At 32.3% G+C, this 144179-nt stretch overlaps 3 protein-coding genes across 6 annotated transcripts; 1 reads left to right on the top strand and 2 right to left on the bottom strand.

The window, feature by feature from the left end:
• Nucleotides 1–35328: 35328 nt before the first annotated feature.
• Nucleotides 35329–63697, bottom strand: LOC127702491 (perlucin-like protein). 3 transcript variants are annotated; one of them, XM_052206706.1, is made up of 6 exons: nt 63626–63697; nt 61813–61955; nt 61075–61187; nt 60467–60548; nt 57128–57360; nt 35329–35428 (listed from the first exon to the last, which is right to left on the bottom strand). In XM_052206706.1, the coding sequence occupies exons 2-6, from the start codon at nt 61943–61945 to the stop codon at nt 35399–35401; spliced, it is 591 nt and encodes a 196-aa protein (XP_052062666.1). In that variant the 5' UTR covers nt 61946–61955; nt 63626–63697; the 3' UTR covers nt 35329–35398. The 3 variants fall into 3 exon arrangements, with proteins under 3 accessions (XP_052062666.1, XP_052062664.1, XP_052062663.1); XM_052206704.1 differs by lacking the exon at nt 35329–35428 and adding an exon at nt 55863–55958 and having other exon boundaries at nt 61813–61946; nt 63626–63682; XM_052206703.1 differs by lacking the exon at nt 35329–35428 and adding an exon at nt 55863–55958 and having other exon boundaries at nt 63626–63679.
• Nucleotides 63698–86671: 22974 nt separating this feature from the next.
• LOC127702487 (interaptin-like) lies at nt 86672–96544 on the top strand. 2 transcript variants are annotated; one of them, XM_052206700.1, is made up of 4 exons: nt 86672–86759; nt 88604–88680; nt 90606–90734; nt 92312–96544. In XM_052206700.1, the coding sequence occupies exon 4, from the start codon at nt 92320–92322 to the stop codon at nt 93238–93240; it is 921 nt and encodes a 306-aa protein (XP_052062660.1). In that variant the 5' UTR covers nt 86672–86759; nt 88604–88680; nt 90606–90734; nt 92312–92319; the 3' UTR covers nt 93241–96544. The 2 variants fall into 2 exon arrangements, with proteins under 2 accessions (XP_052062660.1, XP_052062659.1); XM_052206699.1 differs by lacking the exon at nt 90606–90734.
• Nucleotides 96545–100399: 3855 nt separating this feature from the next.
• LOC127701025 (uncharacterized) lies at nt 100400–108690 on the bottom strand. Its single transcript, XM_052204790.1, has 3 exons — nt 107583–108690; nt 101968–102110; nt 100400–100686 (listed from the first exon to the last, which is right to left on the bottom strand). The coding sequence occupies exons 1-3, from the start codon at nt 108681–108683 to the stop codon at nt 100548–100550; spliced, it is 1383 nt and encodes a 460-aa protein (XP_052060750.1). The 5' UTR covers nt 108684–108690; the 3' UTR covers nt 100400–100547.
• Nucleotides 108691–144179: the final 35489 nt, after the last annotated feature.

The following is a 144179-nucleotide window of genomic DNA, read 5'->3' as shown; positions in this document are numbered from 1 at the left end:
TCTATTCAGTTCTGTTGCCGTGTGGTCTTATCTTGGTGTATATATGTTTTCTAATTGGCAATCATACCACATCTTATTTAAATATTCCTTAATGAATTTATCATTTTATATTAGAAAATGAGATCTTGATGTAATATGAGAAATATTTAGCACTTTTCAAATATGAATTCTAAACAGTTTTTGAATATAAGTTCTTCACTGTGCATTTTAGGTAAGATGAAATTTAAACAAAATTGAACAACCTTCGCATACTATATATGCACCTAATGTTGACTTGAGTGCAGAAATAAAGTCATTCCAACCTCTTCAGTCCGATCAAAAACCCTGATTGTGAGAAAGTTTTTGAAATAAAGTCACGTCCGGACTGCAGACATGCATTATATCCAAAATTATGTGTTACAAAGGTGCCATGTAGTTTCCAAGAAAACTATTGGAATACTTGTGGTCTTCCGTCTCCTTTTGCAACACAAAATGTCTGACTCTAAAGATAATGCATTTGTTTTTTATAGATTGGACCGTCTGTTTTTCTGTGCGAATTGTTTTACACTTAAGTCAATTTGGGGCCCTTTATAGCTTGCTGTTTGGTGTGAGCCAATGCTATGTGTTGAAGGCCGTACTTTGACCTATAATTGTTTACTTTTTACACATTGTGACTTGGTTGGAGAATTGTCTCATTGACACCCATACCACATCTTCTTATTTTTTTTATACATCAATGACTTTTATTACCTTAATTGCAGAGCTAGAATCAATTAATTCAATTGATATCTTAATCTTCTGCTTATCAAAATGTTTTTTGATAATCTTTGTCCTTTAATGGACTTTCTAACAAAACAGTTTTCAAAATGAGAAAATAAGTTATATCCAAATCTGATAATAAAACTACATGTATCACAATTATGTTATAATTAGAACTTCTAGATGCTGTCATATAAGTTTTGAGATGTTTTCCCTGAGGCCCAATTAATTAGCTGCAAGATTATTTATTGCAATGAAGGTATGCTGTGATTTTGCACATTCTTGTCAATAAATAACATGACTGTGCATCTGCTGTCTGTTAATATGTTCGTCATGTGCTACACAGTGAACTACCTACTTAATAAACTAGAACACCTGTGTCGCTCTCCTTGGTCTATGTGCATATACAACAAAGGACACTTATTAACATTGTAGACGAGAATAGAAGTAACGATAAAAATATCTGTTTTGTTGATCTTGTATTGTTGATCATTTGATCTTTTTATTTTCTCTCTATCTTCTTCAGTTTTTGCTCAAAACACAGTGACAGTCTACTAACTACATGCATATATGCAAAATTTGACTTGTTAGTAGCTCCCATTCTCAATTTTGTGTAATTTGTGAATAACACTTTGCTTCTGCGGGGGCATCATTTGTGTATCTCAGACACAATAATATCTCAAAGAAAGTCCTACATTGACTTTGTTTTAATACAGTTACTTCAGAGTTGAGTGTGGGGCATCACTTTGTCTAGTTGTGATTTAATGTAAAAAAGAAAATGTAGTATGACTGCCAATGAGACAACTCCCCACAAGAAACCAAATGACACAGAAATTAAGAATATGTCCCTGATAAGGCTTCCTCAGACTGTCAAGATTTTAATATGACGTGCTTCTTTCGCTTTGTAAACAACAGCTTGATAAAATTATCGATATATCTATACTTAGCACAGACTCATAGCTGTACATATTGATGGCTGTTACTAATTACCTCCCACGTAAATCCACATGCATACTAACTTATGTGCAAACACTATGTCGATTTCGTTGTGTTCAAATTGAAATTGAAAAAGAAACTACAGAACCATTATTTCTATTCAAATGCATAACAAAAAGAATTAATGCACAAGAGCTTAAAAAGTGTATAAAATCAAAATAAAATGAAATTACGCAAAATTTCATGAATTTTCTTGGCGCATTAACGCCATGTCATAACATGACGTCATACGTCATAAAAACTCTCAAGGTGAAAGTTTTCCGTTACGTATACGTCCTAAGTTTGGATAATATCGCATTAAAATGGAGTTTTGAGATAGGTGTTGTTTCATTTTCTATTATATTGCATTAATCGCACATTTGTTGATTTCAGCAAGTCAACATGGTGGCTCGCTCCTTAGTTACGACATGTCAACTGTGGATTTGACAGTAAATAGTAGCCAATGAAAAAAAAAATGTTTGGGTTAAGATTAATAAGGATTGGACTTTATTTTTGTAGGGGTTATTTAAAAAATAATACTTACAAGACCTAGATTTATGTGAAAGCTTTTATCTTACCTGGGGTAAATTAGAACAGCCATACACACGGCAATCTTACCTCCGCTTTAGTTTTTAAATTACCGTATTTGTCCTATTAGAATCGAAATAATTCATGGAAGCCATAGATTTGTTGGACATTTACACATGGCCTTGGCCGTGATATTCGTTAATATTATCCCTCGCTAACGCTCAGGATAAAAATTAAATATCAGGGCCGAGGCCATGTGTAAATGTCCAACAAATCTATGGCTTCCATGAATTATTTCTTAATTTTTCTATGTCCGTTTGATTTCATACCATATATTTAAAACTATTTAATAATTTTTTTTCTTAAGCTAGTATATGAATATTTTTTTCTGGGCCGAATAAGTCAACGAAATCGTTGTTAGATACCTTCAATATTTCATGGTTTTTCTTTTTATTAAATCACCATGATGAGCACATGCTCAACCCGTCTCCAACTAATTGTCAAATATAAAGGTTGTTTGCATTCGATCAAAATGAGGTCGAAATGTAATAATACGCCAGGAACGTTTCTGACACACGTTTTACTACATTGAACCAAACTGGCTGCTAAAAGCCATTTATTATTTAAATATCCCGCTCCTCATGGCAAGGACCTTTGACTTCCAAAAGTTTGCTCCCTCTCTTAGTTTTAATACCTCTTTTCTCTGGTCCTTCAGTTGTTTTTCAAAATCTTCTACTTGACCAGTTTGAGTATCTGCATCCTTGGTTTGGATTGATGGTTCTGTGTCTGTTGTAATTTCGACTTCTTCTTCTTGTACATCAAAGACGATCCCGGGATAGTTGATGGCAAGATCTTTTGTACTGAGATTACCCCATGTTACGTTATAAGGTACAGTGTTCTTCTTTAAAATGTATTACCTTTACTATCTGGAACGTCAGCTGCTAGTTTTGCATGGAGTTTATATTTCTTTACATGGTTCTCCAAACGGTTTAAACTGTTACTTTTGAAATGGCATATGGTACAAAAATAAGGACAGTCATTATATGTTGTGTGGTTGAATTGAACATGCCAGATGGCTTCTTTTAAAGATTTCATCTCATCTCCACATTTCCTATACATAAAAGTGGCTTGGTCATTTTCATCTTCCATCTGTAATAAACAGAATACAAAACACATGGTAAGTATAGTTATCAAAGGTACCAGGATTATAATTTAATACGCCAGTCTACATAAGACTCATCAGTGACGCTCAAATCAAAATAGTTATAAAGCCAAACAAGTGCAAAGTTGAAGAGTATTGAGGATATAAAATTCCAAAAAAAGTTGTGCCAAATAAGCTTAAGGCTAAGGTTATCTATTCCTGGGATAAGAAAATCCTTAGTTTTTCGAAAATTCAAAGTTTTGTAACAGGAAGTTTATAAAAATGACCATATAATTGATCAACACCGAAGTGCTGACGACTGGGCTGGTGATACCCTCTGGGACGAAACGTCCACCAGCAGTGGCATTGACCCAGTGGTGTAAATAGTTATCAAAGGTACCAGGATTATAACTTAATACGCCAGACGCGCGTTTCGTCAACATAAGACTCATCAGTATAGGTTACTATGAAAAATGTTGAACAAGTAAATCAGCTACATGGACAAAAAATGTTGCTTTACTTTTTTAACCCAGGATGGAAAAACAGATTATTCATATGCTCTTAGGTTATCAAAATGGATATTTAAACTTTCTCTGGAATCTCTGATTTGATAAACTTAAGGACTAAGTTGTTAAATCACTACAAATGGACCACTCCATGGACTTTCAAGTTTTTAAAAAAATGGTTTCTTTTTAAATACAAGAGATCCAACTAAAAATGGTTTATCAATTATTCTCGTATCATGCTCTCGCTTTTGCTTTTCCCATGACTGTTTAAGATTTTCTCGAGCTACATGGTATATTTCTTCCATATGAACTCTCAAATCATCAACGTATTCATTTACAGGTTTCTGGGCATTATGACGGGGTAATGGATAGAGTAACTCATGGGGTAGATTCACTTATCGTCCTAACATTAATTTATTTGGACTAAACCAATAGAGGGATGAACAGTACTTCTGTATCCACTCATAAATATTGGAATATAGAAATCCCATTTTCTTTTGTTTTCATCTACATAAGATTTAATCATTTTCCTAATGTTTGGTTAAATTTCTCAATTAGGCCATTAGATGATGAGTGAAAAGGGTTGATGTCGTTTTATGGATATCAAGGAGCCTACACAATTCTTGGAATAAATTGCTTTGAAAATTAGTCCCTTGATCAGTATGGATTTCCAGTGGAATTCCGAATCTAGAAACGAACTCATTAACGAGTTTCTCGGCAACGATATGGGAATATTAGTTAGGCAATGGATAGGCTTCCATCCATCTGGAAAAGTGATCACCGATCACTAATAAAAACCGATTGCCAGTTTTGGATTTGGAAAATGGTCCCATGACATCCAACGCTACTCTGTCCATTGAATATCCAACATGATAATTCTGCAAAGCTGCGTAGTTATTATTGATTGTTTTCCGTAGTTAACAGCATGATGGACACTGTCTGATATGTTGCTTGATATTGTTACGGTTTCGTAATTCCGGATTATTCATTTTTAATCATTTCTTTTGTGGGTCACGTTCTTTATATTGCATAATGAATTGTAAATATTGCTATTAATTGAAAGGTAAATGATACTGAAAATGGTGACAAATCTTAAGAGTATATATTTTTACAATTGTCTGATTTATGTGACAAGTGTAGAATCTGTTATTTAATTGTACGAGTTGTACATTTAACTTGCAGTCAAGTAAAACTAACGTGATTCTCTGGTTCCTTGTTGTAGTTATACCGGTATCGACGATCATAAGTCTCCCAGACATGTAGCTTTTAACCCTTTTTATTAACGGGTCACTTCAACCCTGGAGGCCGCCATTGCTTGTTTACAAAGGTTCTTATAAAAGACCCCGTATGTTAAAAGTGCAGTTTGTGTCGTGACGTCATTTGACGTTAGAAACGTCAAAAGTGTGTCCAAATCGTGTCCAAAGTGTGTCGTGTACTATAAATTCATGCGCGAAATGCTCTCATATTCAGTCTTGTTCCTTTTGGGCAGCCATTGTTAAATTATAAACAAGCTTACAGAAATAGAGAATTTATCCTGTTATTTCGTTAAGGTTAGGTTCTAATAATTTAGGATTTCGGAAATTATTATTAATATTTATTTAGATCTCTCTATTACAAAGTCTCATTAGGATTACGCTAGCTAAATAAGAAAGTTCATTGCATCTTATCGATACCGCCAATTGCGGAACACCGCGGAAACCATCATTTCAACTATAAATTGTTAATTTCTTCTATAAATTTTCCTTAAATGTATTAACTTGAGTCTTCTATTTATGCTGAAATGTGCAAGGATCTGTAAGGATTAAATGCTATCATTATTTATTTAGTATTTTGGTTATTGCCAGTCCACTTGCCCATATCCGAACCAGAGCTACCCCAGCCCCCCCATTTTTATTGTGACTATCACTGGTACCAGAGAAGTAACCAGTTGTTATTGACTATTTATTTCGTTCCTGTATAAGGATATAGCTATAAGAGAGTCTCGTTATGATAGCTATTTGTTAAACTTGTTGATTATATAAATAATATAAATATGTAATGCTGAATATCTCGTCAGTGTAACTTATTAAATTTCACATATTTAGTTCGAGATACGACTTTGTATTTATTGAAACGCCAAACCGTCATTTATACCGCTAGTTAGGCTACCCCCCCCCCCCCCCCCCCCCCCTTCCCCTTTTTACTATCATTACCTATAAAAACAAGTTGAGCTGTATATGTATTGAATATTTAGACACCTGTTTACAAGCAGTCCAGTATTATATATTGACCGTTGCATAGCAGTTACAGTAGCCGAGATACCAGGCAATAGACAATAAAGGAACGATACCAATCCTCGACCCGCTACAATTTGGTGGCAGCGGTGGGATAAAATCTTTACAGAAATAAAGATTGCCGTTAAAAATGTCGGACTGTGAAGAATCATATGCACGAACATTGTCAGAGAAATCTCAATATTTGCAGCTGGACGTAGAGCAGTCGTCAGCCCAAGGTCATGCCCAGGAACCAAGACTCCCCGCATTTGCCTCCGAACCAGACATCAATGCTACCCCAACAGGAGAGGTACAGATACGGGTAAAGAAATCCGGAGGAGGTTGCTACGAAAAACAAGAACAAAGATGTATATATGACCAACTGGCAACCAGTTATGAAAATACCAGAACTGACCATTATAACGAAGATTTAATACAGATCGATGAACCTACTGGCGGTTTATGGAGATAACGTCGCAGCTAGCTTAGTTGCTCGTGAACGAACTATCAATCAGCAGGTAACCCATGGAAGGGGAGACATACACATGAATAATGGAATAGGCGATGTTGAAAACCAGCGGTTAACCCGGCAACAGGCTTCTTATTCTAGATTTTATAGCCCAAGTCGTTCAGAGGAGCGAGCTCCAAAGGACTTCACAGGGGTAAAGGATTTGCAGGAAATCTCTCAGGGTCCAAAATAGACACACACGGTGCCTTCAGAAGGCATGCCGGGAATCCCATGGAAGGTCAACACTGGTACGGAAGATCCCAGGGAGTGCACTGGCCATGCACGGGAGTTTTTCAGGACAGTACCTACGGGTGGGGATATACTTGGTTATCGCGATAATCAAGGGTTTAGCCAGGGTTCATATGGTATGACAAATGATTATGGAGATAATAATATTGGTGATAACACAGTTACGAGAGGAAATAATTCACGTTATAAATCATACAGTAACAATAAGAAACCAGCAACTTTCGACGGAACCAGTAGTTGGCAAGATTATCTTGTACATTTTGAGATGGTAGCGGAAATTAATGGCTGGGACAAAATATCAAAAGCGCTAGAATTGGCCACATGTTTACGGGGTTCAGCACAGGCTATTCTTAGCGACCTAAGACCAGATCTCAGGAGAAGCTTCACTCATTTAGTTACTGCCCTTGCTTCGAGATTTCAACCAAGCAATCAGGTTGAACGACTAGTATATAGAGCGCAGATGAAGTGTACAACTCGAGAAAAGAGCCAATCACTTCCGGAACTCGCTCAGGACATCAAAAAGTTAACACGATTAGCATATCCAACTGCCCCTATGGAAGTTCGTGAGCAGCTTGCCCGGGACTGTTTCATAGATTCTCTAAATGACGCAGATTTAGAGTGGGCAATATTTCAGGGAAAGCCTATTTCAATAGATGACAGTGTTATGATAGGACTTGAATTTGAGGCGTTTGCAAATAGACACAGACGTAAATTTAATAATCGCGCTGGATTACGAATGCAAACGGGAATGATAGATGTAGATGAACAAGATGATTGTTAACAGATGAGCAACATCATGGATAGAATAGCCAAGACAGACTGTTTATGTTACTTTTGCGGAAAAGCGGGTCATTTTAAAAGTGATTGCAGAAAGTTTCTAGACATGCAGAAAAATGGCAAATACTTGCCAAACAACAGGTTTGGAACGTCAAAATGGTCACAGGGTACACAGACAGAGAACTGTAAATCGGGAAACTATTAGTGGCTAAAGAGTCGGGCCCTCCTTTAGCCGATGTTTCTTTAAATGACGGGCCACACAAAAAGTGTGAATTAAATAATGACATAAATGATAGTTTGTACTTTAAGATAAAAATTAATGGTATTTTTGTAAATTGTTTGATAGACACCGGTTCGACCTTGACAGTTATTCATGTGAGGAAATTTTTGTCTATTCCGGAGTCACAGAGGCCAGACAAGTTTATAAGGGGGTACAGTTGAAACTGGCAAATGGAGAAATAATAACAACTTTCGGGCAGGCCGATTTTGATATTGAAATCAATGATCATAAATTTCAACAACGATTTGTAATTGCAGATATCGACGCGCCTGCTATTGTTGGCTACAATGTTTTGTATAACAAAGATTGTAAACTTGACATAAGGGAGAGTAAACTAACCATTGGTAGTAAAATTTGGAAATCATATGTCAAAAAAAGAGTAATATGGTCAACATTGTTCAGCTTGCAAAAGAGGAAACTACAGTAATACCCCCAAGATCGGAGGTTTTGATATTTAGTAAAGTGGTAGGTGATTCTACTCATTTAGTGCAGGCTACAGTGAAGCCTGTTGACACAAAAGATAAATTATTAGCCGCCAGATCTTAAGTCGATCCTAGTCGAGGACGAATAATTCTATGGATTGCTAATACAAGTTACTTTGAAAAAACGGTTCAAAAGGATACATGTCTAGCTGAATGTTAAGCATATGCAGATGTTACGGAACCAGTATGCGAACCCGTGACTGTAAGTCAAAATATATTCATGTTACAGATGAGATTACAAACAAGACCAACAGCGACAACTTACCAGATCATCTGGTAGACTTCGTTAAATCAGGTAGCAAGTTATTATCGGAGACGCAAACATTACAATTTCAAAGATTGCTACAGAAACACAGTAACGCGTTCGCAAAGTCTAAAAACGACCTGGGTTGTACTGATATGATACAACACAAACTAAACACAGGAAACGCAGCTCCAGTAAAAAAACAAAAACCGAGGCGCTTACTTGTCGCAATGCAAGAGGAAGCAGATCGCGAGTTGAGTCGAATGCTTGATGCTGGGGTAATAGAACTCTCAATGAGTCATTGGGCAGCCCTATTGTTTTGGTCCGAAAGAAGGATGGGTCAGTCCGCTACTGTATTGACTTTAGAAAAATTAACAGTCTTACAAAACGAGACTCGTACCCGCTCCCGCGCACGCAGGACTGTCTAGACGCCCTCCATGGCTCTTGGTACTCAACTATCGACCTTCAACGTGGTTATTGGCAGGTCCCGGTCGACCCAGTTGGTAGAGAAAAAACAGCGTTTGTCACTAAGCAAGGGCTCTTCCAGTTTCGCCAAATGCCGTTTGGTCTTTGTAATGCAGGCGCTTGTTTTGAACGGTTAATGGAATGCGTCCTAGCAGGTTTGAATTGGCATATATGTCTGCTGTACTTAGACGACATCATTATCTTCTCGGAGTATTTTGAGCAGCACATCGAACGATTAGAGTTGGTAATATCTAAGATTGAACAGGCAGGTTTGAAAATTTCTCAAAAGAAATGTTAATTATTACAGGAAAAGGTAACTTTCCTGGGTCATGTTGTATCAGGCGATGGTATATCCACAGATCCCGAGAAGATTAGCGCTGTCAAAGATTGGCCCATACCTTTATCTATTCATGACGTACGTAGTTTCTTGGGAACTTGTAGTTTTTACAGGAGATTTATTAAGAATTTTTTGGATATAGCTAGACCCCTACATAAATTGACTGAGAAGGGCAAAGAGTTTAAATTGTGTGAGATATGTCAAGATTCTTTTAATGAATTTAAACAATTAATGATTTCAGCCCCGATATTAAGTTACCCAGACATGGGAAAGCGGTTTATATTAGATACAGATGCTAGCGTGTATGGTCTTGGAGCAGTGCTTTCGCAGGAACAAAACGTCGGAGAACACGTCATTGCTTTTTAGTAAAAGTTTCAGCAAAGCAGAACGTCAATATCGCGTCACTAGACGAGAATTGCTCGAAATTGTAGAGTCAGTTAAATACTATCATCATTACTTGTATGGTAAGAATTTTTTAGTTAGAACTGATCATGGAGCACTGCACTGGCTCATGAACTTCAAAAATCGAGAAGGTCAAATGGCCAGATGGCTGGAGGTTCTCTCCTCTTATGATTTCAAAATACAACACAGACCAGGTAGGCAGCATTTGAATGCCGATGGACTTTCACGAAGACCGTGTATCCACTGCACTCATTGCAACCGCCAGGACTTAAAAGAAAACACGAATAATGACTTGGATACTGTCGATTGTCATTTGCGGGTAACCAAGAAGGCAGACAATATCAAAGTTACAAGGCGAAGAAATAGAATTTGATAATTCCGAACAGAGCAACCAATGGGCACAAAGTAAGAACACGGATGAAATAACAAAAGCACAGCAAGATGATGAAGTGATTAAGCTGATATGGAAAATGAAATCAGAAAGTAATGAAAAGCCGAAGTGGGAAGAAATTTCCGTACAGAGCAAAGAGCTAAAAACTTACTAGGCGCAATGGGATCAACTAAAATTGATCGATAATGTTTTATACAGAGAATGGATTTCTAATATAAACTCAGAGATGAAGCAGCTGATTCTTCCTTCCTGTTGGAGGGAGGACATTTTGAAAATGTTGCATGACGACCCAGTAGGAGGCCATTTTGGAGTTCACAGAACACTATCAAGGGTTTCAACCAGATTTTATTGGGCGGGGTATAAGGAAAACATAGAGCAATGGTGCAAAAGGTGTGAAATATGCAATTCACGTAAGGGTCCACAAAAACGGGCAAGAGGGGCGATGAAACAGTATTTGGTAAGAACACCTTTAGAACGGGTTGCATTGGACATTCTTGGTCCTCTGCCTATTACAACTTCTGGAAAGAAATGTATCCTTGTTCTCACAGATTATTTCAGCAGATGGGCGGAGGCATACCCAATACCAAACCAAGAGGCAGAAACGATCTCTAAAATTTTTGTAGACGAGTTCATTTGTCGTTTTGGTGTGCCAAGACAGGTACACACAGACCAAGGTAGACAGTTTGAATCATAACTGTTCACAGGAATTTGTCAAAGGGTTAACATTGATAAAACTAGAACCAGCCCCCTACATCCACAAAGTGACGGGATGGTGGAGCGACTCAATAGAACTATAGAGGATATTTTGAGTAAATTTATAGGTAAAGACCAGAAAGACTGGGATAAACATTTATCTGTGGCGATGATGGCCTACCGTACCTCTGAACACAAAAGTACAGGATTTTCCCCAAGCATGTTAATGTTTGGAAGAGAAATTGAACTTCCGATAGATTTGATATACGGTCCACATCCTCAACTGAGGACATAATTGATGGTAGTAATGAGTACTTAGAAAAACTCCAGTCTAATATTTTCAGAGTACATAATTTAGCTCGAGATAAAATGATTGCCTCCAGCGACCGACAAAAACGACAATATGACCATAAGAAAAATGCGCGAAAAAATAGCGTTGGTGATGCAGTATGGGTTTTTAAAGCAACAAAAACTAAAGGTAAGAGTCCAAAACTGCAGTGTCAGTGGACTGGACCTTTTCTCATTATTGAGGCATATACAGACTTGATATATAAGGTGAAGAGTTCACCGAATTCAAGAGACAGGGTCCTACATCATGATAGACTGAAGCCATTTTTCGGCAACTTCAACAACTGGCTTCAAAAGAGCAAAGATGATCTTGATGAAGGAGACTCAGAAGATCCAGCTGCTGAACCTTAAATAGAAAAAGCAAATATTACTCGAAAGAGTACCAGAGATACTAAGCCCCTGAAACGTTACAGTTCCTCTAATTAAATATTAACAACAAGTCCTGCTGTATATTAAGCACCAGATGGTTTAATGTGTAAATATTGAACTGGAACTAATCATTTTGCAGTTTTTAGGTGAAGAGCCGAGAGCTGTTAACCTAGAGGTTGTCCAGATGTTACTGATTTACTAAGTTATGTTGAATTATGATTCCTGAAAATTGCTTGCCCTGTTATACCGGTATTACCCATGGCTCTGGTTCAATTTCCCGATGGTCCAAAATTAGTTATTAGTCATAAGTATTTAAGACAGTTCATCCTCTTTTCTGCAGATGGAGACTTGCCAGATATGCTTCAAAACATAAATGGACCTACCCAGTATGAGAAGGCATACAAGATATGCACATGGCTCACAGTTTGTACAGTGCCAGTTCTGTCAATATGAGGAACCAGCAAATGTAAAACACCGGTTGAAATTTCATGAAGAGAGGAGGCATGGAATTAAGAGGACTGGTCAGAAGGTAAACAAGAAAAAGATTAAGTCTGTTGCTAAGGAAGTAACCCCAGCAGAGACAAATAGTTCGACAGTCCACCACTTTCAGATGACGCCCGTCAGAAGTCCTACACCAGCATACGTGGACATGCCATCAATTAATCTGAACCCAGATGAAGAAATGCTGTTCCTGGGGAGACCATTGCAGACGGGAAGCCTTGTAGATTTAATTAGTTTGTTGGATAGACCTGGGTTGAACCAGACAACTCCCCATACAATCACCGCTCCTGCATCAGTTCCAGAGGTTCTATCGCAACCAGCTGCTGGACAGCCCACTTCGCAGTCTACTCAGTCATTCCCGGTAACCATCACCCCAAGTTCTGTGATGCAGCCATACTTTACAGGGACTCCGCAACCAACTGCTGGACAGCCAACAACCCAGCCAGCTCAGCCAGTACCGGTGCCCATTAACCCAAGTCCCAAGGAGAAGAATGGTATACCAACCTCTGACCATTCTAGGGTCCTTCACTTAGATACACCATCCAGTCCTGCACCAAACGTCGAGGGATATGATCCAGAGAGGCCATGGATAAATGGAGACAAGAGACAGGTGGAATTTCGCGAGGAAATTCCATTCTACCCGCCAAGAAGAATGCAGCTGACATCCACAGGTAAAGGGAGGCTGTATGACTGGAGCCACCTGGAGGTCCCAGCTCAGGAGTCACTAAATGACCCACGGTTCCAGTTATGCTGCCCTCCATCCAGCTATATGTCGGGTGAAGATGCTGCATTAATCAGGAGGATACGATATAGGGCGAGGACGGCAGAAATTGACCAAGGTAGTACCTGACGGATACTTGGGGCTGCTCAAGGAAGAGAAGGTTGTCCTTCCGGACGGCACAGTATATCTACTCAAATGTACGTGGATACCTGATCCGTCCATCTCAAGAAAGACGAAACACGGCAAGTCAGACAGAGGAGGATACCAACCAAATTGAAGCCATAATAGAGAACAGGAAAATAAGAGACAATGAGGTCCAGGCGACAGTCCGCACAGAAGACAAGAATACGCAGTGTAACATTTTACAGGAACTTTTATTAAGCTAATGATGTTTGTATTTATGAAATTATTTTCAGTTTGTAATGTAATTTTATTGTAAATAGGTTAGTTTTAAAGACATGAAACATAAGGATGACTTACCTTTGCAATTTCTTATGTAATCATCAAGTGTTCATGTTCGAGGACGAACATTTTTTCAAAGGCGGGGGTAATGTTACGGTTTCGTAATTTTGGATTATTCATTTTTAATCATTTTTTTTGTGGGTGACGTTCTTTATATTGTATAATGAATTGTAAATATTACTATTGATTTAAAGGTAAATGATACGGAAAATGGTGACGAATCTTATAGAGTATATATTTTTATAATTGTCAGATTTATGTGACAAGTGTAGAATCTACTATTTAATTGTACGAGTTGTACATTTAACTTGCAGTCAAGTAAAACTAACGTGATTCTCTGGTTCCTTGTTGTAGTTATACCGGTATCGACGATCATAAGTCTCCCAGACATGTAGCTTTTAACCCTTTTTATTAACGGGTCACTTCAACCCTGGAGGCCGCCATTGCTTGTTTACAAAGGTTCTTATAAAAGGCCCCGTATGTTAAAAGTGCAGTTTGTGTCGTGACGTCATTTGACGTTAGAAACGTCAAAAGTGTGTCCGAATCGTGTCCAAAGTGTGTCGTGTACTATAAATTCATGCGCGACATTCTCTCATATTCAGTCTTGTTCCTTTTGGGCAGCCATTGTTAAATTATAAACAAGCTTACAGAAATAGAGAATTTATCCTGTTATTTCGTTGAGGTTAGGTTCTAATAACTTAGGATTTCGGGAATTATTATTAATATTTATTTAGATCTATTTATTACAAAGTCTCATTAGGATTACGCTAGCTAAATAAGAAAGTTCATTGCATCTTATCGATACCGCCAATTGCGGAACACCGCGGAAACCATCATTTTAACTATAAACTGTTAATTTCTCCTATAAATTTTCCTTAAATGTATTAACTTGAGTCTTCTATTTATGCTGAAATGTGATAGGATCTGTAAGGATTATATGCTGTGATTATTTATTAAGTATGTTGGTTATTGCCAGTCCACTTGCCCATATCTGAACCAGAGCTACCCCAGCCCCCCTTTTATTGTAACTATCACAGGTACCAGAGAAGTAACCACTTGTTATTGACTATTTATTTCGTTCCTGAATTAAGTTATAGCTATAAGAGAGTCTCGTTATGATAGTTATTTGTTAAACTTGTTGATTATATGAATAATATAAATATGTAATGCTGAATAGCTCATGTATCTCGTCAGTGTAACTTATTAAATTTCACATATTTAGTTCGAGATACGACTTTGAATTTATTGAAACGCCAAACCCTCATTTATACCGCTAGTAAGGCTACCCCCCTCCTTCCCCTTTTTACTATCATTACCTATAAAAACAAGACGACGGCGGCAGTTGAGCTGTATATGCATTGAATATTTAGACACCTGTTTACCAGCAGTCCAGTATTATTTATTGACCGTTGCATAGCAGTCACAGTAGCCGAGATACCAGGCAATAGACAATAAAGGAACGCTACCAATCCTCGACCCGCTACAATATCTTCCCTCATTCTGTACCAATGAAATTGTTCCTTTATCTTCATTGTTGTTTTTCTTGATGCCAAAATGAGCAGAAAATATAGAATCATGGCAGAGCGTCAATATTTCAGACCTTAAAATCTCAGGAACTAACAACTGCATTTTTGGTACATCAGTAGGGTTGTTTGGCATTAATCTTTGGTACAATACACCATCCATAATAATATGATTCCAGTTAAGCCAATATTTCCTTGTGGCGGGACTAAATCTAGCAACCTGTTCTCTTGTTTTTGGTTCTTTTGACTCCTTCCATGTAAATAAAGGGCCATTGTCTTACTTCTGTAGTTCTTTCATTTCAGAAGCAGTATATATACTTCTGTAACCAATTGGCAGGTTTTCTTGCTTTTTTAGTACTACTTCGTGTTACTACACGAATTGATTCATTAGTTCTTCCAATGTCTTTGATATTGTCTACTTTATCATGGAACTCAGTCCAGTCATAATCTGTTTTGTCTTCGTGTACTGGAAACGAATCAAAGTCTTTGCTTGACAGTGCATCGGCATTGGCGTGCTTTATTCCGGCTCTATGTTGAATGTCAAAGTTGTATTATTATAAAACTTCGTGCAATCTGGCTAACTGGCCTTGATGATCTTTAAAATTGAACAGCCATCTTAGAGAATTGTGGTCAGTTCGTAGTAAAAACTTGTTCCCTAGAATAAAATGTCTGAACTGATGGACAAATGTGATTACTGCCAGAAGTTCTCTCCTTGTGACATTATAACGTTGTTGTGCTTTATTTAATTTCTTTGAACCAAAGGCAATGGCTTTTTCTTGTCAATCTTGCACTTTCTGACAAAACTGCTCCTATGCCTACATTAGATGCATCTGTATCAAAATGAATGGTAACTGTGGATTTGGATATGCTAAGACTGGTGTTGACATTAAAGCATTCTTTAGTTTAGTGAAAGCTGCTTCACAATCTTTTGTCCATACAAACTTGACATTATTTCCTGTAAGCTGAGTCAGCGGTGATGAAATTTCACTAAAATGTAAAATAAAGAGCCTATACATGTAGTAGTTGCAAAGACCAAGAAATTGTTGAACTTTTGTGACATTTTCGGGAATCTTCCAACTTGAAATAGATTCTGTAATTTTTGGATTCGGTTTAATTCCATCTTGACCAACAATATGACCCAGATACAGTACTTCTGGTTTCAAAAGGTAACATTTAGAAGGTTTCAATTTCAGTCCAACTTCTCTAAGTCTATTTAAAACTTCGTCTTATTGTTTAGAATAGTCTTCCAAATTGGAGCTGAATATAATGATGTCATCTTAATATATTAAAAGTGTTTTCCATTGAAATCCAGTAAATACTAATTCCATGCATCTTTGGAAAGTACTTGGAGCATTACATAAACAAAAAGGCAACTTGGTGTATTCAAACAGCCCATATTTTGTTGTAAATACCGTTTTCTCACGGTCTTTTTCATTCAGCTCTATCTGTCAATATCCACTTAGATTGTCAAAACAGGAAAATATCTTTGCAGATGACAGACAGCCAAGGCACATATCGATTCTTGGTAATGGATACGCGTCCTTTATGGTCAAATCATTTATTTTCCTATAGTCAACGCACGATCTGACAGAACCATCCTTCTTACGGACTAAAACCACTGGTGATGGCCAGGCACATGAAGATGGTCTAACAACTCCAGTTTCTATTTAGACTCTTAAATATTTTTCTTCCTCCTTTTCGAAAGCTTGTGGTGTACTTCGTAGAGGTTGGCAGACTGGTGCTGCATGTGCTATGTCTATTCTGTGTTTAAGCACAGAACAAGATCCAAGTTCTGTTTTCGATTTAGCAAAACATCTTTGTGTTTGACGAGTTTAAAAATACAATACTTTATAATCAATACACAATAAATATACAATAAGATTATTCACACAGGAATACGCGAATGAATAACAAATGAATAATCAACGTTAATGTGTTTGCATTGCCGATCGCGCTATATTTAACAAGGGAAACTTCGATCTATAAATAGAGCAAAATATATATTTAGAATTTGATGCGGAGATCAGTAAAATAGTGTGTAATGTTGTTTACCTTTTGTAAAATATAATATAACAATAAATCTTCTTCTTTTTTAATCCCAACGTCATAAAAACAACTTCTCTCTTGAAAATCCGATAAACAATTGCTGGGCGGAAGTTGACGTCACAAAATGCAAGTGAAAGTACGGGAATAAATATAACGTAACGTTGTGTAAATTGTACTTTCACAACACTTACTATGCGATATGAGGTTTGTTCTTTGTTAAAGGCCCGTACGGTGACCCATAGTTGCAATTGCTGACTTCCAAGTCAATTTTCCTCTCTTGGATAGCTGTCTAATTGACAATAATATCATCTTTTTATTTTCAAATCATTTTTGTTCTACTATATAAGAATAAACTTTTCCACACATCTGTGTACAACAATATATGAATATAAAAATAATCCTGCATTGAAGTGTTTTGTTCTGTTTGCATGACATTGAAAGTGTAACCATGATAATGCATGTTGTTGTATGAAACTGTATAGACAAGAAAAAAAGAAATGAAAACAAGAACAAAGTGTGGGAACGGAACTATACAGTTTTTTGGTCATTCGGGAGACTGTCAAGCTGGGCTCCGACATTCGAAAAAAATACAAGTTGCTAGATGGAAAATTTGACGAACTCAAATGTTACTTTATAACATTTCTGCTTCAAGTTTTGGTAATCAAAACATTCTATATGTAAATATAAACTAATCAAATAATAAAAACGGTACATGCATCCAAACGTTTTCCTTAGAATGGAGGAAGTCCGAGTAAAACGATCACAAATGTCACACAACAGCGATAAAAAATGTCCGAAAACATTGAAAAACCAATCGTTGCTTCCAGAATTTTCACATGTACCTTTTCTGATATCTAGTCTTACCTGTCTGAAAGTACAAAAGCCATTGTAACAGTTGAAATCCAAATATATTCATTTTCTCAATGTCGGATATTTTAATTGACTGTACAATCGCTTGCGAGTTTACTGTGCAATCACTTGGGCCAAGTACAATAAATTCTCTGAACTTATGTTAAGTACAAGAAAACCAGTTCTAAAGAATCTTTGTTCTTTTATAAAAAATATAAATACTTGTGTTTGTACTCCTGGCTTGTAACTTTTGTAACCTCTCTCGCTTGTGTTGTGCATATTGTAAATATTTATTGTCGTATTTGTTATCTCTGAACCGATGTAATGCATTGGCTTTATGAGAATAAAGAAGATGTATAGGCCTTTCCTGTACAAACGCTTGGTCCACTTCACAAAATACATTGCATATACATTTCATTGTTTGTTCCTTGTCTGTCCTATTACATTCATCTATGGTTGTCAAGTGCACCTTTTTAAGGTAGTGATTATATCAGAGACAAGATAGAAATGGACATAAATTCCGTCATTTTGCCGATTAAGATTCTATCAAGGGTACATTTTAAGGTACGTTTAGAGTGACTATATCAGAGACAAAACCAAAATTCGAACAATAAGTTAACAAGACAAAATAAAAGGACAGTACAAATGTAAAGATATCACTTATTAGAAAAATAATTCTCATACAAAAAAAATAACCGAAAAGGTGACTAGATGCTCCGGAAGGGTAGGACTATTTTTATGTTTACTTAATTTATTATTTGCAAACCGTTTATAATTAAAAGAATAATATATGCGTATATAAACAATACAACAAAGAATGTTTCATCAGGAGAGCGGGATATTCTAACTTGATCAATGCATTCGAATGTGGAATGGTGGTAGCTATTCACGGAACCAAGAAAAGACACGTATATGTCATCAAACATGATACAAAAAAAAAAGAAGATGTGGTATAATTGCCAACGAGATATCTGTTTATTAGAAGCTATAGCTACTGGTGGTACAAAACTCCTATAAAGATAGATTGTATCAATAATCAGGGTGTGAGTTGTTATCTGAAAGACAGAAAAAACACAAACTCCTCAAATTTTATGAAATTTTTCATAATAATAAGCGATATCACCTTCCAGTAACTTTTCAATATTCCTAGCTGTAACATCCGACGAACGAACGACACGTATTTTTTAAGTTAGAAAAACATTTTATCAAAGCTCATTTCTATCTTCAATATAAAAATAAGGAGATGTGGTATGATTGCCAATGAGTCAACTATCCACCAAAGTTCAAATGAAGTGAATGTAAGCAATTATAGGCAACCACACCGTACAGTCGGTATGGCGCTCAACCCTCCCCAAACCTGGGACTGGTGTTACAGCATAACATAAGACTAAATCAGTTGAGTAATAAGTTCCCCAGGTAATACTATCACGGACGATATCAGACTAGGCGCGGATCCAGCCATTCTAAAAAGGGGGTCCCAAACCCCGGAACATCATGAAACGTTCACATAATGAAAAAAAAATTAAAAAGTGGGGTTTCAACCACCAGAACATCCCCTCCCCCCAACCCGGATCACTAATACAGACTGCATCCTTTAAAATAAAACCTGTAAAGTATCTGTAACACTTTCGAATGTGTAATTGAGGTTTAAATTTGATAACAAGACCAAATAACTGTTATAAAATCGTAACAAAAAAGGGGGAAAAATCATGCCAGACATATGTTGCCTTAGATTGCAGCAGTTTTAATGAACATTTATATGATAGAATTCTCATTGAAAGTAAAATCTGTTCATGAATGTTGAAGAATAGATAGCAGTAAGCATTTCATACTTGAGTGTCATAATTATTTACTTGCCCGAAAACGTAAACATTAGAAACTATTCTGGTCCATCAAAATATCATGTCTCTTTTTGGCCTGTAATGACTTCCTCTTTATCTCGGATTTGGTACAGCCTTGAAACACATATCCTTATGACATTTCTTTAACCATTTGAATAGCAGTCATTTCCTTTGACAGGGAGACGGATTAATATAAAAAATAAATTGTTTCCGAATCCATTTGTTTATAACTGCAATCATATTTCGCGTTTCATGTATTTCAAATAAAATATGTTTCAACTAAAAGCTATATATCACGAAAATATGATGATTTAAAAGGATTTTAATGACATTAATTTAACCTGCAATCGAAAATATCAGTGCTGAGCCAGTTTTTATATATAATATTTTAATCGTTGAATTACGAGTCATACAAATAAAGCCGTCTAAGATAATTTCTACATCCTTTCAATTTTTGTTTACCAAACTTTTGAAGTTGGCCAAGTGATTGTACAGTAAACTCGCAAGCGATTGTACAGTCAATTAGAATATCAGACATTGAGAAAATGAATATATTTGGATTTCTACTGGGACAATGGCTTTTAAACATTCAGACAGGCTATAAAAAAGGTACATGTGAAAATTCTGGTATCAACGATTGGTTTTTCAATGTTTTTTGGACATTTTATATCGCTGTTGTGTGACAGTTTTGATCGATTTACTCGGAGCTCCTCCATTCTAAGGAAAACATTTGGATGCATATACCGTTTGTTTTTTGTTTTTTTTTTATTTGATTGGTTGATATTTACATATAGAATGTTTTGATGACCAAATCTTGAAGCAGAAACGTCATTAAGTAACATTTGAGTTCATCAAACTTTCCATCTAGCAACTTGTTATTTTTTCGAATGTCGGAGCCTCGCTTGTCGGTCTCCCGAATGACCAAAAAATTAAAAAAACTGTACAGTTCCGTTCCCAAACTGGGAAGAAGATATAGAATAATTTCGGTCACAATTTAAACCGAAGAGTAAGCTAAAAATAAATAAAAACAGCAAATATTATCGTGAAAGGTTATCTATGCAATGATACCGAGCATTGTGTCAAAAGCGAGAATTTCAATCTTACTGAAACGCTTCTTTCCATCAATCTTGATGACATCAATGACTTTTAATATAAGGAAATGTGATTTATCCTTTCGGTTATATCAGAAACATACACATATACCAGGATTAACATTTTGTACACCAGACGTGGATGTCTTCTACAAATCGGCGTTTTGCATTTGCGCCGATTTGCATTTCATTTGCGCCGATTTTTTATTTCATTTCCGCCGATTTTTTTCTATCATTTGCGCCGATTGTGTACGGGTAGATTACAGGTGAATGTTATTTCTTATTTCTTATTTATCATTATAAATCTCTTCTGTTGACAATTATAACATGTATATAGCTGTTGTCCCCTGCTCACCACGGGGAGGTGAAATAAGGATTTCGAGCAATAGAAGTCAATTTATGCAAATGAAACGATTCAGGACTGTTATTCATCCTCTTACAATTTTCAACGGGTGTAGCTGCCCAAAATAAGGTGAATAACGTGAAGTTAAGCATATATAAATACTTAAAAAATGCGTAGTCTAAGAATGCATGACATCTGTGATCAGAAGGAGCTTCAGACCTAATGTCAAACGTGAAGCAGTCCTCGATTTCATCTGGGGGAAGGAATGATGATAGACCGAAAAATTGAGATAGCCATTTACCAATATCACTTAATTTGTCTTTATACTCTGTTTAAAAATGTATACTTTAACCAACAGACTGGATTTTCCTCCACCTGTTTTTGTGCCAGATGAAAACGACAACAATCTATTTGCAGAGGACAAATGTTATATACATGTTATAATTGATAATTTATAACATATGTACAACTGGCTACGTTAGAGGTTTATATTGATTACTAAAAAATAACATTCACCTGTAATTTACCTGTGCTTAATCGGCGCAAATGAAAGATCGAAACTTTTTTAAATCGGCGCAAATGTCATACGCCCCTACAAATGACTCATCAGCGACGCTTCGTCCTTAACATGCATAAAATAGTTGCCATTGGACGTAAAGCATTCAAAAATCAGTTACCAGTTACGCTCGAATAAAAAAAAGTTAAGAAAAAGTCCAATGGAGTACGAAGTTAAAGAGTATTGAAGACCCAAAATTCGAAGTATATCTAACAAAAATATCTACCAAGTAATTTTATTAGCTGGTAAACAATCACTGTTAAAAAACCCAAGACAAGCATTATGTTACAGCAGGACACTTCATTGTATGAGTTATATATATATATAATATGCCAGATCATTTATTGTAATGAAGGTACGCTGTCATTTTGCACATACATGTTAATAAATAACATGTTCATCTGCTGTCTGTTTATATGTTCGTCGTGTGTTACTACTTACTTAATTAAAAAAAAAAACATCTTGAGAGGTTATGAAAAGTGGTTTAAAAAATAGTGTATATAACGTGTGAATCCAGATAGTATATTTTCACTGTCATATGCGAGTATTACTATAATTGTAGAATAAAGGATGAATGGGGAAACTGTGTTTGTTTACGTTTTGAAAATACAAAAAAAACGATTTGAATGTATTTTTTTAACACAATGCGATTAGAATATGATGGTACAATGTATAGTTATATGATCAAAGTTCAATTATATAATATTAAAGCAACAGAGTCTAGAATAAGGTTATTGAAAACGATTCATTTTGCCATTTGGTGCGATCCATTATCACTGTCAGTGCGATCATTTCTGATGTGAATTTCTTTTAGGTGCGATGGATTTTCATTGTGGTTGTTTGTGATAATTGAACATGAAAAATTATTATAAAACTGACAATATTCATTTGATGAATTAGATATTGATGATATTTACAATTTAAAAATTCAAGCTTATCGCACATGCTTAACCACAGTACAGTTGATTGCGGACGGTGTGTGTTTTTAAGCGATAAAGAACAAGCTGAGAGAAGCCGATATAGGATCTCAAAATCATTCTAAGTTTGTATATAACAATATAGTATGCATGGTGTATGCATGTTGAGTCATCAGCTTTAATCAAAGAATTCAAATTTTAACTCGAACTGTACTTACTGCATGGTAAATCCATATGTGTGTTAACAAACCTTGGCCACAATTACTCGCTTAAAAATGCTTCACAAATCCCAAATCTAAATAACAACTGATATATGTGCAGGTAAGTGAGCGTATCTTCCTCCAACACATACCACACATAGCGAGTTCATTTGGACGTGTTTTTCAACAGACTGTCGGAATTCCAATGGGAACCAATTGTGCCCCTCTTCTTGCCGACTTGTTTCTTTATTATTATGAGGCTGACTTCATACAGGAACTTCTTAGGAAGAAAGATAAGAAGTAAGCAATATCCTTTAACTCTACGTTCCGCTATATAGATGATGTTCTCTCACTAAATAATACAAAATTTGGTGACTATGTTGAACGAATCTATTCCATCGAACTAGAGATAAAGGATACTACAGATACAGTTAAGTCTGCCTCATATCTTGACTTACATCTAGAAATTGACAGTGAGGGTCGTTTGAAAACAAAACTTTACGACAAAAGAGATGATTTCAGCTTCCCAATTGTGAACTTTCCATTTCTATGTAGCAACATTCCAGCAGCGCCTGCATACGGAGTATATATCTCCCAATTGATACGATATTAACGGGCTTGTGTTTCCTATCATGATTTCCTCACAAGGAAGATATTAAACCAAGAGTTCAAAATGGTGAAGTTGAAATCATCCCTTCGTAAATTTTACGGACGCCATCACGAGTTGGTTGACCGTTATGGAATAACCGTTTCACAGATGATAGCGGATATGTTCGTTATGTCGTAACTACAATACCCTTCTCGTTTCACGAATGTGACTTACCGAATTAAACTATTTACCGGATTTGTAATAACATAAGCAACACGACGGGTGCCACATGTGGAGCAGGATCTGCTTACCCTTCCGGAGCACCTGAGATCACCCCCAGTTTTTGGTGGGGTTCGTGTTGCTTAGTCTTTAGTTTTCTGTGTTGTGTCATCTATACTGTTGTTTGTTTGTTAGTCTTTTTTTTTAGGCCATGGCGTTGTCAGTTTGTTATCGATCTATGAGTTTGACTGTCCCTCTGTTGTCTTTTGTCCCTCTTTCAGAGGTATGTCCAGTGCACGATGTAGTGACAATATCGCCGATATTGTCAACTTCGTTCATGATTTTAAACCTGCTAGCAACATTGTCTACATATTCACCTTTTCTGTCTACATCGTTGACATCGCCGACATCGTGATGTTGACAACATCGTGACGACATCGTCTACATCGTCCCCTTTTCCTGTCTACATCGTTGACATCGCCGACATCGTGATGTTGACAAAATCGTGACGACATCGTCTATATCGTCCCCCTTTCCTGTCTACATCGTTGACATCGCCGACATCGTGATGTTGTTTACATTGTGTCGACATCGTCTACATCGTCCCCCTTTCCTGTCTACAACGTTGACATCGCCGACATCGTGATGTTGACAACATCATGACGACATCGTCTACATCGTTTTTCTTGCTGTCTACATCGTTTGCATCGTCGATATTGCAATGTTGACAACATCGTGACGACATCGTGTACATAGTTCTCCTTTCTTGTCTACATCGTTGACATCGCCGACATCGTGATGTTGACAACATCGTGACGACATCGTCTACATCGTCCCCTTTTCCTGTCTACATCGTTGACATCACCCACATCGTGATGTTGACAACATCGTGACGACATCGACTACGATGTCGGCAATGCCAACCATGTAGAGACAAGAAGTTTATTAATTTCAGTTTCAAATAATGTATTTATATTACGCCTGTGTCGATGTTCTTAATAGTATAACTTATTTGGACAGTTTTTAAATGTTTGCGAATCTTTCACCTCCTCCTCCTCATCATCATCATCATCATCATCTTTACAAAGTTGACATTATAGATTACGTTGTAAAACAGTGTTTTGACATTGTCTTTTTCGAGATGTCGGCAATGCCAACCATGCAGAAACAAAATGATGAAATGATATCGGCAAAGTAGTACAACACCATGTCGACATCTTTGTATTCAAAATTAACCATGTAAACACGAGTAATGTGTTAGCGATATCAACGATGTTAGCAATGTCAACGATGCAAACAAGAGTATGAAACGATTTCGACAACGTTGTACACTATCGTGTTGACATTGTCTACCTCGCGATATCCTCAATGTCAACGATACAGACAAAAGTATGAAACGATATCGACAACGTTGTACAATATCGTGTCAACATTGTCCACCTCGCGATATCGTCAATGTCAACGATGTAGACAGGAGTATGAAACGATATCGACAACGGTGTACAACATCGTGTCGACATTGTCTACTTCGCGATTTCGTCAATGTCAACGATGTAGACAAGAGTATGAAACGATATCGACAACGTTGTACAATATTTTGTCGACATTGTCTACTTTGCGATGTCAACAATATCGGTACTACTTTGTACACTGGACATGAATGAGATTTTTTCAAGACTTTTTTCTGTATCTTCAATTTGTTTATTAATATATTTTACTTTTTGTGAATTTAATTCATTATCACAGATTTCATTAAGATATTTTATTTTGTTTTCTAAATTTTTAACTTCTTCTCTCTTCTCTTTTTGTCTAGCTTTACAATAGTTAATAGTTGCCTCCCTTACTTGTATTTTAAACATGTCCCACATTACAGTAGGTTTTTTATTTAGTGCTTCTTCTTTATATTGATCTATAAGTTTTAAAATAATGTTTTTATATTTACCTTCATTGAGTATACTATTGTTTAATTTAAAGTATCCTTTTCCTTGATCTTGTATTGTATGTTTTATTTTTAGTGAAATTGCTTGATGATCTGTGCAATTAATTATTGCTGGGCGGATATCTGTACTTAATACTCTATTTCTTATGTAAGAATTTATTAGAAAATAATCTATTCTACTTGCAATATTACAATTATGTTTTCTTTTCCATGTAAATTGTAAAAATATCTATTAGTTTATGGTTTTTATCATATCTTTTAAACTATTAACTGATATTCTTTTTTTTTATCTGCAGTTTCACCTTTTCTGTCCTTATCTATTAGTATTTCATTCATATCACCGCCAATTATTAAAATTCCAAGACATATGTAGGTGGCGCTGCGATATACCTATTTTTTGACATTAGTCTTACCACGTGCTTTTTGTTTACGAAAACATGTTGAATTTTCGGATAACACATACTGCATTTGTTATGAAATTTTCGTTGGTCTTGAAGTTGCCTTACTAGTTGTTTACATGTGAGCGTATATACTGTATATTTAGAACACAAACGTATATGTAGGTGGCGCTGCGATATACCTATTTTTTGACATTAGTCTTTCCACGTGCTTTTTGTTAACGAAAACATGTTGAATTTTCGGATAACACATACTGCATTTGTTATGAAATTTTTGTTGGTCTTGAAGTTGCCTTACTAGTTGTTTACATGTGAGCGTATATACTGTATATTTAGAACACACACGTTCGTATATCATTAGTGCTTTTGTCTCAACTATTAATCTTTCTTTTCTCTGATACAAATTACCATATACACTTATATTAATTATTGATATACCTGATATAAGAACAATTGTCAGTATGAAAGTTAAGTATAAAATTTTACATCTTTTCATTATTATTAACATCGCTTTAATTAGATTTCTACATATTTTTTCAGAATGTATACCATCTTTGAATATAGCATCACAAACTGACATATTTTTTATTTGTTTTTAACGTAAATTGTTTTGTAAGAAATTCAGCCGTTAGTTTACCCGTTTGAATTGTTTCACATGTTTCATGTCGAGGCCTTTCATAACCGAATATATGGTTTGGGTTTTTCTCATTATTGAAGACGCACGATGGCCTATTACTGCTTATATCCACTTCATTTTAACTCTCATTGGCATTCATACCATAAATTATAATTGGATAGGGCATATAGTTGATAAAAACTAATATCAACAATAAGTATTTAAGGGATTTTAACGAACGTTAAAACATTAACAAAACCTTTTTTTTTTGAATACTTTCTTAAACAAATACCCCCTTAGTACAAAAAGAAACTATAATAGTAACATGAATGAATAATAAAACATCATTGCATTACGTTATTCACCCTTAGTTAATGATAGTTCAACTTTGTGCAAATTGAATTTTTGCTTGTTTTTGTTAAATGTTGTCAAGTTCTCAAAGATTGATAATGTAAATGTACCGTTTATCTTGTTTTCGAAGGCCTCAAGTAATAACCGCATTTCAGATATCATTGATTTCTCTTTGGATCTGTCACATGTTTTCGCCTTGATCACAGATATACAACACAGAACCAGAATTACAGACAGGGACATCCTGTAAAAATTAATCATTTATGATTATTTATTCAAATTAAGGTATCAATTTGCTGAGTCCGAATTGTGTTATCATGGGCCAATATTTAGCCGTAAAATTAAAAATGTTATGAATTGAAATTATACATCTTGAAAATGTCTTACCGTTTTTTAATTATTTTCGAATTTCTGTTACATAAATTAAAATATTCAGAAATATGCTTTATTTCAAAAAATAATGTCTAATTTAGTTTTTTTTCATTGTAGATTGGCACAGAATAGTGATTATATCTCTTCTACATCTGGTAGTGAAAGAAACAAATAACGATCATAAAAGCGTTTTAAATTTGATTTTTTTTTTACAAAATTGAAAGTTATAATGCATTTAAGTAGCCGCAGTGCTTTAACCAAATTAGTCTCTAATCACATTTGTATATTAGAAACTGATAGATTTAATAAACTATAAATTTATGTAATTGATTTGTTAATTTTTCATGTTTTTGCAGTGGCAAATATTAAAAGCATTCTCAGCATGAGATCAAAATAACGATTCTTATAGGGGTTCGATCGTGATGAAGGGCGGGGTAAAGTTAGACAACTAGTTGGCAGAGTCGGATCAGTACATCTGCTTTACAGCATGCTACCTACGGAACCCTTACAATTCTTTAACATGCAGATAGCGTGTCACTATCCTGCGGCTCTTTTCACTTAAAAATCTTACAATTAATAATACGCGTTAGTCATGAATATTTTAGTTTAACTAACAGTCAATTATAATCGTAAGATGAACGTGGCTTCTTATTAATACGTGTAGATCCCTTACAGACAGGCGGATACACATTTTTATACATAGCCAATCATTTGGGTGTCTTAAAACTGGAAGAAGGACACTGTTTTTATTGCTTTGATTTCACTGAATATGGATTACATGTTATTTATAACTACCCTGTGTATTGTGATCCGAAAAATACTTCAATTGAAGTTTTAAAAGTGGAAAGTAATTTAATATAATTTATAAGATTGGCAGTCAATCATATGTTATGTTTAAAATTCTTTATAAAACATGTGCAAAACATTTGAATATTATTAAGGAAGCGTTAGGCACTTTTATATAGTAAATTGTATATATTATATAAATTTATGAACATAATTTATATCAAAATATAACATTATATTGTCCATCAAAAAATGTTTTGTTTGATTTGGCATATGTTTATTTTAGTATACTTTTTAATAGATATTCGCATTATATATGAAGTGAAACATTGATAAAACTAAAAAACCATAAAACGGTTAAAGGTGGTCTTTACGAACCCATTATATGGTTTATTTATGAACGGTTTATTTTTCTCGATTGCGATGAAATACAAAGAATACAAAGAAACCATTCAACCGGTTTACATACATTATCAACAATTATTTCTCAGTTCGCTCTTTCTGTACATACATAATTATGGTGTTGTATCAATAAATTAACGTTCATATGCAAAACTCAGTAGAAACTTAGATAAAACACACTTATTAAGCAAACAAATTTGAAAATACACATGTACAGACATCGATTTTGATTATTGTATTATTTCTGTATCTTATTTTGAAATTAAATAGGATGAAATTAAAACGAAATTTGTACAAAGCATATATATAGATTAGTATATAAAAAATTATAACAAACCTTTTTGGTATTTGATGTAAAGTTGTAACTCTGCACCTGAATATTGGTTTATGATATAGGAACAATGTAACTTTATCGTGTTTAACTTTCTGTTGTCCACCTGTCACTATATGGTATTACGGTAGAACAGTGTTAAATATCTCCAACCGAATATTTCGTAGAAATTACACTTTTTAGCCTTGACACATTTTTTCACATTTTTTATAGTGATTAAAATTATAACACAATGTTGGCTGCTGTGCCCCTATTTTTGACTTTTTTCCTATTATGTCTGTTTGTTTTGTTCACACATTGTTGTCAATATAATGGAATTTTATGCGACTGTCATACAAGTAAGAGGTTTAGCTAGATATAAAACCAGGTTTAATCCACCATTTTCTACATAAGAAAATGCCTGTACCAAGTCAGGAATATGACAGTTGTTATTCATTCGTTTGATGTGTTTGAGCTTTCGATTTTGCCATTTGATAAGGGACTTTCCGTTTTGAATTTTCCTCGGAGTTCGGTATTTTTGTTATTTTACTCTACACTTATTCTGTATCCTGATCCTATTTAAACAATAATTGTCGTTTTATTTCAAATGTATACTTCCTGGGTATTATGATTCGTTACTGTGGAAGTCTTCAGTATTGGCTTGCCAGTTCAAATTTAATCGATCTTGGTCGCTCTTTTTTTCAATTAATTGTTCAACTTGTTTTCATCCTGGATATCATGAGATGTTTGCCACCTGACGTTGATTCAGCACTTATGTTCAATTATTTTGGTCAGTACAACTGTTTAGCACTGTAAACATTTTAGAACTATCTATCAAACCTTAACACAATGACGGTATATATGCTCGCTTTTTGAGGTTTTTGTGGTGCTTGAAGCATAGGTATACTATGGGACCTCCAAATGGTGCATGTTCTTACTCTTAATGTTGATTATTCCGAAACTTTCAACATATTTTAACTATGTTAAGTATGAATAAGTTTAAGTGCATTTTAATACTTCAAGTCTAGCTATATATACATTGTTTTGAAACCAAAGAAAGTACGTGTATAGTCACACTTAAAAAAAGTGCGCATAATAACACTGTTATAGGTTTATGTTGACATAATAACCTTCAAATTGTCACGTGTTTCTGTATTATGAACATATTATTTAAATCGTGGAAATATATATATTGAAACACAGATACGGTAACCGGAAAACAATGTAATATCCAACTCCGTTGTTGTGATCCGTCTAATTCTAACTTCAAACCAACTGGACAGTTGATTATTGCAAAAACGTTTTAATTTAACTATTTTTACATTTCCGTTTTCTTTAATCTGTGTCATATAACATGACTTTTTTTGTATAATTATGATTAGATGTCTATTAGTTATTTGTGTCGCTGGGATGCTGTCACATTGACATTGACCAGACATCTCCTTTAATAATATTCTACATTAGTTATTGGTTACATTTAATAATTTGTAAAGTTATTTCTACAACGTTCACGAAACTTGTTGGAAAAACAACGGACCGCGATTTGCGATCTCACTGTCCGGAGGAAAATAATTTTGTTCAATTGACGAACCTACTAAAACATCTATAATTGTCTATGGATAAACAAACTGCAAATTGTGGAGAAATATTGAAATTGAAATGCCGACTGATATTACTGGGAAAAATAATTATAATGGTCAAATATGAGGTTTATTGATTAACGGATTAGTGTGACCCATCCGATGGTGATAAGTGGATTACTTGTAATCACAACTTATAACACCTTCTGTAAAGGTTAATTAGCTGAGGGTCATAAATTGTCAGAAACATGAAGACAGGTAGAAATATAGTATTCCATCAAAATAATACGGCAATAAAGGCATAAACTTGCGAAAAAGAGCACAGGGCGGCAGTCGGGAAAGGGCGGGCGGACCGCTCTGTGAAAATAATCAAGCTGGAACACTATGTAAGGTGTAATTATGTTAAGTCCCAAATAAATGCCCCGGACATACTGTAATAGTCCATTTGCCAATTACAGATTTGATTCTGTTATTACACACTTTTTAAACAAATTACTTCCTTTTGTCAATCGTAGACTGGTTCTATACCAGACGAAATTGGCTTTTGCCCACGCAAAGCATGATAAGTTGAAAGTGATATATCGGCATTTTAACAAAATTTGTATTGAAAAATAACTTCTGGTATCAAAAGTGTTTAGCTTAACAACAAATTAAATGTAATTAAAAGATTTGAAAAAGTTAAAGGTTACACACTTTACGCACAGATAAATTTGCTCTTTCCGCTTGCTCTCCATTTTCAATTAAAATGTATGTCCCTCCTAAGGAAGACAACTAAAAAAGGAATCTCTTATTACAGGGTCAATTACGGAAATTGGCAAACAGACTATTGCGTGAAATCATTGTTATTTGTTTTAGAAGTTGAGAAAACCTTTGGCGACCCATGCGTGTAAATGGCCATTGTAAATAAAACGTAATATGTGGGCGTAACGGACGAATGTATGGCTATTTCTAAGATGCTATGGGTATAATAATATTTATATTTCCTAAGGCATGATGAAAAGGTATATCTCTCCTGCATGGACATATATATTTGTATTTTTCGCGAAATAATTGTGTACAAAATTGAAAATAAATTTGACCCACAGATGAAAATAAATTAACCTTCGCCAAGACAAAATGAAACGAATCCTCACACCTATATGTAGTTTTTGTGTAAAAATAAATGTATACAAATCGAAAATAAACTTTCTGACATTATAGTCAAACAAAATAAACTTGCCGACATAGCAAAAAGTAAAGATGAATATTTTGTCAGTTAAAAATCCTTTTTAAATGTGTTAAAGAATATTAAGCCAGATAGTGTTAAACATTTGAACTGACAAAGGGGGTGCGTTTTTGTTCGTTAAGCATGTTAAGGGCGTTATAAAGTCACAATATCGAAGTTATGACTTTAAGATGAAAAGATTTCAAGTTGAAGTAAAATAGAACAATATGTAGAGAATTTCTTTAATTCATTGTTTAAATTTATATACACCAAATAGCTACAAAAAATAAAGAAATTTGGTGACATTTGATCAAATCTCTTGAACTTTATTCAAATATATTTTCATCACAGCGTTCGAAATGTTTTTTTTTAAAATTAAATATAACATGACTGTATAACAAACAAGTACATATATATATATATGTTTCCTGTCCTGAAAACCAATTAAAATTTGCTTGTTTTCATTTTATATGGTGAAAAATAAAATTTACACAAATTTTGACGTCATATGTATATATAATATTAATCAATACAAATGTATGTTCAATGTACAAATGATGTACGACTTCGTTCCAGTAACATGAGTAAAATTTTCCGAAAAAAGTCATGTTTATATCTTGAAACTGTTATAACTGTGAGTGATTGTGATACTTTTGTGAATAGTCATTACATAATGGTTTTAATTTTGGAGAGAAATGTGGGTCATATTGAGGTCTTATTGAATTGACATATATTTTGGGTCTATATTGAGCTTATAAAGAGGCAGGGGCATTTTCTCCTAAGTGAATTTATTTCACACAGGTCATTAAAACAATTCTTCTAATCCTTACTGAAATTAGTATGACACTTGCAAGTGTACCTAGTTATTCAAACAGTAGTAAGTATTACATTCAATGGGATAACAAAAATGCATAAAGATTGCTTAAAACCGCAATATTGACTGATGTTCTCTATTTGTTAGGATTCATCCGAAAAGTCTATTAGAATAACATTCTAAACCAAAATTTGTTTGAAGAAAACCTACAAATTGACTTTTGGGTAAAATTAATTTAAAAAATGTATGTTTGCATTTTACCTTCAATACATAAATAAGAGAATTATTTATGTATTGAACAGTAACAGTTATCGTTTTTATAATTAAATTTTGATTTTATGAATATATATGAAAAAATTATCGACAAAGTTTAAGTATATAATGAAGAGTCTTCAATATTTAAATTTTGATGGGGTTCGTGTTGCTCAGTCTTAAGTTTTCTGTGTTGTGTGTTGTGTACTGGTGTTTGTCTGTTTGTCTTTTTCTTTTTAGCCATGGCGTTGTCAGTTTTTTTTCGACTTATGAGTTTGAATGTCCCTTTGGTATCTTTCACCTCTCTTTTAGAAGGAAGAGAAAACCTTTAGATTTTAACAATCATGGCCAATTGTTTCACTTATAGGAAAAGCTCAATCTGTTTTTTGTACCAATCTACAGAGGATTTGAACCAACACCTTTGGCAAATTCAAAATGTTTACCCACATTTTAGCCACTCAGCCACAACAGCTATATAAGCATACGCCCTAACCACAGGAAAAGTATTTTTATGGATTCAACTGCACAAAGTATGAGCTCATATAAATATTAGGGAAGATGTGATAAAACTTTGCTTACATCCATATACATGCAACTCTTTGAGATTACACTCTGATTATGCAATTATATACTGGTCTTGTCATGGACCAAACCAAACCTAGGGAAAAAGCTAGAACTATTGCACGCTAAATCATAAAATGTTTCATAAAAAAGTCCATTAATTGTCAAAGAAACAGACCCCCCCCTCCAAACAAACCGGACCAAAACGCAAAATAGGAAGTGCATAATGGAGTTATATATGGTTAGGATTTTTGAGAAAGTTTGAATTAATTGTAATACGGGATTTGGAAGGATCTGCGGATACATAAATGCTACCCCCAAATAGAGCAATGACTAAGTCGATGCTTTGTAAGAAAAACCCTGAAAAATAATTCGGCTCAAAACACAAAATAGGAGGAACAAAAGTACATCATGGAGTCAGATTCTTAAATTTAGGAGCAGTTGTGGATACAAAAATTGAACAGAAGGAGGAAGAATGAACAGATAGATATACAGACCTCCCCTTTCCATCAATATATAATACAAGAACAAGAAACAGCAACCCCCCAATTAAAATAGATAATATATTTCAACAATAGGCACCTTTATCACAAACGAATTCAAGTCATGGCCAGTTTTCCTGATATTGCAAAGATTTTATAGGAAACGCTTGGTATATTGAACTGGGATTTTGAGGTCCTGGTTCAAGTAAAAAGGCAAACAAAGGGAATTCACACTGAGGAACAAAGTTTATCATAGAACACTTTGTGAAATGTTTACACATTGCTTTTTCTAAGATGCTATCTCCATCATTTTCAATAAAATCTTGCACTTTGATGATCATATACTAATAAGTAATATTCCTAGAGATCAGAGATTATGCCTTACATGTAAATGTAACATTTTGGAAGAGGATCTGTTTTTTTTTTATTAGATTGTGAATTAAATAGGGAACTTTTTGATTATTTGGAAATACATTTTTCTATTCAAGATTTGTCTGATGAAGAAAAAGTGATTTGATGCTCAATCCATCAACACCATCACAAGTAAATAAATTTGGTTACTACATTATACAGTCGTTAGAACTAATGACAGGGGACTTTGGAATATATACTGTAATCAAATGATTGTGTACATATACATGATATATATGTGAATTTAAGTTATATTGTATACTCATTTTGAATTTTTTCACAACTTATTGTTTAAAGTTTATATGGCAATAAAAATTTGTTCTTGAATCTGAATTTTATTATAGTCGGTTTGAAAAATCTTCTGTTTTTAAGATGCTCAAGTATAAAACCTTTGTTCAAAGTTAATATATATGTATTTATTGATACCCTCATGTTTTATTTGCATAATATTTCAAACGAACTTCTGTCTAAATACAACCCTTATTTTCCAACAGTAACCAAGTATATATAACTAAATTCCCAACTTATGAATGTCTGTAAACATCCATCTGTTCTAGGAACTGCGGTTTGATCACGTCCCAAGCTTTCATGTCAAGACTTAGTGCATAATTGACGCGCCTTGTGTCTAAACTAATACTCATCAACTTTAAAGGCTGAGCTCAATAATGACACGATCCTGGAAGCAAAATGTCTAGTAACCAGCAAATGTTCTTTGTTTAATTGTAGTTCTAAATAATACGGAGTTTTTATGGATAATAATTTACTTTTACATAGTGAATTATTAACACTTCTAAACATGAAAATATCATTTTGTCACGGTTTATACTAGAAGTACCAGCCTAAAACAGTTTATTGATAGATGAGGGTAAATACAGTCTACTTTGAAGTACTTGCCTATTGATTTCAATAATGGTTAGATATTAATTAACTTTTAACAATAAATTCTTTTTCTTAACTCCACATATCAAATTAATGTATTTGAGTCAAGTAATTAAGAAAAAAATTATTTATTATTAAAAAGTCAACTTAAGTAGCAATGGTCGTTTCTACCCCATTGTTTTCTTCTATTGTGTTTTTTTTTTTGTATTTACAAATATCAAACCGTGAAATTTAAACTTTCAGTACGTCATGAGAATATTTTTGTAGTTAATAGCCTTTCCAGAACTTTCCGGATGCTAATTGTGGTATTTTTTTGTATATTGTCACAATTCTGATTTGTAAAAGTGGCTCTTTAGTGTTAAGCAAAGTTTACATAATATGATAGTTAATATACTGTTTATGCTTAAAATATAGGAGATGAAATGCAATTCTTTCTGTTTAGATTTCTTTAATGAAGTGAACAATATATCTGTCTTCTAGTGGCTGCTTGTTTCTCTCTCATTCATTGAAGGGACGGCAGTTCGGTCCCTTAGGAACAAAAGAAGAAAACATTAGTATGTCTGAATATACTTTATTCTCAATAACAAATTGGCATGTGTATCGGAGGAAATTTAAGACATTAATCATGAAAAATTACTAGCAGAGATTACAAACATATATTCACTTTGCAAAATGAAGCTATTATATATAAACCTTAAAATTTTGAATTATTCGTATTTTGTTCAATAAAATATTGTAGTGGAGTTTGCTCCGCGAGTAATATGTCTTTTTAGTGTTTGACTTTATGAACCCCTGTTTAGAGTTTATTTCCGCACCAGTAATTTGACAACAATATTGATATCTAAATGATGTATTTCAAAATGATTAGAAAACGATTCAGTTGATATTTATAATACTAAACAAAAAATTAAGCAGGCAACATTTTGCAGTTAGCTTAACAAAGTTTGTTAGCAGTATGAACAGTAACTTAATACTATTACACTCCTTGTTGTAAACACCACGAAAAATTACTCAATTGAATAACATTCTCTGTTAAACATCGTAAAAATTAACATTCTTAATTCCTATTCTTAAACTTGTAGCAAGACATTGAAAAGTGTTCTAAACACAATAGAAAATGACTGTATTAAGTGTTATGAACACTATGAAAAATTACTGCATAAAACTACATTCCCTGTTATCAGCATCATATAAAGTGACTGCATAAAAAGAGACAGAAAATACCAAATGGACAATCAAAAACAACAATTTGAAGAAAAACAGAAAATACCATGGCCAAAAAAGAAAAACGACGAAAAAAACAACAACAGTCTATACAGCACTATACAGAAAACATAAGACTGGGCAACACGAACCCTACCAAAATCCGTAGGTTATCTCATTTTACGCTGAATTGTTAAAGAGGTCCAGCTTCACCCTGAACAAGTATACGTGATAAGTCACATTCAATGATGTCACAATCGAGACAAATAGGAAGTGATTGTCGCTATGACAATTAAAAAAATCCTTGTTATAAACGCCATGTAAAAATGACTTCATTACTTTTTCGTTATCTCAGCTTATCCCCTTTTTTACCAGAGCATATTAGAAGAGTAATGGGGAGATTTGGTTTATAGATATCAGACATTTATTGTCCACATAACGAATAATTTACATTTTAAGGCCACACCAAATTAATTTCTAGTTCTTCGGACTCTTTCCTTTGAAAAAAGGTAGTGAGAGAGCGAAATTTTTTCATTTGTTTTTTTTTTTGGAAGTTTGATTTTTGGCAGGCGAAAGAATTTTTTACTAGCGAGTGATATTATTTTTGAAATATTTAAAAAAAAATATCTATGAAAAGACTTTTAAGCAAGTGAGCGATTAGAAATTTTCCATAATTTTGGTGCTTGATATTTTTTTATATCTCATATCCTAGTTCTTATATTACCCTACTTTGCCCCTCAATTTGTTCTCTGACACCCAGTTTAATCATTTCACAACATTTTCAAGTAGAATATGGTTAACTTGTAGCAAAACGTACAACTTTGTGTAGTCAGCAGATCAAATAAATATGATCCTTCTGCACATGCAAAGTGCAACAGCTTTGAACAGGCATGCATCCATGTTTAATGAAAATTATAATTGATGCATTATAAAAATAGGAGATGTTGTATGAATGCCAATGAAACAACTATCCACCATAGTTCAAATGGATCGGATGCATTGCATGTTGTTTTAAATAAACGTATGCGAAGCATTAATGCGTGTATAAAGCATGTATATACAACCATAACTTTTTGTGTATTATAAAATAAGCTGAAAATTAATAAAGGACTGTCCTTCAACAACCAAACCAATTTATACCATTCAAATGAACCCATCAGATGCTAAATACTAACCAAACAAAAGAAACATTTCAATACATTCCACTTAAGTCATTGCTTACCTGTAGAATTTAATAACAATCAAATTTATATACCAGGTATATATATTGCATGTGTTAATTGCTCGGTGTTAAAGGCCATACCGTGAACTAGTTGTCTCATTGACAATCAAACAAATTCTTATTGTTAGAAGATTTTGAAATTATAAAGATTCAATTACCACAAAAACATTCTTGTCAAATGCCATGCTTTTAACTAGTATACATTATTGTTTAGGGATCAGCTGAAGCCAGCCTCCGAGTGCGGGATTATCTAGCTGTGTTGGACCCATTGGTGGCCTTGTGCTGTTTTCCGCTCTTTGTTCGGGTTGATGTCTCTATGACACATTTCCCCTTTCCATTCTCAATTTTATTTCAATATGACTTTCTGATGATACTTATAAAAGATTCAAAATTTCAAGGAAAAACCTTTATTCTAAAATAGATAAAAAAAAAGTCAACAATATATTAGTTTCATTTGCGGTGCCATTTCAATTCATGTACCATTAGCATTCGGATTAACATTTATTCTTATGCATGTTAAATTGTCATAATTTAAAGCTTTCAATTCGGTGGCGTCGTTGCTTTGTTGTTTGATCTTGATAGGTATACGATGATATTACTACACCGCGCGTGAGTCAATTACTTCTCTTAGTGAGACGCCCCTTACTGTTACAATATCACTGAAGGTTTAAGCTGGTTCTTCTTCTGTTTGAATTTTTGTGAAAATATCCGGTGGTAGTAGGTTTCAATCTTTAATTGTTTTTGGTTTTGTTTGCAGTCTCAAGAAATGTTGGTCATAATTTCATAATACATGTTCTTGGTTGTCTAAGATGTTTTTTTCCAGTTGATCAGATCATCATAAACAGATGGTAAGTTGGATTGACCGTGTATGACTTTGCAGAAAAGGATAAGTCTGTTTTGTGTTCGACGATCTTTTAGGGATGGTTATTGCAGCTGGTAAAAAAATTGCTGTCATATTTCCTGGTCGAAATTGTAGGAACGTTTGTGGTCTTCCACGAAGCACTTCCAACAAATCGGTAAAAGAATTGCCCAAATCATATTCTACTGATGTGTTTGCCTACGATACTACTGTAACTAGTTATAATCCACTCATGTTTTACGTTAAGTTTTTTGTAAAAAGCACTTTTTATCTGGTCGACCTTTCACAACACGCGGAGAATCCGACAAACGAGGTATTAATTTGGCGTGGCCTTAGGATATATTAGTTAACAAATGCCGTTTATAACGCTGAATGAATATGAATGAGGATTGATTTCAATCCTATCCGTAGACCAAACATTTCTGGCCATAAGAAAAGCAATAAACAAACATAGAAATGAAAACGGGAACTGTATTGTATGATAATAAACTTACACGAGAACACTCACAGATTTATCCTGTGTTTTCATGGTTGCATCGTGCAACAATCCATTTATACTTAACTTTAGACTGCACACAATTGACCACAGTCTTCATTTCCAGAACTCTCAGTATTGTTTGGTTCGCCTGGATACCACTAGGAATAACCAACCTTAGAAAAGTCATGAACCCATCTCCAGACTCCTTCTTTCTTAAAGTCTGACATTCCTATATAAGAGCCATATTTGTGCTTAACCGATTCTGTTTCCAGCAATAATAAACACATATTATAGTAAAAGTTGTCAGTATATAAAAAGGCAATTATTTATGCAAATGAAAATGAACTTACACGTGAACATACTTCATATCCTTATTTTATATACTAAAAGACATCAATGATACGACACTTTCATTTATTTTCTGTGTTACCAAATTTGAAACAATACAAAGGTTTTCAAATGAAACACCACACAGTTTTGAATTGGAATTTTATTAATTTTCAGAACTATCTTTCGTTAAGAATTTAAACTTATACAACACTTATTTGTGAACCCAGAAATTTGGCTTAATTGACGGAACGTTTAAACTCATTTTTACATTTCTGTGGACATTACAACAACAACAACAACAACAACAACAACAACAATAATAATAATAATAATAATAATAATAAGAATAACAATAACACATGTTTTTATTATGACATTCATCCAAGTGTTGATTTTTGTTCATCTTTAGTCGTAAAAAACGACAGTTGGATAATTCCGGATTAAAATTGTAAAATAAAAGTATGATACATACTAGTATTTCTATACAGTAAACTGACTTATGCGAAAAATCAATGTTTCAATGTATTGAGATAAGCGTTACCTTCAATAAAAAATGGTAAACATGTTATTCCAACAATTGTCATTTATCAAATATTTTAACTAGCACTAGTTGGTATTATAATATATTTTGGCAGGAAAGTGATCAACAGAGTATGAAGTGTATCATCAAGAGTGTGGTTTGGAAAAAAATCTTGTGTAGCTTGAACACGAAATCATATTTCTTTTATTTCTTGGTAATTTTTGGTAATTTCACTTATTTGTTTTAAACGCTCTGTCATTTTGTTGTCACACAATAATCTTTCCCTTTATTTAATACATATAAATTTGACAAAGTAACGTGAAAACAATCCTGGGTGACGTTATTTTGTATTGTTTGGTATATTTCCAAACTTAAATACACTTTTTAATTTTTAAGTACTTATTGCTCCCATATAATACCTTAATTGATATTATAAAAGACGATCACACTTTTCCAATAAATTTCGGTTCTATATTGAAAATTGACAGTTTATTTTTACACACTTTTTCTCCCACTTGTGATTTATCTATTTTGTCACTTTTCTAATACAGCTGTGTTGCAAAAATGTAACAGTGTCGATGTGTCTTATCATACGTATAAACTATCCTTACCGTAAACCTTGCTAACAACCCATGAGTTTTCTGCTGAGTCTTCAATCTTTACAAGGGAGCCTCCCATATTGTTACATTGTTTCTGAAATAACAGAAATAGAACTTTATACCCTGGACATTAACAAACCATGAAATCATTACTTTTTAATGTTTTCTTCTGACCTTTCAGTAAACGTTAAAATCTTATATATTTGCATACAATTTATGAAATATTTAATACATTAACAAATATAATTGACAGAAGATATGAAAGACGAAAAGATAGACTTAAAACAAAATGCCAACAATTGCACTAAAAACACTAGTAATTATTGTAGTAGTAAATTACAGTGATTTGTACAATGCTCCTAAATATAACCCGAAAACACTCATTATTTAGCCAATATTCTTGTACAGGATCATTTCTGTTAATCAAAACCTATTACAATATTGCATCTAGGCTTGTGGGTGTTAAGTAGTGTCAACTGAATCCAGTACTTATTTGCAATAGAGAAATATTGACCCAACACCTACTAAATGATCGAATAGCTCTTGATACAATTGAAGTGACCAGTTGCAATGAAATTTGTGAATAATTTCCTATATAAGTATATGTAAAGAAGTGACCTACTGCAGCATCATGCTATATTTTGTTGTCCGGTGAAAAAAAGTAGCAGTGCTCCTTGTATTTCTTCAAACCGGCTGGACAATTCTCATAGGCAGTGCATGAGCTTACAAGAGTCTGTTAAAAATAAATATGTTAAGCATTATACCAAGACCTGTGGCTCAATGATAAAATTAACAATGCATAAATATGAAAAACACTTTCAAACCATATGTTTAGCTGTTTCATTTCCGACTGTTCAAGAAGTATTAAAGTATTGATTTTAACGAACAGCAAACAAATTGAAAACCTTTTTCTTTGAAATCTACGTTAATAAATGTACCCCACCACATCTTTTTTTCATATCTAACAAAAATAAACCAACATGAGATTAAGATATTATCTTTAAGAATTGTCGAATTGGTGCAAATTGAAGCTTTGCTTGTTTCTATTAAACTTTGAAAAGTACCCATAATTAAAAGTTTCAATTTACCTTTCATCATTTTTTCTGTGGACTGAAGCATACTAGATATCATTGATTTCTCTTTAGATATATCACATGTGTTAGACTCGATCATAGAAATACAACACAGAACCAAAAATACAGAAAAGAACATCCTGTAAAAACTAATCAAAGTAAAATATCAATGTTCTCTGAGTTATATTCAGGTTATCATGAGCCTATATTTTAAAAGACAGAAACTATTATAGCTGAGGCAAATACTTTCAGTCACCTATCTATAGGTTGCACTTTGTAAATACAGCTGTTTCACAAAACACACATCTTCTGGAGAGATAAATGATATTCATAGATATTTTGTTTTCCTTACGTACTGGTTCCCAGGTACGATATCTATGTTTCATCTCATAGAGACATAACTTCTACGTTTAAGAATTTGGAAGTTTATGTTATATAAATGAAATATTAGGAAAAGTGCTTTAATTTGAATGAGTTGCTGAAGGTTGGCACAGAATCAGTAAATTAAGTCTCCTCTCTCTCTTTTTTGCAAGGTATTCTTTACGAACCGAGTATATGGTGTAATTGTGAACGGGTGTTTTATTAGATCGTAAATAGATACGAAGCAATCATTGAATCGGTTAATATATATATTAACTATTTCTCAGTTTTTTTCTTTCTCGTGCATATATAGGATGTGTTATTAATAACAATGATAGATTCATCACTCAAAGGCAACTTCTATTAAATAAAACACACTTACAAAGCAAACAAATTTATAAATACACCTGTTCATATATCGATTTTGGTATTGTTTATGTTTGTTTTTCTGTATATTTTTTTTTATTTTAATTTGATTAAATTAAAACGAAATTATAACAAATCATGACTATAGATTAGTAAATAAAAATTATAACTTACCTTTCTGCTTTTTGATGTAAAGTTATAAAGCTGCTACTGAATATTGGTTTATGATTTAGAAACAATGCAACCTTATCATTTGTTTTCGTGTTTAACTTCCTGTTATCCACCTGTCACTATATGGTATTACGGTAGTACAGTGTAAAATATCTACAACCCATTATTTCCCAAAAAATATATTTTTTTAACTTTGTAACCTATCCTATATCCTGATTTTGATTTAAACAATAATTGCCATTTAATTTGAAATACATACATCCTGAGTATTATGATTCGTTACTGTGAAAGTGCTCTGTGTTTACCAGTTCAAATTTAATCGATCTGGGTCGAGCTATTTCAGAATCTTTTTTCAATTTATGGTTTCACTTGTTTTCGTTCTGGATATCATGCAATGTTTGCTACTTGACGTTAATTTAGCATCAGTGATCAATTATTTAAGTCAATACAAATGTTGTAGCACTATAAACATTTTAGAATTATTCATTAAACCTAAAGACAATGACGGTGTCTATGCTTGCTTTTTGTGTTTTTTGTGTAACCCAAAAATTTGGCGTTTTTTTAACATGCTTTAAGCATAGAGCTTTCGAAACATAGGCCTCGTATTTAAATCGGTCGAGGCTGCATGAATATGAAGGATTTGATTTTGATTTTTGGTGTTTTAACGCCACTTTTAAGTACCACTTTTGGGCTATTTCGTGGCGGGTAGTTTTTATTGGTGGAGGAAGCCGGAGAGCCCGAAGAAAACCACCGACCTTCGATAGGAAAACTGACAATCCTAGTCAATTAAGATTGAAGTCGAGTGCACCTGCACGAGCGGAGTTCGAACTCACAACCTCAGTGTTGACTGGCTTATGATTACAGTAGTAACTACTTAGACCACTAGGCCACCGAGGCCCCTGAATATGAAAGACTTAAAGAAATACATATTCAAACGTATTTGCATAAAACACGCCAAGAGAAGACACTTATAAATCAATATACTGACTTGAACAAGACAGGTGTCTATATCAAGCTCTCAGTCGCATGTAGGTCTACATGAAAATCAGTATTTCAAAAAATTACAAAGATATGTCATTAACTTATAGATAACTGGAACCACCATTGATGACAAACATATTATCAGAAAGGCATATTTAAAACGCTTAAAGGGATTTAATTATTCTTTTAAATATTCTACCGTCTCCCTTAACGTTTGTCTCAATCAGTAGATGAGGAAAAAGTATATAAAAAAACTTGCAAATCAGAATGAATAGTAAAAATTTACAATTTCCGTGTCACCGACGACTAAAACACAGACATGTATGACATTACTAAATAGTGGTACGACGAACAAACTTAATTTAACGATATCCCGCCCCTTGCAGTCTAGGATTTGTTGAGGGAAACCCTCAAAAATAATTCGGATAGAGAAACAAAATAAAAGGATGCACAAGGTATATGGTTAAAATCTCTATGTAAATATTGATTAAATTCAAATAAGGAGCGTAGAAGGAGTTTAAGACTTTTAATGTGTTACCCATGATAAACTACGCTCAAAGAATTACTAAGGGATTCCAATTGTAAATCAGAATAAAAACAATGAAGGAGGTGCACAATGGTATTAGAATATAATTCATAACAGCTTGGTTATATGTATACCAGTATGTTGTTGGTAATACCGGACGTCTTACCTTTATCGTGATTGTCATTGATTATAATTTCATGCAATGACAGTCTGTCAGGAGCCTTTCAGTGGGAATATACATGGTCGCTTTATACACATTTCAATCCATAAAATAAAAGGTTTTTGCATACAAATTATATATTGTTATAGGAATTAGTTTAACATATACTCTATCAAAAAGTTCTATTTAAAATTATAATAAATGTTCATATGTAATATCATTAAAAACTCGAGAGTTAAAAAAAAAACGTTACAAAAAAAATGTAACATCTCTACTTTCGTATTTGCAAAAACCTAAATGTTAGGGATCATGTAAAAAATCCCTTCGCTTCTTCTGGGCTAGATATTTTTCGAGTAGAACATAATTTGTTATTCCACTGTATGTTAAATTTGATAGCTAAATCAATGTTTGATTGGTTGAGACCATTCCACGTGACACTGAACAAATCTTTATATTCCCCTCTGAGTATCATATTCCACTCTGAACGTCGGGACTTGCTCGTTCGACGTTACGCGCGGTTACTGTAAGTACGTTTTGAACGTTTTTAAATTGCGATAGTAAAGTCACTATCGTGTTCAAAAGTATTTCAGTCGTAAAATTAAAACTTGAATAATAGATAATTATTTTTTGATCAGTACTGTTTATCAATGTTTTAAATTATGTCGTGTTTAGTTATAATAATGTTTTATGTTCAGGTACTTAGTTGTAAACAAAGTATAAGCAGTGGAATAAAACATTCATTTCCCTTGGCTTAGGGAGATATGAAGATTTCTTCACCCTCGAAAAGTCATAATTCCCTCGGGCTGGGCCCTCGGGAAATATGAATTTTATTGGGTGAACAAATCTTCATATCTCCCTCAGGCACGGGAAATAAATGTGTAAAGTCACATAGAAGATTCAAACCTGTTTTGGGATCGATTTTAGATTACATTACTGGTGAAATTACAGACTGTTCAAGAGCCAAAATAATGGGCAGTACATCAAAACGAATACGTATTTAAATCAGTAAAAGTAATACCTTTTAACAAAACTTGAGAGGTCTTAGAAAATATTTGTTTCTACGTTTATCTAGTAAATTCATTATCAAGGTATCTGTGTAAATTCATGATGTACTTTAGTCAATATGTATTTAAGTTTGTACAACACAGCGGGTGCCACATGTGGGACAAGATTTGCTTACCCTTCCAGAGAACCTTAAATCACCACCAGGGTATGATGGGGTTATTGTTGCGCAGTCTGTAGTTTTTCTATGTTGTGTTTTGCGTACTGTTGTTTGTCTTTTCGTCGTTTTTCGTTTTTTTTTGCCATGGCATTATCTTTTTTTTTTTTTTTAACGACATTATATATTTATTCACCAAATATGCTTGTTACATTGTTACACCAAGAAACCAAGCATTTCTTGATGTATCCTGTTATATTCCACTGATTACCCAGGTTAGTAGTCAGCTGCTGGTATATATGTATATATTATAATAATATGTATATATTTCTTGAAATACAATTTTACAACATTTTAATGTATTATGTTTTATTCTATTCAATCGTCTAAACTTCTTTTTAGTGACTTAAGTAATGGATTAAATTTCATTGTTCTGTTTTCGTTATATCTTTTAATGTATTCTTGAACAAAAATTTGATAAACATTTACATTTGTCAATTTCTGATTAGATACATAATATGATTTATAAATAGAAAAACCTAAAATTGTTAGGAAATAATTCAGACCAAAATAATTTTTGTCAAAAATTTTATATCCAAAGACTAATTGCTTTAACGATATTCTAAAATTTAAATTTGATTTTATCATTAACTCATAAATACTTTTCCAAAATTTTTCTAAAAATCGACAAGAAATAAAAAAGTGGTTATAATCTTCTTCTTCGTTACATACATTACATAGACCGTCATTCTTCTGTTTCCATTTAAACAATAAGTGTTTTGTTGGTAATATGAATTGTAAAAGTTTCCATCTATATATTTTTAACTTATTCTCTTCTAAATAATGAAACATGAAAACATATAGTTGGTTAATACTAAGGTTCTCATTAATTTGTAAAATACGCATCCATTTGCTAACACCAATTGATGGTTCAATTTTATCTTTACAAATTGACTTATATAATATATTTGTTGAAAAGCTTGAAGCCTCAATGTAATTTCCTTTCCAGATCAGTTTCTGTCTAGGAATATTTACAATACTTTTAATAGAATTTTCAGACTTTAACATCTGAAGCCAGTCTTTTGGGATGGCTTTTTTTAAAATATTTATTTCTGCAATCCAATTATTCTTGCAGTCTAATTTTTGCAGAATAAAATGTTGAGATATATTACCAGTGTCATCTATAATATCATTGACAAATATCAAGTTACTCTTAATCCAATTTTCAAAAATAATGGTTTTATTTTCGAAATTAATCAGTTTGTTCCCCCAAATTACCTGTTTTCTTATTTCTGTGAAGTTGGTAGGTTTTTTTGTCTGTCCACCACCTGATATTACCCAACATTTAAATACTTCTCTATAAAATTCAGGGATGTGTTTTATATATTCTAGAATTTTCTTCTTTTCAAAATTCATCTTAAAAATCAACCAATTTATACCCACCACACTGAGATATTTTAATGGAATCAACTTCCAGTTTGAAATATCATTACTAATGAGTTTACTTACCCAAGATGCTTTCAGAGACATAAAATAACTTTGTATGTCGATCATTTGTAACCCCCCTTCTTCGTATGACTTTATCATGGTATTTCTTTTAACCTTATCTGGTTTACCATCCCAGATGTATTTATAACATTTACTTTCTACATCTTTTCTAAGTTTGTCTGGAACTGTACAGGCATTTGCCAGAAATGTGAAAAGTGGTAAAACTAATGTTTTTATAATAAGAATTTTCCCGATTAAAGTTAAATTACGTTTTCCCCATACATGAAATAATTTATCCATTTTCTCAATTTTATTCTCCCAGTTTAATTTTTCACATTCTTCTCTGTTATGACCAAAATATATTCCTAATGCTTTGACTGGTTTATTTGTCCAATTAATCCCGGCTACCTTATCTTTACTATTTTTCAGTTTTCCTATCCATATACCCTCTGTTTTATTTTTATTCAAAGTTAACCCAGAAAATGATCCAAAAATTTCTATTTCATTCATAGCAGCTTTGATTTCTTTCTTATTACTGAGAAATAAAGTCGTATCATCAGCTAATTGAGAAATTTTAATGCTATGATTTTTATTATTTAGTTTAACTACGAACCCTTTGATATCTCTGTTTTTTCGAAGTCTTAAAGCCATGATCTCCACGGATAAGACGAAAAGAAGAGCTGATAAGGGACACCCCTGCCTTATTCCTCTTGAGTTATGAAATATTTCTGAGATCCATCCATTATTAATAACACAAGTTTGTAACCCAGTATATAATGTTTTTACCCAGTTTATAAATGATTCATTAAATCCAAAATGTTTCAAAGTGATTAACATAAAATCCCATTCCAAGGAATCAAAAGCTTTAGTAAAATCTACAAAAACTATTGCCCCTTCAATCGAATATGCGTCCGCATAGTCAATAATATCTTGAATTTGTCTCAAATTAAAACCAATAAATCTGTTTTTAATATACCCTGTTTGATCTTCATTAATAATTTTTGGTAGTATCTTCTTTAAGCGTTGTGCTAGAACAAAAGACAATAGTTTTAAATCTACATTTAGTAGAGAAATTGGCCTATAATTATCCAACAATAAATGATCCCCCTTTTTAAACAATAATGTCAAAATACTAGTACGTTGTGAGTGCGATAAACTTCCTTTTTCATTACCAGTGTTTAAAACCTTGACTAGAAAATATCTTATTTTTTCCCAAAACATCTGATAAAATTCAACTGTAAGACCATCTAGCCCTGGTGCTTTATTTAATTTCATTGCATTAATAGCTGAAGTACATTCTTCCATTGTTACTTCTCCGTCACAAACTGATTTGTCAACGTTATTTGAATTAATTTCTAATTCAGTTTCACAAATATAATTTTCGACTAAATCTTTCTTTTGACATTTTGAACTGTACAGTTTTTCATAATATTGCTTAATTTTTGTTAATAAATCGGCCTGATCTGTTGTTGTATTTCCATTCTCGTCACTCAGTTTATTTATCGACTTTTTTACCTGTCTCTGTTTTTCTAAACCTAAAAAATATGCATTGTTTTTTTCCCCATATTCAACCCATTTCTCCCTTGACCTAACCTGTGCACCTCTAGCTTTCTGTTCGTATATCTTACCTATTTTTAATTCTAAATCTTTTATTTCTTCATCTAAATATGCATCCTCCTGAGGTAATGCATCTCTTAACCTATTTCTCTCTTCCAGTTTTTTTTCTAGTTCCCGACTTAGTTCTCTGTTTGCTTTTGCTTTATTTTTACAATATGCTATGCTTACCTCCCTTATTTCTACTTTTAAAACGTCCCACAATAATTGACAATCCATATTATTATTTCCATTAGTATATTTATGAATAAGATTACTTATTAGCTCTTTGTATTTTTCCTCTTTTAAAATAGAGTTGTTAATCTTCCAATATCCCTTTCCTCTTTCTGACACACCAGTTCTAATACTTAAGAAAACGCTTTGATGATCAGTAGAATTAATTACAGCTGGTTTAATTTTACAATTCTCTACTAATGACTTGAAATCTGAGCCAATTAATATCATGTCTATTCTACTTGCCTGAGTTTTATCCCTCCTTCGCCATGTAAATTGTTGAACGCTTTGATTCAAACATCTCCAAATATCAATTAGTTTGTTTGATTTTAACATTAATTTCAAACTATTTACTGGTTTTGAAATCTGGCTATTTGGTCGTGTTGTTTTTCTATCTATAACATTTAAAGTATCATTGAAATCTCCCCCAACTATCGGTATACCGATACCAAATTCCTTTATATTATCACTTACCTTTTTAAAAAACGTATTTCTAGATGCTTTATAATTTGGTGCATATATACATACCAAAGTGAATATTGTGTCGTCAATTTGTATATTGAGCAGAATTTCTCTCCCGTCAGTGTCTCGATTTTCATTAATAACAGTAACGTTTAAACTACTCCTAATTACAATAGCGACCCCCCTACTTGCTGTCGTGCCATGACTGTAGAAAATATTAAAATCTTTATGTTTCGACATTTCTTTACTAACATTTTCGTCAAAATGCGTTTCTTGCAAAAAAGCAATGTCACATTTATGAGCTTTTAACCATTCAATAACCCTCTCTCTTTTATTTCTATTGTTTATACCATTTACATTGAGACTACATACATTTATTAAATTTTTCTGAACCATATTGTGTTATCTAATTCAATTTTCAAACATGTTAAATAAAAATACTACAGTGTGAAATATATACATTACAATACTTCTACATCGAAGTATGATTTGTTTTCTTTTCAACATAAACAATAACAAAATACTACAATTAAAATATGCTTTGAATTCGGTATACGAATTACAACTATATTTAACGATATTATACATAGCCTTGTCTGTATGTTTACCTATCCGTGACCTTGTTACACTATTTAAATTCATGTTGAAGATAAGTTGGCCCTCTAGGCACGTGTTTTTGTTGTGTATTTTAAGTAGTATCACGACTAGAAATGTTATCATAAATAATAACTGTAGTACTGACATTATTAATTTGGATAGTAATTCATATATATATGTATTGAAATTCCGTAACCTTTGTGTGTATAAATAACCTAAAAGTGCTCGACTATCAGCGTTAAAGTGGATGTTTTTGTAGTGTATTATTGCATTTGGATTTAACACGAAACAAGCCGACAAGTTAGCGTTATAAGGTGTTTCAATATCTTTTGACACACAAGTGATGTTTTGTAATTTGGAGCTTTGTTGCTGAGAAATTTGTGTACACATTTGTGTTGTGGTAAAATGAATTGCAACTAAAAACCCGTATAAATATTGTAATATCAAAAATTCATGTGGTAACTGTAATCCTGTACAAGGTAAGACATTTTTTATTACTATTTTATAGTTATTAGTTCCAGTATATATAATGGTTTCTTTTTTTAATAGTCTTCTGATTGTTTTATTATTTTCTATTCTTTCGTATTTCTCTAAATAGAAAGTACAACCGTCACGCATGCAATCGTCGATTTTTTTTAATTTACATGTATTCTTGTGTTCATAGAGTGTTACTTTAAATACATTTGGTAAAAACCCGTCTAATACAAATATTTTAAATGAAATCACATATACCTTTAGTTTACCATTGCAGTAGTAAAAAATAATGGAATACGGGGAAATGTTTTCCCTATATGTCTGATTTAAAGGCATACATAGTTTGTTAAACTCGATTCTTTGTAGTCTACTTATAGCATACCATGTACACAGAATTAAAAATAACTTTGGGAAAAACCAGTATATCAGCTGTTTGATGTTAACAACAAAATTGAAAAAATTAACATACTCTATATCAACAAGACATAGTTTGTTCATTTTCATAACCAATCTTACGGTTATCGTTTTATATACAACACCATATAATATTTTGGACATCAATCTTGTACTTCTCATTAAATTTGTTTCATCAATCATTTTTACTCTACATTTGAGCTTAAACATTTTTCTTTTCAAAGTTTTTTTGGTTTTTTTTTTAGTTATGGTATATACTAAAATAAGACACACAGATAATAAAAAAAAAACAATAAAAACTAATATAGTTACATAGTAATGATCTGTTATGTTGTTGGAGGTACATAAACATATTTTGAACTCTGTTTTTGAGCTGAGGCATTATCATTGTTTATATTTTTTTTAGTATTTTTAGTGTGATAAAAAATGTGATATTTTAAAAGACTTTAAGATTGTTATGATGTTAAACACACTTGATTACTATTTTGCTTTTGCTTTCTTTGGTCCATGACTGTCACTTGTTCTATCATGAAGTGCCTCTGGTGGTGTTGGAGGTGTATGACTATGAGTCCTAGAACCAAGACCTCTCTGATTGTTTGGAGTTCTCATGAATTTGTCAAGAGATTGCTGTGACCTTACAGCATTATCGTCATTTGTTTTCGTTCCACTTTTTTTAGAGCCCAATTTTCCTGTGTTATGCTTCTCTTTAGTTTTACTTTGTTTTTCTGTTACAGGTTCGTCTTCATTGACCTCTGTGTGTTCATCATCTTTGCTGTTTTCGTTTAAAACTTGTTCTGTATTTGTCTCTTCATGTTTATCATTGACTTCTTGTTCCATGCCATTATGAGTCTGTAGTTCTGTTGGACAGTCTATCATTTTGTGTCCACTTATGTTACATATCCTACAAACCCAATCATTTGGACAATTGTACATTACATGACCTGGTTTGAGACATTTGTGACACTTTTTGACACCTTCGTAGCTCACTAAATTTGCTCTTCCCTGAAACTCGGGTTGACCTGAATGAAAAATTCTTGCTAAGTACTTCCCAATCTGAAGATTTCTTGAAATGGGTTTTTCAAGTAATTTACTGATCACTAACCTATCTCCTGTTTCACAATTTGTTACTTTTCCATCAATCCTGAGCCTTTCTCGAGAAAATGCCTGAATATTACACCCCTGTAAAGTTAAGGCACGATGAATCTGTCCATCATCCGCTGAGAGAGGAACGTTTTTCACTTTTATGCGTATCGTATCAGGTTGTAATAAGTTAGATGGATTATGAGGGTTTTGTGAATGCAAGGGGACCTGCCTGCCACGGAGGTTTATACCTTGCACTAACAGCGACAGTTTGTCTTCCTCATTATCCATGTAGATACGCCACATTTCTCTAATGCGTTGGATGCCTTTAATACATTCCGCGGGGACCTTTTCTCCGACAGCTTTATAAATTTCGACATTGGTTATCCACATAGACCGCTCCGGTTTCATAGAACCATGCACGTCACTATCTTTTAGAAATATGGGTTTTACAAAATTACTTGAAGTTGAAGCTGAAGTTGAGTTGGGTTGATTATCATTTGTATTGATTACGTTGTCATTGTTTTGTTCTGTGTTATTATTTTTTCCGGACAGTGCTTCACTATAGGACGCCATTTTTTCTTTGTTTTGATTTTGAGTTTTAAGTTCACTGCTATATTCTGCGTCTACACCATGTAGGCCCTCAATCAACCTCTTAATTCTATCATTTGTCATTTTTCTACACAATGCTTCTACATCATTAGCCATTTTCAGTTATGTTTACCTTTAATTAACGATTTTTCTGGAGAGCTATCTTAGTTAGTCTTAACATACCAAGGACGGCAACCTTGAGACAAGATTTGCTTACCCTTCCAGAGAACCTTAAATCACCACCAGGGTATGATGGGGTTATTGTTGCGCAGTCTGTAGTTTTTCTATGTTGTGTTTTGCGTACTGTTGTTTGTCTTTTCGTCGTTTTTCGTTTTTTTTTGCCATGGCATTATCAGTTTGTTTTCGACATGAGTTTTAATATCTCTATGGTATATTTCGCCTCTCTTTTTTCTCGACATGAAATGTCCTTTTATCCGAGGAAGATGCTAGTAATTGCTAAGGCCAGGATAAATTAAGCTTTTCATTTTAATCTTTAACTTGTTATTGATAAATTTTCGTCGACACCGTTTTAAAGTATCTCAAAAAGACATATACACATACCATCTTAGAACGTCATACATCATTGGTTGAAAACTGAAACTGCTTTGATATCGTAAATTCACTAGTTCCTTCATCTCGCGTTGCCGCGTTGTCTTGCGGTCACCGATTATGCTATTTTTACAACCTCACGAGTTATACTACATTGTAGGACCTCCAAATGGTGCATATTCTAACGCAAAATGTGGATTATTCTTAAACTTTCAAATTATTTTAAGTATTAATGAGTTCAACTGCATTTTAATATTTTAAGTCTGGCTATATACATTGTATATAAATTTAAAAAAAAAACAATTATAGTCACACTTAACAGAAAGTGCGTATGATAAAACTGTTATAGGTTTATGTTGACATAATAACCTTCAAATTATTGTTTTTTTACTGTTTTCTTTTAATCTGGTAAAAAGGAAATTGACACTAGTTATATATCGTCATATATATAATAATAATCAATTCAAACGTATGTACAATGTACCACTCCGTACAGTAACATGAGTAAATTTTTCTGAAATAGGCATATTTCTATTGAGTAAATAGTATAACTATGATTGATTGTGATACTTTTGTGTAATAAATAAATATATATATCTGTTATTCTAATCCTTAGATAACGAACAAAGCGAAAAATTCTTTTTAATAGGCATTATGTCATGTGCTATCATTTTGTTTGTTAAACATCAGTAAAAAAAGATGTTCAACACCCTAAATCTTTAAACATCAGGCACGAGGATAGTGCACTTATAGTCATTACATAATGATTTTAAATTTCAGAGGGAAATAGGGGGTCATATTGGGGCCACATCGAACCGACACATTTTTTGGGTCTAAATTGGTCTAATAAAGAGGTATGGGCAATTTCCCCTAGTGAATTTCTAAACCAAAATTTGTTTGCAGAAAACCTACATGTGTAAAATTTCATTCATTTTAGCATGTTAGATATGAGAATTCATTCTGTATGTAACATGTGTAAGTGTAACAAAAAAGGCTAGCGTTGCTAGATGAAATTTAAATTTTATGAATATATATAAACAATTGTCGAAAAAGTTTAAATATATAGTGAAGATGCTTTAATATTCAAATGCTAGAAGGAAGAGAAAACCCTTTGATTTTAACCATCATGGTCATAGCAGTGAAACAATTACAGGACAAGCTTTATCGGGTTTTTGGTCCAATATACAGAACATTCGAACCAACACCTTTAAGATTTAGAAATTATGCTCACTTTTTAGCCACTCAGTCACATCAGCTATATAAACATACGCTCTAAACACAGGAAAACTATTTTTATGGATTCAACTGCACAAAGTATGAGCTCATATAAATATTGGGGTAGATGTGATAAAACTTTGCGAACATCCATCATGTCCATATACATGTAACACTTTTAGATAACAGTCTGATTTTGCATTTATTTATTGGTCTTGTCATGAACAAAACCAAATCAAGGAAAAAAGCTAAAAGTATTGCGAGCTAAATCATAAAATTATACCCCGCCACTTAAAGGTCCATAATTTGCTTAAGGAAACCTTCACAAAACGGACCAAAACGCATAATTGGAAGTGCATAATGGATTTATATATAGTTAGGATTGTCAGAAAGTATGAATTAATTGTTTTAAGGGATTTGAAAAAATAAATGGTAACCTTAAATAAAGCAATGGCTAAGTTTTGGTAAGACAAAAATAATTCGCCTCAAAACACAAAATAGGAGATACAAACGTACATCATGGAGTAAGATTCCTTGTAAGTTTGATACAATTATGACAAGCGGTTCAGGAGCAGTTACGGATACAAAAGTGGAACAGAAGGAAGACGAATGAACGGACAGACAAACAGAATCTCCCATCAATATAAATACAAGAACAAGATATAGCAACCCAACAACAAAAATAACAAAAGTAACTAATTCAGTCCAACAAAAGACAGTTGTCTTATTGTATAAAAATTTGTTCAGCTGTTTACAATAGAGATGTGGAATTATATTCAATACATGTTTAAGTGTCAAAAAGAGGGCGTATCACGAATGTAAGTATCCAGAATATATTGTTTTGCCAAGGAAACGTTTGGCATATTGAACTGGACTTATGAGGTCTCTGTTCCAATCCAAAGACACTAAACAAAGAAGAGAACTTGTGTAAAATTCATTGTGGCAAGCCCGGCTTATATGTAAGCTAAACTCCTGCGTATACCTGACGTAAAAACGGTACAGCTGAAATTCGACCTTTGTTTTATACTTTAACTTAAATTCCGAACTTATGAATGTCATCCATCTGTTCTAGGAATAGTAGTGTGATCACGTCCCAAGCTTTCATTGTGCATAATTGACGCGCCTTGTGTCGAAACTACGTATAACACTCATACCATTTAAGGTCTGATCCTAACAATGACACGATTCAGAAAAATTAGGAATCTAAGATAAAATGTTTAGTAACCAGAATAATTATAAACACATAAAAAACATGAATATATCATTTTCACAAGGGTTTACTGGAAATATCTAGCTAAAGTTTATTGCTAGATAAGGGGAAACAAAGTCTTCTGTGTAGTACTCGCCAAATTTGATTTTAATAATAGTTAGATATTAACAAACTTTCACAATAATTTTTGTTTGTGTTTCCACAAATTGTAAACGTATCTGCGACAGTTAATTAAAAAATAATCATGCATCCGTCAAATGTCGGCTTGAGTAGCAATGGTTATTTCTTTCCATTTGTTTTAACTGTGGCGTTGTTTATATAAATATTGACCGGTGGAAGTTTGGTGTTGTAAATCACTTTCTTTTATATACTTTAACCCCGCCACATTCTGTATGCATGTGCCTGTCCCAAGTCAGGAGCCTGTAATTCAGTGGTTGTCGTTTGTTTATGTGTTATATATTTGTTTTTCGTTCAATTTTTGTACATAAATTAGGCCGTTAGTTTTCTCGTTTGAATTGTTTTACATTGTCATTTCGGGACCTTTTATAGTTGACTGTGCGGTATGGGCTTTGCTCATTGTTAAAGGCCGTACGGTGACCTATAGTTGTTAATTTCTGTGTCATTTGGTCTCTTGTGGAGAGTTGTCTCATTGGCAATCATACCACATCTTCTTTTTTATATTTTTCTAATAATTTGTAAACGTTTTAACGTCGTTTAGCGCGATAATTACGTAACAGTATATTCGACGTATATACTTAGGGACGAAAGTATGATCTTATGTAGTCTAGATAAAGATTTCGCTGTGTGAAGACGCTTTTTATTATTTCATTAAACTATATGTCATAGTAAGACTTTCAGTACCGGCATCATAATATTTTTGTAGCCAACAACCTAACCTAAACATTATGGGTACTTATTTTACGGGTATTTTCATTTTGTTTTGTCATCATGCTGATTTGTAAAAAATAGCACTTTAGTGGTTAAAAAGTTTTACATTATATGATGGTTTATACACTGTGTATGCTAATGAGATTAAATGAAAAATTCCTTTTGTTTGGATTTTTTTAATGAAACTTAATATTATAATCTATCTTCCACTGGCTTCTTGTTTCTCTCATCCATTGATCGGACGGCAGTTCGATCCCTGTAGAAAAAGAAGAACAAAAATTATGTCTTTATTTATTTATATTCTCAAGTCAGTGCAGTTGCATCGTAAATAGTATTTCTTTTAAATACTTGACTTGAAGATCACGTGTTTAGATTACTTCCGAATATCCAACGAGTAATCTGATAGCAATATAAATATATAAATGATCGTTTTCGAAATTATTAAAAATCAATTCAGTTTATATTGATAATTATCAAACAAAACATTAAGCAGTTGACAAAGTGTGTGAGAATTATGAAAAATAACTTTATAATATTACACTCCTTCTTGTAAACGCCACGAAAAATTACTGCATTAAATAACAGTCTATGTAAAACATCCTAAAAATTGACATACTAAATTTCCTAACATTATGAATGAAGACCTTGAAAATTTGCAGCAAAATGTTATCAAACACCATGAAAAGTGCCAGGAAAAAAATGATATAAGCACCATGAAAAGTGACTGCATCAATTGTTGTTAACACCATAAACATTGACTGCATTAAATTACATTCTATATTATCAGTACCATGAAAAGTGACAGCACAAAAAGAGGCAGACTAAACCAAAGGTAAATCAATACCACAATTTGAAGAAAAGCAGAAAAAAAACCATGGCCATAAAAAAAAAAAAAACGACGAAAGGGCAACACTACACAGAAAACATAAGACTGGGTATCACGAACCCTGCCGGCATCCGTGGGTGAGCTCATATGCTCTTGATTGTTAAACTGCTTCACTAGAAGCACCTCTCACTCATCCCAAGTAAAAAGTTAATGATAACTCGCATTCAATGATGTCACAATTAAGATAAATAGGATAGGCTTCTGGTTACGACAATTATAAAAAGTAATTTCCTTGTTATTAACGACATGAACAAAATGACAGCATTATTATTTCTTTACCATTACTCAACCCAAACTCAAGGGGAACATGTTGGAAGAGTAATGGGAGATTTGGTTTAAATATTTCAGCCATTTATTGTCTAAAATGTAATAATTTAAATGAAGGATATTTTATATAAAAAATGACGTTGATAACGATGATTAGAATATGAATTAGGCTCAATTGCAATATCAATGGACCAAACATTTCTGGCCATAAGAAAAGCAATAAACAATATAGATATGAAAATGGGAACTGCGTTGTATGATAATAAACTTACATGTGAACACTCACAGATGTACCCCATTCTATCTAGGTGGCATGGTGCATCATTCCATTTATACTTAACGGCGGACCAAAAATGGCCACAGTCTTCTCCTCCGTAATTGTCTGGTTGTCCTGGATACCACTGGGAATAACGAACCTTAGAAGAGTCATGAACCCATCTCCAGTCTCCTTCTGTCTTGAAGTCTGCCATTCCCATCCAAGAGCCATAATGGTGCTTAACCGATTCTGTTTTCCGGAATAATAATCACAGGTTATAGGAAAAGTTGTAAGTTTATAAACATACAATCATGTGTAGTTATGCAAATCAAAAGGAACTCGCATTTCATACTAAAATACACCAATAACACGATTCTGTCATATAGTCTGTGTTACAAGAATTTTAAACAATAAAAACGTTTTCATAATAATATACTAAGTAACCAACACATGATTTTATTTGGGGTTCGGATTATTGTTTTTTTAAAGTTGGTTCATTTATATGTGTTCGAGTTAAATGTGGTGTCAATTTCGCTAAACTAGTGTACATTATTGTTTAGGGGCCAACTGAAAACCGATCCGGGTGCAGGTTTTTCTCGGTGCGTTGAAGACCCATTGGACGCCTTGGGCTGTTTTCTGTAATATAAATATAAAGAGATGTGGAATGATTGCAAATGAGACAATAATCCACCAAAGTTCAAATGAAGTGGATGTAAGCAATTATAGGCAACCGTAAGGCCTACAGCTATAAAAGGCCCCGACCTGAAAAATACGAAACAATTCAATTGAGAAAACTACCTGCCTAATTTATAACAAAACAATTTACGAGAAACAAATATGACAGACATGAACCGACGACAACCACTGAACTACAGGCTCCTGAATTGGGACAGGCACATAAAGAATGTGGCATTTTTAAACATGTTTTGAACGCTCAACCCTCCCGCTAATCTGGGACAGTGGTGTTATAGCACAACATAAGAACAAACTATAAAGATATCAGTTGAAAATGGCTTAACTCATCAGATCGATACAAAGCAGAAAAACATCTAACAAAAACACAGACCGAATGTGGCATGGTATTTATAAACCCTAACAACAAAAGACACAAAGTACAGATATGAGTGTACTCGCATTTACTGACAGCTACTTCAAAGCCAATTACAACAAATAAATGAAATCATGTATCTAAGACTAATATATCAATCAGTACATATCCAACATCCAATGGATTTAGTGTAAAGACGTCATTAACAGTCAGAGAAAAACATGAAACAGATACAGCCAAACTTGCAAACCAAATATTTGTATCTATGGAGGAATTTAGTAAAGGTTTAAGTAATTTGTGGTAACGAAATCCCTGACTTAATAATTTACCAGTAATAAATAAATTACGCTCATTGAAATCCAAAACGTCACCACAGATACGGGCATAGCGAACGAGTTTAGATATATAAACACCATAAGACGGTGCCAAAGGAATATCACTGTCCAAAAAAGGAAAATTAACAACAGGGAAAGAAAAATCATCCCTTTTGTCGTAAATATTTGTGTCGAGTATCTGGTGTAAAACTGAAATGTCTAAATCTAGGAAGGGACACTTATTGCTTTTAATATTTGATTGTTTTAAGGTAAGTTCCTTTGGGTAAATTTCAGCAGTATATTTAATTAATTATTGATTATTTAACGAAAAAGTATCATCAAGATAGTGGTAAGTGTTGTTGAATTTATCAATTAAATGGAATAAATGTATGGCTTTAATCATCTAATCACACCTCCAGTTAGTATATCTATCATTTTTACCTTTCTCATTTGAGAAAAAAGGCTTTATTTGAGTTACAGCAAATAAAATTGTAATCAGATTTATCAAACGACGATTTACTTAAAAAGGAAAACTTTTGTTTGATAAGTTTGATCGGAAGTGTGGTATACAAGAGGCTCTCAAGAGCCTGAATTACTCACCTGCATTTCAGAGAAGAAGATTTTTAAATGTTAGCAAACTTGATGAACAAATTTTGTAAAATTGTCTTTAAAGGGCAATAACTCCTTAAGGGGTCAATTGACAAATTTGGTCATTCAACTTTTCTGTAGATCTTACTTTGCTGAACATTATTGCTGTTTACAGTTTATATCTATCTATAATAATATTCAAGATAATAACAAAAAACTGCAAATTTCCTCAAAACTACCAATTTAGTGACAGCAACCCAACAATGGGTTGTTCGATTTGTCTGAAAATTTCAGGGCTGATAGATCTTGCCCAATTGAAAAATTTTACCCATATCAGATTTGCTCTAAAAGCTTTAGCTTTGGAGATATAAGCCAAAAACTGCATTTGACCCCTATGTTCTATTTTTAGCCATGGCGGCCATGTTTGTCGATGGATTAAAACTTCGGATACAATTTATAAACTACATATCCTAAGAAAGATTTAGATGAAGTTTGAAGGTATTTGGCCCAGTAGTTTCAGAGGAGTAGATTTTTAAATGTTAGCAAACTTGATGAACAAATTGTGTAAAATTGTCTTTAAATGGCAATAACTCCTTAAGGGGTCAATTGACAATTTAAAACCTTTTTGTAGATCTTACTTTGCTGAACAATATTGCTGTTTACAGTTTATATCTTTCTATAATAATATTCAAGATAATAACAAAAAACTGCAAAATTTCCTAAAAACTACCAATTTAGTGGCAGCAACCCAACAATGAGTTGCTCTAAAAGCTTTAGTTTTTGAGATATAAGCAAAAAAATGCATTTGACCCCTATGTTCTATTTTAGCCATGGCGGCCATGTTTGTCGATGGATCAAAACTTTGGATACAATTTATAAACTAGATACCCTAAGGAACATTTAGTTAAAGTTTGAAGGTATTTGGCCCAGTAGTTTTTAGAGGAGAAGATTTTTGAAATAGTTTACGACGACAGACGACGACAGACGACAACAGACGACGACGACGACGACAGACGACGACGACGACAGACGACGGACGACGACGACGACAGACGACGGACGACGACGGACGCCAAGTGATGGCATAAGCTCACATGGTGCCCTTCGGGCCCCGGTGAGCTAAAAAGGTGGAAAAGTCAAAACTGTCAACCGAATCAAAAGGACCACCAAAAGCACGTAATTTATCTAAAACATCTAATGTTTGTTACATTTAATAACTCATTGCTTTTGATTTAACCATTTGATAAGGAACCTACCCATTTTAATTTTTTCCTTGGAGTTCGGTACTTTTTACCTTTTAATTATATAACAAGATACTATCATTCTTTTCTTGAATTTTGGTTTTAATAAAAATGTGTTTTATAATGTAACAGTGTGTCTTATCATAAGTGTAAGATGTACTTACTAGTAATCATGTCAACAACCCACGAGTTTTCTGCTGAGTCTGTAATCTTCACGAGGTAACCTCTCATATTTTTACATTGTTTCTGGAATGACAGCAATAGAAGGTTATACCCTGGATAATAACAAAGCATGAACATCATTATAATTACTTTACACCATAGTTTTAAATCGCAGCTTCTGGCCATTCGGTGCAGTCTCAATCTAATTTATCTGCTTCAAATTCATGAACTATTTATCACAATACAAGGTATTGACATCACAGTGAAATGATGAAAAATAGGAATTGAAATAAAAACGATAACCGTTGCATGAGTACATCTTCTATTTTCTATATATCAGTTTTTAATGCTTCTACACTTTTAGCCAATTGTTTACAAAGAGGTAATTTCTTTTTATCAAAAGCTATTGAAATGTTTTCAGGTTTTGGAACACATAGGTCTCATGTATTGTCAACAAAATAAAGTAGTTTCAATAGAGAAATAATTATCTAAAGCCTACTTAATGTTAGAAAAGCGCATGATAATGTTGAACTAACTAGTCGCAAGAAAATTTGTTAACACTTTATTAGTTTCCGCTGTTAGATTTATTTGAAGTAAAGAAATTACATACGGCAGCATCATGCCATGTTTTTGCGTCAGGTGAAAAAAAGTAGCAGTGATTCTTGTATTTCTTCCAACCGGCTGGACACTCTTCTTGGTTAGACGTGCACTTGCAAGAATTGTCTGTTAAACAAATATAGTAACATTCATAAGTTTATATATAAAAAAAAAAAAAAAAAAAAAAAAAAACACCACTGTCCCTGGTTAAGGAAGGGTTGAGCTCTCACAAACATGTTTAACCCGATCACGTTCTTTATGTGCCTGTTCCATGTCTAAAGACTGTAGTGCAACAGTTTTTGTTGGTTCAGATATGTCGTATATGGTTTGGGTTTTTCTCATTATTGAAGGCGCACGATGGCCTATTATTGCTTATATCCACTTCATTTTAACTCAGGTGGATAGTTGTCTCATTGGCATTCAAACCATATATCCTAATTGTATAGGGCATATAGCTGATAAAAACTACTATCAACAATAAGCAATTAAGGGATTTATACGAACTTTAAAAACATTGAAAATCTTTTTAGTTTAATACTTCTTTAAAAAAAAAAGTACCCCCCCCCCCCCCCCCTTTTCAGCACAAAAAGAAATTATAAAATTATATTAGTAACCTGAATGAAAAATAAAACAACATTGCAAATACGTTATATACTCTTAGTTAATGATTGTTCAACTTTGTGCAAACTGAAGCTTTGCTTGATTTTGTTAAATGTTGTCTAGTTCCCAAAGATCGATAATGTAAATGTACCGTTTATCTTGTTTTCGAAGGCCTCAAGTAATGACCGCATTTCAGATATCATTGATCTCTCTTTGGATCTGTCACATGTTTTCGACTCGATCACAGATATACAACATAGAACCAGAATTACAGAAAGGGACATCCTGTAAAAACTAATAATTTATGATTATTTATTCAAATTAAGGAATCAATTTTTTGAGTCCGAATTGTGTTATCATGAGCAAATATTTTAACAGACAAATTAATTTGTTTGTGCAAATATTGTCAGCTGTAAACTTAAAAATATTATGCAATGAATTTGTCTTACCGTTTTTTAATTAATTTCGAATTTCTGTAACAGAAATTAAAATATCAAGATATATGCTTCATTTTGAAGAATGTTGTCTAATTTTTTTTTTTTTCATTGTAGATTGGCACAGAATAGTGATTTTAATCTCTTCTACAACTGGTAGTGAAAGAAACAAATAACGATCATAAAAGCGTTTTAAATTTGATTTTTTTGGACAAAATTGAAAGTTATAATGCTTTTAGGTAGCTGCAATGCTTTATCCAAATTAGTCTCTAATCACATTTGTATATTAGAAACTGATAGATATAATAAACTATAAATTTATGTAATTGATTTGTTGGTTGATTTTTCATGTTTTGCAGTTGCAATATTAAAAGCATTCTTAGCATGAGAACAAATTAACGATTCTCAATGGGGTTGACTGTGATGACGTGCGTGGTAAAGTTAGACAACTACTTGGCAGAGTTGAATAAGGGGCAATACATCTGCTTTGCAACATGCTACCTACGGAACCCTTACAATTCTTTAACATGCAGATAGCGTGGCACTATCCTGCGGTTCTTTTCACAAAAAAAATCTTACAAGTAATACACGCGTTAGTCATGAATATTTCAGTTTAATTTTAATCCTAAGATGAACGTGACTTCTTATTAATACGTGTAGATCCCTTACAGACAGGTGGATACACATTTTTATACATGGCCAATCATTTCGGTGTCTTAAGACTGGAAGAAGGGCACTGTTTGTATTGCTTTGGTTTCACTGAATATGAATTACATGTTATTTATAACTGCCCTGTGTATTGTGATCCGAAAAATACTTCTTTTAAAGTTTTAAAAATGGAAAGTAATTTTATGGTAATTTGTAAGATTGGCAGTCAATTATAATTTATGTCTAAATCAAATTCTTTATAAAACATGCGCAAAATATTTGAATATTATTAAGGAAGCGTTAGGCACTTTTATATAGTAAATTGTATATATTATGTAAATGTCAAATATATGAACATAATTTATATCAAAATATTATATTGTCCATCAAAAAATGTTTTGTTTGAATTGGCATATGTTTATTTTAGCATACTTTTTAATAGTTATTCGCATTATTTATTAAGTGAAACATTGAAAAGTAGAAAAAACGATAAAATGGTTGAAGGTGGTCTTTACAAACCCATTATATGGTTTATATATGAACGGTTTATATTTTTCTGGATTGCGATGAAATACAAAAAATACAAAGAAACCATTCAACCGGTTTACACACATCATCAACAATATTTTCTCAGTTTGCTCTTTCTGTACATACATAATTACGGTGTTGTATCAATAAATTAACGTTCATATGCAATATTCAATAGAAACTTAGGTAAAACACACACATTAAGCAAACAAATTTGAAAATGCACATGTTCAGACATCGATTTTGATTATTGTATTATTTCTGTATCTAATTTTGAAATTAAATAGGATGAAATTAAAACGAAATTTGTACAAAGCATAAATATAGATTAGTATATAAAAAATTATAACAAACCTTTTTGGTATTTGATGTAAAGTTATAACGCTGCTACTGAATATTGGTTTATGATATAGGAACTATGCAACTTGATCGTGTTTAAATTTCTGTGGTCCATCTGTCGCTATATAGTATTACGGTAGAACAGTGTTAAATATCTCCAACCGATTATTTCCTAGAAAATTACACTTTTTAGCTTTGTCCCTTATCCTGTATCCTGATCTGATTAAAACTATAATTGTCATTCTATTTCAAATATATACTTCCTAAGTATTATGATTCGTTACTGTGGAAGTCTTCTGTATTGGCTTGCCAGTTCAAATTTAATCGATCTTGGTCGCGCTATTTCAGAACCTTTTTTTTCAATTCATTTTTCAACTTGTTTTCGTCCTGGATATCCTTAGATGTTTGCCACCTGACGTTGATTAAGCACCAACGTTCAATTATTTTGGTCAGTACAACATCATTCAAACCTTAAGACAACGACGGTATCTATGCTCTCTTTTTGTGGTTTTTTGTGGAACCAAAAATTTGGGCGTTTGTTTAAACATGTTAAAGTGCTTGAAGCAAAGGGCTTTATTAAAAAAAACAAAAAAACAAAAAAAAACGGACCGTGATTAGCGATCACATAAATCATCTACGTAAACCTTGCACCGGATTCATATGATACTCGAATGATATTCCAATAGAAAACATTTTGTTATCATAATATTAAATGTTAATGCAAATCTGACAAATCATTAGGGTCTTGAAAAAGATTTGTTTTGCGCAAACTTTAATACCGAATTCAAGTTATGTCCAGTTTTCCTGATATTGCGAAGATTTTTTACAAGAAATCCTTGGCATATTGAACTTGGATTTTGAGGTCTTTGTTCAAATAAAAAACCAAACAAAGAGAATTCACACTGAGGAACAAAGTTTATTATAGAACTGTTTGTGAAATGCATACACATAGCTTTTTCTCCTATGCTTTCTCCAACACTTTTGCTGACAAATATTTAATCGTAAAATTAGATTTTTAGTACGTCATGAGGATATTTTTGTAGTTAATAGCCTTTCCAGAATTTACCGGATTCTAATTGTGGTATTTTATTGTATATTGTCAAAATGCTGGTTCTAAAAGTAGCTCTTTAGTGGTAAGACAAGTTTACATAATATAATAGTTAATATACTGTGTATGCTTATCATAAATGAGATTAATGGCCAAATTATTTCTGTTTAGATTTCTTTAATGAAATTAACAGTATATCTGTCTTCTACCGGCTACTTAATTCTCTCTCATCCATTGTGCGGACGGCAGTTCGGTCCCTATAAGAACAGAAGAAGGAAACATGAGTATGTCTGAATATACATTATTCTCAATCAAAATTTGTCATGTTTATCGGAGGAAATTTGAGAAAGTAGTCATGAAAAATTATTAGCAAAGATTACAAACATGTATTTACTTTGCCAAAAAAAGCTATTATATATAAACCTTAAAAATTTTAAATATTCCTATTCTGTTCGGTAAAATATTGAAGTGCAGTGTGCTCCGGGAGTAATAAGTCTTTTTTTTTGTTTGACTTTATAAACCTCTGTTTAGAGTTTACTTCTGCACGATTAATTTGACAATATTTTAAATGATGTATTTCAAAATGATAAGAAAACTAAACAGTTGATATTGATAATACTAAACAAAACATCAAGCAGGCAACAGTTTACAGTTTACCTTAACAAAGTTTGTGAGCAGTATGAACAATAACTTAATACTATTACATTCCTTGTTGTAAACACCACGAAAAATTATAACTCAATTGAATAACATTCTTTGTTAAACATCGTAAAAATTAACATTCTTAATTCGTTTCTAAAACATGTATCAAGACATTGAAAAGTGTTCTAAACACAATGAAAAATGATGGTATAAATTGTTATGAACACTATGAAAAATTACTGCATAAAACTACATTCCCTGTCTATAAAGCACCATATAAAGTGACTGCATAAAAAGAGACAGAAGATACCAAATGGACAATCAAAGACAACAAATTGAAAAAAAAAAACAGCGAATACCTTTGCCACAAAGGAAAAACGACGAAAAAAACAACAACAGTCTATAAAGCACTATACAGAAAACATAAGACTGGGCTACACGAACCCAAACGAAAATCGTAGGCGATCTCATTTTACGTTGAATTGATAAACAGATCCAGCTTCACCCTGTACAAGTATACCTGATAAGTCACATTCAATGATGTAACAATCGAGACAAATAGGAAGTGATTGTCGCTATAACAATTTAAGTAAATAATCCTTGTTATTAATGCCATGAAAAATGACTTCATTACTTCATTATCTCAACTTAACCCCTTTTAATGAGAGCATATTAGAAGAGTAATGGGGAGATTAAGTTTAAATATATCAGACATTTATTGTCCAAATAATGTAATAATTTTCATTTAGGATATTTTGAATAAGAAATGCCGTTTATAACGCTGAACTGAATATGAATGAGGATTAATTGCAATCCTATCAGTGGACCAAACATTTCTGCCGATAAGAAAAGCAATAAACAAACATAGAAATGAAAATGGATGGGAACTGTATTGAATGAAAATAAACTTAGATGTGAACACTCACAGATGTACCCTGTGTTATCAAGGTTGCATCGTGCATCATTCCATTTATACTTAAAGACTGTCGACAATAGACCACAGTCTTCTTTTCTGCTAGTAATGTTTGGTTCGCCTGGATACCACTGGGAATAACGAACCTTGTCAGAGTCATGAACCCATCTCCAGTCTCCTTCTTTCTTAAAGTCTGATGCTCCCATCCAAGAGCCATGCCTATGCTTAACCGATTCTTTTTTCAGCAATAATAAACACATATTATAGTAAAAGTTGTCAGTTTATAAAAGGCAATTATTTATGCAAATAAAAATGAACTTACACGTGAACATACTTCATATCCTTATTTTATATACTAAAAGACATCAATACTACGACATTTTCAATTATTGTCTGTGTAATCAAATTTTAAACAATACAAACGTTTTCACATGATATACAACCACACAACCACACAGTTTTGAATTGGAGTTCGGTTAGATTTCAGAACTATCTCAAAATTTATTTGTGAACCCAGATATTTGGCTTGATTGGTCTTAATTGACGGAACGTTTAAACTCGTTTTTACATTTCTGTGGGCATTACAACAGCAACAATAATAATAATAATGATAATAATAATAATAATACTAATGATGATAATTATAATAATAGCAATAATGTTTTTATTATAAAATTCATTCAAGTCTTGATTTTTGTTTATCTTTAGTCATAAAAAAACGAGAGAGAGTTGGTATATTCCGAATCAAAATTGTATGATACATACTAGTATTTCTATACAGTAAACTGACTTATGCGAAAAATCAATGTTTCAATGTATAAAGGTTAGCGTTCCCTTAAATAAAAAAAGGTACATATAATATCCCACCCATTTTCATTTGTTAAATATTTTAACTAGCACTAAATGGTATTATTATATATTTTGGCAGGAAAGTGATCAACTTAATATAAAGTGTATCCTAGAGAGTGCGGTTTGGAAAAAATGTTATGTAGCTTGAACACGAAACCATGTTTCTTTTATTCAGTGGTAGCTCTTGGTAATTTCACCTATTCGTTTTAAAAGCTCTGTCATTTTGTTTTGTCACATAATGAGCTTTCCCTTTATTAAATCCACATACATTTCGCAAAGTAGTGTGAAAACAATCCTGGGTGACGTTACCATGTTTTGTTTGGTATATTTCCGAACTTAAAGAACTTGATATAAAATACACTGTAAATTTTGTAAGTATTTGTTGCTACCATATATTACCCTAATTGATATTATAATATTGAATCACACTTTTTCCCTAAATTTCGGTTCTATATTGAAAATTTTAAAATTTATTTTCACATACGTTTTGTCTCACTTGTGATTACTCTATTTTGTTATTTTTCTACTACAGTTGTGTTGCGAAAATGTAACAGTGTCGGTGTGTCTTATCATACGTATAAATATACTTACCATAAAGCTTGCTAACAATCCATGAGTTTTCTGCTGAGTCTCCAATCTTTACAAGGTAGCCTCCCATATTGTTCCATTGTTTCTGGAATAACAGAAATAGAACGTTATACTCTGGATATTAACAAAGCTTGAAATCGTTACTTTTAAATGTCTTATTCTGACCTTTCAGTAAACGTTAAAATCTTATATATTTCCATACAATTTATGAAATATTTATTACATTAAAAGGTATAATTGACAGAAGATATGAAAGATGAGAGAATAGAATTAAAAAAATATGCCAACCATTGCACTAAAAATTTCTAGTAATTATTGTAGTAGTGAAATTACAGTGATTTGTATAATGCTCCTAGATATTACCGGAAACACTCATTATTTAGCCAATATTCTTTCATGGGATCATTTCTTTTAATCAAAAGCTATTAAAACATTTCATCTAGACTAGTGGATGTAGAGTAGTGTCAACTGAATCCAGTAGTTGCTATAGAGACATATTGACCCAACATCTAATAAATGATCGAATAGCTCTTGATACAATTGAATTGACCAGTTGCATTGAATTTTGTGAATAATTTCCTATATTAGTATAAGTAAAGAAGTGACCTACTGCAGCATAATGCCATATTTTTGTGTCCGGTGAAAAAAAGTAGCAGTGATCCTTGTATTTCTTCCAACCGGCTGGACAATTCCCTGAGTTGGCAGAACACTTTTCTGTTAAAATATGCAATAACGTTTATAAGTATTATTACAATAATGTACATGTAGCATAATTTCAATGAACAATGCGTAAGTATTAAAAAAAACTACTGTCAAATCATTTGTTTAGGTGTCTGTTTTAATCTCGGTTATTCAAGGAGTATATTAATGTGATTTTAACAAACTTTAAACACTTTAAAATCTTTTCGTTGAAATCTACGTTAAAAACGTACCCCTGCTTAAAAAAAAAATTAATCAACTCTAACAAAAGTAAAAGAACATTGGATTCAGATATTATTTTTAAGAATTGTCAAATTGGTGTAAATTGAAGCATGACTTGATTCTATCAAGCTTTGCCAAGTTCCCACAATGAAAAGTGTTAATTTACCTTTCATCTTTTTTTCCATGGACTAAAGCATGCTAGATATCGTTGCTTTCTCTTTGGATATATCACATGAGTTTGACTCGATCATAGAAATGAAACACAAAACCAGAATTACAGAAAAGAACATCCTGTGAAAACTAAGCATTTAAGATTTTTTATCTTTTAACAGACAGAAATTTTTTTTTGATGGGGCAAATAATTTCAGTCGCCAACTTTAAATTGCTATAAAATGGAATTACATTTTTCGTAAACTTCTCAACGTTTTAGAGTTTGGGGGTTTCTGTTATATAAATCAAAATATTAATAAAAGTTCTCTATTTTGATTTTGTTTTTGTAGATTGATTGATTGATTGTTGGTTGCTTAACGTCCAGTGGCAAATATTTCATGCATGTTTAGGACGAGAACAAATTAACAATAATTACAATAGGTAGGTTCTGTAATAAAGGCCATCCGGGGTGAAGGTCGGGGAAATTTGGACTGCCACGGGAATATAAGGGTATATTGGATAGGGATAGAACAGGCCACTACGGACCCCTCAGAGAGTTGTCATAAGGGTTCTTAACTTTCAAAGAGCGTGGCACTCTCTTTACACGAGGCATCGAAGTTAACGTCCCCATTTTGACGGGACGTGGCTGCGAGCTTGTACATCCCGCACAGCTAAACGGACGCCCCACTTTGGCGAGGGTTTTATTGCCGGTCGGAGGAATACCAATGGTGATCATATTTCTATTCCTCAGTCACCTTTTTTTTGTGTAGAATGAGTTGCGTCTTCTACGTCAAATTTTGTTAGTTTGTAATGTTTTATAGTCCCCGCTGTGTTTTTGCCAAATTTAGATGTGGGTTGGCTTTAATTATCATAGAAACTGGCATATGAAAAACATTAAACTGAATTAATTGATTGGTTTTTTTTCGCTGTTGCAAATATTGAATACATTCTCAAGATGAGAACACATAAACAATAATACAAGTACACGAAGGTAGGTTTTACAAAAGGTTTGATCAATCGGGATAAAGGACGATAAGTTTGGACAACCACTAGAGCATTGGTTTTGTTGCCAGATAGAAAAAGACCAAGTGAGCATAATTTTATACCCCAGCCAATCATTTGGGTGAATGAAGACTGTATGAAAGACGCTGATTTCATTACTTTTATTTTACTGAATATCGCTTACATTTCATTGAAATCTGTTGTGATCTAAAGTCAACTTTGAAGTTTGAACAGTTGAACATGTTGAAAGTATATTTGTTTTAATTTGAAAGATTGCCAGACAATAATATTTTATTTTCAAATAAAGTTCTTGTGCACAAAATTAAAATTTAAAGATGAATATTTTCAAGAATGCGTTAAGCACCTGAACATTGTAAATTATCTCTCTCTCACTCTGTCTGTCTGTCTCTCTGAAAGATTGCCAGTCAATAATATTTTATTTTCAAATCAAGTTTTTGTGCACAACATTTCAATTTAAAAATAAATATTTTTAAGATAGCGTTAAGCACCTGAACATTTTAAATTCTCTGTCTCTCTCTCTCTCTCTCTCTCAAGGTGATCTTTACGGACGGAAGATATGATTTATTTGTGAACGGGTGTTTTATTGTTTTATTGGATCGCAAAAAAATAGAAAGCAATAATTGAATCGGTTTACATAAATATTAACCATTTCTCAGTTTTCTCTTTTCGTGCATATATAGGATGTGGTATTAATAAAATTAACGTGCAGATGCATCACGCAAAGGCAAATTCTTTTAGATAACATACACTTACTAAGCATGCAGATTTTAAAAAAAACACCTGTACAAATATCGATTTTGGTTATTGTTAATTACGTGTATGTTCTTATTTTGTATATTATTTTCAATTTGAATCAGATCAAATTAAAATAAAATTTTACGAAACCATAAATATAGATTAGTATATAAAAAATCACAACAAACCTTTTTGTTATTTGATGTAAAGTTATAAAGCTGCTACTGAATATTGATATTGGTTTAATGCAACAATGCAACTTTCATGACCTTGTCGTGTTTAACTTTCTGTGGTCCACCTGTCACTATATTGTATTACGGTAGTACAGTGTAAAATATCTGCAACCAATTTTTTCCTAGAAATCATATTTTTAAACTTTGTTACCTATACTTTATCCTGATTTTGATTTAAACAATAATTGTCATTTTATTTCAAATATTCTTCTGGAATATTATGATTCGTTTACCTGGGAAACTGTCTTTGGTTTGGCAGATCAAATTTTAAGCCCTCAATCTCGATCACGTTATTTCAGAACACTTGACGTTAATTGAGCATCAATGAATCAGTTATGATTGGTAAATAAAACTGGTTCAGCACTGAAAATAGAGTTTTTTAGAATTATGTTTCTAAACCTTAAAACATTGACTAAAGTTATGCTTGCGTTTTGTGGTTTTTCATTATAGATCGAACCAAAAATTTAGGCGTACACATCAAATCACATTAGTTTTATTGATTAAATCTTTCCTCAACTCCCAGTCGAACGAATATGTTCCGAGTATATTCAGAAGAACAAATTAAACAATAATTCAGTAAGCAAATTGGAAAAAAGTGGTTTGACCAGGATAAAGGGACAATGTAAGTGTCAAAGTGTTGTTGCAAGGATTTTTTAACATGCTTAGCGCATAGCGCTTTCCAAATATAGGCCTCATATTCAAATCTGTATATGCGGCGTGAATGTGAAAGACTCAAATCATGAAATTACGTATTCAAGCTTATTTTAAAACTGTAACGGAAAACCAAGGGTCTATTTTTGTTTACAGTATATTTAGAATTTTCTCCAATAATCAGCAACTCAAAAACAAAACCCCCACACTCACAAACATCCACATAAGAAACACACGACGAGAAAGGACAAGTAAAAAACACTATACAGACTCGAACAAGACAGGTCTCTTTATCAAGCTCTAAGTCGTTCTGTATCTACATGAAATGTTAATATCAAAAAAAGAAAACAAAGATCTCTCATCAGCTTATAGATAACTGGAAAAAAACATTGATGAGAATCCTGATATCGGACAGATATATTAACACGTAACAGGAAGTTAACTATCCTTTTGAATATTCTATTATCTCCCTTAATTGTTGTCTCAGTCAGATGATAAAATTATATACTAAAACTTGCTGAGGAAAAAAATCAGAATAAATAGTAAAATTCATAATGTCCGTATTACGTTCTACTAAAACACAGGCATTTATGGCAAAACAGTACTAAATAGTGATACGATCAACACACTTCACATAATGATATACGACCCCTTGCAGTCTAGGACTAGTTGTGGGAAGCCCCCCCCCCCCCCCCCCAAAAAAAAAAAATTCGAAAAGAGAAACAAAATAAAGAGGGGCAGAAGGTATTTGGTTAAAAACTCCAAGATTTTTAATGGGTTACCACAGATTAAGCTAAGATCAAAGATTTGCTGAAGAATACCATTAAAATAATTCAAATTAAAACAACATAGGCGGTGGACAATGGTATTAGAATATAACATGTATAAATCAGAAAAATTTGGATATCCATATTCAAGTATGTTGTTGATATTACCGGACGGCTTACCTTTATCGTGTTTGCCAAAGACTAGGATTTTACGCTATGCCAATCTGTCAGGGGCCTTTCAGTTGGAATATACATGGTCACTATATACACATTTCCATTAATAAAATAAAAGTTGTTTGCATATAATTGATAGGAATGTGTTTAACATATACCCTATCAATGATTTTTTCCTTGCACAAACATTAATTTTGTGGATTATGTAAACAAAATCCGTAAAATTCTTCTGGACTAGATAATTTTTCGCGTGAAACATAGTTTGAAGTCACATAGAAGATTCAAAATATCAGAAGTTCTTCAATATTGAAGTATCGTGCTAAGCTTAATTTAACTCTTGAAATTATCATTCGTTTATCATACGATGCCGGTCATTTACGTGCATTGATGTAACATGTAAAGCTCGTAATTTTAATTGGGTTTAATTTAGAATTATTTAGAAAATTTATGAAATGTTACTCAGGCTTGATTTCTGAAAAATATAAATAAAAAGAGATGTCTAGTGTTTGCCAATGAGACAGCATCCCAACACTACACATAAAACAACCACACATATGATTCATATGTCAAGGCCAACAAAACATAAACAAAATGAGCTTTTGTCAAAAACAATGACCTGTTTTTCCTTTAAATCAAACGTTTCGATGTGTTTGAAGCTAGAATAGGACTTTTAACAATAAATGGGTTGGATATGATATATGGTCAGATATAAAATATACCATACAAACACTAAGACTTTCTTCATGTAAATAAAGAATGCGAAAAGTACATGTGATCAATTTTCACTTTAAACTGCATTGTTAGATTATGGAACGACAACTTGACATTCTGGAGGATTTTTTCAGGACAAACTTTTATTTTGCGAAGAACGAAAACCGAAACTGCTTTGATGTCGAAAATTCACTATTTCATTCATCTTGCGTTTACCTGTTGGTTTACAGTCATCGATTAAGTTATTTTTACAACCGGCACGAGTTAAAATATGGGACCTTTAATTGATGCATGTTGTATCGCTTAATGTTGATTAATCTGGAACTTTCAGAATACTTTAAGTATAATAAGTATGAATAAGTTTTAATGCATTTTAATACTTCTAGGCTGGCTATATACAGTGTCTTTAAACTAAAAAAATATCAAAGCAAGTATTATCACACTGACAAAAAAGTGTGTATGATAGCACTGTTATAGGTTTATGTTGACATTTAACCTTCAAATTATCACGTGTTTTTGTATTATTAGCATATTATTTAAATCGTGGAAATATCTAATTTGATGTAAGCGTACCCTTTAAACCGATGATTTAGATACACCGCCGCTTCAGATTGAAATAGCAATTTTAAAACTAAAATGAGAGAATTTAACGCCTTCGTAACATAAAAAAAACAGTTTGACTGGTCGACAGGTAAAGTTTCCGTGACGTACATTTAGGTCATGCACGGAACGGATGTTTTTGTATCTTACATCTACCGGTGCGCGGTAAATAAATGATTGAATATGTAAGAAAATGCGAATGATCAATCAAAATTGCATCTTCGTTAATTGCGTTCAAAAATAAAAGTACATCAATGTCATGCACAGAAAGTGTATTTCAGGAGTGATATCATCAGGTACATCTGCACACAGGACCAAAAGTTCAACTCGTAAATAGCGGAAGTTTCAGCAATAACGAACTCCAGTCCTCTGATACTGCTATCAACATACCTAGATAATCCGTTAATATCAACTCCTGATATGTTATTAAAACAGAAGACTGATTATATTTTAACTTCATCTTATCTTTAAGAGCATTCATCAAACGTGATCTATTCTTGTTGGTTTTATCCACTTTCAGCATTTGTATTATGTTTTTGCCTCGAGTATCACTGTAACATAGAAAAAATAAAGATTGTGCAATACGAACCCCATAAAAAATCGATTGAACTCAGGAGCTCCGGAAGTGTAAGCAGTTCCTCCTCCACATGGTCTCCCGCCGGAATGCTCATGCAAGAACAAGTCTACTGATAGCGTCCGTAAACTTCCGAAGGTATCGATGACTTTAATTCACTATATTAAACCCCTGCTTTAATAGCTCCCAACTGAGTAGCAATCCTAAATCAAGAAAAAACATGATAGGCAACAAAGCTCTGGTATATCGTTTCAACTAGAACATATATAAAATTCATATGCAGGCGCTGCTTGAATGTTGTTACATAGAAATTTAAAGTTCGCAATTAGAAAGCTGAAATCATTCTTGTTGTTTTAAAGTATTGTCCTCAGTCGACCTTAACGGTCAATTTCTAGATATAAGTCAAGATATGAGACAGACTTAACTGTACCATAAAAAAGCATAAAAAAATACCGAACTCCAAGGTAAATTGAAAAAAGGGTGAAGTCCATAAAAAGTCAAACGTTAGACTTTATCAACCAACGGAACGAATGGAAAACAATTGCCAGATTCCTGACGTAGTACAGAAACTGTTGTGTTTTACCTGGTTTTATAGGTAGATAAACCTTTCTCTTGAATGATAGTTCCTATATATTAACAAAATCATGTGTATTAGTTTGATAGGATGAATGCGTTCAACTTATTCACACAACTTTGTATTATTAAGCAAGAGGACATCATCTGTATAGCGGAACGTGATGTTAAACGATAATGTTGTCTTCTTTTCATTCTTCCATAGACGCGTAGAAGCTCCTGTATGAAGTCTAATAGATTAACGGAACATGTTGGCAGTAGAAAACAAATTAATTCCCATAAGAATGCAGATTCTTTATCGAATAAACAAGCCCCCAAACGTAACAAATATGTTGTTAATAAAACAAAAAATAAGAATCTTGATGAATTCACTTTCATAGATTTTTTTGTTGAAATCAGAGAGTTTGATTTATCTTTTCCTAAAACAAAGTATATGTATCTACGTTGGCCATTCTTTTCAATGAAACCAGGTGAGGCTATATCTATAGTTCTTTCAATTTGTCTTTAAGTTATTAATGAGGTATACTAGTGATAAAGATAAATAAGTCAATATTCAAATTGTAGTATACAGTACAGTGAGGAAAGATCAAGGTCTTCATCTTTGGTTGAAATTCCAATAAAACATAGAACAGACCTATATAAAATTGAGATGTGGTATGATGGTCAATGGGACCACAATACATCAGAGTTAAAATGAAGTGGAAGTAAATAATTATAGACAACCGTATGGCATTTAACAATGAGAAAACCCTATACCATTTGGTCGGCTATAAGGTCTCGACATGAAAAATATGAAATAATTCAAACGAGGAAACTAAAGGCCTTATTTATAACAAAACAATTTACGAAAAACAAATATGACAGACATTAACCAACGGCAACGACTGTACTACAGGCTCCTGACTTGGGACAGGCACATAAAGAATGTGTCGGGGTTAAACATGTTTGTGAGCGCTCAATCTTCCCCCTAATCTGGGTCAGTGGTGTAACAGCACAACATTAAAACAAACAGTAAAAATCAGTTGCAATTGGCTTTACTCTAAAGATCGCAACGAGGCATAAATACCACTTTCATAAAAACAATAGACACAAAGCACCAAAATAAGGGTACTCGCAACTACTGAAAGCTAGTTCAAAGCCAATTCCAACTAATAATTCAACAACGTTAACGTTGTCTCTATAATTGTTCATGATTTTCTTTATTGTAAAAATGAAGACAACAGGAACGCTCAAAGCCTAATGAAGCCAATTACAACTAATAATTCAACAACGCTGTCTCTATAATTGTTCATGATTTTCTCTTTTGTAAAAATGAAGACAACATGAATGCTCAAAGCCTAATTTTTGAAAACTAAGGATATATAAGAACCGATACAGTTGAAGAGCTATATGACCAAAGAGGATCTAAACGTAATAGCCAAATCTATCTTAGGTCATCTTTGCCTGAGGGGGTTGAAACCTAGTTTCGTGGGCGTATATGTTGAGTTTCGTTTCCAAATGAATTGTTAATACCTTAACGTATCTAAAACATCAAAATAATTTATCACACACCAAAAATAGTTAATTCCATTGTTTGCATATGCGTTATTACATAAGGTAAGAATAAATTATTGGAATGTTTTTAGAGAATTAGTTAAACGCACTGATACATCGCTCTCTAGAGGTCGACATAAACAAATATATAACATAATTTTGTGTAGTTGAGATAAAGAATGCACAGTCAGAGACTTTTAAATGTTTAAAGGGGGCATTCAGCTGACATGCAATAATAATTTGATTTTTTATTGTTTGACTCTCTGTTGAGCGCACGGACCTCATGTAGAATAATTTATAATTTCCTTCATTAGAACTTCCGTGTAGTGCTTATGTCATACCAATACCATATTATTGACTTCTTTGTTGGTCGGTACAAACACAAACCGCTCTGCGAGTACTTGAAGTTTGTTTCTTCTTTTAGAAATTGGCCGATTATGTTCCCTTTTATATATTCGAATATCCTCTTTTAATCAGGTTTTCCCGTTTTCACTTATGTTTAACAATAGGATGAAAGAGGGTAATTTACAATGTATAAATTAAAGCCACTCGTTCAAATCTATTTTCGATGGAGAACGATATGTTGGTCTTTTTTCTGAGAGTTTTTTATACTCTCGGTCTTGCAGAAAAGTTGTTCCCATTTCATGACATGGCCATTGGAATTTTATCTAAAATTCCATGATGCCTAGTCTCAAGTTGAAGGACCATTATTTTCCGTACTGACGTCTGATGTAACTGATGTATAATTAAAACTTAGATGTCTACTGGTCTTTTTGTATGTATACGAAATAATAGATACTTCTACTTTTATCAAAATATGGATGTATACAGTTTTGAATGGTACAGTCATTAAACATACGTATACTAGATAAGTAAATAAAATCAAGAAGTTCAGGCTTATCGATACACTTAAACAGCCTATCGCAACAGAAGGCTGTAATTATACGGATACATTAATATAGTGTGATGAAAACGAAATTATATCATATTCGTCCAAAACATATATAATATGTTCTTATTGGTATTTTACTTAGTAAACATGTATGTGGTTTTAAGTTGTAAAGCATTGTCATTGTATGTGTCGGTTTGTACCGACTTTAAAATCAAACTTCTATTTCTATATCTGTGTCACGTATGTACATTTTTGTTGTAAATTTCTATTAAATTATTTTGTTACAGGCAGTGGACGTTCATAAATGACTTAAACACAGCAAGAGTATAATAAATCAATTTAAGAAGGAATAAGACTAAGGTTCAATCGAATATTTTAAACAAATATCAAATGTGAATGTTTACTTGAGGATTATTTTATATCTCATTCATGACACTTCTCTTACTAATAAAATTTGGTGTATTGATCATACAACTAATAAAGATAATAAACCTTTCAAGTAGAATATATAGACGCTCGATTGAATCTAATTTTGTATTATTTCGTTGGGTTTTTTAAAACGTAAACACTTTTTTTTGCAAACCATGAGAAAGAGGCCCAAATGCCGTTTTAAGTCAAGATTAAGTTTATCTAATAGATAATGTTTGTATTCCCTGCATGAAATATATACTTCCATCAAGTCCACATATGAACGGATTTGTGTGTGTGTACGAATCATATAAAGAGTTACTTTATATATCAGTTTGTACAATGTCAAATTTTGTATCGACAAATTGTAGCTCAGAATAGGTGCAAAATCATAGCACCGTGTAAAATAATGTACAAAAATACATTTTTTGACGGAAAAGTTATATATTTACATCGATAACATATAATAATTTCAGCACATTAATCTTCAAACAAAACAATGACATTTAAACTTTCTAGGCCTGGGTAAACAAATACCTGAAAATAGATATTTGCTGCTTCTCCGCTTAGCCCTCACCATCTAGGAGTAATGGCAACGACTGGTTGGATTGGTAGGTGTCAAAGTAGGGTGACACATCCACCTGTGGATGTAACATTTTCAACAAGAACGTTATTTATTCGACTCAGTGTGTCGGTCTAGTACAAAACAGGAATCATAGTTATGACACATTAACATGATCTCATCCTGATATGCATGATATATTTTAAACTTGACGTTAAATATGAATTATATCATTATTCAATCAAACTTATTTATTTTGTTGAATATATGTATTTTGTTGTCACTAAAAAGATATATCCTAGTTCAGAACAACCTTCGGTATCGAAAAAAAAAATGAATAAGACAAATGTTCTGTAAAGAATCTAAAAAAAACATTTTGAAAGTAAAGTTGCATTCTGTCTTTTGATCCACGTTGGTTAATGATGTCCATTAATGCAACATATTACAGAAACATAAACAAGTTACGAAAATATAGTTTCAACAAACAGGTAAGGAAATGGAAAATGTTTTGATTCAACGGATATGTGTAAAATAATTGTAAAATATTTCTATTTATAAGTTAAGTACAGATGTACATCATATAATATTCTTTAGATATAAGTAATTTAAATTTTGACCTTGTGAGTGAAATAAATAACCGGTAAATGGGTGCTTTTTTAATGTAGGTCAGACCTTGTAACAGTGTAATTTTATTAAAACGAAACAATAAATGATTTCATCATAAAATTAATAAGTTAGCAAATATAGATTTCAATTTGGCATAATACCAGTGCTACATGTACTGCATTGTGTAATATCTGTGAACAGGCTTTTATATATTCAATCGGCTATTAAAATTTAACACACTGATAACACGTCATACAGTATTGTATCAAATGACTGTTGATCAATTTAATCGTTTGATCGTATAACTTCAAAACAGAAATATTTACTTCCTAAATGTGTTTTGAAAAAAGCATGTATTTTTGTAAATCCTACTGACAGAATGGTTTTCAGATTCAATTTCATTTAATCAAATTTGCGCGATGATAACTTTTCTTTGAAAACTATTGGCTCAATTTTGAAATATATTCATTTTAATCTATTATTTAAGAAAAGAAAAACATTAAATAATTAGAATATGTTTCGCTTTTAACAAAAGTAAGTTTAAAACAAAAGATAAACTAACATGTTCCGATCGGGCCTTGCGATTGAAATAAATTCCGGATAAAATGGGTGCTACCTTTTGAATGTGGAGTAAACCTTGTATTAAGTGCAATTATATTAAAAAGAAACAATAAATAATTTCATCATCAAATGAATAAGTTAGCAAACATAGTTTTAGATTTGGCATGATATCAGTGATTATTTCACCGTAAATTATCTGTAAATAGGTTTTGGTGCATTCAATTTGGTTATTTTAATTTAACACTTATAACACGTCATAGAATAGACGTATTAAATGACAGATAATCAATTAGCTCGTTTAATGGTATTACTTCGAAACATACATAGATACTTTCTACATGTTTTTTTTTTTTAAAGGCTAGAGTGAAAAGGTAGGTTTCTGCAGATGTTTTAAGAATTACATATATGTATACATGTTTGTAAATCATACTGACAGAATGACGCAAGTGCAATGGTTTGTGTTTCAATTTCATTTTAAGAAAATGTTTTAAGTAAAATTTGATATCATTTGGCGCCCGTCGTCGTCGTCCATTAACTTTTACAAAGATTATCTCCTCTGAAAAATATGGTATCTTGTTTAAAAAATGTATCATATGACCCCGCCTGCCAAAAGACATGGCTGACATGGCTATAAAACAAAAATGAAGAAAAAACGCATTTTTAGTCTGTTATCTTGAAAACGGCTACAGATAGAGATCTGAATAAGTCAAAATTGTTCAAAATGGTGTGGGTCTACCTAATGCTATTGACATCAAAACTGTCAGACGACTTCTCCTTGGAGTTATTGTCCTTATTTGTATCCATTTTAATTATTTTGCATATTTATCTTCTATCTTGAAAACTATAATAGATGGATACAAACTTTAAATAGCTAAAAATGACCAACACGATAAGATCTACAAATAAGTATGCATGACTGAAATCGTTAGTCGACTTCCTATTGACACAATGATTGACATTTTTGCCCTTCAATAACGATTTTTCCCAATTTGCATATTATCTTGAAACTCTTACAGATAGATAAAGATTTGTAAAGGTTAAAAATATTCAGCAGGATAATATCTACAAATACGTCAAATGACTGAAACTGTAATTTAACCCGTAATAGAATTTATATGGTCGAAATACCTTTTTGGTCTATTATCGTGAAAACCGCTATTAGAAAAAAATCTGACATGTTCAAAATGATGAGATCTACATAATGTCTATAGCTAAAACTTACAGACGACTTATAGAAGTTATTGGAGTTATTAAATATTAGAAGTATTTTTGATTTTTTTGTCTTATATCTTGAAAACTATAATAGAAAAGCTGGTAAAACTATCAGCTGAATAACATCTTAAAATACGTCAAATGACTAAAATTGTAAGTCAACTCTTCGTAGAGTTATTCCCCTTTAATGAAAATTTTTACTAAAAAGTGGCCCTGGTTAAAGATGTTGGTGAGCAACACATGGCCTCTAGAGCCTCCATTTTAAATTCATCACATGTTTAACTCATACTGTCAGAAAGCTACATGTACTTATTAATAGTGCACTTTAAAATGAAAAAACTTAAAGTACTAATTTCACTTTTAAAAAATCCATTATCAAATCAAATTGATCACTTTTCCCTGTAAAAAAACTATATTGAAACTGTTTGGTTAATAGAAACATGCTAAACGTTAAGTGGAACATTTTTCATTCCTAGCGCAAGACTTAAATCATATTAAACAATACATCAATTAATATAAAAATAAGACGACGTGGTATATTGTAAAGAGAAAACTATCCATCAGAGTTGTCGATGAGGATGTAAACAACTATAGATCATCGTACGACCTGCAAACGTGCGCAAAACCTAAACCGTATATTAAACTATCTAAGTCCTGCACATGAAAAAAATATAAATAAACTCATCGTAGATACCAAGCTTTAAAATGTGTACACCAGACGTGCGTTTAGTCTACAAAACCCTTATCAGTGTCGTTCAAAATAGAAAAAAAGATAAAAAGGCCAATTAAAATACAAAGCTGGAGATCTTTGAGGACCAAAAATTCCAAAAGATTTTGCCAAATACATCTACGTTTATCTATTCCTGAGGTAGAAAATCCTTAGTATTTCGAAAAATCTTTGTAAACAGTTAATTTATAATTATGACCATATCAATGATATTTCATGTCAACACAAAAAGAGGAAACCATAACCAGTAAAAAAAAAACTATATATATATTTGACAATTAACGATAGCAACGGAATTACTAGTTCCTGACTTTGACAGACACCAGCAAATTGTTGCGAGCTTTAAAATATTTGTGAGCGCTCAAATTTCCTCCTTCAACCTGGGATAGTTGTGTATAACACAACAAAACAATCACCAGATTAGAACTAAGTTTTGTGCACTGGGGCGACCGGATGGTAGGTAGAAAATATTTACTGCCACTCTAAAAAAAGGACAAGGTATGAAAAGGAGCATTAGAACAGCAACCTACGGACCTCTTAAAGAGTTTTAGCAATGTGTTTTTAGCATTGTTCTTTCTCAATAAGAGGTATCGGTTTTAACATCCATATTCCAACCGGACGTGCCTTCGTAGAAACTGCCCCAACAGTTATTATGAATAAAAACTTAACGACACGACACAAATTTTATGGTCACTATGACGAATTGGTTGACCAATACAATTTGTCCGTGTCTCAACTTAATAGCGACAACTTTACGCGGTTGTCACTATAATGATTGTGTCATATTCCCAATCTAGACATCTTCGCTCGTGTATGTAACAACGTATTAGATTTTAGCGAGAGAAATTTATATATTACTGAAAAATTATTACACCAGGGTTTTTCGATTTCATAAACTAGTCAAAACATTTACTAAATTTTATCATCGGTATAAGGACATCATTCGAAAATATAACTCAACATGCAGACATCTTATACGTTCGGGTATTTCACATCCAATCTTTTATGGTAATATTCTTTACAAAGCACAAAAATGTCAGTATTCACCTCATATACTAACAAAACCTTTAAACAGACTTATTAAGAAAGGATATAGTTACGATACTGTTGTCAGGTCATTAAAAATTGCATATTTTGGCTTTAATATTGATTCACTTATAGGGTCTTTGCATCGGAATTAAACATATTTATTCTAAAACCAGTTGTTGGCATGACACAGGTTATGTTCTTCTCATATATTTTATGACGGTATAATACTAAACCCCTAATAAGAGGGATTGTGTCTGATATTCATATGATGAAGACATAATCTTTCAATCAGTTTAATTGAGGTCTGGAGCTGGCATGTCAGTAACTGCTAGTAGTCTGTTGTTATTTATGTATTATTGTCATTTTGTTTATTTTCTTTTGTTTCCTATTCTGACATCGGACTCGGACTTCTCTTAAACTGAGTTTTACTGTGCGTACTGCTGTATGTTTGTTTTTTTCTACATTGGCTAGAGGTATAGGGGGAGGGTTGAGATCTCAAAAAACATGTTTAACCCCGTCGCATTTTTGCGCCTGTCCCAAGTCAGGAGCCTCTGGCCTTTGTTAGTCTTGTATCATTTTTAATTTTAGTTTCTTTTGTATAATTTGGAGTTTAGTATGACGTCCATTATCACTGAACTAGTATACATTTTTGTTTAGGGGCCAGCTGTAGGACGCCTCCGGGTGCGGGAGTTTCTCGCTGCATTGAAGACCCATTGGTGGCCTTCGGCTGTTGTCTGCTCTATGGTCGGGTTGTTGTCTCTTTGACACATTCCCTATTTCCATTCTCAATTTTATCTTGATTGAATGTGGATTCTTATGGCGGGTGATCATTTATAGGAGGATCTATTAACCAGACAGCAAATATTGGGTGAGGGGCGACATCAATTTGTTCGAATTTGAATTTTGACAGGCGTAATGCTGGCAAAAAAAAGGAAATACGTTTGAGCGAATGCAACTATGTTTTGTCTGTGTTTGAACTCTCAATTACTTATTTTTGTTTAAAACTAAAAATATTTTTAGATATATAATCCGAAAAGTCTTTATTTGTTTTAATAAACATTAAAACGAAGGATGTCAGCGAAAAGTCGAATACTTGGATATCGCTCGGTAGTACTGAGTATCGAATATTGAAATAATACTCAACTAATGGGTTTCCTGCTAGGTCATTTTCCCTTTGTTTATAAGAGTTATTTTCTTGTGAACGCATATCGGATAACTAAATAGTAATCACTGATTAATCAGTTGAATTTTGTTTTGTGGGTTTGTGCTAAATTTTCGTTTAAAATGCGTCTGAAATTTTTCGTTTTGAAATGATAACAGAGTCACGAGATATATCCTTTAAAGTGGTGGGCTACAAACGAGAGCTGAATGACCAGAGACATCTAATCATCACGTCTTTCAAAAATGTGGGTTTTTTTACGTTGTAATGTAACTATTGTTAGATCTAGTGTAACTTTGTAATTATCTTTATTCAGTGGATGTTTATTAAATAAATAATTATAAAATTATTAATTGTATATATTTGTATAATTGATATTATATATTATATTTTGTGTGTATAGTACGAACATACACGAGCGTCACTAAGATATGTAAACGCCATACGACGGAGGGTTTGGAACTGTCGGTAAACATGATAAATGGGAAGTTAACAAATGAAAAATTGAAATCACGCTTGTCATATATTCTAGTTTGATTTTTTCCATTTGTGTCAATATCGAAGAAAATATTAAGATATAAATCAGATTTTCTACTTTCGGTAGTATCCGTGATATTGAGTTCACCGGGATATATGAAATGTAAGGACTCATTGAAATGTTGATTATAAAAAAATATGGACATCACCAGTATATCTGAAAGTGAAATTAAAGACTTTTGCAAGACATTCATTCATTTTGACTTTAAAAAGGTTCTGTAAGAACCATGTGAACTGTGCTTCTTATGAGTACAAACCAAATCGACCAGAAGTTTTGCACAATCAAAACCTATCACAAATCCGAACGTCTGCTGAAATTTCAACATGATCAATCCACCAAACTCAACAAATTGGTTGTCCATCAAAAAGTGTAGAACTTTGATGATAACATTTTAAGTGTATATAAGATATCAGTGATGTTCTTCACGAAGATTTAACATAGCCTAACACAAGAAATGTGTATTTACGTTTCTCATTTTGTAGAAACAACTCTGTTTAAAGAGACGATAAAGACGATCTTTCAATTGAGCATGGAAAATAGAAGTGTAAAGCTTAGATAAATTAAAGGGTTCTTAAGACCATATTTTCACTGTAGAAAGAGTGGGTTAAGAACTTTATTAAGATGCTTATATGAACATATTGACCATCCGGCTATATACTGTTCTTTATAATGAGGTAAGGTATCCAGTATTACAATTCGATATTTCTGTAAATTACCAGTAACACATAATATATAAATTTAAGAAGATTGCTAATGAAATCGCCTGGTTTTATAAGAAATATACAATACAAGAAACCTAAGTATCATTGTTGTAGCACTTAGGGGCATTGATAACACTTATAATTCCAATAAAATATCTGCAGTTGGTTAAAAAAAATGGATATATTCATCGTCCTTCTTTATGTGAACACCAAAGAATGGAATTGTGATTTTCTAAAATATCCTCTTTCGTGAAGGATTCCCAATTTTGCTGTGAGTTCCAAGTTCTTTAGTAACGCATTCCAAACAATGTTTTTTGTATATAAAAACAATATTTTCCAAGGACGATCCAATCGGGAGGTTTGGATTTTACATCCTTGAGGGTAAAGGTTTCTAATAACCTTTTGTGGTAGACAGTTTTAGATGCAATTGTTTTGAAGTAGGTAAATGAAGTGCAGGCGTAGTTTTATCTTTGCAGCAATCACGTATTTGCTTTGCTGCAATTTTTTGTTATGCTTATATTGATGGAACCCAAACCGTTATAAGACCATTCTACTTTTAACAAATTGCGTTTTTCGTCATCGTTGGAAGAAGTTGTCACGAGTTTGAAATAAAATCGAAAGTTATTTAGCACTGTGATTTGATGTTAAAGACATATTGTTACACTATTGCAGATTTCTAGATAGGTTTCTTTATTTTCTAAATTTGAAATCAAAATATACATAAATAAGATGAGTTCATTTGTATTTAAAATAACTCATAACCTTTTATCTGAATTGCTACGATTATCTTTCTTCATGTTCTATATGAATGCTCAAATGTTGTCAATTTTTTTTTCAATGTAGTATTTAGCAACCATTTAGCGCATTGATATGGATTCAAATGCGCGATTCCTGGAATGTTGAAATGGTATTGTTTGATTCATTGAAAAAAATAGGTATACGAATTAAATTGTTCTCCTTCAAGGGGTAAACATGTATATATATATATTAATATATCAATGATTGAGTGTAGATACTAGTTTTTCATTGATTGAGGACGATTATTCGCGTTTCGCCAACAAATAAAATAGTTATGAAGATTTAACCAATGAAAATCTTAGTTTATCTGATACCTTAATTACTGAAATATATTCTACATAGTTTTATATTTACACCTATGCGTAGGAACTATTTTGTTTTAAACATGTAATATTTTCCAGTATGTTCTTTTTCGACCGGGCCCAATTCGGTGGTGTGACGTCTTACAAAGTCTATCCCAATTTTTTTTGCAAAGAATTTCGCTCAAGCCGGTGCTAGGGGTCGTTTTAAACTTGCAGTGAGGTGAGAGTTTTTTTTTTTTTTTTTTTTTCCGTGTTGAAGGCCTCACTGTAACTTTAAGATGAAGAACAGATATAAAAGCGCTGTTCCTTTGCTTTTTGTGTGTTTTTTGCTGTGCATGTTTTGATTTTGTGTCATGGATGGATACCCCATATCTTTTTGTTTTTCTATTACATTGTTTATCATACAACACGTTTTCCTGGATTTCACTTTTTTGTTTTGTTGTCTCATTAAAGTATGCCACATCGCTTTCAGTTATATTTAATATAAATGTAATATATAAATATAAAAGTTTTAAAAGAAATCAGAAGAAGGAAATGTCGTTTTATATGCAAAATGACTACAATACTAAAACTCTTTTTTCGAAACATATATATTGATAACCTGCATTTTGCTTATTTAGGGGGGAAATTAAAAAAAACAAGATTAAGAAAGTCTGATAAATCATTGTGATTAGACATGTAGTTGAAAAATACATGTTTGTTTTAATCATATTTTCAAACAGACATTCAAATATGCACATACATTAAGCTACGCGTTGATATATTTTAAATATATTTATAATCATTTACAATGATATGTGAACTAGATCTATTTGAATTAACCGATAAGTTGACAATATTCACGTCATTCAAATCACATTCTGTTTGTGAAATCGTAACCTTACACCCAGAATATATATCGTATTGAGTTGAATAAAAAAGACTTCCTGTTTGTTTTGTTTACTGAAATGTTACGGATTCGAGCAAAAGGTATGTAAGATGATTAAATAAAGCTAAATTAGAAATACTTTTGGTGTATAACAAATTTCATTTTCTGAAAACTTTCAAAAAATAGGCATAGCATTTTCACTAACATTCTTTATGACAATGTAAATAACGTATTAATGATAAAACTTTAACTAACAACTTGACATATTCCATAAAATTGAAAACTTCTGCGCGTTGCTCGGTTATTGAAGATAAATTAATACAGTGATGCTTATTACAAACTTTTTTAAAATTTTGCATCTCAATATATACCCATCCAAATTGAATGTAAGCTTGATTACGTAAGGTTATTCATTTATTTTTCGAGAAACAAAAATACAACAACAAATTTTAATTATTGATACCCTTTTTGAAATCCCGTAAAATATCATTTACATGCCAATTATTCATTCAAAATGAATCACATATTTTTTAGCTTTGACTGCGTATTAAGTTAAGTTCAATATATATATATATATTTCATGATTTGAAGGTAACATTTTGTTTTGAAATGGTACTATTTTTAGATATGTTTCGAATTACTTTTATAGTATTTCGAATAGTTTTTAAACGTTTTGTACAGTAACTGTAAATATACAAAAATGACTTATCAATAATATTACATATCAGCAAAGGAGCTGATAATACCAGCTCATGTATCTTGCAGTTTTGTTTACTAAAGATTGAATTTAAGATGAGATTTTGGAATTATAATACAATGTCCAGGTCCTTTAGATTTGCATTAAATATACAATGGAAAATAATAATAAAACCAGGCATGTTATTTCATACAAAGTGATCTTGAAATTTGGTGACTTTGTTGAACGAATCTATCCCGTCGAACTAGGAATAAAGGATACTACAGATGAAGTTAAGTCTGCCTCGTATCTTGACTTAAATCTAGAAGACAATGAGGGTCGGTTGAAAACAAAACTTTACGACAAAAGAGATGATTTCAGCTTCCCAATTGTTAACTTTCCATTTCTATGTAGCAACATTCCAGCAGCGCCTGCATACGGAGTATATATCTCCCAATTGATACCATATTCCCGGGGTTGTATTTCCTATCATGATTTCCTTGAGAGAGGATTGCTGCTCACAAGGAAGCTATTGAACCAAGAGTTAAAAATGGTAAAGTTGAAATCATCCCTTCGTAAATTTTACGGACGCCATCACGAGTTGGTTGACCGTTATGTAATAACCGTTTCACAGATGATATCGGATATGTTCCTTATTTCGTAACTACAATACCCTTCCCTTTTCACGAATGTGACTTACCGAATTAGACTATTTACCGGATTTGTAATAACATAGGCAACACGACGGGTGCCACATGTGGAGCAGAATCTGCTTAACCTTCCGGAGCACCTGAGATCACCCCCAGTTTTTGGTGGGGTTCGTGTTGCTTAGTCTTTAGTTATGTTGTGTCATCTGTACTATTATTTATTTGTTTGTCTTTTAATTTTTGGCCATGGCATTGTCAGTTTGTTTTCGATGAGTTTGACTGTCCCTCTGGTATCTTTCGTCCCTCTTTTTTAAGAACAATAACAAAAATACCAACCCAAAAAAACACATAAATTTTAAAAGAAAAAACTTGTCCACATTATTCAAGGAATTCCGTGTGTACCTGTATGAAATTTCAGTTGCATTAAGTATACACCTGACAGCTGGAATAAAAATGGTATTTATGCATTTGCTGTATAAGAAGCTGTTGAAATATTTTCATTTTCCCGAAGTTTGCAGTTGATACGACAATCTTTCTCTTCAATATATTTTGTCTTTAAACATAGCAATTAGAACAACACGTATTCACGTATTATTCTTTAAAATTATTGATGTTTTTACAGGTAGTACAAAGACTTGGAACACCGTTCTTGTAAAAACGTAAAAAAATACGTTTATGAGAAGATAGAAAAAGGCTAAGGTATGATACAACGAAAACAATATATTGTGTAGATTCGTTTATTTAGAGTTCATACAATATCTATGTCACTTTATTATAATAAATATATTTGTCATCCATTTGAGGATTTTTAATATATTAGCTTTTTTTAATTTACAAAAAGGTTTAATCAAAAAGTTTTTATAATACGATTCTGTAGTTATTCATAAGTGTGTTTGATCAAGACAAGAAAAATTAGTAATGCACTTTATCTTTATATCTTTAAATAATAATTATTTAACTTCAAATCAAAATCGTTGCTGACAAAACCTGAATTTTATGAGTAATCCCCATCCCAGTGTGAATTACTTGGAAAATCTGAGTTTTTTTGAGTTTTTCTAAGAAATACTAAGCATTTAATTAACTTGCTGTTATCAAATACTGGTTTGAATCTTTAAGATGATCCCATAATCAACTACAAATGCAATACACAAAAAATGTATAAATGTATATAGAAGAATTTTTTTTAATGTTTTAAATTTAAGAAATGATATTTTATGTTCGTAAGTACATATTGACAATGTATACAAAATAATTTCTTAATTATATGTATTTAAAACCTTATTGAGTTTTGATTAGACTTTCTGCTGATTTAGTATTGCCAGAATTTTTCTCTAACAAAAGTTGCATCGTAAACATCTAGACTCTAAACCAATGTAGGTGATTTATCCGACAATACCGAATGACCTAGCATGAAATAATTCTTTGCCGCAATTACTCTTACAGGAGTTAAACATGTCTATTCAAAACCGTAGACACTCTTACGGCACTAACTAACAGATCAATCTCCTCGGTTGGTGATTTGTTCAATAAAGGATCAACGATATTGTTTTTATCTTGAAAAGGGAATTTAATTTTTTACAAAATGTACCATTTAAATTGAACTTTGGACATCGCTACCTTACCTCACATAATGAATTGCTAAAATGATGAGAATAACTTTTTAATATAAAAAAGAACCTAATATTGTACCAATTTGCAAATATTATTAAATAACGTTGTTTTTTCACACATGGTAGGTGGAAACTCATAATCTGAATTTTCTTTCAGAGCTGTACCAAAACTTGAAATAATGTCGATCCCATGAATAAAACGTCAGTGTATGGAATCATTCTAATTCTAATTGTAAATTTGCAGACACTTCATGAGGAAAACAAATATTTTTTGCAATATTTTTGTTTAATATTAAACCATATAAATACGTTCGGACTGAAATTAATTCACGCGACACAAGGAAGACTTTTACGTATTACCATTATTCAATAGTGTGTGAAATCGATTATTGTAAGCCTTTCGATGTAGTTTTAAATGAAAAAAAGTCAAATAGACCAGTTAAACGAGCAACAAGGTAACATTTCTTTATGAACATATAAACTTTTAACCTATCATTTAAATATAAACGAAAAGTCTTGAAATATGCTCAATATCAAAGTAAAAGCAAAAGTGTAAATCTATGTTAAAATTGTACTGCTACGTTTTTCTTTTGTAAATAAATAATTAAATGCTATTTATTTTATTGTAGATGCGATATTTTTTTTAATGTAGTTGCGATATGTTTTTATTGTAACTTTACGTTTTATGTTATATGAAGGAGCAAGTCTTAGCCGCCTATTGCTTACTGTCAAAATGAACTTTTGAGACATCTATCGAAATCCTTAATTGTTCTTCAAGAATATTTGTATTAGATAAAAGTTATATGGCAGATGTTTTTTACTTGTTCCGTTGATTGATACCGTTTGATTTTGTTAGTTTTTATGGACTTCCCCCTTTTGCATTTGCCTAGGAGTTCGATAATGTTGTTATACTTTTTTAAACGTGAAGGATAAAATCAAGTGAAGTTGTATAGACCGGCCCGATTATTTGTTCAAATTGGTTGCATCGATATAACATCTATTACATTTCCATAGGAACACAATGCATGAGGCCTCGATAGTTCATTGACTGCGAAAGTTTTGCATCGCTTATAAAGTCAGGAATATGACAGTTGTTTCCATTCGTTTGATGTGTATAAGCTCATGATTTTGTCATTTGATAAGGTTGGTATTTTTGTTATTTTACTTTTTAACTGTTAGTGTTTTTGATTATGTCAAATTAAGGAGAACCATTGACAGTAGGTCAACGATATTTTGTCTGCAGTTTTAAAAGCATTATCATATTCATTATCATTTCCAGGGAGATTATTAGGCTCTGCAACTTCAGTCATGTTCCATTGACTTTGAATGTTTTGCATAATAAATGCATGATAAAGTATTTTCCTTTTAATTTCAACAACTGCCTTTAACTATTTAAAAAAAAATTACATATAGACATGACAGATATTTTATTTATTCAGCGGAAGTTGAAAGGTGGTTAAAACTGTGCAATATTGATTTGTAAACACAAAATTGATCGACGCGCAGGGGATATTGAACATCGTGTCTACTTCTTTATAAGCGTATAATTTGTTTATTATGTACGTAAATCATCTATACGAAATTTCAGTGATATTTTACCTATACCATGGAACCTGTCAAGAATAATTGTCAATGTTTCTACTTTGTTTTAAAGTATTGTGCCATATTATCGTACTTTTTTCAAAAAAAAGTATCGCATTTCTATTAGAAAAATATCGCAGTGTAAATATTTTTTCATAATAAAAACATATCGCTATTTTATTAAAAAAACGTCGCATAAACTTAAGAAAAAATAGGATGATTGTCCTATTACAAGCGATTTTGGCGTATCATGCAATCGAATAAGCTCAATGACCATTCCACTGTCTTTGGTACATCATTGTCAAAGTATTTGAACACCTCAAAATTATAGTAATGCAAATGCATATTTACTCGTATAAATACAACATACATGGGATTAAATATTCAAAATACATGGCAAGTTGTATATACGTTTGTCCTGTATAATACGTCTATGTTTTAAAAAGAATAAACAAGCACTTTCTGATGAATGTTGTATTATTCCACCAAATGTTAACATTCGTCTGAAAATTCCCCATAATGCATCTCATTTACAAAAGAAAATATCGCTACTCCACATAAGAAACGGATTTCTCGATTCGCACTTTCCATAGACTGATCCAGCTCTATATTTACAATTTCATGTTCAACGAAAATAAACACTTGTATTACTGAAACAATTAGAGATATTAATAATGATTATACTATTTTAAATATCAAATACTTGTACTAATACCAAATTTTTTTTTTAATTTGTCCCTGTTGAAGTAATTTTGTTTTCTTATTGACAGCTTTCTGACGGCAATTTTTAGTACATCTCTTTTATGCAGGCGTAGCACTCTCTTACTTTTATCCAATCAGCTGTCCTATTGGACAAAGATTTGGGCGATGATGATTGAACAATGATTATGACAAAGTAATAGTTTTGACAACAGATACAAAATCAAATCGTTTTTGTGGCTGCTGTGGGCTTGTCATTTAAAGTAAAACTGACTTTGTACAAATTGCTTTGTAACCTCAGAGAAAACGTCAGATGTAAGAGCATTTTGTCGATTTAAAACTGGATTCATCTTCCTCATCAAGTCTAATTAGCCATATAGTATTCCTACAATGTATTCGTAACAGTATGTTATAATCCAAGCGTTTTATTTTAATTTCAGCAAAGACTATGGATGACAAGAAAAATTTCTCACTAACCTTTCCGTTTCAAAAGCAAAGAAAAGGTAGGTCTTGCAATGTATTCAACAAGAATCAGTTGAATTTTGAATATGACAACGAGGTTGATCTAGATAGAGTTTCGATGCGACAACTTGAAGTTTTGGAAATGAAAATAAATGTAGACGAAAAGAGTCACCAAGATGAGAAAAATCAAATCCTGGAGAAAAGCGGGGAAAAAATTAAATTGCTGGAAGATGAAAATGACAGTTTAAAAATTAAGACTCAGGATCAAGCAGACAAAATTAAACAGTTGGATAACGCAAACACGAAAAAAGACAGAGAAATACAGAAACTTAGGAATAGAGAAGATGAACTGTCCGAAAAGATTTCTGAACTAGAAACTCAAATTCAGCAAACAAAGGAAACCACCATTGAACAGAAATCAGAAATTGAGAGGCTGAAATCCGAGTTATTTAAAGTAGAAAACGAGCTACAACAACTGAGAATAAAAAAAGAGTCGGACGAAAAATCTGTTCAAGAACAAATACAAAATCTGGAAACCAAATTAGAAAAACGAGATGCTGAAATGCAAAGTAAAATAGAAAAACGAGATGCTGAAATGCAAAGTAAAAATGAAAAACGAGATGCTGAAATGCAAAGCAAATTTGAATCCGTGGTTGAAAAACAATTAAAAGCACTTATAGACCAGATGAAAACTGGCTCAGGCAATAATGATAAAACTACTATAAATAATACAGGGAATATTCAAATCAACCAAACTAATAGTAATGGTGCACAACATACACACCGACAAATGTACCCTATGAAAAAAGTTACTCCTGTGTTCGAAGATGGGAGAAGTCACGAAAACTCATCAAGATTACGTAGGGAAAGAGGACATGGTCCATGTGGACGACAAAAAACAGAATAATCTTATTGTCATGATTGGATATATTGGTTTAAAGGCGACGAGCACCTGGATATGAAATATATCTACGGTAACCAAACAGTTTTAATTGTCTCTTTAGCTTACGTATCCTATCATGGCTTCCGTGTAGTTAACTGAGTGATGTTTTGTTGACTGTTGATTGTTTGTTTCGTCTTCTTTTCTTTCTATCATGTTGTTATTTGAATCACTTTTTGTCCATTTGGCATATTGTTTCGTTTAAACAAGTTCGTCTACGCTCCAAAGCAAAATGAATAAACACTCTTCATTTTATCATGTTTATAAAAAGGTATAGCTCCCCGTATTTATTTCGAGAACTAGGCAAAACACCATTTAACAATATTATAAAATCATTTGGAGTAAAATCATTTCTTGGCGAATTTAACATCATATTCAACGACTTTAATCGGACAAATATTTTCAGGAACCCCCCTCTCACCCTTTTCAATGAGAAAAACCCAAAATACTAACAGAAGAAAACACTATTCATTCCTGTTTTCTTCCTAATTATCAGCATAGGGTAAACTTGGGTCGATTTGCAGAAAATAGCAGATTCGTAATCCCCTTTATATTTAACATATTTGACAAAATTTAACCCCTTTTTCAAAATTCTAGATAATAAAAAAATCATTTATAAATAAGTCAATCATTATATAATATTTATCAAGTGTTTGTTTAAGAACAAGTTAATAAGTTGAAGGCACTTAACGTCTTGTCCTTAGTTCTTATTTATAATCATAATACTCCAATCTGACTTCTATTAAATTTTATATACACAAATTTAAAAACATATTATACCTACTTATGAAACAAAAACAAATGCAATATTGCGGCTCCGTGGAGTGTAAGTCAGATGTCAGTTGTTAGTTTTCAGTTCCTATCTACCTGAAGGGATAAATTGCTTCAGCCGACAAAGTTGTTTTATATTAATGTTCAAAAGTATAGTATGCACGAAATCGTGTTATTTTACGTGACCTTTTGCGCCAGTTGCTATTTTCATGATGTATCATTTGCGCCGAATATTATTTTTTAAGGTATCTATTGCGCCAATTTACGGAATTCATTTGCGCGAATTCAACTGAACTAATATCTTATCGTACGTGTAATTCCTTAATAAATTATGGTATCTTAAACATGATAATTTATGTAATAAATGGGACTATTGTTGCAAAATGATAACAAAGTAAAAGCTTTATTGTACAGTTGTACTGTAGATGTAAGATATTATAACCTGGTTTTACAGATTGGTTAGGGTCAAATTATAATATTATGATGCATCTGTTTATTTGAGATCAATCATAGACATTAAATATTACAGAAGTGCATAAAAACTTCATAGAATACTAGAGTTAATAATTAGTAACCTTTGTACTTTCATCATAGGTTCGTGTTGCTCAGTCTTTAAGTTTTCTATGTTGTGTTATATGTAATGTTGTTTGTCGTTTTCTTTTTTAGCCATGGCGTTGTCAGTTTATTTTAGACTTATGAGTTTGAATGTTCCTCTGGTATCTTTCGCCTCTCTTTTGTAAAGTAAAGATTTTATGAATGACACTCGTTTGTGAAGTAAGATACATTAGACTATTTTATAATATGCTTAATTGATCATGATGATATGCTATTTGATACGACTTATCAACTCATGTATGTATTTACATTTAGAAGTATGATGCAAATTATGAATGTCACTGCATTATTGATAATCAGTATAATTGATTTTATACGGGATAGAATATTACATACGATCTTTTGGCACCCCATAAATCACGACTATTTTTAACATGTTTAATTCCACCCAACTATTATATGTCATACTACATACATGTTTGCATTTTGGACAATATCATCAAATGTATAGTTTTTACTTACTCAGGTGAGGTTTAGGAATTTTTTGTCAAATGTTTGGACTCCTTTGTTTTTTTCCAACGACACAGGGTAAAATATTTTGCTCATAACACCCATTTTTTCTTTTCATGTAAGACTTCAATAGCTCATAAAAGGTCATTTACCAAAATTTATGCAGATTCTAGATTTATTTTCTTTCAATTTGAGACCCAAGTAATACCAATGCAAATGTAAGGTAAAAGTCCGAGTCAGCCTTTTCCCGCTATTTTTAAAAGAATAAAATATCTCGAAAAGGAGCTCCATAACCTATCAATATTTTAAGCTTATTTTGTTCCTTATCTAATGCGCTTCTGACTTATAGTATCAATTTTAAATTCTAGTTTTTTTTTAATTTCACCTAAGTACATCCTTACAGCAGTTAATAGCCGGTATAACTCAAAAAAAGAAAGATTTCATGTCGTTGAAAACAACCGGAATTATACAAGAGGAGAACTCAGTCGAAGGGATCTCGTTTTTGACTTGAATTGCAAATTTTAGCTTTTAGTATAATTGTATTGTCTCACTGTGAATAGAAGGAGTGAAGTCGTTCGCGGTTTTAATTATTAAAATGAATTGGTGCAAACGTTTTCTTTTTTTTTGGCGCAAATGATACAAGGCATTTTGAAAAATAATGGCGCAAAGGTAGAATTGGCAAATGAGTTGCTTTGCAAACGGATGATTTTTTTTTTTTGGCGCAAACGGATTTCGCCGGAGTTTTTCGTGCTTCTATTCCTTTTTTATATTTTTCCCACTAGAGAATACTAAGAATTAAATTAGCATTACGTGAATGCGCAAATTATTCAGTTATTGTATACGTATTGTTTATCTCGTTGGTTGTAAATATTAATTTCAACTGTTTAATATATTGGGTAAAACTGAGTAAGAGTTTGTCTTTTTGTAAATTTTTTGAATGTAAGATATTTTATAGAAGCACTATAAGCAAAAATTTTTTATAAAATAAAACATGCTACATGTACTAGACGTTTAGCAACCAAAAATCCATCAATCAATCAATTTAAATAAAACAAACAATGAATTGTTTCATCATATGTTTAAATATCCTTTCTTCATTTGATGATATCATCTGCAATTTATAATGTATGTCTCATGTAACAGGTCAGGTAAACATTGTTAGGTTTATACTTGGCAAGGGAAAAAGTTAAATAATTTCACAATCAATGTCAATCTATGATCACAGACGTTTGAAGGTATGGAGTTCGGAAACTTCTGTCTGATGTTAATAAATGATCCAATGTTTCACAATTGACTACATTCTCCGAATGTATGCACATGTGGATAGCAATGATAAACATGATAGACTTTTCAATGCATATGTTAATACTTATTCATCATAAAGTGATTTTGAAATTATATATGCATTATAATTACAATGGTACAAATGACTTCCTCTAATTTTATCTTTTATGCCACTGGTAATGTGTTTCTACAAATTATTGATCGTTCCGTTATATGTTCTATTTTTTATCGTTGCTTAAGATTTTTTGTCGAAAATCGCATCGCCGTATTTCTAGATAAAATTGAGAATAGAAACGTGGAATACGTCAAAGAGACAATCACCCGACTAAAGAGCAGAAAACAGCCGAAGGCCACCTATGGGTCTTCAACACAGCGAGAAAATTCCTCACTTGGAGGCGGGCTTCAGCTGGCCCCTAAACAATAATGTATACTAGTTCAGCGAAAAAGGACATCACACTAAACTCCGAAACATCCGTATCATACATGTCATACCATCACAAGATATCAGATATAAGAACATAACCCGTATCATGCTAACAACTGGTTTTAGAATAAATGTGTTAATTTCCGATGCAAAGACCCTATTATTAACTTTGTACAAGTTGTTATTGGTTTTGTACTAGTTTTCAGTATCTGGGAGTACTCTCAGATATGTAGTTTGTATCTTTAGTATTTTTGTAAGTTGGCTTGTGTTTTGTTTTGGTCTGAAAAAATACTGGCCCTTACCAACTGATTTTAATAGTTTGATCTTTTGTTGTGTTCTTACGCCACTGCAGCAGATTAGAGGGGGGATGGGGTAGGCCCCTGTAAACAAGTTTAACCCCGTCACATTTTTTATGTGCATGTCTTATGTCAGGAGCATGTAATTCAATGTTTTTCGTTAGTTGATGTACATCATATTTGTTTTTCGTATTATTCATATTGTTCAAAAATCAAGCCATTAGTTTTCTCATTCGAATGAATTACATTATTTTGTCATTTTGAGACTTTGCTTGCTTTGTGGTATGGGATTTGCGCATTGTTGAAGGCCGTACGATTACCTATAGTTGTTAACTTCTACGTCATTTTTTATTTAGTGAAAAGTTGTCTTATTGGCAATCACATTAAGTTTTCTGATTTTTATATTACGTGTATTATTATGTCTGGTGAAAGGTATTTCATTCCAATTGACGATTTGAACTTATTACAGTAACAAACCATCTGTCCCATCGTTTTGCGTTTATCTAATTAAATTAAAACATTACTCTCTTGAAAATTGACATTATACAAAATTCATTAGCAGTGACGAATTCCTTACACAAAAACTACTCAAACAGAGTAATCAAGAAAAACGACTGTAATTACAACTTCATATGTTTAACGGTCACTTTTACGAATTTGTGTTTTGGTGTTACAATTCACTAGCAGCATGTTTTGCGGTCTAAAATCTTTAGATACCCGAATAGTGGTTTGATCGGTAAATTTCTAGATTGTGTACATGTGAACTTGCATGGCTGGTGATCCTTGCGTGTCTGACTTTATACGCTTACATTGTCGACGCATCCTGTATCGCTCCTTCTGTTACAGATTCATGCGTTCCTCATGTTTTGTTTTTCTTTTATCTTGATTTGTGTCGAAGTTTGAGATTTGAACATTTTGTAAGTTGTTTTTGTGTTTTGTGTCGATTTGAAAAAAAGTTAGCCCTTATCAACTGATTTTGAAAGTTTCTTCTTATGTTGTGCTCTTTCACCACTGCGCTTTTGCCTAAATCCATAACATGTGTTGTGCGCACGAAATCATTTCGTTTGTGTGTCAGTTAAGTTTGTTTTGTGATCGTCGCATTTCATAAATTAAGGTAAGAACATTATAAAGAATATTAAGTACAGTATACAAATAACGTATAAAACATGCTTCATAAAATGTGTAAACACTAGACACAGTAATTTTTATGCCTCCGACCTAAAAATGAGAGCTGTCATTGGTCAAGACTGATGTAGTTGGAGTTCGTGTGACTTCAATCTGTCACTATTTGGCACTACCACAAGTCTTTCTTAATCAGCCAAGGGCGTAGAGGAGGGTGCTAGATCGTAACCCTTGGCAATTTAAGAGGATACATTGTCCTTATTACAGTTCTAATATTGGTTAATTCATGTTGTGTGATTTTTTTGTCTGTTTACGGTTTTCCTATTTCAGCATATTCAAATATAAAAGGGGTACTTTTAACCATGATTTGACATGCCAAATAGTTATCAAAAGGCGGAAAACTAAGGTCAAGTTGTCAGTGTCTTTGTGTGTTAATTTTATTTTTTCAAAAGAGAGGTTGCTCTTTGATTATCATTACTTTTTATTTACCCGTGCCTGTTTTGTATTAAAGACCAAGCGTTAACATTAACTTTCTTTCTATTTTTAATCGACACGGTGATACCATCGTAAAGTGGTTGACTCAATTGTGGAAAGTAGTGGGTGCGATTGACAGCACGTTCAAACCAAAAACCGTCACACACGCGGAATGTATTATAGTGCGGTGACAAATAAGGTAAATTTGAAAATTTAATGGACCGAAATACCTCACGGCTAATTTTGGTCTTATTTTGTAGATAAATATAATATCCTTTGATTAAGGCGTGTCGTAGAGTGCCAAAATAGTGCAGATTTTTGAAAACTGCGGTCAAAGGTCAAAAGGGGGGAATTTTTAAAAATCGCAAATTTTAGACATTTTGGACAATTTCTCGGTAGTCTCTCATGTTAACTGAGAAATTTTTTCGATGGAAGCATGCGCTAGGTATGCTACACAAATACAGCTAGTCATATTTATGTCTGATTACCACAGATTAGTGATACATACCCTCGCTTGCAACATGTAAGAAAATGAAACAAATATCTTTATCTACGGATAATAATGTGTAATTTTTGGTCTTTTTGGAGATTTGTCTAATTGGCAATCATACCACATATTTTTTTGATTATGGTTTAAAAGCAGTCATTGCCAAATCTCAATAACTGTTGTACCATTTTACATAAATACTTCGGACAATACCAATACCATCTATCTGATCAGGGGTGTACTGGTTTTCCATAAAGGAATATCACACACTCAGCTAAAGTATGCATTTCCGTTCAGTATCAAATGAGAGTGCATTGTAATCATTATCCATTTGAAAATAATTGTCATCTACTAATCAGACAAAATATTTATCAGAGAGGTTGGAATACATTATAAAGATAGAAATAATTTGAAATTTCGAAAGATCGTAAATAGCTTTTCACAATTTTTTTTTCGCAAAATGCAATATCTGTAAACATATGTAACTGGCAAACTGTACGACAACGAAAAAGGGTTTCATTCGTGAATTTATTATAAGCGTTCCCGTGTTTGAAAATGAAAAAGAAAAAAATCCGAAAATCACACTTTAACGCGATTTTACAAAAAACTGCACCGTGGGAAAACTCTACGACAGGCCTAAAATGAAAGTATAATGTTTACTCTATCTTTATGTGAATTTTCAGCCGTGAGGTATTTCGGTCCATTAAAATCTTTAAATAAGCGACTTTTTCGATTTGTCACTCCACTATTAGTAAGATAATAGACTGCTCAGCTCGAAATCAAAATAATAGTCTCCAGCTGTTGGCGTCTTCCTGTGATACTTTTCGTATATACTTGTAAGTTTGCACGGAAAAATTCCTAATCAACATGAAGATCTAGTTAAAGGTAAGGCATGTTTAGATCTGATTTAAATGTTATCGTCCAGTTATTTTTGCCTCTGAATATAAAACAGTCACCAATCAATCTAAAAAAAAATATTTTGTTATTTTCGTGTCTGACATAATTAATTTTGTTGGCAGGTGCTACATGTATTCCACATGTCATATCCAGAAATCATGGTACGAAAAATGAACGAATTAGAGCGGCGGCTGTTAACACATTGTGTGTTACCCATATTTTCCTCACCAAAGCATACCATAGCGTTTGTAAAATAATTCTTTTCTATAATATTGAAAACAGATTTTCAACGACACAATAATATAATAATTTTCTATCACCGCAACCGGTTCTTTTATTGGATTGTAAAATTTGAGATAATCATTTAATTGAACATAGATAAAAATAAAATAAAAATGGAAGCAAAGACATCATTCCATTGTCCGTAATTTTATAGTCTTCTGTCGTCTTTTGTTCACTGTCGTCTGTATGAATTTCCTCTATCTTCACTAAGAGAACGTGGTTTAGAATTTGTCTTTGCAATTGATTGTTGATAACTATAGAGTTGTTTCTCTAAGGCATAATTTTCTGATTGTAAAGCGAGTATCTCTCTTCTAAAATATAAAATGATATATAATATTATACAATTGCACAAAAGATCTAAAACGGGTTGCTAAACAATTTATAGCCTATCAAAGATTTTAGTCTAACATTTATTGCATTATGTTAGAACTACACTGCTTCGAGAGACTATTAAGATTTTCGATTTTCACGTGAGAGAGGAATAAAAGGACCAAAGTAACGAAATCAAAATTCAAATAAAACGTGAATGACCACCTTCAGAAAACAAGATTTGAAACTGTTTGAAATCAACTTTACCAAAAGGAAGTGTACCCTTAATTACTAGCAGACTAACTAGGTCGGTTTTTCTAGATGGATATAAAGGTAGCAAAACCCAATCACTCAATCTTGATTGAATTATTTATCATTTCAAAATATTTTTTAATTAAGGGATAATTCATTTAAGCATAATGCTAAGTGTGAGTTCTGAATTGAAAGTCGTCAAATGAATACATTTATATCGTATTAAGGATGTTAAAGTACTTTTAGTATATTGAAATTAATAATACATTATACATTATAAAACTTATCTCAAGAGAGATAACTCCAGTGATATCGAATGGAACCTAATGTAAAAAGCATGCTAATTATCTGGCCTGATAAGACAGTACTGTACTAGATAGAAAGTATTACTCATTCTCATCACTTAGTACAACCTTCAATGCAACAGAATTATAAAAATCAAGATTACAAAATAAAAATGATACGTGCATGATTCTGATATACAATACTATTTAATTACAATAGTTTTTATAGTTTAGCCGTAACAACATTTTCTTTTACTGAACATTATATTTTAAAGTTTCTAGGAGTGATTCTATAGTTTATATGTTCTAATAAAACGAGTTATAATTGGTAGATGTTAATAAACAACAATCATATACAATACTAAAGAATAACCAGTAAAGCGATTCAACAACATTTATTGCTGTTCTTCATTTTGTAACTTTCTGGATATTTTCGAAAAAGAATTTAAACACATTACAGCAGTCCAAATTAACGTAACGTCGAAACAAGCTTTACTATGATTTTCGTAGATAACAACTTCTTTGTCATTGACAGAAACACACGCGGGAGTAGTTTTGGATATGTGTCATGTGTATTTTATAAAGTTTGTACGTCTGGAGCTTTTATCTGGATTTAGCTTCACAGGAAACGCTCAAACAAAACATTTTTAAGCCAGGAATGCATGCGTAAATTGCATGTAAATTAACATATTTTTGCAAAACTAACGGAAAAGTTTTTAAAAAGTGACACTGCATTAATTTTCTTACATCATTTGTTGTTTATGAACTCTTGCCACGTCATCTAACCTATGGTATGTTGGGTAAATTAATAGTTGTGAATCAATCCATTCCACGTGTACGGTAATATGTTGGTCCTCTGTGCTCACCCAATCATTATCTGGACTGCTTATCTGAAAGTAATTCAATTCTAATTACAACAAATGGCAATGAACAATTTTCATAAAAGAGCGTGCACGTTGAAGCTATGTTCAAAGAGGTTCTCAACCTTCTAGGGCTGACTTGGACCTTATGTTTTACATTTTACTTTTTTTTAAGATGGTTTATATCAGGTAGTAATTTTTTATTATCAAAGAAATCAGAATATTTAAAATTAATCTTTCTATGTTATATCATGAACATTTCTTATCGTGTTGTCTTAAAAAGAAAAAAGTACCAAAGAGACATTCAAATTCTACAGTCGAAATAAACTGACAACACAATGTTAAAAAATGAAAGAAGACAGACAAGTCCACAAAATTGTACATAGAAAACTAAAGATTGAGCAACATAAACCCCAATAAAAACTAGAGGGTTATAACAGGTGCTCCGGAAGGGTAAGCAAAACCTGCACCACTAGTGGCACCCGTCGTGTTTCTCATGGCAAGTACAATTTCTGTGATTAGTTTGAAATATTTGACGCTGGACATTAAGCAAATTGATTGTCAGTCAACATTTCCGGCTCTTCAGAGGGAACCACTTTGCAGAACCAAACTAGTTAAAGATAATGTTTTATCCGTTTATGTTTCGAATATCCATGAAGTGTTTGCCACTGGACTTTAAGCAAACAATAATCAATTTGTCAAAATCAATAAATGCATGTGCTCTTTCCTTTACAAAAATACTGAAAGACAAAAATATACTAGTCTATGATATATAAAGCACGTGAATCTATAAAAAAACAAGGATTTTTAGAAGACTTGAAAACGTTTACTTTAGGATACATGTAATTGAAACTTCGTTTCTATAAAAAGACAAAATTTATCAGCTAAGTTTTTATCAGAATGTTTGTACATTTTTCTGATCTCCTGTACATTCAACTATCGGCATTTGTATATTGTTGAAGACCGTATGCTGACCTCTACATGATTTTTTTTTATTCTGTTAGTGTGTTGAGTTGCTGTCTCATTGACGTACATTGTAAACCATACATATTTTTAAATCCTGTGTAAATAACGAATCATTTTAGTATAATCGACACTGATGTAATTTGTGAGGACAAAAAATCCGTATGCAGTGTCAATGACCGGTTATCAAGCACACTGTTTAAGTATTCTTCAAAGTTTTCCTTCACAAAGAACGTTCGGAGTAAATATGGAAATAATAAATCCTGGGTGAAATCAATAATTATACCATGGTTTTCATATACATCCAACGACAAACAAAGTGACTTTCAGCATTGCTTAACTCATCAAAACAATCAAGGTAAAATCAGATGTGGAAAATTGTAAGACTTACCAGCTGAAGGGGAAAGCATAGTTAAGTACATGCTTGTTCTTAAAGAGGTTTGAACCAAAAAATTGTTTCAATTGGATCCTTTTATACTGACTATACGGTAAGGATTTTGTTCAATGTTGAAGGCCGTATTTGCGGTGACCTATATTCGCTTACTTATACGTCCATTGGAGTCTGGTGGATAGTTGTCTCATTAGCGAGCATGCCTAATCTTCATAATTTCATCAACTAAAAATCATCCCTAGGTACAATATCTCCAGAAAGAGGAAAAAATGCATTTCAAAAACATGCAACAAGATACCGGGAACACAATGTCAGTTGTGTTATTTCAGCAATGATAGAATTATTGAAAGTATGTCAACATGTCGTTAACAGTTCCGATATATGTCAAGATTTTTGGTATTTGAAGAGCAATCTTCCCATATCGAACGATGAATTGCTTTTCTAGACAAAAAAAATTAGAGTAATTAATGGAATAAATGCAAATGATTGTTTTATTTGTAGCATCGTGATCGTGACTTGCTTGATTAATGTCAGTTTAAGAGACATTTGTCTACAATGTAATTGGCTTAAACAACTTGGGTTTTTCAATGTGACATATATTTAAACAGACGTTTCATTAATCACATCTATCTCTAGATTTGTCATGCCTTAGAGTAACGCTATTTCAATCAACGTCGGCGTGGCATACTTTGGAAAATTGTACTAGACAAGTTTATAGTTATAAATCTTGTTAAATATAAATTTACTAAGTAAATGTACGCATACCTTTTGTACGTGTTTTTTTTTTTAAACTAGGATTAAAGCAAATGTATAGAATTAATAACTTTAAGCATGCTGAATGCACAAATGAAATACATTTCTGACAAGTTCTAGTTTCTGAAACTATATTTTTCTTTATGTGAGTGGGGGGAGTGGAAGGGGCAGTTGATTATATTTGTCGATTACTTAAAATTAATTAACTTGATAGTTGTCATTGTTGAATAATTTGTAATATCGAAAAATATTATCAAGCTTGGTGAAATATTACTTAAAGGAGAATACTGGTTCAGTGACAAATAGTTCTTGCTAATCAAAGCGTTATACAGTTTTACAATAATGAGAGGTCTGCGAATTTTGACATTGTGGCAATAACATGTGATGTTCTTTCGTAACATTTAATATTTTCTCAGTAATTTGGCCTTTCCGTCTGTTTGATTCGATGAGTCTTAGTAGACAAAAAGCACGACTTGCGTACTTAATTAAAGCTTGCTATTTTTGCTGCTGTAAATGTACAGGGATCGAGGTATTGATTACATAATGACGATATAATGAAACTCGAAAGCGCCTTCTTCAGTGACCCGACATACAGTATTCAAGTTCAGAACAAATTACCACGAAAGATTGAACTTAAGCTCAAGTCAAGTTATTTGATTTGAGATGTTACAATTAGACTAAGTACTGCTGCTATTAACCAAATTCATAAATAAACTTCTCTCACTACAGCCTTCAAAATGCAGAAAAACCCTTTGACGAACAAGGTTCAGAAATTTATTTGTACAGTCACTATGGTTTCTTAACTTTTAATTTCTAATCATAAATGATTGTTGAATTATACGAAATTAAAAAAATAAACAGCGTCACATTGAGCGAACGATGCGTCCGTCAACGGTATATTCAAAATTGCTGCAAGAATAACATTGCAATATTGAAGCATTAAATCAGAAGTGAAACTAAAAAACCTGCTGAAAAACTTGCAGGGGAACATAATATTGCGTTCATAAATTGCCTCAAATTTGACAGTTAAAAGTCCCATAACTTAGGAAAAGCAAATTTGATTTTTTTTTAATGAGAAGCGAGTTTAGTTTACCTTCAAATGACTTTTCTACAAAAAAAATGCTTCACTAAGTTGAGAATACGTGACTATAATTAAGAAATACAAAAAGGTCGCTATAATAAAAAATCTCTTGAAAAAAATGTCAACAACACGACGTCTTTATAAATTTCATGCGTCCGAAGCGCTTTTCTGGATTTGCCTTCATCAGGAACGCTCAAACCCGAAAATTTGAAAGCCAATAATGTATAATAACCGAAACAGTTGAAGAGCTTTATGAGCAAAGAGTACCCTAATGAATAGAAAAGAAACTGTGCCACTTGCTGGAGGATGAAAAACACTTCCTCCTCTATCATGAAATATGTTAAAAAAAATTGGCTCCTTTAAAAAACGGCCATTACTGAGGGCAGAAGTTTTATAGATTGTTTTCCATGTGTTCATATTATAGAATTGTTATTTCTTTGGTATATTGAGTTGCTTTTGACACAAACTAAATATGTTTATATGACAATAAATATATTATTATTACTAATAACAAAAAAACAAAATACAGTTCCAGTATTACAGTTATTTGAAATTCCGAAATAAGACGCAGTAAAAATGTATGGAATTTTCATATATCGTCTTAAAATATAAATTAATTCCCTTAATATTAAAAATTGTCGAAAACGTCTGAATGTTTTATCTCAAAATCTGTATTATAACTTTTGAAATTCAAAAACTTATAAACTGATCAATTATTTTTTATTTTGTTTCTTAAATATACGCATAATTGCAACCTGTGTATAGTGTTAAAACGCGTGACATTTTGGCGGCGTACAGCAATTGCAGCAATTGCTTTATTTTCCAGGTTTTTATGAAACACACGCATGAGGATGATAAACATGTAAACTATGTTGAAAAAAACGTAGTCGAAGACAATTATAAATTGAACAAAAATTCACACAGCAATACGTTCAGTATATCATTTAAGACCATTCTGAGTACAGGTTTCCGACAATCTTGATTTGAAGTGTAAACACGTTTTCAATACTTTTTACGTGCTTTCTTTGCATATTCACCTTTATTCTATTAACTTTTATTCAGCGATAATTATGTATTTATAACTGTTGTTTTAGCTATATGAACAAATGATTATCATCCCACAGATCATCCAGATATGTAACTCTCACCATTTTTTACAAGTAACATAATTTTCGTTTAATTTCAACACTATTGTGCTATTTCGTGGCGGTCAGTTTTTATTAGTGGAGGAAGCCGGAGTGCCCGGAGAGAACCACCGACCTTCGGTAGGAAAACTAACAATCCTAGTCAGTTAAGATTTGAGTCGAGTGCACCTGCCCCGTGCGGGATTCGAACTTACAACCTCAGTGTTGACAGACTAGTGATACAGTAATTCAACTAATTATACCACTCGTTTAAAATATATCAAAAATGATAATTTTAATTGCATGAACAGTTCATCATGGAATTATATATTAAACTATTGTTCATCCTTTTTGTTTTAGAAAAGATACAAAGAAAGAAACTTTAAGGCTTTCCAACGAAACGTAGGACTATCAATTATGTGGGGTAAAGGACAACAACCCAACGACATCAATAACTAAAAGATATATACAGGGCAACAATAATAGACTTTATAAATTAGGCCGTTAGTTTTCTCTATTGAATTGTTTCATATTTTTTCATGTCGGGGCCTTTTATAGCCGACTATACGGTATGGGTTTTTCTCATTGGCAAAGGCCGTACGGTTGCATACAATTGCTAACATCCATTTCATTTGTACTTTGGTGGATAGTTGTCTCATTGGCAATCGTACCACATCTCCTTATTTTTATATACTATAATGTAATTAAAAGCTTTAAATATCGTCGAGTTTAAAGAAGTTGAGAATTAATCAAACAGAAACTATCAAAGATCTGTCATGAACACCAATTTCTATCAAAAATCTATTAAGATATGACAATATGACATATAAGACAATCCCTAACGAGATTCCTGACTAGAGCTTTAGACAGACACGTGCGTATTTGTAAGCGTTAAACTAGACTACATGTTTTGAAATTTCAATCCTCCTCCTGAACTTTTGCGTACATTTATTTGTCAATATCAAAATTAATATTTTTGCCTATTTCAATGTGTTCTTATAAGAATTTAAATGTGCAATTATAATGTAATGTTATATTTATATTATTCCTGATTAAAAAAAATGCCAAAGGACTGAAAGAGAAAACATATTGATTAAGTATATTTTTATTACAGTTTTTGTTGACGTCGTAAAGATTAAAAAAAAAGAGAATTCAAAGAATTACACATTTCTCTTAAAGCGAAACCTCACCTCTTCTATCGGAATATCTGTATGTATCAAGTATCCGTCATCGTGATCATCCTGAACATAATATTTAACAAAAGGTCCATTGATAGCCCGGACATACTGATTCCCGCTATATGGGACTATTCCCAAATTGAAAGCTACATACCGACTGTTTTTTCGTGGCACATGCTTGATATCCGTATAATACAACTTGAAAGCCAGATATTTGCCACTGGCATCAGCTTCTAACATCCATGCTTGTTTGTCTTTGTCATAAAGGTGTGCTCGATTACGGTTTCTACTAAGAACATTTATAGAAACTTCACTAATGGACACAACGTTTTGCATTTCAATCCTAACCTTCAAAGAAGAACGTCCGCGCGACAATTTCATTAGAGATGCTCCAACTGTAAATGGTTCGCTGTTTCCGGTTGCGTCTAGTAACTGGTCAACTGGACCAGATTCATAAGCATTTTGATCTCCAAGTGATAACTGATACTTAACATCACATATATGGTCAAAGTTTGTGTGTCGCACTAGCTGCACTGTGATGTTGTCTTCAGTTTCAACTGTGCAAGCGTTTGGGAATAACGAAACACTCCAATCAGAGAGACCAAATGAAAAATAAGGTGTTTCCATTTTTGGACCGTAAGAATGTCGTGAGTTATTTTCTTTTGGAATTCGGAGGTAACATTCAAAGGAAGATATAATATTTCTCAGTTCAAGTTCAACTAAGAATTCCCCGTTGCCTTGCATAAAGCCACGTTTCGCCATATCTTCTAGCGGAACGAATGTTTTTCTGCCTTTTACGTTTTCGTCATAAGTAAATTCACATTCTTTCTCCATGAAAGACTCGTTCTTTGTAAAATGATCGTTGTTTAGCATTGTGAAAGAGAAATCCAGCTTGCTTACCATCCCCGTCGATGTTGATTGAAGTTTTATGTACGCACCAATATGTTTTTCGCTTTTAACAAAACTAACAGTCCATTTGTGGTGACCATAAACCATGTCTTTGGCGTAAATATCCTGCGAAAATTCTCGTAGAACCTTGTTTGGTAGCATAAAAGTAAAAACTTGTGTATTGAAACTGTCGTTTAGCTTGACTAATCTACAAAGTTTCGCCATCTTTCCGTTAAATCTGAAATAACACAAAAAATATACATATAAATATACACAATTAATTGTATTCCAAAACAAAACGTCAATACTACTGATGAATATAAAATACGGATAAGTTGAAGTACAACTGTAAATAAACCACTTTTCTTATTACAAAACAGCCCGTTTGATAAACTGCAAATTTTAAAAAGTTGATACTTACTTCAATTTCAGCCGTACTATTTACAGAAATCCAATTAACGAGTTAAAACGACCACTTAAGTTAAACAGAAATAAAACCATTTATCAATGAGCGTGACAAGAGAATTCCCCATACAATAAATGTCCCCGAACAATCACTTTTAGAATGTGAAAATATGTCTAGACCTTGAATAACTTTCTAAGAACATTTGATCTAGAATTTTATCCCTGACTAATATTGCGTCTGTCTTTTGAATTGTGCAATTTCCTATCTGTGATTGTTCTGACATATAACACGACTTCTCAACATAAATCCTTATGTTGTGCTAAAACTACATTTTTTGTAGTTCATTGAACGGCCTCACTTTATATAGGTTTTGTGTTCGGCAGAACTATATATTAATTTAGGAATGGTTTATGATCAAATAACAATGTTTCCCGAATCAACACAACTTCATTTTATGGGAATTATAGAAAGTTATTAACGTATGAAAATATCCAGAATAGCAATGTTTATTATCCGGATCTTGGTATCTTGGGAAAAATATCAGATAACTGCAGTTCCCCACGGACTTACTTTTCATGTATCTATATTGTATAACAGCTTCTATTTGTACATATTCAAATGGTTTTATAACTTACGAACATTGAACAGGAAAAAACCTTGGAGGCTTGTTATAGTTCTTCGATCAATCTCTCAGCCGCGAGAAATACATTGTTCTAGATAAAATAATACTTTATGAAATGTAATTGGTTTTGTTTAATTTCTTAATTACTTTTGCATCGTAATATACTATTGTTTGATATTTTAGCACATTTCTTTTACAGTTATATGCAATCTGAAAATTTAAAAGAGAGGCGAAAGATACCAAAGGGATATTCAAACTCATTAGTCGAAAACAAACAGGCAATGCCATGGCAAAATATGAAAAACGATCAAAAGACAAACAGTATACAAAACACAATATACATTTAGTACATGTATAACACTAAAGAATGAGCAACACGAACATATATCTGGTTGCCATTCAATTGGTTTAGATAATATAATGTAGACGTTGCATTTTGATCTTGTCTGTTAAAGATGTACATCGATGACATGAACATTACAGATGTTCTTATATATCTCTCTCTCTCTCCAAATAAACATCCGAATGATTTTTGGGGCTTTACTTTGGCATTACATGGACTTTGTCATATCCCACACTACAGTTTGCATTTATATCCGCTTCTCCTTTTACCTTGTAAATTCCCAATCAAAACTAATTGAAACTGTCGTAGAATTGTCACGTGACCATAAATAACCACTGCACCTCTTTTGCTATTATTTACCAAATTTAATTTTAGTTATCCCCTTGACAAATCATTAACTTGACAAAGAATGGTGTATTATTATTTCGTGAGCTGTTCTCGCTTTATACATCTTGTTTATGTTTACGAACATCATAAATACATTTTTGTAATATCCGGTGACGGAATAACCCATAGAGAACATTTTGAAATTTCAACTTGGAAAAATGAGTTTAAATCCATATAAGTAGTGTCAAATATAGGTTTAATGCGAATATTCTTGAATTCATTATTTTGATTGGTTATTGCATATTGCCTTTAAGGTTCCCAGTTATATTATGTATGTCTGCATTAAAAGTATTACGTTAGAACAATGCAGGAATCTGACAAATTAAAACTAAACACTACTACAACGTGTACATGCATAAATCATGTCTAACAAAAGTTAATTCTTTAAATTTCAATCTTTATTTCTGAGACCTGACATTCTGCTCGAATGTATATAAAAAAACAATATACATTCGGAAAATTCATTCAACTACTTAAAAACTATACATTTCTACTACAAGTCCGCATGGAAGCTTGAAAAATGTGGGATTTATTCATAATGTTATAAATTAAAACATTCATCACGAACACAGCCTTGATATATATGTTAAGGATTTTCATATTTCACTGATGGTGTAATTTTTTAAACTACAAATTGTGCACATGTCGACATGACTTCCTTCATACAATGTAATTAAAAAGCGGTTTAACTGGTGACGTTTAAGGTGGCACGGTACTATTTGCATTCCGGAATTTAGGTTGCTCTTTTGTGTACCCTACTTAAGTCTATATATCTGAACACTGTGCACGTGATTGGACAAAACATACAGCATCTACAGAACAAACTTTCCCAAACTGTGGGATGAATCATGTGTAGAAAAATAAATATGAAATGATTTTACATACAGGTGGAAATGAATTTTTGAGAATTTTTGAGAATTTGTATTCACTACATGATAAAAGACCTAAAAGTACTAGTGGCCTTAGGTTTATAAAGATAGCAGAAAAAGTAATCGGTCATCATACATTTTCAATTTTATTTCTGAATATTATAATGAAAGTACTTCAGTTAACTGTGTACATGTATGTAGGTTTTTAGGCAGTGTTAGAAAGTGGTGAAAATTCTAAAAAGGCTAGCATTATTCCTATGGGTCAGGAAATACTACCGTGCCACTTTTAATGTTCGAAGCGCTACGATTCTAACCCTTCTAAAATCCATTATCCGACTGTATCACATCATATTTCAAATTGATTTTGTCCTACCTATTAGAAAACAAGATTGTTTTTCTTTTTCTTTTTATACTAAACAAATCCATAAAACATACACAAGAATTCATATAAATGATTTTCCCAAGTTTTGATCACCAGCTAATCGATACCATTATAAGTATCTTTTGTTGTAATATCGATTCATTAAATTTGCAATAGAAACTTTTGAATTATTCAGTCTATGTCGGAAAAAAAACTCGATTTAATATGAAACACAGACATCCACGGGGAAATGTTTATGTCAAAATATTAATTCATTTCTTATTGTAAAAGGATAAATATAATTGAAAAATTAATAATAGAGGACTCTCGCAATTTGGTTGATTCAGATTCTTGTTTTAATGAACGCAATTTAGCTATTATACTTCTTTTTATTATGATAAGTCATTGATTGTTGCTTGCAGTAGCAAATATTTCATGCATATTCAAAACGATAATAATTAACAATTATTATAAATCAAATTGATAGGTCATAGAGAGTGGGTGACTGGGATGAAAGGGTAGGAAATTTGGAGAGCAAAATATAAAAATAAATGATGCATAAGTTGGAAATCATAAAAACTATATTGTACATTTTGTAAATGTTACTATGAACTATAATGATCTATAATTTCTTTTATGAAAGAATAAACTTTATAAAATGTATTTGTAGCAAATACCGCCATTTTGTTGATACATAATTTCAAATAAGTCAAATAGCAAATTTTCAGTGGCAATGAATTTAAATCTTAATTGAACATTATGTTCGCAGCCATGTTTCAGGGGTGTTTGTATTATGTAACGTTTATAAAATAAGGAGGTGTGGTACATGTACACTATATGATTGATAATGAGACAACACATCTAGCAGAATCCAAATGACGTGAATTTAATCACTTATAGGTCACTAAACGGCCTTCAACAAAACTTATATCGTATAGTCAGCTAATAAAGGCTCGTGTATGACAAAATGTCACAGTTATTGTAAGCCAATTACAATTTATAAATAAATGATGATTATTCTCCAAGACTAAAGTATCAATCATAAACAGTCTGGCCATGACAATGTGCTAGGCTAAAACATAAGTAAATAGTATCAACAGAACGGATGGTCATACATGTAAGTATCCATACTGGTTTGGGGTCTAACTTTTAAAATATTTACTGCACATCTCTTTAAATTCTCAAGTTTGAAAATAAAGACATTATTGTATCACTGTAATACTGCAAGGTCCTGCAGAACAAATGGCAAGAGGCGTAGGATATGCCGGTTTGTTTTTGATGTGTTTGTTACTCTGATATGGTTGATGGGTTATTGCCAGTATTTCGTTTTCACCCGTTAAGAACAACTACCAACCGTTTTAAATTGTGAATGTGATTAAAAAAAGTGGTGTTAAGCAGTTATATAAATATTGTTTTAAAAGCAAACCACTGCATATCGATCTTTTTCAGCACAATTGCATGTATACAGTATAAACTCGTTTTATATGATATTTCATTGTATTGCTTTATTCTGTAAACTAATTACGAATCCTGTAGTAGACATATAATGCCAATACCAATTTCATACATAATATGACTAACTTAATTAGACTTATCAATGACAGTGATAAACTACAACGAAAGATTAATGAGTAAATAAAAATATCCAGTATGAATAAAGTAAATACATTATTACGCCTTCCGTGAACGCTTATTTGGTATATGATATTTAACTGAATGTTTTCCTCCCTTACACCATAGTAATGTTTATTCGCCATTTTAGTGTATATAGTGTCGATGCCACTTTTCTTGACAGTTTTATGTTCGTCATGTGAATTGGAAGCATTCAACATACACATAGTACTTGTTTTGTTTTTAGATAAAGGTAAGAAAAAAAGCAGAGACACGTCAATCAATAAATATTTTTTTCTGAAACATTTCTGGTTTTATTATTTCTGTTATTTGATGCACTAAAATCTCCATTTGCCTCGTTATCAAGGAAATTCGTTACTTTCGTAAATAGCGGTTGTCATACAAGAAATGAAACGCTAAACCTGGATAAGAGACATTATTATACTTCATGTCAAAATGCCTGATTTTGAATGGTTAATACGAGGGAGACAATTTACTCTGTCCCATGGCAAACACTATATTACCCTTCACGGAGACGCTTGATCAAGTGTGCGCTTAATCAAATACGGATGATTGTTATGTATAAGACGTCATCGTTTATTACTTTGAAATTGGAATTTTATAGACAGTACTAACAGAACATTCAGTATAAATAATTAAATAACACTTAGCTGAGAGGGTGATAGAGCAGATTGTTACCCCCTCGAAAAGACATTGTCAACCTTGGCTTCGCCTCAGTTGACAATGTTTTCTCGGGGTAACAATCTGCTCTATCACCCTCTCAGCTATGTGTTATTTATATAATGTTTTTGGAAGAGATTAAAATTGCTTCCTGCTTCAAAATGTTTCTACCTCCTTGAACATACGAATGTTTGCATCTAAACAGTATATAACCATCAAATTCTTACAATTTTTTAACGGATTTATACCTTATTCAAAAGTATCAAATGAACGTATATGTTTAAAATGTGCAATGCAAAGGAGCTTGATTAAATAAAAGTGTGCATTGGAAATCGTTCTATGTACAATTATGTAATATTTGCCACTGAATTTTAAGGTGCCGCCAATCAATAACAATGAATCGGGGAAACGTTACATTAAATACATGCGCTGTTACTCACCTAGTCATATTGTTGTCAATTCATCCTATACGCAAACATTGCATTCTTAAGTTGAAATGTGTGCAGCCAATTTGTGTAATAACATTAACGGTACCAAATTTTCTGCACAAGATGCACATTTCGAAAATAAATATCTTTTCAGTAATGCAGGAGGCAAAACTATTTGAATATCCAAAACTTATTAAAAGTATGAAGAACTTATGCATTATCATGTCATAATCGACAAATACACTAATTTCTCCAAGTTTGTTTAAAAAAGAGGCGTCATATACCAAAGGAATATCACACTCACAAGAATGTGACCTACCGAATTAGACTATTTACCGGATTTGTAATAACATAAGCAACACGACGGGCGCCACATGTGGAGCAGGATCTGCTTACCCTTCCGGAGCACCTGAGATCACCCCCAGTTTTTGATGGGGTTCGTGTTGCTTAGTCTTTAGTTTTCTATGTTGTGTCATCTGTACTATTATTTGTCTGTTTGTCTTTTTATTTTTGGCCATGGCGTTGTCAGTTTGTTTTCGATCTATGAGTTTGACTGTCCCTCTGGTATCTTTCGTCCCTCTTCGAGGACATACTGTCAACGTCATGAAAGAAAACAACAACAACAACAAAAACGACCAAAAGAGAAACAACAGTATGAAAAACAAAAACGTAGAAAACTAAAGAGCATGAGCTCCACCAAGCACCCGGTTGTGATCTTGGGTGTTCAAATTTCAGAGTTGTATTTATATTGGCACAGACGTCCTAAGGTGACCGAAGAAAAAAATATTGTTATTTAGTGCATCAAAACTTGCACATCTAAGGGTTATTAAAACCAAATAAAAAACATTTTCTGTAAATTACTTAGTATACATTGTATGTTTTAAACAAAACTTTCAAGTGTATCTAGAAATACATGTAGAATTGCATAGCACACCAGTCCATAAAATAAAATAAAAATCTACATCCTTGACGATCAATTATTATTCATAACCTTTGAATGCTACAAGTATCTTAAAGATTAGGATAACTTGCCAATATGACCAGATGATAGATATAAGATACACAGATGATGCATGATAAATATTAAACAAACAAAAAATAAACAGTTAATATACTTAGTGCTTTTCTTTAAACAGAAATATTAATATTCCACTCACAATTTTGATATCCAATATGATGATTTATAAAATTACACATTCATGTTTTAACTATAGTTCAAACCGATGATCTGCTAGTAAAGAACACATAGTACCTTCTTGAAATCCGTTTTAATATTGGGAATAATCCATATAGGAAGAAGTGGGAAGACGGAATACGTGTCCATTCTCAATTTTATCACATATGACGAGATCAATATTATAAAATATCATACTCTCAAGTTTAATTTTGTGATAGAATTATTAAATATTTAATGACATAGAAAATAAAATAAATATTTTGAAAATTGACAGCTTCTATTTCAGAAATATGAACACATGAATAAGTTTCCAATAACATATATCTTCATTTTCAATTTTCAATACTTGGTATTGTGCCTATTGCTCACATTTAAGAATTATATTTATCAATGTTAAAGAAAAAGTTGTACTTCATTTGTGCTCAAGGGATCAAATAAACTCAATGCTATGAATCTTCTTCTTCTTCAATAAAGATTTAACTTGAATATAGCTAGCTCAATTATATATTTCAGTGATGACATCCTATTCTCATTTTGATCAACGATGTTGCATTATTGTTGCTAGAATTCATACTTTTCTGACGAAATGTTAAAGAAAGCTGATATGTATCTTATATCAGTTAATCAACTGTTAAACCTTTGCTTAGCGGGAGAAATAGTTTTTGACATACAAGTGAGAATGGAAATGGGGAATGTGTCATAGAGAAAACAACCCGACCAAAGAGCAGAAAACAGCACAAGGCCATCAACACAGCGAGAAACTCCCGCACCCGGAGGCGGGCTTTAGCTGGCCCCTCAACAAAAATGTGTACTAGTTCAGTGAAAATGGACGTCACACTAAACTCCGACAAGCCTATTTACGCCAACAATGATATTTGTCGATCAAAAGAGCAAAAGGGGGGGGGGGTGGGGGGTGGGGGCTGAATCTGCCACTGTCTTATCGGTCTTGCAAACAACAGTCAATCAAATGTTTAAGTATTTGAATCGATTATATACAGACTATGTTTATAGGTACATGTAGAACTAACACATTATACAACCGATTAAATCATTTTAGTCAAAATGGAACGACTATAAATAATGCATTTACAAGAACAAGTACAAATTTAAGTAAATTTATTGTTTGCATATTTTTGGCAAGTCTGTTTATATGTTCAGCAATTAATTTCATTGTGATGTACACGTAGCTATAAATGTACTTGTATCATGTATCAACCTAGATAGTGATACAGTATTAAGACTACTTAGACCACTGGGCCACCGAGGCCCCCTACAGAATACTAAAAACATTTTATAAACGTAAAGGTCATGGTTAGGTCGTTGTTCTTTCCGTCCTAAATATGAATAAAATAACCATTGTATATATAGAGCAAATAACAATCAATCCGTCGGTCTTTGACTGAATTGATTCCATTTTAAATTCAAAATCTTAAATCTAAACGAGTCTAGAGTACAATTTGGAACATTTCAAAAAGAATAAGAATTTGTGTTTTCAAAACGATAAAGTGATTAAAAGTTCACAGGATATCATGATGTTTTCTCATTTTATGTGATAATCTTGCTTTTGTTTCACGTATCGTGTTTTCAATATAGCGTTCCTTTACAAAACAATTGCAATTCAAAATAAAATTGAAAGTAATGTCAAACATTCAGTACCATCCTTTATTTTTATTTTGTTTTAAATGCTAATTCAAGTTAATTACAGTGTTTTTAAAAAGTTAAAAATGCTATGTTATAGAATATGCTTTGTGTTTGTAGTAAGTAACGTAAGTGATACATCAAGAAATCATACAACTTTTAAAGCTTGTTTTGTTATATACGTGTATATTGATTTATAAAAACAAAATCAATAACATTATGACTTTTCTTCTTCAGCATCTAATTCATTTTTATATAAATATGTAGACGGAAAGTGAAGAAATATTAACCTTTAACAAAAATCTGCACGCTTTATTCCATAAACATAAAAGTTTCTTAAATCGTTACGATAATCGCAACTGGCCAAGTACAAATAGGAAAGAATTTAATCGTATTTATATTATCGGAATACTTTCAATTTGAAAAGTTAAAACTGTCGCAAAACGTTTCAAAACACTGAAATGATTAATCGCAAATTAAAACTTTTAAAATATATTTATTGGTCCTATTTTGTGGATTGTTGCATTATTTTTTTGATGAAATTTTCCAGATATCCAATGCCTCAATGCCTCATTTGTACATTGTGCATGCAGCCACGGTAGCAATGTAGCCACGGTACATGAGTAAAGCTACCCCACACAGAATTAAGTCGCATGCAAAAGTTGTCCATTTGAATAGGGAGAATGTATAAATACTCAGTTTCTTCCAACTGTACCTGACAGAATCGACCATTAATCATTTTGAGTAGTTAATGACATGATTTTTGTACTATTCCTGTTTTCCATTGACATTATATTAGATGCACGCTTTTTCTCTGTTCCACAGATTTTCGTGTCCTTGCATTTGATCTCGTGTTAATAAGTTCTCTATCCCTGATATTGCATGTTATGTTTGTCAGTGAACGTTGAGCAACAATCAATAAATATTTATGCCATGCCATCTACTAAAATCTTGAATCATTTATTCATGACTTTTTGAACGACATTTGAAATACGGGAAATTAATATGTCTTTTATCACACAAAACAAAATCGTTCATGTACCCGTTGTTTTTTAGTATGCATCGCACTGTGCAATGAGAGAAGTATTAAACTAATGTCAGGAAGACAGTGACAGAACAAAACCAATGTAATTCTATCAACCTAGGATAAGTAATTCGTCTTTAAAAATATGAATATTAAATTATTAAAAGAATATAAGATTTCCTTTAAATAGAAAGTCAACACAATTTTAAAGCACTTTAGTAAGAAAGGCACGTATCATTCATAGCATTTATTCATGATAAAATTTCATTCAGTATTACTAAACTGAAGCTATATGTAATGTTGAAATGAAGCTTAACTTGTGAAAGGAAATCATATCTTTCTTAGAATATTAATGTTCTCTGAATAATAATTTATTCACCACGATATATATTTTACAAAGAAAAACGAAGAGACGTAAAAAAAAAAACCAAGATTTTAATTCCCAGCATTCATTTGTACGTTCGGATATAACATTATTAAATTACGATTCGGTCCCAGTGCTTAAAATCCCTCGATCCTTTATGGGTTTATTTGGCATACATAAATAAAATACAATAATAAGTAAGCAATGAACGAGGTTGTTAAATGTGATTTATGCTTTTTTGTGCTTCTTTGTTCAATATTTGTTTGTTTTTGTTGTGATTAAGATTGTGACACGATGTTGACTGCTATACCCCTATTTTGACATTTTTACCTATTATGTCTGTTTGTTTTATACAAGCATCGTTGTCAATATCATGGCATTTGATGCGACAGGCATACAAGTGAGAGATTTAGCGCTATCAAACCAGGTTCAATCCACCATTTTGTACATAAGAAAATGCCTGTACCAAGTCAAAAATATGACAGTTGTTGTCCATTCGTTTGATGTGTTTGTGCTGTTTTCTTTTGCCATTTGATCAGGGACTTTCCGTTTTGAATTTTCCTCGGAGTTCAGTATTTTTGTGATTTAACTTTTTGCTACTCATTTTGGGTTTAAAACCATTTTTCATTTAATTACATACAGTAGAAACTGGTTCAAAATTACAGTGAGGACGATTGACCAACAGAACAATCTAAATAAACATATGTTGTTTGTAATCAGATATTAAACTTTCAAATGTATTTAATATGCCAGTTGTAACGTGCATTGTGTAGGCGCATGCTCCAGTATAACATTTAAAATGAACAGTTTACCTCGACACAGGAGGCCGCGATCATGAAAATGTCATAGAGCCAATTTCCGTTGTTTGAAGACGACCGCTTACCTGTCTCAACATCAAAAGGAAATTATGGCATTGTAATGCTAGTGTCGATTCTTGGATCTAATTAAAGTATTTTGATCGAAGATGTCACAATCAGGACAGTTTTGAAACGAAACAATTATTTCTGAATATATGAATTAACTGTGATATTGTCATACATGTAATAAATAAATGCGGACTCTTGGGTGAAAATAAGAATTATATGAGACACCTGTTAATGACATAGCGACCAAATAAGTTGATTTTCTTTCAGGAAGTTTAAATTAAGTTCCGATAATCATGTGAAAATTGCATATAAATGCTTATAAATGATGATTAAATTGTATGACGTTACCTGAGAATAATGACTTTGCTGATCAAACGTTCGGACGACTGAAATACAAGATGTCATTAAAGAGCGTTTTTATCTTTAACCACCTGAGACATCAGTCATTTAAGTTATGGTAAACGTCTTGAAAGCAAAGTCATTCAATTAAATGTGATATCGACATGATGATGCAAGAAAGTAACTAGTGATCAAGCATTTATAATAGGTTTTAAAACGTAATATGAATAAATGAAAACGTCGGGTATACATCAAAGTGACAGCAACCCATCGGCACAAATATACAGTCTTCACCAATAGAACGGAGAGACTAAAATAAGTCATTCTCGAAATCTCCACAGTTAAAAAGATACAAACTATCAATTTGAAAGATCTAACATTATGGTCCATCAACAACATAGTTTAGTTGTAGGATTCGTTCAAGGAGTGTGAGAAAAATCAGTTCACAGAAATCAGAATCAAATTAGCGATTTTTTCTCTGCTATATTTGTATTTGACATTGGTTTATGATATTTATATTTTTAAATATCTTTTCACAACTATTTTTTGGACAATTTTTACTACTTTTATTATCGCTTAAAAATCCAATTTCAACATTTTAATTTTCAAGAAGTTGAGATTCTATGTTTTGGCAGTTAACACAGCTCAGATGAATGGCAAATGGGTTTATACACATAAAAAATAATTTAAATATCTTCAAATAAGTATTAAATATATATTTGTGTTTTATTTTGTATTCTTTTTTTACATCACAGGAACTGTATTCCACGCGGTTTATGGACAGAGTATTCTATACGATTTCAAAATGAACACCCGAGGAATTAGGATAAATAATTTTACTTAATTGAACCATAATAATTTTTTTGGTGACAACATTGTATCATTTCATATAAAACTTATGTGTGGCAAAGTTAAATATGGTATTAGGTAACCGATATGCATTTGAAATGGAGCCATTCTTTTTTCTTTTTTTTTTTTGTGAAGACACAAATCATTGATTTGCATGAAGTCAATGATTCATTTGTCGGCAATGTTTACTTCAAAGAACATTTATATGATACCTTTTATTTCATTGTAGAAACTGGATTCTAATGAGACACAGTGTATACATGTACATGTAACTTTTTCCATTTTATGACTATCGCATACATGTACATGTAGCATTTTCCATTTTATGACTATCGCATACATGTACATGTAGCATTTTCCATCTTATGACTAACGCATATATGTACATGTAGCATTTTCCATTTTATGACTATCGCATACATGTAGTATTTTTCATTAAATGAAATTTCTCAAAATTACTAAACCAAGTGATCGAGGATGGAATTACAATACTGTGAGCAATTAAGATTGATAAAACTAATTTTAATCTTTACTGTTTAGTGCAATTGATCTAACGAATCTTTTAAAGCATTATAAATAGCAGTTAATAATTTAACACGCTGTCAGCTTTACAAGTGACGGAAATAACATCTGCAATAAAATCATTCATATATTCACCGAACTGAGAAGTTTTATATCTTGAAAACTATCAATAAGATTTAAAATCTTGTTTTTACATCAACGTATTTTACGACTTTAAGTGGCATGACACATGTTTGTGGAATACTCTTCCAGACTGAGTGGTTTTCGTTGGTTGCTGTCTTTCACGATGTTTGTTTCTCTTTTATTGGTTTTATCATAATCCGTTGGTTTTATGTTTTTAATTGTTTAATATTTCGACATACCGTACCCTTTACACTATGCATTGTTGGTTTAACTCATTGTTAAAGGAGGTGCAATGACTTGTAATTGTTTTACGCCATAGTTCTTCCTTTTGTCACTGGTGGCTAGTGGTCTATTTAGATCGACCTGTGGATAGTTGTCCTTTTTGGCAATCATACCACATCTCCCTATTTGAATATTTATCAGGTATTTTTTTTGGTTTCTGTACGTTCGAGATCACACATCTGAGAAAATCGAAACATAACAGTTTTTGGGAGCATCCAATTCAACAGAACAGCGAATACCATTTCGATCAAGTTTGAATGATGGTTTTGTAACATTATTTGGTTCAGAATCAGTACAATTCAATAATTTATAAGTGAAAATTTACTGTCAAAATATATCCTTTTAATCATTCAAAGACTCAAGAATAGTTTAACCTCGGAATCGCTAGGACAAGTAATGATTCAATGTTATACATTATTAAATGCCATACCGAACCTCTGTATGCACATAAAGTACGTGTTTCTATTTTACCTTCATCATGCTTACTTGAGACCACACGTTGGAGACACTACATGCATAAAATATACGGAGGCATAAAATAAAAAAAAAAAACAGATGATTTTCCTGATCCTCATTACTATATGTTAACACGCAAATTACAAAACACATTTAAATTATTTTACATGATTTAATACATGCTCAAAATAAAATAGATAGGTAGCCCCGCTAACTAAGAAGAAGTGGGAAGACGGAATACGTGTTCACATATGGCGAAATCAATATTATAAAATATCATACTCTCAAAATAACGATCGATAGTTCAACGAAATAGAAAATAAAATAAATATTTTGAAAACTAACACCTTCGATTACATAAATATGAACAAGTCTCCAATAACATATATCTTCATTTTCAATTTTCAATATTTGGTTTCGTGCTTATTGCTCACATTGAACAATCATATTTATCCATGGTAAAAAAAAAGTTGTACTTCATTTTTGCACAAGGGATCAAATGAACTGAATGCTATATTTCTTCTTTTAATTCAATAAGGATTTAACTTGTAAATAACTAACTCATTTAGTGCTTACAGCCTATTCTCACATTAATTAACTGTGTTGTATTATTGTTGCTAGAATTCATACATTTCTGACGTCATGTAAAAAAGAATAATGATTTGAATCTTATATCAGTTATCCAGCTGTTAAACTTATGCTTAAGAAGTGTATGTTTTGCTGTGTAATGTGCGTTTAATCCGATGTCGCGTGAAGGTATAACCGCGCTCTTTGCACATTAAAGAACCAGTGCAACAACTTGTAGTAATCGAAATCTATAGGATCTGTTGCAAGGAAAAAATTCAGTCCATATATTACCCGCCACTCTTTTCCAGATGCAGTCAAGATTTCCCGCCCTTCATACGATATGGTCGGGCTTACGTTTCCTTTAATGATTTTTGTGATAAAGGGACGCTGCTGGTTGCAACGAATTATTGTATCAAGGGTTCCAAATGGTAAAGTTGAAGTCACAATACCATTATAGAGTATCTATCACAGATAACAACGGTTACATTTTTATTGCCGTAACCATAGCTTTTCCTCGAGACGTAAACAAATAAGACTTTTTATAATGTTTACTTGCGATGAGGAACGCTAGTGGAGCAGAAAATGCTAACCAATTGGAGCAATGTACATGATGTAGACCGCCCCGTTTTTTTGTTGCGTTCGTATTGCTCTCTCTTTAGTGATACGATTATTTTGCACCCTTGGTATCGTCGGGGAGGGGTGAGGTTTTTCAAAGGTTTCAGAAAAGGGGGTATCGTAATGGTAAAAAGCTACACCGTGCACAAAATAGTTTTTGACAATTCTATTTATTTCAAAAACTGATATTTTTCTATCAAAAATGAGGAAAAAGGAGGGGGCGACTTTACCCGAATCCGCCACTGTCTTCTCGGTCTTGCAAACAACTGCAGTCAACTAAATGTTTAAGTATGCTAATCGTTTACGTATAGACTTTGGTTATAGGTACAAGTAAAACTTAAACATACATTATACAAACGATTAAAACATTATGACTAGTCAAAATCGAATGACTATATATAAGACATATACAAGGAGAAAATTTTATAAAACGAATAGTTTTTGGCAGTCAATTTTTGAATCTTTATTTGTTCTTACGTTAGTACTTTTCAGAATACAGAATATCTAAAACATTTTATTAATGTAAAGGTGTATCTCGTAAACAATTTCTTCTCGTCATTATCGGTTGGAATTTTCGTCCTGAATATGCATAACGTCTACGTCATTTGGTCTCTGGTGGAAAGATGTCTCATTGAAAATTGTACCGCATCTTCTTATTTTTATATCATTAAGATTTTCACTTAGTACGAGAAAATCCCATGATATCCTGTGAATACCTATATTTACGATTGTATTAACATGATTCATCATTGTATATTATTTAATTCATCATTATTGTTTCTTTACTTATGTCTATTTGTAATCATTATATATAACATGTCCTTTGTTTGCCGATAATTGGTTTAATAAAGTATTCGTATTACCATCGTACAAGTACGTATACATGTACGCTAGGCAAACATCAATCAATCTGTCGGTCTTTGATTAATGCCCTTTGAGTTCAAAAACTTATATAAAAACCAAAAGCATAGGTTTCAACATTTTATAACATAACATAAAAAAAGAATGAATAAGTTGTATTGTTAATACAATCTTGTGAAAATAAGTTCACAGGATATCATGGAATTTTCTTATATTAAGTGAAAATCTTTCTTTTGATTCACATACCGTTATTTCAATGAAGCATACTTAAAAAAACAATTGCAATTCAAATGAAATATAAAACATTCAGTAGCATCCTTGATGATTGTTTCTTTTTACATGTAAATCCAATTTATGTACGGCGTTGATTGCAAAATTACAAATGTAATTTTATAGAATATGCTTAGTCGTTGTAGGAAGTAGCGTAAGTGATACACCAAGAAATTATAAATCTGTTAATGCTTGTTCTGTTATACATTTGTATATTGATTTACTAACACACAATGGTTGTCTTATGCAACATTTAAATCCTTTTATATTCATCTTTAAATAAAATTGCACGCATTGATCCAGGTACCTTCTAAGATCGTTACAAAATGCGCAATTTGCCATTCACAAATATGAAAGCATTGACACGTTATAAAATTATCAGAAAACATTCAATCGGCAAAATTAAAATTGACGCCAAAACAATTTCACATACTTACACTGGATTGATTGGTCGATTTGTATTTAAAGCTGCTTTAAGAACTATTGTGCTATTTCGTGGTCGTCATTTTTTATTGGTGGAGTAAGCCGGAGTGCTCAGAAAGAACCACAAACCTTATTTCTGCATAAAATATAGGTATATTGATCAAACATATTTCTTGGTCGTATTTTTGGCAAGCGTTTGATATAAAGATTCCGGTTATCCAATTCCGCAATAGTAGCCAGGGTACAAAAGTACAGCTTTTTGGCTATCCCCACGACGAATGTAAGATTCGTGCAGAGGTGACCTGTTTAAATAGGCAGTATGCATAAATACTCAGTTACGTCCAATTTTGTGTGGAATCGGAATATACAAGTACAAGACACGCTTTGGAGAATTGTAACTGCAGCTAAAAAAATCGACCATTAATCATTTTGAGTTGTTAACTACATGTGTTTTTGTAATATTCCAGTTTTCCTGGGACATTCTTTTTGATACACGTTTTTTCTTTGTTCCTCAGATATACGTGCCCTTGCGTTTGATTTTACTCGATTGAATATGTTTCTAGTCCTGATTAAGCATGATATGTTTGTCAATGGATGTTAAGCAACAAATAATAAATATTTATACTAAGCTCTTAAATCATTTATTCATGAATGGTCGAACCACCTTTCAAATACTGTAGTACTTATTTTTCAAGAAATTGATATGTCATTCATCACACAAAACGGTTACGTCCATTAGCTGCATGTAGACGTTGTTTATTAGTATGCAGCGCACTGTGTAATATCATCATAGAAAAGTATTAAATAATGCCAGGAACACATTGACAGAAAAAAAATCAATGTAATTTTATCAACCTAGTATAAGTAATTCTGACTTTAGAATATAAAAACATTTAAAAAAATATTAGATTACCTAAGAATAGAAAGTCAAAGCCATTTTTAAAGCACATTAGAAAGATAGGCACGTCCCATACATGACATTTATTTATGATCAATTCCATTCAGTATAACAAAACTGAACCTATTTGTCATGTTGAAATGAAGCTTAAATAAAGGCAACAGTAGTATACCGCTGTTCGAAATTCATAAATCGATTGAGAAAAAAACAAATCCGGGTTACAAAGTAAAACTGAGGCAAACACATCAAATATAAGAGGAGAACTACGACACAAAAGAAACACAACATTTAAATGTAACACACACAGAAACGAACTATAATATAACAATGACCATTTTCCTGACTTGGTACAGGACATTTTGAGAAAAAAATGGTGGGTTGAACCTGGTTTTGTAACTCGTAAAATGAAATTATATCTTCCATAGAATATCAATGCCATATGAATATTATTTTATTCACCACAATCATGAAAATATCTTTTACAAAGAAAAACGAAACGATAAAAACAATATTATATTTCCCGGCATTCATTTGTACGTTCAGATGTAACATTATTGTTGTTCAATTTGGATGTCAATTAATTACATACAGTAGAAACTTGTACGAACTTACCGTAAGGACTATTGACCAACTTTCCAGTACAATCTAGATAAACATTTGTTTATTTGTAATCAGTAATTAACTTCCAAAAGTATTTTAAACAGGCGATGTAAGTTTCCAGTTTTTCATAACGTACATGACGTAGGCACATGTTGCAGTACAACATTTTAAATGAACAATAAACCTCGATACATGAGGTCACGATTATGAAACTGTCATAGATCTAATTACCGTTGTTTGAAGACGACCGCTTACCTGCCTCAACATCAAAAGAAAAGAAAGGCGACAGATACCAGGGAGACATTCAAACAAGAGGTACATTCAAACTTATAGTCGAAAACAAACTGACATAAAAAATTATGGCATTGTAATGTTAGTGTCGATTCTTGGATCTAACTAAAGTATTTTGATCGAAGATGTCACAATCAGGACAGTTTTGAAACGAAACAGTTACATCTAAATATATGAATTAATTGTGATATTGTCATACATGTAATTAATGAATGCGGACTTTGCAGTCAAAATAAGAACAAAAGTAGACATGACATAGCAAGCAAAGAAGTTATTTTTTTTCCGGAAAGCTTAAATTAACTCCAATAATCATGTGTAATTTGCTGATAAATGCTTATAAATGATAATGAAATTGTATGACGTTACCTGAGAATAATGATTTCGCTCATCAAACGTTCGAAAGACTGAAACGAGGTGTCATTAGAGACCACTTTGGTCTTTTACCACCTGAGACATTAGTCATTTAAGTTACGGAAATCGTCAAAGATATTGAACAGAATGTGATATTAACTTGATGATGTAAGAAACTAATTTGTGATCAATCAGATACTTTAAGATAATCGATGGTTTTTCAAACGAGAGGGTGTTTATCAGCTACAATTTAATCGAAGGACGACAGAGTTGTGGCCGAGAAACAGCCATGAGTTTGAAAGAACAGTGATGATCTGTTTATCGCTATTTTGCCTAAAACGTCGTTGATGTTTACATTGACAACGGCATATGCGCCCATAGTGGTAAATAACTTGCTATCTCAAGCGAGCATCATGATATGAAAAATTACCATAAAAAAGATCACAGGAAAAAATAAGTCTGGAAAAATTAGAAAAGAATTTCTCAAACAATTTAACTTTCAATTTCTACTTGAAGATCAATTACTAACCTATGAATAATACATGTACATGTATTTTAAAGACAAGGATGACTAAAGTCTTTGTATAATTTGATAGATATATGAGACATACACATAAACGCATGCACGGGAGGCGGGGGTTATGTTTTTTCCTAAAAAAAATATTCTGATCCCCAATTAGATGAAAATAAAATTTGTGGTCAAGCAGATGACAAAAAACCATAACCCCTTTGAAGTTAAATGGTTGCTCCCTTAGTGTTTTGTTTACTATGTTGTAGATTTTTGTTTGTCTTTTCATCGTTTTTAAATATTTACATGCTCTTGACCGTTTTCTTCAATTTGTTGTTGTTTTACATCCTTGGCAATATCAAATGGAAGGGTCCAGGGTTTCATGGAAGGGGATACCGTAATGGTAAAAAGCTACACCGTGCGTAGCGAGCGAAATAGTCTTTGACAATTTTAATTATTTAAAAAATCAAATTCTTTTATTAAATGGTAAAAGAGGGGCGGGCTCCTTCACCCAAAATTGTCTTCTCGGTCTTGCAAACAACAACAGTCAACCAAATGTTCAAGTACTTGAATCGGTTATGTAGTACTACATACTAATAACACGTATGTACACGTTACAACCGATTAAATCATTTTTGTCAAAATCTAACTGCTAGAACTAATAAAGTATAATGTATGGTAAATGTATTGTTAGCATTTTTCAAGTTAACTTATATGTTCAGCATCTAGTTTATCGTGACGTACACATAAAATTGAGAATGGAAATGGGGAATGTGTCAAAGAGACAACAACCCGACCATAGAACAGACAACAGCAGAAGGTCACCAACAGGTCTTCAATGCAGCGAGAAATTCCCGCACCCGGAGGCGTCCTTCAGCTGGCCCCTAAGCAAATATATATACTAGTTCAGTGATAATGAACGCCATACTAAACTCCAAATTGTACACAAGAAACTAAAATTAAAAATAATACAAGACTGACAAAGGCTAGAGGCTCCTGACTTGGGACAGGCGCAAAAATGCGGCGGGGTTAAACATGTTTATGAGATCTCAACCCTCCCCCTATACCTCTAGCCAATGTAGAAAAGTAAATGCATAACAATACGCACATTAAAATTCAGTTCAAGAGAAGTCCGAGTCTGATGTCAGAAGATGTAACCAAAGAAAATAACAAAATGACAATAATACATAGCAGTTAACTGACATGCCAGCTCCAGACTTCAATTAAACTGATTGAAAGATTATGTCTTCATCATATGAATATCAGACACAATCCTTCCCGTTAGGGGTTTAGTATAATACCATCATAACATATATGAGAAGAACATAACCCGTGTCATGCCAACAACTGGTTTTTAAATAAATGTGTTTAGTGCCGATGCAAAGACCCTATAAGTGAATCAATATTAACGCCAAAATATGCAATCTTTAATGACCTGACAACAGTATCGTAACTATATCCCTTCTTAATAAGTCTATTTAAAGGTTTTGTTAGCTTCAGAGGTGAATACTGACATTTTTGTGCTTTATAAAGAATATTTCCATAAAAAATTGGATGTGAAATACCTGAACGTATAAGAAGTCTGCATGTTGAGCTATATTTACGAATGATGTCCTTATACCGATGATAAAATTTAATAAATGTTTTGACTAGTTTGTGATATCGAAAACCCTGGTGTAATAATTTTTCAGTAATACATAAATTTCTCTCGTTAAAATCTAAAACATTGTTACATACACGAGCGAATCGTACAAGTTGAGATATATAAACACCGTAAGATGGTGACAAGCGCCACCATCTAAAAATGGATAATTAACGATAGGAAATGAAAAATCATCTCTTTTATCATATATTTTAGTATTAAGCTTTCCGTTAATGATATAGATACCAAGATCGAGGAAAGGGCAGTGGTCATTGTTGGTATTAGCTTTATTTAAAGTAAGTTCAACAGGATAAATTTCTTTAGTATACGTACTGAAGTCGTCATTATTGAGAGCCAAAATATCATCCAAATATCTAAAAGTATTATTAAATTTGTGTATCAGATGTTGTTTCGATGGGTCTTTGCTGATTTTTGTCATAAATTGTAACTCATAGCAATACAAAAAAAGGTCCGCAATAAGTGGTGCACAGTTAGTCCCCATTGGAATTCCGATAACCTGACGATATACGGAATCTCCAAAGCGAACAAAAATGTTATCTAGTAAAAATTCAAGGGCATATATAGTATCAAAGCATGTCCAATTGACATAGTTTTTTTGTTTATTGCTACTAAAAAATGACCTAAAAGAGTTTCAACATATATATTCACATTCTGACTTTTTAAATGCCCATTTAATTAGGTGTGTGAATTTTTTCTTAATGAGAATGTGAGGCAATGTGGTATATAGGGTAGAGAAATCAAAACTTTGAACAGATTCAAAATCACCAATATATGCATGCAATTTATCAAGTACTTCCAACGAGTTCTATCTACTTGTACCATGTTTCAACATACAATTCAAATATGTTCTAATCGTTTTTGAAAAAATGCTTTACGGTATAGTCGAAAATTTTGTAATGCAATTACTTTTTGGCAGACAATCTTTCAACCGTCATTTGATCATTGTGCTCGTATTTTTTTTAGAATACAAAATATACTAAAAACATTCTATAAACGTCAAAGCTTTACCTCGGGAACAATTGTTTTTCGTCATTATCCATTGTGTTTTTCCGTCCTGAATACGCATATAATATTTCCATCGTATGTTCAGCAAACAACAATGAATCCGTCGATCTTTCATTGAATCAATTGTAAATTAAACTTCTTAGATAAAAAGATAAAATTTCAAAATTTCATGTCATTAAAAAAGGGATAAATAAATTGTATTGTTAATTATTGGACACGTACAATCTTGCGAATATAAGTTCTCAGATGTCATGGGATTTTCTAGTATTAAATGAAAATCTTGCTTTTATTTCACGTATCGTGTTTTTAATAAAGCGTACTTAAAAAAAACCCAAAACAAGTGCAATTGAAATCAAATAGAAAACAATATAAAATATTCAGTTCAATCCTCTATGATTGTTTCTTTTTAAATGTAAATCCAATTTATCTACAGTAGTATAACAAAGTTACAAATGCAATTTTATAGAATGTGCTTGGTGTTTGTAGGAAGTAACGTAAGAGCTACAGCAAAAAAATCGTGAAACTTTTAAGGATTCATTTGTTCTGTTATACATTAGTATTTAGTTTACTGACACATAATCCCTTTTCATTATGACTTTTCTTAAGCAGCCTATTTATTCATACGTAGAAGGGAAAGTGAAGAAGATTTAACCATAAAATAAACCGCACGCGTTACTCCTTAAACATTGTCCGTTTTTGAAATCGTTACAAAAATCGCAATTTGTTAGGCACAAATGGGAAAGAGTTGGCATGTATTAAGTTATCGGAAAATGTTTAATTGGCAAACTTAAAACTGTCACCAAAGCGGTTTCACATATTTTAACGCTACTAGGAAGTACGGGACACGCTTAAAAATATTACCAATGCAGCTGAAAAAATAGATCATTAATCATTTTGAGTTTTTCGTCGCATGTGTGTTTGTAATATTCATGTTTGCCAGTGACATTCTATTTGATGCAGGCTTTTTCTCTGTTCCACATATTTTAGTGCCGTTGAATTTGATTTCGAATGAATATGTTCTCCTGTCCTGATTATTCATGATATGTTTGTCAGTGGACATTAAGCAACAAATAATAAATATTTATACCATCTACTAAATTTGATTCGTTTATTCATGAATGCTTAAACGACCTTTGAAATACTGTAGAACTTATCTTTCGAGATATTACATTCATCACACAAAACGAATACGTTCATAAGCTCCATGTACACGATGTTTGTTGATATGCAGCGCACTGTGCAATATCATCAAATAAAAATATTCAACGTATGACAGGATGCCAGTGACATAACAAATCCAATGTAATTTTATCAACCTATGATCAGTAATTCTGACTTTTAAAATATGAATATTGAATCATTTTAAAATGGTTAGATTTCCAAAAAATCAGACAGTCAACACAATTTTTAAAGCACATTTGTAAGAAAGACACGTCTCATATATAGTATTTATCTATGATCAAATTTCATTCAGTATAACTAAATGAAGATATTTGTCATGTTGAAAAGTAGCTTATGTCGTATAATGGAATCATATCTTCCATAGAATATTAATGGTCTCTCAGTAATAATTTATTCACCACAATATCTGTTACAAAGGAAAAATATGAAACGCCCTGATATTGCATGTTATGTTTGGTCAGTGAACGTTAAGCAACAAACAATAAATTTTTAGGCCATCTACTAGAATCTTGAATCATCTATTCATGTCTTTTTGAACGACATTTGAAATACGGGAAATTAATATTTCATTTATCACACAAAACAAAAACGTCTATAAGCTTCATGTACACGTTGTTTCTTAGTATGCAGCGCACTGTGCAATATCATCAAAGAAGTATTAAACTAATGTAAGGAAGACCGTGACAGAATAAAACGTATGTAATTCCGTCAACCTAGGATAAGTAATTCGTCTTTAAAAATATAAATATTAAATTATTAAAAGAATATAAGATTTCCTTCAAATAGAAAGTCAACACAATTTAAAAAGCACATTAGCAAGAAAGGCACGTATCATTCATAGCATTTATTTATGATAAAATTTCATTCGGTATTACTAGACTGAAGCTGTTTGTCATGTTGAAATGAAGCTTAACTCTTAAAATGAAATCATATCTTTCTTGGAATATTAATGTCCTCTGAATAACAATTTATTGACCACAACTTATTTTACAAAGAAAAAGAAGAGATGTAAAAAAAAAAAAAGTTTATACTTCCCAGCATTTATTTGTACATTTGGATATAACATTATTGCTACTAATTTTGAATCAAACACATTTTTCATTTAATTATATAATTAGAAACTGGTTCAAAATTACCGTGAGGACGATTGACCAACAGTACAATCTAAATAAACATATATTGTCTGTAATCAGATAATAAACTTTCAAATGTATTTTATATATGCGATGTAAGTTTTCCAGTTGTAACGTGAATTGTGTAGGCGCATTCTCCCGTATAACATGTAAAATGAACAGTTTACCTCGACACAGGAGGACGCAATCATGAAATGTCATAGATCCAATTTCCGTTATTTGAAGACGACCGCTTACCTGTCTCAACATCAAAGGAAATTATGGCATTGTAATGTTAGTGTCGATTCTTGTATCTAATTAAAGTATTTTAATCGAAGATGTCACAGTCAGGACAGTTTTGAAACGAAACAGTTCTTTCTGAATATATGAACTAATTGTGATAGTGTCATACATCTAATAGATGAATGCGGACTCTGGGGTGAAAATAAAATTATAAGAGACATCTGTTAATGACGTAGCGAACAAATAATTTAATTTTCTTTCAGAAAGTTTAAACTAAGATCTGATAATCATGTGTAAATTGTAAATAGATGCTTATAAATGATAATAAGATTGTATGACGTTAACTTATAAAAATGATTTTGCAGATCAAGACTGAAATACAATATGTCATTAAGACCGCTTTTATCTTTACCACCTGAGACATCAGTCATTTAAGTTATTGTAAATGTCTTGAAAGCAAAGTCATTCAATAGAATGTGATATTGACATGATGATGCAAGAACGTAATTAGTTATCATGCAGATAAAATAGTTTTCAAAACGTTATATGAATAAATGAAAACGTCGGGTATTCGTCAAAGTGACAGCAACCCATCGGCACAAACACACAGTATTCACCAATAGAACGGAGAAACTAAAATAAGTCATTCTCGAAATAACCACAATTAAAAAGATGTGAATTCATACAAACGATCAATTTGAAAGATATACCATGTTGGTCCATCAATAATTTAGTTTAGTCGTAGGATTCTTTCAGGAGTGTGAAAAAAAAAAATCAGTTTACAGAGATCAGAATCAAATTAGCGATTTTTTCTCTGCTATATTTGTATTTGACATTGGTTTTTCATATTCCATTTTTTTAAATATCTTTTCACTATTTTTTGGACACTTTTTGCTACTTTGATTATCGCTTAAAAATCCAATTTCAATATTTCAAATTTCAAGAAGTTGAGAAAATCTGAAATTAAGTTTTATAATTTCATAGCATAAACAGGAATAAATAAGTCGTATTGTTAAATATATAATCTTGTGAATATAAGTTCACAGGATATCATGTGATTTTTTCATACTGAGTGAAAATCTCCCTTTTGTATCACGTGTCGCGTTTTCTAAAAAACGACAACAAAAAACAATTTCAATCCAAATAAAATTAAAAGCAATATAAAACGTTCAGTACCATTCTTTATTATTGTTTCTCTTTAAATGAGAATCGAATTTATGTAGTGTTTATATAAAGTTACACTTGTCATTTTATGAAATATGCTTAGTGTGCGTAGGAAGTAAACTTAAGTGATATAGCGAGAAATCATAAAACTTTTAAGGCTTGTACCGTTATACATTTGTATATCGATTTACTAATACACAATCCCTTTTCATTATGACTTTTCTTATGCAGCATTGAAGTCCTTTTATATTCAAATTCATACAGAAGGTGACGAATCGATCCTTCAACATGGTCTGTTTCTGAAATAGTAACGAAAATCGTAATTTGCCATGCCCAAATAAGAACGAATTAAAACGTACTAAGTTATCGGACAGGGTTCAATTGGGAAAATTTTAAACTGTCGCGAAAACGGGTTTACGTACTTAATGTGAAAACGCAAAATGTAGCCAAGTTATAGCTACTTGGCTTTTTCCATAACGAAAGAAGACTCGTGCATATTTGATCCGTCTGAATGAACAGGATGTATAAGTACTCAGTTATGTCCAATATTTGTGGAATCTATTGCTACGTAATTTTATGGATCAGTAATTCGCAAAATTCTTAAGCCAACTACAGCTAAAAGAATTGATAATTAATCATTTGAGTTATTCGTGGCATGTGTTGATGCACTATTCCTGTTTTTCAGTGCCATTATATTTTATACTACCTTCCTCCCTGTTACACAGCTTTTCGTGCCTTTGCATTTGATCCCTTGTGAATATGAACTATTGTCCTGATTATATATGATATGTTTGTCAGTGGAGGTAAAGTAACATTAATACATAGTTATACCATCTACAATATGCTTGATTAATTTATTCATGAATGGTTGAACGACCTTTGAAATACTGCAGTACTTATCTTTCTAGAAAATAATATGTCATGCATCACACAAAACAAATACGTCGGTAAGCTGCATGTACACGTTTATTTGTTAGTATGCAGCGCACTGTGCAATATCTTCAAAGACAAGTAATTAAGCTAATGTCAGGATGACAGAACAAAAGCAATGAAATTGTATCAACCTAGGATCATTTATTATGGCTATAAAATTTGAATATTGAATCATTTACAAAATATTAGAATCTTAGAATTCCGTAAAATATCAATGCCCTATGAATATTGATTTATTCATCACAATCATGAAAACATCTTTTACAAAGAAAAACGAAACGATAAAAACAATATTATATTTCCCGGCATTCATTTGTACGTTCAGATATAACATTATTGCTGCTCATTTTGATTAATAATTAATTACATACAGTAGAAACTAGTACGAACTTACCGTGAGGACGATTGACCAACTTTACAGCACAATCTACATGAATCAATATAACAATATGTTTATCTGTTATCAGATAATTAACTTCCAAAAGTATTTTAAACAGGCGATATAAGTTTCCAGTTTTTCATAGCGTAGGCGCTTGTTCCAGTATATCATATAAAATGAACAGTTTACCTCGATACAGGAGGCCACAATTATCAAACTGTCATAGATCCAATTTCCGTTGTTTTAAGACGACCGCTTACCTGTCTCAACATCAAAAGAAAATCTGGCATTGTAATGATACTTGGATATAATTAAAGTTAGTTTGATTGAAGATGTCACAATCAGACTAGTTTGAAACGAAACAGTTAAATGTAAATATATGATTTAACTCTGATATTGTCATACATATTGTTAATGAGTGCGGACTCTTGGGTCAATATAGGAATAATAGGAGACATTTGTTAATAACACAGCGACCAAATAAGTTTATTTTCTTTCAAAAAGCCTAAATCAATTCCGATAATCATGTATAAATTGCAAATAAATGCTTATAAATGATAATCAAATTGTATGACGTTACCTGAAAATAATAATTTCGCTCATCAAACGTTCGAAAGACTGAAATACGAGATGTCATTAAAGACCACTTTTGTATTTTACCACCTGAGGCATCAGTCATTTATGTTAATATATGGAAAACGTCTTAAAAGGAAAGTAATTGAACAGAATTTGATATTTACCTAATGATGTAAGAAACTAATTTGCGATCAATCAGATACTTTTAGATAATCAATGGTTTTTCAAACAAGAGGGTATTTCTCAGCTACAATTTCATCGAAGGGCTACATCATTGAGTTTGAAAGGCCATTAATGATCTGTTTATCACTATTTTGACTATGACGTCGTTAATGTTTACATTGACAACGGCACGTGCGCCCATAGTTTTAGTGATAACTTTCTATCTATAGCGAGCATCATGATATGAAAAATTACCACAAAAAAGATCACAGGGAAAATAACTAAGTTCCCAAGTCTGGAAAAATTAGAAAAGAATTTCTCAGCTACACAACTTCAATATATGCACAATCTATCTGTGAAGTGTCATAAATCTCGTTTGTAGGATGATTTGATAACACAAATAAGGCACCCACTTTCCCCCCTGCCCTCCCGTCCAAAAACGCCATATTATAAGCCCACTTTGAAATATGTCCAACCCGGCCAAAAATACAAACAGTCATGCTCTCAATCACCACGCTTTGAAAAAGTTGTGAATTCATTCAGACTGTCAATTTGAAAGATCTAGCTTCAATGTCCATCAACAGCATATTTTAGTTTCATGATTCATTCAAAGAGTGTAAAAAACAAAATCAGTCCACATCGATCAGAATTAATGCAGCGGTTTTATCTCTTTGACATTTCCTTTGACATAGATTAATTCATAGATTTTTTTTTCAATTTACTATCTTTTCAAAACTGTCTTTTTTGGACAATTCCGCTACTTTTCTTATCGCTTATAAATCCAATTCTAACATTTTAATTTTCAAGAATGTGAGATTCTGTGTTTTCCTTTGTAGTTAACATAGATCAGAAGTATACAAATGGGTACAAACATTAAGCGTGATTGTACTAAATTGATTTAGTCGAAAACTTCTTTATCACTAAATAAAGTATTTTATTTGGGTTTTGATTGATTACCAGTTGAATGTTTTTTTGGTTTTTACTTAGTTTTATCATTTTTCTGAAATTTCTGGAAAAAAGGTGCTGTCCATGAAAAACACGTTTTAAACACTTCAAAGTCCACATGATAAGTGACTATTAATTTCTCTTCTAAGAGCTTTACCTCGGAAACAAACAATTGTTTTTCGTAATTATCCATTGTTTTTTCCGTCCTTAATGTGCCTAAAATATTACCATCGTATGTTCAGCAAACAACAATGAATCCGTCGATCTTTCATTGAATCGATTCCCGTGAATTCAATATCTTAGATAAAAACTAAAGTTTCAACATGTCAGATCATTAAACAAGGGATTAATAAATTGTATTGTTAATACAATCTGGTGAGTATAAGTTCACAGATGTCATTGGATTTTCTAGTATCAAATGAAAATCTTGCTTTTATTTCACGTATCGTGTTTTCAATACAGCGTACTTAAAAAAAATACAAAACAATTGCAATTGAAATAAAAAAGAAAGCAATATAAAATATTCAGTACCATCCTTTATGATTGTATCTTTTTAAATGTAAATCCAATTTATGTACAGTAGTATAACAAAGTTACCAATGAAATTTTATAGAATGTGCTTGGTGTTTGTAGGAAGTAACGTAAAGGATACAACAAGAAATCGTAAAACTTTTAAGGATTCATTTGTTCACTTGTACATTTGTACATTAGTTTACCAACACACAATCTCTTTTCATTATGACTTTTCTTATGCAGCATCTAAGTCCTTTTTGTTCATACGTTGAAGGAAAAGTGAAGAAGATTTAACCATAAAATAAACTGCACGCGTTACTCCTTAAACATTGTCCGTTTTTTGAATTGTTACAAAAATCGTAATTTGTTAGGCACAAATGGGAAAGAGTTGGCATGTATTAAGTTATCGGAAAATGTTCAATTGGCAAACTTAAACTGTCACCAAAACGGTTTCACATAATTGGATATATTGATTGGTTGGTGTTTAACGCTACTCGGAAGTACGAGGCATGCTTTAGAATATTACCAATGCAGCTGAAAAAACAGATCATTTATTATTTTGAGTTTTTCGTCGCATGTGTGTTTGTAATATTCCTGTTTGCCAGTGACATTCTATTTGATGCAGGCTTTTTCTCTGTTCCACATATTTTAGTGCCGTTGAATTTGATCTTGTATGAATATGTTCTCCAGTCCTGATTATATTTGATATGTTTGTAAGTGGACATTAAGCAACAAATAATAAAGATTATACCATCTACTAAATTATTGATTCATTTATTCATGAATGCTTAAACGACCTTTGAAATACTACAGAACTTATCTTTCGAGATATTACTGTGCCATTTATCACATGAAACGAATACGTTCATAAGCTCCATGTACACGATGTTTGTTGATATGCAGTGCACTGTGCGATATCATCAGATAAAAATATTCAACGTATGACAGGATGCCAGTGACATAACAAATCCAATATAATTTTATCAGTCTATGATCAGTAATTACATAATTACATAACATAGTATTTATTTATGATAAAATTTCATTCAAAATTACTAAGTGAACCTATTTGTCATGTTGAAAAGTAGCTGAACTGAGTCTCGTAAAATGGAATCATATCTTCCATAGAATATTAATGGTCTCTCAGTAATAACTTATTAACCACAATATCTGTTAAAAAAGTTCATCGGAAGGTACCAAGACCTTGTTGATAGATATTCCGTATCAACTTCACAAATAATACATGATGGTCTTGAAGTATAGATTCTGCGTACTGACGCTGTTTATCATCTTAATAACGTGTTAAAGTTTTCTTTTATTTGTCTTTATTAATATTACTTTTACTGTTTGGTCTGTTTTGGTGATATACATTTGACGTGGCTCTGTACTTATGCATCCCGTTATTTATTGTATTGTTTCGTTTCTATTAATTTTCATTTTTACTTGTGTGCTTTGTCCGTGTGACTTTTTATGTTTCTTTGATACATATGACGTGTCTCTGCACTTTAAACATTCCACCATTGTGTTCTTGTTCTATTATAATTTTTGCATACTTTGAACGACAAAATTATTTTATATCTCTACCTGTGTGACGTTTACATTCTGACGTCAAACACGCGATTCTACGCCAGAGTTAATGTAAAAAATACGATTCGGTCCCGGTGCTTAAAATCCCTCGATTCTTTATGTGTTGATTTGGCATACATAAATAAAATACAAAAATAAGTAAGCAATGAACGAGGTTGTTAAATGTGATATATGCTTTTTTGTGCTTCTTTGTTAAATATTCGGATTTTTTTTGTTGTGATTAAGATTGTGACACGGTGTTGGCTACTGTACCCCTATTTTTGACATTTTGTTCTATTATGTCTGTTTGTTTTATTCACGCATCGTTGTCAATATAATGGAATTTGATGCGACTGTCATACAAGTGAGAGGTTTAGCGCTATAAAACCAGGTATAATTCACCATTTTCTACATAAGAAAATGCCTGTACCAGTCAGGAATATGACAGTTGTTGTCCATTCGTTTGATGTGTTTGTGCTTTTGATTTTGCCATTTGGTTAGGGACTTTCCGTTTTGAATTTTCCTCGGTGTTCAGTATTTTTTGCGATTTAACTTTATACAAAGGAAAAATATGAAATGCCCTGATTTTGCATGTTATGTTTGTCAGTGAACGTTAAGCAACAAACAATAAATATTTAGGCTATCTACTAGAATCTTGAATCATCTATTCATGTCTTTTTGAACGACATTTAAAATACTGGAAATTAATATGTCATTTATCACACAAAACAAAAACGTCTATAAGCTTCATGTACACGTTGTTTCTTAGTATGCAGCGCACTGTGCAATATCATCAAAGAAGTATTAAACTAATGTGAGGAAGACCGTGACAGAATAAAACTTATGTAATTCCATCAACCAGGGATAAGTAATTCGTCTTTAAAAATAGGAATGTTAAATTGTGAAAAGAATATAAGATTTCCTTCAAATAGAAAGTTAACACAATTTTAAAAGCACATTAGCAAGAAAGGCACGTGTCATTCATAGCATTTAGTTATGATAGAATTTAAGTCAGTATTACTAAATGAAGATATTTGTCATGTTAAAAAGTAGCTGAACTCGTAAAATGGAATCATATCTTCCATAGAATATTAATGGTCTCTCGGAAGTAATAATTTATTCACCACAATATCTGTTACAAAGGAAAAATATGAAACGCAAAATACAATATCATTATAATTCCTAACATTCATTTGTTCGTTCAGATAAAACATTATTGCTACTCGTTTTTAATCTAAAATCATTTTTTTTCAACTAAGTACATACAGAAGAAGCTGAATCAAACTTACCGTGAGGACGATAATCTAGATAAATGTATTTTATATAAGCCGAGTAAGTTTTCCAATACAAAATGTAAAAATAACTTTACTTGGATACAGGAGGTCACAATTATTAAAAATGTCATAAATCCAATTTCCGTTGTAATATGACGATCGTTTACCTCTCTCAATATCAAAAGAAATGATGACATTGTAATGATAGTGTCGATTCTTGGATTTAATTAAAATATTGTGATCGAAGATGTCACAATAAGGACAGTTTTGAAACAAAACAGTTATATCTAAATATATGAATTAATTGCGACAATGTCATACATGTAATAAATACATGCGGACGCTGGGGTCAAAATAAGAATAATAGGAGACATTTCAGAAAAAATAAAATTAATCATGTGTAAATTGCAAATGAATGCTAATAAATGATAATAAAGTTGTATGACGTTACCTGAAAATAATGATTTCTCTCATCAAATGTTCGGAAGACTGAAATATGAGATGTAATTAAAAACCTTTTTTATCAACTGATAGGTTTGTACCACCTGAGACATTAGTCATTTTTGTTATGGTAAACGTTTGAAAACCTATTTTATTTACTTGTTCACTAATTACTTTATTACATTATGTAAACATCACATTCTGTTTCATCATTGTCCTTTCAAGACGTTTACCATAACAAAAATGACTAATGTCTCAGGTGGTACAAACATCTGAAGAATCGTGATGGAAGAATTTTACTTATCTAAACTATTATTTTTATGGTGATAACAATCTCATTTCATTATAACTTTAATCATAGTGGTTTTCAACTTGTTCCGTTAGTTGATAACGCTTGATTAGGTCAGTCATGATGGACTTCGCCTTTTTAATTTACCTTGGAGTTCAGTATTTTTGTTATAATTGTTTTCATATATTACTAATTTGTGGCAATGTTAGATACAGGTAGGTAACCGATGTACATTTTAAATGGAGCTACCTCATTGTTTACCAAAAACGTATTTCCTCAATTAAGTCAATCATTTATTGCAAAGTACATTTATAATTTTTTATTTTACTTTTTTTTTTATTTTAGAAACTGGATTCTAATGTGAAACTATCGCATACATGTAGAATTTTCTGTTTCATGAAATTCCACCGAAATTACTAAACCAAGTTATCTAGGATAGGATTACAATACTGTGAGGAATTAAGTTTGATAAAATTAATTTTAAGCTTTAATGTATAGCACAATTGATTTAACGAATCTTTTAAAGTATTATAAAATATCAGCCAACAATTTAACACGCTGTTGGTTTTACAAGTGACAGAAATAGCTTCTGCAATGAAAACATTCGATATATTCACCGACATATGAAGTTTTATATCTTAAAACTATCAAAACGATTTAAAATCTTGTCGTTACATCAGCGTATTATACCAATTTCAGTGGCATGGTTGTCTTTGGTTGCTGTATGTCCTAGCATAAGCCGTTGGTTTCATCTTTTGATTTGTTTCAAATACAAGGAAGTATGTTTAATTTTTTGAATTGTGTCACATTTTGACATGCAATAAATTAGTTTACGTGTTTGTATAAAACCTTCATCATGCGCACTAGAGACATGTTTGAGGAACCAAATACATAAAAATACGGAAGCATAAAATCAAAAAAAATTTAAATGACTCTAGATTCTCATAACTATACAATACTACTCACAAGAGAGATGTCAGGTTTTAACGATCAATCACAAAACAAATTTAACATGATATTAAACATGCATGCACAAAATCAAATAAGCAGGAAATCCCGCGCTCGTTAAAGAGTATTTTTTGTCTTACCAATTATATAGCACCAATCGTGAGTAGAGATACGGTTATTATATACAGTCCGCCAAAAGTTAAGCACCACCTAAATATAACTGGCAATATTTTTTTAACTATTGCGAAAAAGATATTTATGTTTGATGTTATGAATTGCCTATAACATACACTAAGAAAATTCATTACGACAAAAAAAAAATAAACTCCGATAAACACGCCAAGCAATTTTTTATTACAGGTCATCTGCACTTTTTCGAATACACTGTTTCGATGCCTGTAAATCATCTTCCTACTGTCCCGCGTACAGGTGAAATTTGACCTTCACCAAGTCACTGTGAAATATGGCATGGGGTAAGTTATATGTGACTGAACCTTGACAAACAATTGACATGTCAAATGCCGTAAGGAGCACTAGTTGCAAAGGTAACCATTTCAATGTTAAACACACCGTCATTGTCAGATTTTTACAACGTCATGTTGACACTGGAACTGTAAATGATAGACCAAGGTCCGGAAGACCCCGTTTAACAACCGATCGTGATGACAGACTCCTTATTGGTTGTGCTAAAGCCAACCCATTTACTCCTGCCCCACAACTTAGACACCACTGGCGTCAAGATGGTCATGTTAGTGTTCGAACATTGGTCCGTCGACTTCAAAGAGGCTACCTAAGAGCACGTCGTGTTGTCAAGAGACTTGCCCTAACAGCCAGGCACCGTATAATCAGGTTTCAAAGGGCTAATGACCATCGACGCTGGAATATGAGAAGCTAGCAAAATGTTCATTGGTCAAATGAGAGACAGTTTCTGTTACGACCAATAGACGGCAGAATACGAGTTCGTCGTGGAAATAAAACTGCTAATGACTAAAACAACATTTGCCCAACGACTGCATACGTTGCTGGTGGTGTTACAGCATAGGGTTTCTTCTCATACTGTTGTACGGTGGGTATGCATATTCTGCAGGGTAACATGAACGGACAGACATACAGGGATTTGGTGCTTTGAAACATTGTAGTCCCTCATTTTGATAATCATCCACTTGCTTCAAGACCCTTGTGCATGTACGGCAATGCTAGACCACACAGGGCAAGGATTGTAACCGAGTACAAAGAGTGTAAAGAGCAAGAAGCCATTGACACTATCTTTTGGCCTTCCATGTCTCCGGACATGAACCCTATCGAACATGTCTGGGATGCCATTGGCAGAAATCTCAATCGCAGAGATCCACCTTTGCAAAATCTTAGCGATTTAAGAAGCGCAATTGTTGCTGAGTGGAATAAATTTGCTCAACTAAAGTTCAGAAGGCTTGTACAGAGTGTGAGACACCGTGTTATGGAACTGTACCGGAAGAGAGGGTGTTAAACATCTTATTGACTAAAATATTGACATTAAATTTGCCGAACATACCAAAGATTATTTGTAGAGACTTTTAATGATATTGGGTGATTAATTGTTGTAAAAAAATAAAATCACAGTGAAACTTAAATTCCGTTTCTGATTTGTGTAATTTTCACTATTTCTATGAATGCAAATTTCAAATGCATAGAACCTGCATACGTGAACAAACTTAAGTCTACGGTTTGTTTATGGTATATGTTAGCAAAATTGCTACATGAATATTTTCTCTTTTTCGAGGATTAACTGATTTTTTTAAATGAAAAAAATTTCGATGCAATAAAAATAGGTGGTGTTTAACTTTTGGCGGACTGTATAGAATGTTTTATTCGTGGTATAATTTGAATTATTTAACAACTGCATGTCATTCAAACAATAATCTTCCAAAGCTTATAACAAACTAGAATGCTGCTATATACGAATATCAATTAATCAAAATCACTACATATTTTAAAATTCTTTTTTGTTATAGTTTAATCATTTTTAGTTTCAGCTTCAAACGTTTTCTTTTGTTGCTTTTTCCTCTCATGTTTTACACCGTTATTCGTGTCATCTTATGTACAAAACAAATTTTACTAACAAAATTTAACATGACAGTCGATCTGACAAACTAAGATGGGTCTCCATTAATTTTTATCAAAGTCGAAAACTCCAATATTCTGTATCTAAGAAATTTCCCTTGTGACTTCCATTATACAATGCATTACGTTATTTGAATGACAAGAAGAAATTTATAAGATATTTTTTCTTTCGTAGTTTCATGAATAATGCTTTTCATGTTGAATTTTATTCGTGATTAAATTGAACAGAACTGGCCATGGCTATATAAACTTTAAAACCTAATCTTTTTGAATTCAGAAGTTTATCTACGTTAGTGAACGAGAATGGCGAAAATATGCAAGTTTTTCCACATTTTGATTCGTGCACTGTTAAACATTATTAAATTTTGAACATTAATGTGAAACACAGTAAGAACGTGCATTATTCATGCTATTGTTGTGCAAGGTACAAAAAATGACCAATAAGAGAATCCATCAATGTTCTTTGCGTCAAATTGACTAGGTTGTTAGTTCTA

The sequence above is a fragment of the Mytilus californianus genome, unplaced genomic scaffold (assembly GCF_021869535.1).
Source record: "Mytilus californianus isolate M0D057914Y unplaced genomic scaffold, xbMytCali1.0.p SCAF_5, whole genome shotgun sequence".
NCBI lineage: Eukaryota > Metazoa > Mollusca > Bivalvia > Mytilida > Mytilidae > Mytilus > Mytilus californianus.
Note: the sequence above shows the minus strand (reverse complement) of the source record. Positions and strands in the feature narration are given on the sequence as shown.

Coding starts and splice junctions, on each gene's coding strand:
- LOC127702491 (XM_052206706.1), bottom strand. CDS start 61,945: ATGTCCCTTTCTGTAATTCTGGTTCTATGTTGTATATCTGTGATCGAG. Junction 61,188..61,812: donor CTTCGAAAACAAGATAAACG/GTACATTTACAT, acceptor TTTGTTTAACAG/ACAATTCTTGCAAGTGCACG. Junction 35,429..57,127: donor ACATCTGTGAGTGTTCACAT/GTAAGTTTATTA, acceptor TTTGTTCCTAAG/GGACCGAACTGCCGTCCCTT.
- LOC127702487 (XM_052206699.1), top strand. CDS start 92,320: ATGGATGACAAGAAAAATTTCTCACTAACCTTTCCGTTTCAAAAGCAA.
- LOC127701025 (XM_052204790.1), bottom strand. CDS start 108,683: ATGGCGAAACTTTGTAGATTAGTCAAGCTAAACGACAGTTTCAATACA. Junction 102,111..107,582: donor CAGATATTCCGATAGAAGAG/GTGAGGTTTCGC, acceptor AATTACTTTCAG/ATAAGCAGTCCAGATAATGA. Junction 100,687..101,967: donor GTTCATAAACAACAAATGAT/GTAAGAAAATTA, acceptor TTTATATTTTAG/AAGAGAGATACTCGCTTTAC.